Source organism: Mercenaria mercenaria, chromosome 7 (genome assembly GCF_021730395.1).
Source record: "Mercenaria mercenaria strain notata chromosome 7, MADL_Memer_1, whole genome shotgun sequence".
In the NCBI taxonomy this organism is placed as follows: Eukaryota; Metazoa; Mollusca; class Bivalvia; order Venerida; family Veneridae; genus Mercenaria; species Mercenaria mercenaria.
In genome coordinates, this window is record NC_069367.1 from 28,868,672 (window position 1) to 28,970,156 (window position 101,485).

The window sequence follows — 101,485 nt, forward strand, 5'->3', positions numbered from 1 at the left end:
TTCTGCAACGATTTAGTACAGCTTCTTATTGCAAACATGTAATTAAAGCCGTATTGCGATCAGAAATAGCGCCTTTTATCTCAATAAGCAATTGATCTTAAATGTCTTTGAAGCCGGTTTTGCGTAAACATTTTTATTGAAAAGACCAGTCTGGTAATGAAATGCAAAAAAAAGGAAAAGAAGATTTTTCTGTTCTTGTTTCCGCAGAAGGAATTGTCACGTATATCGATGTTAATTTATACATTGTGTTAGCTTTTGACACAAAAATTCATTTGTTAGAAACAAGCCTTTGGAAAACTAGGCACTTACACTGGTTGGAAGATGATTGATTTATCAAAATCACCTTCTCTATGTAACCGTGCAGAATTTAATCAGGAATAGACTGTCTCACAACTATTTCGTATCTATCCGCTGTACAATGTAGTTCAATGTGGAATAATTTACCACATCTGACGTCATTATCTTTACAGACTGGAAACTTTGGCCTTCTCTATGATCACCACGTTAGAGGCAGCCGTTGACGTGATCACAAACTTACAACTACTCATGTCCAGTAAAAATAGTTCAATATACTTTGAATATATACCAATCGCGCAGTATATTTACTGTTGCATGCCTTTACTTTTACAGTGGGTTTGAATGCATAACTTATATATCACCAAATCTCAGTATCATCAATAGTAGTAATATTGATGATATGGTTAGCCAAATCAAATCTCATATGTATTGGGTTTCTAACTATCAAAGCGCTGTTAGCGGTTGTGCCATTTTTGGAATGGATTCTTTTCTTACACGTACTAACATATATCACCTTCCATCAGTACTGTACTATCAGTACTTTGATATTTGTATTGTAAGTGATAAAAAAATCCGTATGGCAGGTTACAAGTATATTTATCTATTTCAGTACAGTGGTTGAGGGAAAGTTTGAAACTTCTTTTAATAATTATTCTAATGTCAGTTTGATTAGAGAGGTTAGACAGATGAAAACCAGATGATATATATTTTCAATCTTCGCTGGCCGATTACATTCTTGGTAGTTGTTATTGTTATGAAGCAATAACATTAATGAAATATTGCAGAGAGGTATTTTACCCATAAATAAAACCGTAATTTGATACACGAGACTATCTAAAGCAGGTAGATTTTTACAGTAAAAAAGTAAATATATTGAAGAAAAAAATGAACAAATAATATTTCATCAGAACAGAAATGCAGAAAAAAAATGTCATGCGATCAAAATAGTAAGATAAGTCTTATTTAGAAAAGAAAAGCAATCTTTAACATGACGCACGGGGAATCAAAAGTAATTTTCTTGAAAAGGGCTATCTTAGAGTCTGTTTATCAAACAACACCGTTTTTAGCTACCGTATTTGCCAGAAAAAATAATTTTATATCGTTTCTTGTCTGCACATGTATGCATGTGCCAAGTGGCTGTAATACGAGAGTCATTCAATTAAACTGCAACTTCCCAAATATCTTCTTAAGAATAATTAATAAAGCAACACTTTGTGGAATGTGTCTAAGGAGTCATGGGATGAATAAACAAACAAATGGAAACAATAGAAAACAACTAATTGATATGCATTTAATTATGAATTTATGTGTAACTTAAGAGAAGTGCGTTATATATACGAGTCCTCTTGTTCAACTAAAGCTTACAAAAGTAAATGTATTGTTGGCTTGATCTAGGATATCATATTTGCCTTGTGAATTTTGCCAGGTCTGGATCACAAACACAAACACTGTTTGTGATCCAGCCTGTTAAAATGCTCAAGAGCAGAAAGAATTCCCGATCAATTTATTGTAAAAATGACCTTTCTGTAACATTCTTTCACATATTGTCTGGAGTACAGAAATTGACTATCAACTGATATGAAACAAAGAACCAATTATCACTTTGTCATGAATATTAATTAAAGTTGCACTTGACAAGTATATATCCATCTACGGAAAAGATTTTCTATTAGTTCATATCAATCTTGTTTATAAAATGTAAGTAGGTATACTTGCCTAGATATGGGGTGCACTTGATAAATCCTTCTCAAATTCAAAATTTTCTTTTTGTTGACATATAAATTTCTAAAGTGAAATTACAGTATAAAAAGCATCGTTAAGGGACCATTACAGTTAAAATATATTGAACGTTTTTGCTGTTTATTTATTGAATCTAATTTCAATGGGATCCCAATCCACGGTATCCTAGATATAATGTATTTTTTTCAAGCACCACACCTTCATAAGATTCAAGCACGGAGCCTATACGCATGGCCGCCTCCTTCTTTTTATCTAGAATTATAAGCACCTACTCGAGATATCTTAAGGTAACTAATTAGACACATATGTTGAAAAGTCTGCAGTACATAATTTATTTTATTGCACTCTTGTAAATGCCAAACGGTTCGACAATACCACAAAAAGATTTCTTTGATTGCTTCAATTTTCATTGTTTCTTTTTTCCGCTATGAAGGAAGTATCGTGATAGCAAGCAATGTACAGCTGCGTTCAAACATGATGTTTATTATTACCTCATAATAAATTTATGCATTGAACTTTACTTTGTCTAAACATTTTGTAAAGGAGAAGGCCTAAAACTCTCTGTTATGCGATAGTATGGGCTAATTGAGGTCCAGCAGGCCGGATTTCTAAATAACATACGGAGAAACTGTTTTCCGTCGGTAGAGTGGTTAATGTTATTTTTCGAGACAAAACTCACAATGCGTCAAAAGGAAGAAAAAAAAAAAAAAAAAAAAAAACCAACAACAAAAACGGTTGTTTTATATCGTGTTTGATCATTAATTTGATACACAGATAAGATATATCGGAAGTGGATAAAACTTTCTTAAGGCATTTTCATCTTTGTTCAAAGAAGAGAAGAATTGTCTTAATCGTTCTTGACTAACGTTTCATTAACAACTGTCACTTTGATTTCGGGAATCTTTGATATAAACACATGTAATAAGAAAGCAACGCAGCACATGGACGCCAATGCGTTTTCTCTTTTGTTTGTAATATATATACACATAGATTTCATTGTACTGGTGTGTGGTGAAATGATCAGAAGTTAGAAGTGCTGATACCGAATTGGAAATATTAGCAGAGTCATAATTTTTAGTACATGAACTTTAGATGACCACAGATCACCTCCATATTAGCCCACTGGACGACTTTCTGACTTACAGCGCACTGTGCAACCTTACTCATATATAGATGATTGAGTTACAAACCCGAAAATCTCTTGCTTTAAATTGCATATTTTTACATATGAGAAGAAGCATAGAATATAAAACTATAATACGGTCTATTGCAAATATTTGCTCGCCGTATGGTTTTACCGGTTACGAGGCAAAATAACCTGAAACACACGCATTGCAAATATTGGCTGATATTTTAGTTAAACATGGAACTGAACATTATTTAATCTGATAAAGAAGCTCTAACAGTGCTCACCAGAGGATGCTTTCTGCTTTGACATTTCAGTGTGGTCTAACTCTCAGATGTTCACCGTTAAATTGAACAAATTATGTCATGCATCCAGAAAACCGCACCTAACAATTAGTTTTATAAAACGTGGGAGTAAATGGAAATAATTGATATGGTCATATTAACAGTTGGCCAGTTATGGCAAATCGCTATGCTACTGTTAATAAAACGCAAGCAATTAATCCCTGAAACGCAGTCCAATTTTTTTACGCTTCTTAATTAAACTCAGTACATGAGGTTTGACGTTTTCTCTTGAGAAATATGCTTGTTAAAGTCAGAAGATGAAGATGAAGAATTCGACGCCCCGAATCTCGAACTCACAGGGGTGAGAGGCAAGTGATTCGAAGTCAGCGAATTTTACTGCTCGGCCATGGATTGTTTACATGTAATATCAAATACCTTTCACTCTCCGGCGTTTTCTCATTCGAACGTTATGTTAATTCTACAAAAAAAGAACAAAAAAACCCCCAAAAAACCCTTAATACTTAAAGCTGCACATCGTTCTGTTTTCTTGACAATTTTACTGTTTCCTTATTTGCTTGCACTAAAAATTGTATAACGTTACAAAGGCAAACGTGTGCACAAGCCTATCCTAGTTTGTTTACTTTAAGTATCTTCATTTCGACGACAAAACAGCGGCAGGATAAAAATAAGTAAATGAGATGAGGTAATAAAGTACTCTGCCTCATTCTAGACAACACTTATTTATATTCAGGTGAAATCTTTCAAAGGAGTTTTAATTCCAAACCAATGCTAGTTTTCATAGAAAGACAACTACGAATGTGTGCGATTTTGTAGGGTGAATAAGATAATCTGTATGAGGAAAGAGTGCTTGATATATGTTATAATGTTTTAACAGTGTGGAGTAATTTTGCATAATGATTTCACATATATACATAATAATATTATTTATTCAAGATCCTTCAATCTTGCATTACATACACTTCATAAGCTCTCTTTGATAACAAATTAATAAACTACACTAACCTGGTACACTCATACGTATTTCAGGACTTGCATAAAAATATTTATCTTGTTTTGTACTTAACTTCAGAGTTTATTTCTTGCTTCAAACGGCCGCTGTTTCGTACTAATCTAACCAATATTCTTTCCTCCTATCGTAAGGAGTCCCTTTCTAGAAAACAATTACTTCTATCAAATTAGCAGCATAAATAATATGGAATGGTGTCATTAGTTAAATAATAAACGGCTGTAAATTAAGTTATTTTGAAGTTTTTTATTTCAAAAATATTGATTTGTGGCGAAACACTACTTGTAAATTGCTATTCCAGTGTGGTTTTGTTTATCGAATTGTTTTGCTCATTATCTAAATAAAGTATTGCCATGACCATTTTCATTAGATTATTTGAGTGTTTTTACATCGTTTACTCGAGAAAGTCATTTCGATCCTTCGCAACAACTAATAACTTTCGTCTTCGTAATTTTACCAGTAAAGAAAAAGTAAAAGTATTTTCAATAAAACCTATATAATTATTGTGCTTATTTGGCAGTTTTACGGTTTCCCTGCTTCCTGTCACCGCTTACAAAGATAAATGTTTATACAATCCTTTTCTACTTTATATTAATCAAGAATAAATGTGCTGACGTATATCTAACTGCATCTTTAAGTTCTCTACATCATTTTGGATACTGTCTATTTATATTTAAACCGAAAGTCCATGATGGCAATACCAGTTAAAGTTTTTTGTAAAAAGTAAATAAAAAATAAATAAAAAAATAAAAGTAGAAAATGAAAGACTATGTGAAAAATAAATGTTGATGAAAGGTAGCAAGTTTTTGCTTTTCGGTCTTTACATGGTATCACAATTCTCCTTTTTTCAAGTGATTTAGTCATTAACAAGTTATTGAAAGGTTATGTGATGATACTGTACAGAATGTACTCGCTCACTAAAGAAAAGTACAGAAAGATGTGGTGTATTGCCTTAGAAAACAATATTCTCTAGGTCAAAGATTGACTCCAGTAGTTGTTATATACAACAATATAGCACAGCTTCTAATTGCAAGCACGCAATTCAAGCCTTATTTCAATCTGATACGGCGTCTTTTATCTCTATTAGCAATTTATCTTAAATCCCTTTGATGTTGGACTTTACATAAACACAATTAAGTAAAATGCATCTCCGGTAATAAAATACAAAAATAATTTTCCTGTATTCATTTGTGGCTTAGGAAATGTCACGAATGTCGCTGTGAATTTATCTTGCGTCAGTTTTTAATACGCAGTTCCATAAATTAGAAGCAAACATATCAAAGCCCAGGAACTTGTCCCTACATTTGGTTTTGCAAACCTTCTAATAGTTTTAGAATGACAGCTTACCAGTATCTTCGAGATATTTCATCTAAGTGTTTCAGAAAAAAATAACTTTCCTGCAAATATTCTAACACCAGTTTGTCCGGAGCACATTTTACACCCTATCTGCATAATTGAAATTTTGCCAGGAAAAGTTGTTAAACCATATACAGAACAGTAATTTGAAGATTGAGATTGTCTTATGTACATAATTATACTCATATAAAAGCAATTTACCTCTGAGATGGTAGTACAACACTTTCTAAATATAACACAGTTATTCATAAACTTTAGAGCAAACAAAAATATTTTTCGGCGAATGCCATATTAAGAACGAATTCGTGACCATGCCACGTGATTTCAGTTTGCAAATCAGACTACTCGATAACGCATTATAGATAATTTATCAAAATGAACGATTTATGCAACACTCTGCCTGATTGGACGAGAGTGTCTATTTGTTTCACTCTGCTGATTGTGCTATAATGACAGAAGTAACGTATAATACGGAGCAGTTGAATTGTGAAATGCAGTTCGCGAGGTTCAACGGGTATTGCCTTATATGTGTTCTTGTGGGAAGTAGGAGAGAAATAGATTCAGAAATGTCCGTCAGTGTTTTCTCAAGTTCTAGCACTATCACATTTTTCCTTGATGTTGTTGCACAGAACTTTCAAAATTTATAGAGAAGGTAAATAGTGCATATTGAATAAGGAGATCGTAAAGTAAGCTATACACTATGATGTTCTGTGCTGAATAAGATGGTGTAAAATCTTCTATGTTTTGAATTAAGACGATTTAGAAACTATAACAGTACTTTCGTATACCGTTGAGTGTATCTTTGTAAATTGACTGACGCGTATACTTTGCAACACTGAAATGAAATTGAAAGAAAAAATATTCGAAAAAGCCTATGTCCGCTAAAAAAGCAGACTTAGGTGATAATGTATTCTAGCACTGTCACACATTTTGTAGCTCCAATTCCCTAATGAGACTTGCCTTTTCAGCAAATATCTGAGTTATGAAAGTGTTTTTCATTCACTACTGATGGGTGTTGTTGTGAAACGAAGAAAACACTACAAAGCTTTTTGCTTCCTTTGCTGTTTTTATAGCACTTGAAACTTAAGAGTCGTTATATGCTCTCGTAAATCCTGTTTGAACAAAGTTCTGCAAACGGGTTATTCGTTCACTAAGATTAACCATAATGTATTTCGACAGGCCGATGTTTAAACAACTATTGATTCCTTTTGATAAGAATGCAGAATAATAATAATCCGGATGTACATCTAATATCTAATGTATTGATTATCATTTGTAAGGGTGTGCAAAAGTTAGTCTTCTAAAATCTAAAATCCTACTGGATTGTTTAAGCAAGTTGCTGAGTTAACATTAATTTCTAAAATTTAGCATCTTTATAAGAATGATTTTGAAATATATTTTGTATATGCGAAGAATAAACAAATATAACAAAACGCTTTATATAACTATTCGTTTTGTGCGAATGTTAAAATGTGAAACAACTGGACCTTGAATTTTTTATACCAAACGATAACGATGATTACCATGAAATGACTTACACTTACGTCACTGAAATAGGTTGATAAAGGGCGACCACCCATATTGTAATGCAAGAAAAATCTTGAAACATACATAAATTCTAAAATGTGAGCGGGTTAATCATCAGCTACATGTACATTTTGTATTAAAGTCTTATTACAAGTCAAACGAAATGTGGAGCGATGAAATGCAGGTTAGATAAGCGCTTCGGATATATCGGTTATGTGAAAAATGGAAGCAGGGGTAATAAAAGATGCAAGATATAAATACTTTTTTTAAATTGACTGTTGCCATGCCCTTATTTTCTCAGAGATTTTATTGATTCAGAAATCAAGTTATTTTCCCAAAGGGCATTATTAGAGACACCATTGCTACATTAATCTGTCTGAAGGTTTCATGACGCTTAACAGATATCTCTGGTCACATTTTGCGTTTTACTTATCTTTAGATAAGAAAGTTATACGCCAGCAAATATGATGTTATGCATTTTCGCTTGAGTTTTGCTCTATATTAACTAAAATATTAAAACCATACCTTCCAACTTTCGAAATAATACATATATTACAGAAAGAGAAACAATTATCTCACTTATGTGTAGTCGTGGACCAAACTTGTTGTATACACACATTTACCAAGGACCACAAAATACTCACAATACGGTGCTAAGCCCTGACATGTCACTTCCATAACGTATTGTGATGACCCTATGCCCGTTGTGCGTCGTAAATATTTTGGTTTTTAAAATAGCATCTTCTTAACCACTTTAAATTCCACAAGGCTATAAATAAGTGGTCGATAAGATAAATCAATTATAGGGTTTGCTAGTGACCCTCCATTGAAATATGTCTGGATAATGAATATGGGGAATAACAGGTACACATGGTCGGAAAAAAACTACAAATTGTGTCAGTTACACAGGTACATATTGTCGGAAGATCTACATAATTGTAAATTACACAGGTACACATTGTCGGAAATACCAATTTTATCAGTTACAAAGGTACACATTGTCGGAAAGACTACCAATTTGACAGTTACCCTGTTCATGTATTTGTTTTACTAATTCAGTATTTATATGCAGAAACGTTTGCTCTTTATCACTTGTGATGAATGTAATTTTCGCAATAGCCGTTTATGTATTTATATGCGAAATCATTCAAGAAATACATAATATACAAGAAAGCGACCTTTTGGCTTCATGTCAATTTTATGCACTAAAAATATAAAAACAACTAAATTTTTTACTTTTAAACTTTTAGTACAGAAATTTGCACATGGCTTGTTACTTTTCTTTTCAGATTGTTAAAGTTCTAAAATTTTGTTAGTTCAAGAAGCAAGAATTCATGTAAGCTGCATGTTGTTTTTCTTTGTTTTGTTTTACAGTTGAGTTCAGTTGTCGTTTTTGCTTTCATTAGTGCTTTGTAGATTTCGTTCAAAGATAGATCCTGCAAATTTCTACTCTTCAGTGCGCTATCAGAAACTGTTTTCACTATCATTCTATAATCTGCAATTGCATTAGTAAAAGTTAATGACCCAGTCTGTATGTTTCCAATATAACATGTGAGCACCTCACCAAGACAAGTTTTGTCTAAACCATTAAGGCAGTAATAAAGTAGATTTATCTCTCAAATACGCAGTGCCATTATTCTTCGAACCAGAAATCATCTGATATTAGACATAAAGAAACTTTGCATTAAATTGAAGAATTTGAATATTGATTTAGCACAGCAATGCTAAGCTATAACAGTAGAAATATAAAAAAATATACCAGGTGATAAAAGGACATGTTCTGTACTTAAGAGTATACCTTTACGCATTAAAACCGGTAACAATGCAGTGAAATACACAAATATTGCATTAAACAAAGTAGATAATGCAGAATGTTTATAGATTTCTCTATTTGCTGGGTAAAAATGATTTGAATTATTTCAAATCATTTCCGTCTATAAGGTTATTATTGCGTGAGCTGCATTATTACACAAATAACTATGCTTTTAGATACCACAATATCAGTGTGTTTACTTGAACGTTTGTCTTAGTTATTTGTAAAATGCTATCTGATAAATGAAGAGTTGTTTGGCACCAATAAAATGTCAAAAATCTATTAAATGAATAAGACAATTCTGACTAATCTTCCATGGGGCCTTCTTTTTGCAATTATTTTATTGGATATTATTGTCTTATGTAGATTTTCTTTTTTACTTTAAAGTATGTAAATAGTTTCAATATGCATTTGCATTTGAGCCGCGCCATGAGAAAACCAACATAGTGCATTTGCGACCAGCATGGATCCAGACCAGCCTGCGTATTCGCGCAGTCTGGTCAGGATTGATGCTGTTGGCTAACGGTTTCTCTAATTGCAATAGGCTTTGAAAGCGAACAGCATGGATCCTGACCAGACTGCGCGAATGCACAGGCTGGTCTGGATCCATGCTGGTCGCAAACGCTCTATGTTGGTTTTCCCATGGCGCGGCTCATTTTAACTTCAATTTTAGCACGCTTTGTTTCTTTCTGCATTATAATTAAATACAGAATATCTTCTTCTAACCAGTGTATAAAATAACCATTTCACCTAAATCCAGACAAAATACATTGGTTGCATTTCCCACAAGGATACAAATCAATCACTTTTATAGGAGCAACAGCTATTATTCTCCATAATTCGCAGCTTCAGTCAGTGTCTGGCCCTGCTACTAAAGTGTCTAAGATTGGCGTGATACGGAAACCAACGCAACAAATTAAAGAAAAGATATCGCAAGCATGTTATTTTTCCTTTCTCTTATTTAAATGTTGTAGTTTATCTTTTCCAACTTTTTGAACTTACTAACCCCTTTACTTAAATTTTCAATATTTTCACGTTAACTTTATTTTTAAGGAGATTTATCTATCTGTTATCGAATTTTGGTTGAAATCACCCTTTTGAAAATGTTCCTGTGTTTTCGGAGAGCGACAGGGTCTTACGCAACTACACTGCTTTACTTGAACGTTGCTGTATTTCCTTCTATTTATGACAGTGATAGCCTTAACAGAACAAATTAAAATATCAAGGCAGATGGTAGAATTCGACACTCGCAAACTTTTTTTCTAAGGAGTGCAAAACCAGAGAATTTTACTTGATACTTTTGTTGTTATTACTCAATCTCTTTCTTGTGCAAACACCTCAAGTGCACATTATCAAGTTTTCTTCCCCAATGGAGAAATTCTCACTTTAAAAGCCAATTCATTTACATTCCTTTATAACTTTCTATACTTCACTAAGTCTGAAAGAAAACTCATACGGAAAACAAACTTTCATTACGAGAAAAGCCGCCCGGTACTTGGGCTCAGCATTGTTATTTGGTCTGACCATTTTGGAACATACCGTTCAAGGTTTGATAGAATTCCGCTTAAGTCGATGCTATGGCCGTAAGGGGTGCAACGTATTTCATTACCACTCTTGAACTGACTGATTTAAACAAAGTTTTCTATTGTATTGCTTTTTTGCAATCTAGATTTTCTTTTACACATTATTCTCAGCACATCGTTACGAAATAAAAAACAGTTAGTCAATTTTGAGATGTTTTTAGAGATGCAAGTTCATTTAAACGAGAGTTCTATACTAAATAAATCACGCTGTGCAAGTTTCGGATAAAACTCGTACCGTGACATTTGTCAGTGCCACTTTTATATGTCGCTAAGGGGCGGGGTATTATACGCAGTATCATACATTTGAATGTCACAGATTGTAGAGATAAACAACATTTATTGCTGGAATACGTGAGAAAACTTATTTTCTTAGGTCTAGTAACAGTAATTTTCCAGTAATGGTTTTAAAAACAATTCTGTCGGAAGCATTTTTCAGATCTATTTCTCAAAACATTGTGTAGAAACGAAAAAATTATATAGATTTGTAAACTTCTTCAAATGCTTTATTTCTTATTTGATATGCATTTTTACGTGTAGTTTTTAAACATAGTAATATTGTTTGCCATGGCATTTATTCTGTTGTATTTGGTAAAATGATGAGATGTTTTATGTTTATAGTATGACCAGATTCTTTTGAAACAATCAGATTATTTTGATGTTCAGCCTATTTAAATATATATATATATGTAGGAAAAAACACTTCAGCAAGGTTTTTTGATTTGGGTTCTTTCTTGGAACGTGACTGTTCTAATGGGACCTTTGCTCTTGTTAAAACAAAAATATTAAACATGCAGTTAGGACATTCGTGTTAATTCAGACACATATACATGACTTCGTTTTGAAACTATTATATTTTTCTGGTTCTTTGGGATCATCAAGTCAATTCAATACTTATATATTTATATACATTTGATAGTGTTCTGCATAAGTCGATGCAAGGGGACGTTAGAGGTATTGCATATTCCATTACCTCTCATAAACAGGTTCAACCAAAAGAGCTTCCAATAGATTTTATTACATAAAACATATCAATAACCAAGCCCTCCATGGTTGTATTTTGAAAAGGTAAATTGAGAACAAGACATTGTGCTAGAAATGTTGCAGTTAATAAGGTGCCACAAAGGTGGCGGTTAAATGCTTAAAAAACTATTTAAATTTTAGTAATAATAGGCCATGGAATGACGTAAATTCTATGGCTTAAGACAGGTAAAATTTATGGCGTAAGAGAGCTAATTACTGTTTTGTGTGAGAAAACAATTGTAATTAATTCTTTTCTTTTCCCGTTTCCGTTCTTTTTCGTAACTGAGAGTGCAACTATTAATCACAATAACTGTAGGAGTAAATTTAAATTATATGTCTAAAATTGGCTTGCGTTATGGAGCTGACGTACACAGTTATTTTCATTGCATCGAGTGCCCTGCAGAGATATACCATTTTTCTTCCTTACATTGTAAAGCAGCTCATTCCTCTAATGCAAAAAAAGAGGAAGTTTTTGTCTGTAATTAAAAGTGATTTAATACAGATCAGATTAAAGCAGTAAAATCTCTTTTCGATAAATTTATCATGGCAAACATGCACAAATTACAAACAAAACATACATTGCAGAAAAAAAATGAAAAAAGAAAAAAAACTACATAAAACAGTCAATTATCTATTAATGAAGGGACGTCTTAGGCTGCCTAAGCTTTGTAAGTTTTTATTAATCTACAAGACAGAACTGTTCACGAATACATTCTAATCAGAGAGCTTAAGCAGATGTCAAGGTTATCAATAGTACATCATTAATCTTCTGTAAACAACATTTCTTGAAATATATCCTTTGGTGATAGACAGGTGACCTTCCCTTTTAGTCTTCCACAGTACAATATGTGTATGGCACGAATGGGCGCAGTAACCATATTTAGATCATTCCGGCAGCAGATAATGAGCGTTTCAATTTCTATAAGAAAGAATCAGCCTACACCTGCATTTTGTCATCAATCATCGGACAATTCAGCGATACACGCGTGGTATTATCTGATACTGTATTAAATGGGCATCATTTTATATCACGGATTTATGTTTTCTGTTATATTTATGTCACGGATACGCCTTTCGAAAATTAATATCCTCCCACGAATTATTCATAATATTTCTGGGGTATTTTCAAATGTTCGCGTAACTTGATGTCGCTATTATACGTACTATTCATCACTTAGTACTATGTGTTAGGTATGACGTACTATTGAACAATAAGAACGTTGTGTTAGATGACGATGATAAATTCATTCAAAACTAAAAATATTATATTATATGTTCTTGCATTTATTATCGTAACCTGTTCTTAAGAAACAAAGCAGAGACTTCTGTAATACCTGTAAATGGAGACACTTTGAAACCTTTATACTGACAAATTTCGATTTCAATACGAAACAGGACTCATAAAACCTACAATCATTTTTTTGCAACACAAACTGTCGTCTTCATATGATAACGCTAAAAATAAAGTGTTGTATATTGTGTTATACTTTTCAAAATTAAAGCATGTTTTAGGCAAACTGTTATATAATATTTTAAAAACACTTAAAACAGCAAGTTATCATAAAATATTTTAGTATTGAGTTATGAAAAAGATTGACGGACAAAATACAATGTATTATCACAAAAAGTAATTTATTTAAAATAAGGAAATCACTTTATCTCTGGAAACGATTAATGAAAATCAAATTTCATCATATGATAGAATCATGTTTAAATTCTTGTCAAATATGTTTGTTCGCATTGCATACATGCGGCTTGAACAAATTTCTTATGTTAAAAATAAGACTTTTATTAATTACATGTAGCTTGTTATCGTTTTAACGGAGTGAAACAAACATGTATGAAATGTAAATGTGCAGCACATTGAATTTGATCAAAATCGATTTCTCAAAATTAATTTACATATTGGCATAACAGATGCGTTTGTGTATTTAATATGTTGTTGACAACCACCTCCATTGGTTAACCATTTAACAAGGCTCCGTAGACTTATTTACTTATTCATCTTCTTTTGTTGTTGACAACACGTGTCTAATAAGAATAGAAGTATTTGCACATTTTGATAAAAATAAACAGGCTTCATGTTAACAAAACATTTTGAGGCTCAGCTGACTTTGATAATGAAGCTTTATTTGCCATTTATATCTAATTATATCTAATTTGCATGTTTAAAATAAAATGTTTAGTTGATAATCATTTTCAAGGTCTTATTTGGTGTTGCTTGTTAGACTCAACTGAATTTGAATATTGAAGATGTAGTAAAATTGGCTTACCAAAGTTTCAATCTAAAACTCAGCTAAGACCGAAAATTGTTTTGTGAACATGAGACCAGACTATTGTATAGGAAACCACTGGAGCTATACAATTAAATTTGAATTCAGAGACCATATATAACGATGCCAAATGAAATTACGTTCGACGTTATTTATGGAATGTGTACAGAACGAACGGTTGTTGTTTTGAATTCTATAATGGCAAAATTATATCCTCCCCAGAGGAATTTTCTTCACGAAAAGAACAAATGGAAATTTACCATTCTGTAAAGAAATAAACGGATTTTGGTGTAACAGCCGATGATTGCATAACAACCGATGATTGCATAACAACCGACCGATATATACATCAAAAGCCAATAACTTATATGAGGAAGTTAATTAAAATTATTGTGAAATGCAGCAAGAGGACGATATCCGGTTTGTTAGGCGACAGTGGCTGATCAACATATATTTAAACAGCTTATGAGGCCTCTTTTACTGTATCATTTATATACGCAATATTCTCGCGCTTGAGCAGGAATGTAATGTGCGTTAGAGAATCCTTCGAAGAGTAAGGTTAGAGCGAAACAGTTGTCGCGTAGACGTTACAGGTATGATATTATAGGATGCAGCCTTTAGTGGTCAATCGTGGATTTTAGAGAGATTCATCTCCTTTAATGAAATAAATAGACAACTCTTGATCAGTAAAGCAATGTCAATGAGAGAAAAAAAAAAACCGAGCAAAATACTACAAGAGCCCAGTATGAAAACCCATATCTACCTGCGTTTACATATACAACACTCCATGTGTAAATGTATACATATGCTCATAGACTTTTTACACGGAACAAACATAATTGTAACCATCAGACAGGATACTTTTAGTAATTTTCAGTTCTATATGATTTCTGAAGTAAGATATCAAATACACCTTCAGTGTCGTACAAAGTCGCGTAACATTGTAATATATATTTATTACCTTACTTAAAATGCACACATAAACTGTATATAAGTAATGTTTGCCGGATATTCCTACTAGAATTACTGCATTAGGTTCGTCTGGCAGTGGACACTCCTTTATCGCTGTCAAAGAAATTCATCATCCAGTGGTCTACTGGTATGCTGAGAAATCAATTTAACTAATTAGACACGTAGGAAGAAAGGTCTGCAAAATTTCTGCGTTTTTCCTTTGCCGTAAATGTCAACTAAGTTGGAAAATACGAAGAAGATGCTTGCTAACTGGTTTCGTTCCAACTTCCGTGTTAAGGTTTCTACATTTGTGGAGGCATTTTTTTACCCCAAAAAAATGATAAATCGCTTAATTACTTTTCTACCCACCTAAGACGTAGTCTTCCATTTTGAAAAAAAATTCAAACAACACCCAAATCATAGAAAGAAAAGGTTGTTTCACATGAAAATTGAACAGCATATAAAACATGTATATTACTCTACACTGTCAGTTTACTGGCAGCTACATTGAAGTCCGGAAAAGGGCTACATAAAGCTAGGGGCCACAATTTCGGACAGTTCAGCGCCTTTAAAAACTCACCATTTTCAAACAACATCTTCGTTTCGATGCATTTGCAATAATGTCCCAGTGCTGAAATATTACATGACTAGGTTGAAGTAATTTTCAGCAATTGGTCATTTTCGTTTCTTTACAAATGGTATTCATATTTAAAAGGGGACAACTTTTTGAGAATATTTCAAGTATTTCAATTAAGGGCCGTGAAGAAAATCGGCAAAGTCCGTTATCTTCGTATGCGATTTCCGGTATTCTCCGTTTTTACGGAAAACCTTTCGCGCGTTGAGGTATATTTACGTCCGAAGAATGCCGAATTGCCAAATGACAATACGTAATTATACGTACATTGCCGAGTGTCATTACGTGTCCACAGCTGTACTGTAAAAGAAAATTAATACCTTTATTGACGTTTTGATGTAGTATTCTTCCCGGAGGGAAGATAATATGATAGTCTAGCATCGCGGTCATCAATAATGCAAGATAAGTGGTTGTCGGAAGGACTGACAAGATTTAACCTTGATAGAATGTGTTTGAAAAAAGTTGCGATGTTCTTGACGCGCGCCATTTGTATAAGTATATGAACATATTTTGTTTCTGGTAATTAGACTGAAAAACAGTGTTGTATGAAAATGTTGTTTTTAAACAGTAGCGATTTTCCCAATAGTGCAATATCTCAAGCTCTTAACACCTTCATAAAGATTGTAGATTGTTCCACTTAAACCCTTAGGGACATGCCTCCAGATCAATATTACAAGTTCAAAAATATCTAATGCAAACATCAATTGAAATAAGATGTTGTTAATGGTAAAATAATGAATATGACACAAAGTTCAGCTTCTATTTTATATCAAATTTTAATAGGGTGACTAACGCTTTTAAGAAGTTTCTAAATATCATAAAAAGGAGTTATTAGAGAAAACTTCCTTAAACGTGCGGAATCAAGTTATGTCTTTCTATTGCTATTACTTACAATAGAAGCCATTCCAATTACTAACTATAGAAGGTATTTTCAAAATTTCGAAAAAACTGACATAAATTTAGAAGCGTGCAACTTTGTGAAATGTGTAGATTGATGCTCTTTAAAATGTTTTCATGAATGAGAATAAAGATAATGAATTTTATATAAGTCAACCAGATGTTAGGTGTTAATATATACAAAAAAATTGTCAACAACAGGCGGTTATGATTTTGTTCTGAAAAATGTTTTGTTCAAGTCCTTGTACAATGAATGGATTTATCAATGGCGTGTCGCCCATTTTCAGTATTTGGAAATTAATTTTCTAACATAAATTAATATCATGGTATTTTGCCCTTTTTAATTATTTGGCAAACTGGCGTTATCAAGGTGAAATTGTGTCTTAACAGATTTAATGTAGGGGTGGGGAAACAGTCTTGCAAGCATGGAGGGGCCATTAGTAAAACTATCGACCTTTTGCAAGCCAGCTAAATGGTTTCCTTACATGACAACAAAAGCAGGGATCGAACCCATAAAGATGAATGGCAGGTGATATGAAGTCAGCTACCTACCAGTCAGCATTGGAGGCCTCCTTAGTAGCTGACATCTGTAAAGAAATGAGGTATAAATATTTCTATTCTTACCATAATGTATTTTTCTGCGTAATCCACTCATGCAGGTGGAAACATAAAGTTACTTTATAATATGTAAATGACAATTTGGTTGCAAAGTCTTGCAAATGTAGACATTCAAGACTTGTTTATTTAAACTAACTGATACCATGTTACATGATACAAACTGTCTTTGCAAAAGATAACTTTATAATCTTAAATTGTTCCTTCTTCAATTCTGACAAAGTTATGAACATTTTCTGCGCACTTGTGTATGGAACACTCGTTTGATTTTTGTACTTCCGTTTTGTTAAAATGGACGTGTTATGGAATGGCGTCCATCCATCTGTCAACATTTTCTTTTTTCAAACTGTAAGTTAGAAAGTATAATAGCTACATATTTCAAATTTTATAGGATTATAAAGGCACTACTTGTGAAGGATTTCTACTGTTTTGGGCCTCAATATGTCAAAGATCAAAGACACAGTGACACGGAAACTGAAAGCACTTTCCGGAATCTAACTAATGAAGTTTTACAGCTGCGTCTTTCAAACTTCACATTGTGAGTGGGTACCACAAGAGAAAGGTCCCTTTTTGTGGGGATCAGTGGCTTAGCGGTCAAGAACACAGGGGCTTGAACTAATTTCTGGTATTCTTTCAGGGCTCTAAGCCAATAAGTATATTAGCTACATAAAAGCTACGGATTTTATATATAATACAATGACTAAGTACAACAAGGGGAGGATCTCTTTTTGGCTCAAAGGTCTAGGTCTCAGAGACTTGACCTAATTTTTGTATTTGTTTTTCGTTTACTACCTCTAAGTCACTAAGTTTTTTACCCACGACTGCTTTTAAACTTTACAGGATGACTAATCACTACCTAAGGAGGATCTATATTGTCTTTGAGGTCAAAAGGTCAAATGTCAATGTCACAGTGTCCTTGAGACAGAAAATAATTTCCAGATTTTATGTCACAAAGCATAGCAAGTACTTCTTACAGATTGTGTTAGTTCAAACGTAAAACAATGACTAAGTTGCGCTTGAGGAAGATCCCTGTTGATTTTGGGATGATCAGTGGCTCAAAGATCAAGGTCACGAAGTTACAGTATATATAAGCTACAGCTTTCAAACTTACTTGATGATTAAGCACCACCTGAGGAGGATCCTGTTTTCTTTGGGGTCTATAGGTTAAGGTCAAGGCCACAATAATTGGGATACTGAGGAATAGTTTCGAGACTATATATAATTAAATATACGGCTTCTAAACTTCACACAAAGTCTAAGAACCACTAGAAAAATAACCCGTTTAACTTTTGTGATTCAAATGTCAAAGTCACAGGGAAATAACTTAATATCTTTGTACGCGCCCATTGCTTTAAGTTGTTTACAAGGTATTAAGCTAAAATGTCATATTAGGAACACTTGAACTTACAAGAGTGCCTACGCTTTATGAAAGCAATGTTGGTGTAAATGTTCATTTTCTTTAAATACACAGTAACCATGTCATTATTTTCTCTGAGATGTTATCAACAAGATTTATATCCAGAAATCAAAACACATAATGCTGGTTCATTCCCCGAAAGACAATATTAGAAGACAATAGTGCTAATTAATTCTTCTATAGGTTTCAGACGCTCAACAAGTACAATATATAGTATTATCTCAAAGTTTATTATCTCCTTGTATTCAAATAAGAAATAATACTCCGGATATGATGTTACGCATTTTTCTTGACGTTTTAGATGTACTCTGAAGGTATAAATATATTACTGAATATTGACGGGCCCAACTTTTTTGAAAAATAAAAAAGAAATATAAAATATACGTACTATGACCAGCCTGTATCTTTAATCTACCGGTGTCAACCGTGGAATTCATTATTTGATCTAAAACGACATCTCCAAAACCGAACTTTACGTTCATGTTCACAGCATGATCCCATTCTAAAACTAATAACACAGATATATCGTATGCAAACCTCTGGTTGTCAAGACAACAACATTGATAGGGTTTTCCGCCATATTTAAAACAAAATTCACCGAAATGTACCCGAGATTGTCAGAAGCGTAGTTATGAATGGAGGGATTAATTTTGCTTGAAAGATTAGATAACCTACATGTTTGAAATTGCAGGTCTGATTAAAAAGCTGCTTGGGTGACACTATATCAAATAAATATTTAGTCAAACCGATTTGTTTCGTCAAAGACACTTTGCTCTAAGTCCTGTGCAAGTCTTTTGCTTTGAATCTGCAGCCCCTTTTTTAAAGTAGTTTGACAGACAAGTTAAATTATTAGTTTACTACCACAATAATACATTGGAGAGACATGAGACCATCATGGCCTTTTTGTTAAAAATTTTTAGAATCCGATTTTTTTTAATTGAATCAAATTTTAATGCCAATTCGTTAGTTACATTAGCATTCAAAAGGTTTATTCACATATAATATAAAAAGGTTGAATCCCATTGCTTGTGACATTAGAAACGAGTATTCTCTTAACATCTTTTATAGTAACGTAATTTGAATATAGTTGAAATTTGACAAACACAAAGTTTTGAAGCAAATAAGATACATTGAATGAAAATGCTGTATATTGCTAATTATTTATTACTGATAACTTGTCTTGGGGCTAATTCAGTTACAAGTCACGTTTTCGAAGCTTTTGTACACGTTTTTGATATATGAAAATATCTATTCTGAAAGAAAATTATAAACCAATTAAATTTAACTTTAGCAGTGTAAATCAAAGATATGTATAGTTTACTTCGGCGTTTTCATTGATACTGTACAAGTGCTTGCTATGCTCTTTGCGATAAAACTTTCGCTCTTTATCATTAGTGAGGACGACGATTTTCTCATTAATGAAATAAATCAACGTGTATTTTAATTTGGCATTTCTAATCGAACTATGATTTAAATTTTCAGATTGTCGGCAAAGGTTTTTGAAATTTTATCTGTTCTGAAAGCTCATATTTTTCACGTAAGTTGCAGTCATTTTGTTGTTTTCCTTCGTTTATTTTTCTCTTTATTTGTTTCACATTTTATTTGTGGGTTTCGTTTGCAGATGCATACTATTAATTACTGCCTTTCAGTCTGCTACTCAATCATTTTAGAATGACATCAATTACAGTAAATATGTGTGTTTCCACAATACATATGTAATTGACGCCGTCCAGACAACTTTTATCTAAACTCTCTTAAGAGTAATCAAGTAGATTGTATCCTTGAAAACATAATGACATTATTCTGCTGTCCTTGAATGTATTAGATAAGATACAAACAACTTAGCTGTATAAGGATCTGAATTTTGATGAAGTATTAAGTCAGAAGATGAATTAAGTAAGCACATGCCAGTCGGAGAACTGTTAAGTTATACATTTAATTCATTTATTATATCCTATATGAAAACGTAAGGCTGAGTACGAAGTTGGCATGTTCCAGACACGATTAAAACCCCAGCTCCCTTTACCACGGTTACTGACCATCTGTTCTGTTGTATTTTATGTTAGGTGTGTTTCCTCATCACATTCTCTTTGCATTAGTTATAATAATGGAGATTTGAGGCAACTCTATAACTATATCTTTCCACTCCATGTTTTATAAGTAGCCTACATTGTGATAATGACTCCAGTGCACTTTTTGTGCTCTATACATCAAGGGACACACCCGACAAACCGTCAGTAAGTGAACAACTACAACATAACTTCCCTTTAAGCACAACTATAATTAGATTGTTCAAGCATTCTATGCATTTCCTATTTGTTATTCATATGGTTTAGCACATGAAGAGCTTTCAATTGTTAAGACAGATAAGATACATTTCTTTTCATTGCAATAAGATTGAAAAGATGGTAATTAAGTATTAACCTAAGCAACAGTTTGCACTTGAACTTGCAAAAAGGCGTCGCCATTCTCCCGGTGTTTTTCACGGAAATAATGAATCTTGTTATTGAAAATGTGACTATAGACATTTTGCAACGAAGGTATACAGGAGTTAGTAGTAAATCACATTTCCAAAGTATGATACGAGTGTGTGCACGTTCTTGGTTTGCTGTCCACAAAATATATGATACAATGTAAAGTTAAGTTAAACATCTTTTGTAACCTGCATTTACTGTTTGTATGGGTACGTAAATGCATTCGTTATAACATACACAATGTTTCAACAAAGCTCAAAAGCTTTTGTATTGACAAATTTTTGAAATTAAAAACGTCCACGTTCAAAGTATTCATTAGAAACCACATTCTTTTGATAAGAAAACACCTTTTATATCCAACATTTGTATTTAAAATAAACAAGTACAAAATATATATTTTTGATACTTGCACATATAAGCATAATTTCTCGGAATGATCAGATAAAAACAGAATAATATAGCAAATGAAAAATCTTTTATGTTCTGATGTTTTAGTAATTTGACACTCCTATGCTGTATGATATGGTCATAGGGTAATAGGGATACTTATTCTGCACTGTGTTCAAGTTAAATAATAATGACCAATCCATAAAGATTAATATAAACTTACTGCATTCGGTTCTGGAAAAGTGTTCCTCATATCAATAGCATGCACGCACGCACGTATGAACACACTCACAGTTGTCACAAGTTCTATAATCCTTTTATATAATCTATTACACGTGATAGAAAAAGCACTACAAAATGGGTTGAAAAAAAATCAAAACTACCTAGACACTACATAATGGGACTGTCAATTTTTACAAGACTACCTCGACATAACATTATAGAACTGGCAAATTAGACAATACTTCATGGACACTATGTTACAAAACTACCTCGATACTTCATAATGGGACTGGCAATCTTTACAAAACTACTTTCAATTTATATGACATATTGGGACTGGCAAGTTTTACAAGACTACTTGGACACTACATAATGGGACTGGCAATTTTTACAAAACTACTTTCAATGGATATAGTCCTTGAGCCAGACCCAGAAATTTTGGCTAGCGGTACCATCTGAGGGGATTAAAGCTCAATGCTATTTTTGGATAGGTAAACATCTGACAATTCAGAAACTATGTGATAGCATTGTAGTGATGGTAGCTTTTTGTGCGTTATTAGCCATCTAGTAACACCACCCAAAAATAGACTTTCATCAAACTCCCGTTATATATAAACAGACTTTCTATTTCAAACTAATGGTTCTCTCTTATTTTTGAATATATTTACTTGGAAATTGATAGACAAACAGCTCAGTTTATGTATTTTATGTATTTAAAAGAACTGTTATTAAAATATTGCCACTTCAGCGTTTAGTGATTGCAATTACAGACAAACATAGACCAGTGTTTAAACATAATTAAAGAACACTAATATTGTTTCATAATATGCAGTTAGAAAGGTATTTTGCTCATTCTTGAACTAATATGACATGTTTAAATACATAGAGTATAAGGTAATAGAATTCTACATATTACAAAACCAAGTTGTCTGCCATTGGCTGTTGGGGGCGCTTGTAATTTACGGCATATTAATGTGCGTTACCTATTTGTTTGAAATTAATTAATACTTCTATACATGATATGGAATAGAAAAGTATGAAAATCGTTAAATCAAAGCAATTTCTAAACTAGTTTTGATATGTTAAATTAACAATTAGACAGTTATTCGCAGACCAATAGTTTTTAATATCAAAGCCACCTTGTTGTTATTGTAATTTACTTGACAATACACGTGTAGACGAAAAACACAAAGTATGTTGTTTAAACATGATGTTTTACTATCTGATCTGCCTAAAAGGTGCATATTCATACCTACTTCTGTATCAATGATCTTATGCTTAAACAGTAAATATTTTTATGCTGAATAATACCAAATGGTACTTTTTATACAGTAAAATACGTTACCATAAAATCAAGATTTTCATAATATTTCATATAAACATGTTAAAGTCGTTGTTATTTAGTATTATGTTTAGAAAAGAAATATTTTAACTAATCAATAAAATCATTCTTCGGTTAGATATCAAATGCCATGTAAATTAATAGAATGTAAAAGTGTAATTTACGTTACAATATGTTACCTTAATCGGTAATATGCCGCCGTTATTATGTTCAATTATTATCTTTCTATATCATGTCAAGGTTATTCTTTGTTTTCAATAAACCACATTTTCTATGTATTCAACACACGGGAACATTCTTAGTTATGATTCTTCATCACTGTCTGAATCTTATAAGATATCGTCAATATTGGTACGCGAATAATCTTCATCAGTTTCACTGGTTTCGTTTACAAGTTCGTCAGGAGCGATCTTTTTGTCACTCAAGTGGTTCACTAACTGTTGTTCGTCATCAAAGTCCCAGCAATTTTAACATGGATAAACATAGATAAAGGCTATTCTCATGGGCATGTAGTCAAATAAACATCTTTAAGAAAAGATCAAGGTTGTTTGATTTTGATATGAATAAGAGTTAAACTACAAAATTATTAATTTAATGTAGAAAAACATGAAGAGATTTATCAAATTTGAGTATATTATGATAAAGTTTTCCTATTATTTGTACAACAGCTACGCAGATATGTATATTTAACATTTTGTAAATTAATATAAATAAATGAATAAGTAACTGATAGTTGACTGGACTGATATGGTGGCATCAGGGTCATGTCTATGCCGTCAGAACTATTTAGGACGCCGTCTTGGTTGTCATTCATGTTGACAAACATTTCGTATCTAACCTTGTTGAAGTTCCGATATTTTTGGTGACCATTATACTGCAAATATAAATGACTCTCCGTCTCCAAAACGTCGTCGGAGCACACATGTTGACGTCCAAACATTTAGCTGTCTAAACATAACTTTATTTTGTTGTCATCATTACCCATGAAATATTTCCAATTCTGCGCATGTTTTGGTATTTTTGACCAGAAAACAGAAGTGTTGGTGCAGTTCCACGTCGTTTTCTTTCGACAGACTAGATTCTTTTGGAAAAGTATGTATCTGCAATGAAATCTACTATCAAAGCATCACCATCAATGATGTAAGATACGTTTTCAATAGAATGGTATGGTGGCATATTTCTGCATTCACTTAAGCAGAAAGTTTTCGCGAACAGTTTACGTGAAAATCTAAAAGATTTTCACGAAAAGAATCTCTTATTCTAAGTGGAAAAAATTCACGATAGTGCGATAACAGATACCGAATTAACAGAAATAATAAAGGGAGTTAAAAAATACGTTAATTTTGTAACGCATATGAATGTTATAATAAAATATCTATATCTCTTAGGGGTGGTGGTTGGGGACTAAGGTTGATATAACCCGCTTCATTCCGTAGAGGGGACTATTGGGTTAACTTTATGCAGTTCAGTTCACTATTTTGACACATTGTCTCGTTAACAAGATAATATTTTCACGGAAACCTCCTACTTTCACGAAAATTTATTCCATTTTTCGCAAAAAGTATTGTTTTTTTTTCGGGAAAGTTCATAAAATGTTAATGAAAACTTTATGATTCTCGTATGCAGAAATATGCGCAGGTTCCACTTCTTTGTGTGTGGATTTGTCTTCTGAAGTCATGTCTGTTTTCTGTTGTGTAGCGTCAACATATTTAACTCGCATGTGCTGTGTCAAACAACACCTGCAGTATGAAGAATATTGTTTGCTGAAGCTTATGATGCTTCTCTTTTTCTTGGCATGAAGATTGATCGTCTGTTCTATAGTAATTTACACATTCTGTGATGCTGTTGCGGCTGATCTAGACACACTGAAGCCACGAACCCTCAAAAGCTTTCCTGCACAAGGGTGGGTTACTTCAAGATCCATCATTAGGAGTAGATAGGGGAGCGGTGGTCTCAGGTGTCGGCTCAATCTAGGAATCGTAGGTTCGACAGCCCCACTGGGGTCACAACCATGTCTTTTCTAATCACACCAGTACTGGTTTTCCAGGAAGCGGACTCGAGGTTGATACCAATAGGCTTGAAGCTTTCATCACAATCGAGCTAAAACTAATTAGTATAAACTAACGGATAAGCAGGTAGATACATTGCATTGTTTATATGAAGAAGAAGAAGAAGAAGAAGAAAATTTGTTTATTAAAGTGACATGTGATATATACAATATAGCAAAATATATAAATAACAAAACAAGAATCACCCGGCCCCATGGACCTATAAGTCACTATCGAAATATAATAGTAATAATACAGTGTAAATTTAAATTAACTATAACGTAAGCATATATATATATTTATGAACAACTTAACTAAGATTATATAGTGGTAAGTCATACACTAAAACCCTGTGTGATCATTTATACATTTAGATAAATAGATTTACATCTATACAAATATGCTTGAACTAGATATTTTGCAAACTTTCTCACATGGTGTTTTGTCAGAAAAGTCAGCTTTTCAATGTCTGACAAGTCTCTAAAAGCAGAATCATGTATATCATCACCAAATAGTTGAGTTCGTAAGTCATTGTATTTTGAACAGTGTAATAAAAAATGCGTCTCATTTTCAACAGTATTGCTTGAACAAAATTTGCAAAGTCGGTCATTGATGGCTTCACCTATATACCTTTATATGATTAAACGCAAATAATAGTGGGCACAGCTTGTGCCGGACTCCTATTTTCACATCTAGGTCGTTGACATTTGTGGCCTGTATTAATGTCAGTATATCATGAATAATATCAATAAAGTATATACAGAAGTGTGCCCTTTTCCGTGATGTCTCTCTCTGACACTTTTGAAGTGTTGGTACTTTTGAAAGTACTCTTTGAACGCTGTTTGACTTTCAACAGATTTTCAAGGCTTGAATTGTCTGCAAGTTCCTTTATTTGTTTACATAAACATCGGTTGAAGGTCAAATAATTAAGGTTGAATATGTGTGTTATCTGTTAATAAGTAAGTGTCAGGAGATTTCTAACATTTAAACTAAGAATGATTCTGTCCCTATAAAGCTATGGTGTTCCAATGAGTATCAATTTGTTTTCTGCTTGTTTAAGGTCCATTTCTAAAATGTATTTCAGTACATATACATGTATAATTATGTTCTTGAACATTTATAATTGATTTGTACTGATTTTGGTAACACATATTATTGTCACGTAAAATTCGCACAACTATTGAAATGAGATGGTGATTCACTGCATTCTAGTAAATATCTAGTTCAACAACACAAATTATGTATAGTTATTATAAAATGTTATAATTTTTTCCCGATCTGTGCAGGGCATTTTCCTCACTTCAGAAATTTCAGTTTTGTACATTTTGGTAACGTAAAACTTATACGGAGATTACATCATGGAAAAGTTCCTACCACTGCAGAAAAATAGTTATAAGAAACACTATTCAGTCTGTACTTTCAATTATATTGAATAATCATAAACACCTTGGTCATTGGGTGATTAGTACAAGTAAAATATCTATAATGTTGGAATAAAATCACTGTTACGTAAATTACACTAATTAAGATGTTAACGGGTACGTGAAAGATATATTATTTTAAAGCACATTCAATTCATTGTTATACATGTATAAGGTTGTTAATAAACTAAAGACTGCACTTTTTCTTAATCATTGTGTAGCACTATTTCATCGTCTTAAATGTTTTAGGAAACATATTTAATGTTACGTAAGTTACAAAAGCCCTAACGTTTAAACGGCATTCATGTAGGAATAAAAAGCATTCGTTATGTACTTTCCGAAAGTCATAATGTTTCCTTGAATCCTTAGGGAAGGCAGGGGGAGATGGTACCTCAAGGTCTAACATCCATCGGAAGAAAATCTAATTATGAGCTATAATTATGCTTATTAATTGTCCATGCTGTTAAGATGTTAAACATAATCATTATTTTAATTAACATTTATTCAAAGAAGCAAACCCAAAAATGTCGAAAATTAAGGAAATGTTTTGTTTGTTTTTAAATACTTGTTACAAATACATCAATTATTCAAACTGAAAAGCATATGTTCCATAACTCGTATGCCTACATTGGCTATATTTTAGCTCACCTGAACTTGTATCTAAGTGTAGGCATATATCAAGATGATATCACACCAAAAGCTACCATCGATACATTGCTATCACATATTATCTTACTCCAGGGTTGTATACCTTTCCAAAAATCAGTATAAGAATTAATCCCCCGAGATGGTACCAATCAACCCTTTGGCTCATGTACTAATATAACATATTGGGACTGGCAAGTTTTACAAGACTACTTGGACACTATATAATGGGACTGGCAAGACTTACAAAACTACCTGGATATGACATATTTGGGACTGGCAATTTTTACAAAATTACTTGGACACTACATATTGGGACTGGCTCTTTTTACAAAACTACTTGGAAATTACGTAATGGGGCTGGTAATATTTGCTGCCTATTTGGACATTACATAACGGGACTGGTACTGTTTACAAAACTACTTGGGTATTATATATTGGGACTGGTAATTTTTACAAAACTACTCGGACTTTACATAACAGGATTGGCAAGTTTTATAAAACTACTTGGACACTACAGAATGGGACTGGTACTTTTTACAAAACTACTTGGGCAGTATATATATTGGGACTGGCACTTTTTACAAAACTAGTTGGACACTGCATAATTGGACTGGCACGTTTTACAAAACTAGTTGGACACTACATAATTGGACTGGCAATTTTTACAAAACTACTTGGGCACTACATAATGGGACTCGCACTTTTTACAAAACTAGTTGGACACTACATATTTGGACTGGCACATTTTACAAAACTAGTTGGACACTACATATTGGGACTGGCACTTTTTACAAAACTACTTGGACACTACATAATTGGACTGGCACTTTTTACAAAACTAGTTGCACTTTTTACAAAACTAGTTGGACACTACATAATTGGACTGTTCAGATATCATATGTTTGAGACTAATTCGGACTGAACAAACAGCCTTTTACAAAATGGTTTCTTAACAGCCAAACCTTAATTCGTTCATTAGTTCTTATGTCTCTTTCCAATGTTCAGATGTCATATGTTTGAGACTTATTCGGACTGAACAAACAGCCTTTTACAAAATGGTTTCTTAACAGCCAAACCTTAATTCGTTCATTAGTTTTTATGTCTCTTTCAAGAATGAATGTAAATTGTAGTTTTTGTTTAATTAAAGACGTTGTCACTGCTTGTAATATTAGAAGTGCATTATCTGTACCGTTTTATACTAGATGGCATTGCGAAATAAGGTTTAAGACGTTATATTAGAATTTCTACGAGTAGGTTGGATGTTTACGAGGAAGGTTCTGTATCTGTTAACAAGGAAAATTCTTGAAAGGTTTAAAGCAGCTTAAAAAGAGTTACACGACACTGATAAAACATCAACATTGTACCAACTCTTAAGCAGTAATTCAGTATTTACTCTTAATACTTCACTTAATAAATCTGTTGAGCATGTGCTTAAATAAGGATTAAAATGTAAGAGCTCTCTGTGTGCATGAAAATAAATCCCCAGAAGAAAGGGAACACTCCAAAGCATTACACTTATAACATGATACATAAACATTATTTTAACGAAAACAATTTTTGCAATTTTTCATAGGTGATATTTTACTCCTCATTTTAAAGTCAATGATAAATAACTTAGTTAAGAATGTACGGCCGAATTTTTTCTAACGTTAAGAATTTTTTCATATCCTGTGATATTGAAGAACATTAGTTTCTAAGACAAACAAGAGCAGAAAAAACATAGGTCACCAGACTCGTTATAATTTTATAGGGCATTTTCTTCACCCACTGCTTAAGCATTTCTGAAATTTTGTAAAAATAGAAAAATGGTGGTACTATATAAAACATATAATATCCTACTTAATCTTATAGGGAATTCAGGTCTTACAGGTTAATATGAATATATGGTGATGTCAGTATTATATAAGCATAAATGTCACTAACAAATCTCTTTAATTTTTACATGTTGACATAATTACCCCACCCACATTATTTTCAATGGAAAAAAACGTATTTAGATCTACAAAAAAAAAATCTGACGTTAAGATTTTCAAAATAATTTGCAGCATTAAAGACACACAAAAATGGTTCAAAATGGAAAGAAAAAAAGTTGGGATCACCGTGCATCTAAGAGATTTATTAAGAAAAAACTGCTAAAAAGTGGTGAATTTGATATTTTTTGTTCTTTTTGTTTTAATTTATATTTTCTAGATAATATAAAGTGCTATCTTGACAACTTTTATTTTATTTATAGCTTAACATAATATATATCAGTCAGAAAAATATCAAAACCAAACCTGATCTACTTTAATAGATATTTGAAATTACCTACCCCTACCCAACTGTAAATCTTACGTTAATTTTAGGCAAATGCCAGCCAAAAATAAGGGTGAAAATTTTTTTTTCGCAAAAAGCATAATAGATTTGGTTAAATGGTACATTTTTAGCCATATTTTAATTATTTAGCATTAATTTTTGGCAAAACTTTTGTTAGAAAGCAATATTCGAAGAAACATTTTACAAAATGGCTGATATTCTGAAAAAAAAACGCTCGTACATCCTTAAAGAGTTGTTGTTTCTTTATCTTTAATTAAACCCGTGATGTAATAAGTGAGATGATCTAGAATTTACTGATAGACAGAGCTATTTTCATAGATTATTGTAAGTGATTAGAACGATATTTATCACATGTTTAACGTTGTGGGAGTGTAATAAAGCCATTAAATAAAAATGATAATACACTAGTGTAATAAAGCTTTGACGTCGACGTCATTTATAGTAAAGGAGACGTTGATCAAATTGACTTGTTTATATAGTAAAAGAAAGTCGAATTTTTAATGTTTCGACAAGAAAGGCTAACATGTGATAAAAAGAATATTACATTTGTGACTTTCCACATTGAATTTATTAAACTCGTTGAATAAAATTAATAAAATACTCGGCAGAGCCTCGCATTTTATTATTTTATTCAACTCGTTTAATAAATTCAATATGAAAAGACACTCATGTAATATCCTCTGTTTATAAATGAGAATAAAAGCATACATGAGAATGAAAGACTAGGAAAAAGGACTGTTCAAATGCATTTTAACTACTCCTTTTCATAACAGCTTTGTAAAACTGTATATTTTATTTTTCATTTAAGAAATAATTTATAGCAAAACGATACTTTATCACTATTTATACACGACGGGCGGTTATACGCCGGGCGTAATAATTTCACGAGAGCACAGCCCGAGTGAATTATTTCGAAGGACGTATAACATGATATGATAATATGATTTTTAATGTGAAATTGAAAACAAATATGACAGAACTGTTTCTTCGCGCATGCTTGGCGCCAACTGTTAGCTCTTCACTCTCTTTGTTTATGCACTCCAGGACCGGAAATGGTAATACGGCTTGCGGAAGAATTCAGTTTGGGCGCAAAAGATGGCGAATTTTTACTGCAAAGCGAATAACCAACTTAATACATGCGTAAATCAATCAATAGAGTTGTTCAATGTGACATTTCGTTTTAAACATGCTATTAAGTAAAACATTCGATCAAATTTGAAAGCACTATTTCTTGATGTATACACGGCGCTAAACATCACGTCGACGTGACGTCAACATAACATCGTTGTGATGATTAAAGCATTGCTAATCATATTAGAATGTGAAGTCAATGATCCGTATCTCTTAAAACGCCTTAGCATGGTAGCAAACAGCATTGTTTTTTTTTTTATCTTAGTTGAAATTTTGAGCTTTGGTGACCACGTCAGCTTGTACCTTTACAAAATGTTTTGCAATCCTGTTTTCATCTGTATTTGTATTGTATACATTTACAGGTACGTTTGATTAACTTTGTATGTGTGCATTTATTGCAGAGTCATCACCACAGTTCAGACTTAATTCAACTCTCAGAGTTAAATTTTTTTTTTATCTTTTTCTCGATTATAATTTTGAACATTTTTTTTTTTGTATCAGTTACGTGATATTTCTTATACTGAAGTAAAATGTTAAGAAACTTAGATCAGTTTGTCATGAAATTTAATTCAATGTTTACTTCAATTTTTTGGTGCTCAAATTCTAATACCAGTTTCCAGTTGGTACTGTAGTTATCATGCCGATATCTTAAAATAGGCAATGGCGAAGTACAATATTAATCGCTGAAATCGTGTATATGTTGAGGTGGATATTATATATTAAATCAAAAAAAATCTGTCCAGGAAAACAAAATTCTTGGAAATATCTTCAAGGTAACCTTTGTTTCTGTGATACTAATATTGCAGATTATTAGTGACAACAGCGTGTGCAAAATTTAGTTTCCTGGCTAGTAATTGTATGGACACAAAATAAACCAATCAAATGATGAATTATACTATTATGATACTTGACAGTGTCACAATTCGTTGTCAAAATGTGTTTGATCAGATATACTTGATTGTTTTAAAGACAGTTATAGAGTCTGACAGATACTCTGTGGGTGTATATTCCTTCTATGAAGACTCTTAAAATATATTTTGACAGTAATAATGAGACAACACAATGAATGTATTTGACTGTTAAAAACATAAATCATATTTATATGTTTACGACATAAATCAATAGTTGTATCTGTACAAACATGTAGAATATTTATGCTATGTATCAATGTCGGTCGTGGAAAACAGTAATTCAAGCTTTGAAACAGTAGTCTTTACGTAGATATTTTTCACATTAAAATTTTAATTGAATGTTATGTAGAGAAACATTTTACATTAATAAACAGTATCATAGGAAACTGTGTAAATCAACATCACGCGGTTTGTTGCTGTTGGCGCAAACTGATCTCTAAGAGACACTATGAGATAGATGTTAGACAAATGAAAACGCACGAGAAGGCATACTGATATCGAACACTGTCTTACGCAGACTAGTAAAGATATCCATTAAAACCTATGAACCTAATTTTTTTATTATTATTAAGTGAGACTTTTCGTAAATTATTTTGATGTAAAAATGAATACAAATAAGGGGGTTATGCCTTTAGAGTATCAGTAAGTTGATTTCTAACATTACTGAACATATTTAAAGCATACAAAGTGAAGTTTTGCAACTTTTTTTTTTAAAAAATTGAAAATAACATTCTCCAAGGCCATAAAAACATTTAGGGTCGGGCCAAAAATTTAGAGTAGGTCGGGATATCGGAAACAAACAATTTTCTTTTTTACGATAACTAACTGTAATAATATACTAGGTTATATTTAATGTATGGCGCTTAAGATATACTCAAATGATTGGTAATTCATTGTTTGAAATGAAATGCTTTTAACAATGTGTATACCGTCGTTTCCTCCGTTTTAGGACTTACATTACTTCTTGTGTCACCCATACTTGATTCAATTTTCGAACATAGACCAAAAGCTCGTAACGTATCCGTTTAAACTTACATGTATAGCACCAATATCTTATCAAAGAAGGTGGAAAAGACTTGTTTGGTGTAATCAGTCCTTTTACACTATTTTACTAGAAATAACATAAGCTGGTTTGTTTGTCTTGATATATATTCTTGATTTAAATGTTATTCTCTGTGAAAATATGCAGTTGATTTAGTTCACAGTACTTCAAATAATCCTCATGTTCGTTTTCTTACAAATCATATTCTTCACTGCGGAAGTTTTTTTTAAGATAAAATAAGATTCGTAATGGAAGCATAACCTAGGATCCTAAACATAGAACGCAATCAACCAAAATGATGGTTGACTCGGTTCGGCTGAGTCCGTCCGTCAGAGCTAATTTACGAGCAACTCAATTCATAATCGCGGTGTCTTCTCAAGCGCTCTTTTGTGCAAACAAGAGTTTATTCATACTGCCATTTTAGACAAGTCTGTGATATTATGTCACTGGATGTAGATGCAAATTGGAATATCATGTCCGGTTCGACAGGGAATGTTTTGGTGGTAATGAGGCTAAACAGCTGCCCGAATGCCAAATATTTTCATCTGCGCGTATTGCCGAAAGTGTTATTTTTCTTGAGTCCCATATTTTACAAATTATTTGAAGCTTTCTTCTTTTGATTGCGTCTGACATGACATGTGGACACCATGATGAGCAGTTTTAACAGCCGCTGTGGACTTAAATGTTTTTCTAATCGTTATCTATACAGTTTTATCGGGTCCAAATGCTGTTTATGTTGCCACGCTGTTTTCCCAAAAGATATTTGCTACATAGTTATACGGCGCTTTATATTACATGACATGCCCTTTTTTTTATCATAATGTGAGTTGGGATTCATCCGGCAGGGAGTACTTTATTTTACACTAGCCGTTTACTTTTGATCATGTTTTAGATTAAGGGAGAAGTTTGGTATGGTAGAAACTGTATTTAACCAGAAGAGATGTGTTACCTCTGCCAGATCGAATGCATTCGCTTCGTCCCTGTTTTATATGTTTTTAATTTGTTAATGTGCATAAATGACTGGAAAAAATATGAGCCGCACCATGAGAAAACCAACATAGTGCATTTGCGACCAGCATGGATCCAGACCAGCCTGCGCATCCGCCAGACCAGTCTGCGCATTCGCGCAGTCTGGTCAGGATCCATTCTGTTCGCTAACGGTTTCTCTAATTGCAATAGGCTTTGAAAGCGGACAGCATGGATCCTATGATTGTATTCTAGTCATACCAGGAAGTTGTCTTTCAAATATGTTTTCGCTAGGATCAACTGCGATTAACCTGCGTCAAACAGAAATTATTCAATTCCTAATGTCATATAATTCTTGTTGTTCAGAAGAACTATTTAAGTTTTGCCTTTGAATAAAAACATTCATTATACTGACTGCACCACATGCATTGACAGTCAGTGAAAGAAAATTATATTAATATGATTTAAGCACGCCTCCAATATACAGCGATTCTAATATTCCTGGAATCTTCCTGTTGCAGTCGAAATAGATTGTTGTATATAATTGACAGGGAGTGTTTTGGAATTGCGTTTAATATTATAAAAAGAAACGTTTTCCAGTATAAGATGACATATTAAGAAATATGATGTTTTGTGTTTAATTAATTATAATACAATCTTACCTTATACACCAATTATCTTGATCATTATAAGTATTTGGTTCCACATGAAATTAGATGAAATTTAACCAAAGAAAATCAAATTTCCTCAGGAATGAAGTTACATCTTATACTTTAAAACATATTCTGACAATAATTGTCTTGTTACGTGTTTCATTTCCATGTGCTTTGTTTCTCATATATTTAGAATATCGATGTTATTTCTTTGACCGCCTTGGTAATTTCCAAAACAGAAACATATGTTACTATCGTCATCGAATATTAGCTGCTGTTGTTTTGTATCTTGGCATAAAACAGCCACCACATAACAGTTAGTTTTCATGAAAGTCAAGGAAGTGTTCACGTTAATAACAGAACTATTTGATAATATTAATTGTTATTGCTTTGAACTGACACCACATCCCCCCCCCCCCCACCCCCCCCCCCCCCCCCCAAAAAAAAAAAGATCGCGATATTTATGGTGGTTTTCGTGATTATAAATGTCATGAGAAAAACTTTAACTCGAATATTATGGCAGTTTAAAGCACTAACCAGCAAATTTTCATGTTAAGATAATTATCATGCATTTGTGAAAAACTTTATCTGTTTTCATGATGTTTTTTTTTCAGTTTTTATGAAGACCTTATTATTTTTGCAAAAGTTGTGATGAAAACTAATGGTTAAGTTGTACCAGTTTTATGCTACCATGAATGAAGCCCCATAATTGTACAATTATATTTTTCCAGTCTAGATAGATCCTGTACTGTAAATGCCATTTTCGAAATAGAGCTTACTCAAATGTCAAGGATACTAATCAAACAACATACGTCTTCTATAAATAAACTGATATTTCCTAATTCCTTTACAAAATTGATGCAATAACCATATTTAGATCTTTTCTATACAGCTTATAATTATTGTCTCTATTTCCATCAGCAGTTGTGTTCGATTGTACCGGCCTACACAACAATTATACCATAAATCATGGGACATGTCCGTGATAAATCTGTGATGTTCGACGGCCATTGATCTTTTAATGTGTAATATCACGTTTAAGACTACTTAAAATGAGCAAATCCTGATATGAATATGTCCTGTCATCTCGATGCATTGCTTTTAACAAATTATCTTAAGACATTCAAGCATAAGATGCGATTCTGTAATATCTAACTATTGATCTTATTTAAGTTTCAGACAGATAAAACTGAGTTTATCCAGTAACACATTATACCAGAGAGATCTTTTTTATCGTTATTCCTTGAATATTTTTGATCTCCATGATTTTTTTTTTTTTTTTTTTTTTCGTTTAATTAGTTCAGACAATGAATAATAGTACATAATCATGTAATCATGCTCATTTCTGTATTAGATATTGCATGCTTGAGTACAAATTGACGTAGTGTTCTATCAAAACGTGTTCTTCTAGTGTAATCAATTTTCTTACATGTAATGTCACTTAACTTTTAATAGAATTTCTAGGACTTATATAGCTAAATGTGTGTCAGTATTTGTTTCAGCAAGATTTCGTTACATACAATCAACCATAAAACATCATTTAAAATGTACCAGATTGTAATACTGAAGAGAAGCCAAAAAAGCTAGAAAGAAAATCAGTTTGTAATTAAAGCTTTACTGATGGTCAATACCAAACATGTTATATCAACCTTTCAAATTACATCGGTCTTTAGATTAAGTTGCCGCCCACGAATTTAGTTTAGTGTACCTTTGACAGGTCATAGCTGATAAAGCGGACAAGTTGAGACAACATTGAAAACCATACATTTTGAACTTGATGAAGCAAACACGCTATAAAGAACATGAATGCATTTGAAATTCAGTCACATAACTATATATACATGTAAAATTTGAATATCGTTCAAGAGGCATTGTGCACTGAAACGTCATTTGACGCTTCGAAAAACGTGAGGAATAAAATATTAAACGTTTAGGAGAAATTTATTGTTACCTAATATATTTGAATGCTTACATTTTTCAACCTGCGCTGCGGGCGATGTATACACCATCCATCCCGGACAGTAAGGGAATTGTTTTTTGGGTTTATCGTTGTTTTTTCTATACATTTTCATTTTTGCTCTTACAGTTATCACACCACAACTGGAAGTTTTAGTTTGTTAGAAACACTTTCAAACGTGGTTTTTTATTGTGCCGGTGTACCATCAGGTAGCTTAAATAAAAGCGTTGTTTACCGATTCTATCAAACTAAAAATGAATTTATGTATTGGCATCAATAAATCTAGCGTATCGGGGCATTTTATTTCCTGTTTTGGTCTTTATCTCAGCTGAAATGCAGACATCGGTGGTAATACATTCTAGCATTGTCAACGTTTTATTGCTCGAGTTTTCCCATGCGATTTGAGGTAAATATTCTTTTGTCAAGTTATGATGCTCTGTCTGATCTGTTGGGAGTTTGTATGAAACAAAGAACACACCAAATATCTTGTACGTCCCTCAGTTTGTATCTTTCTAAAACGCAAATGAACCAACGTTAGGTTACCAGAAAATGTCAATTTGAAACCAAGTTATTAACAATTCAACCGAAACTAGAGAGGATCGTTATAATTATTATATCTAAATAAACCTTCTTTGGGAACAAATACAATTTTCGTTCAAAAGTATTTCAGAAAAAAAAACCCAAACCTTTTGAAACAAGTACAAATATGTGCTCGTATACACTTGCACATAGGACAGACAATTATACATTCGTTTATTGATGTTTGTCTCCGTTAATCCAGATTAAAAAGGTTCTGCCATTGTATCTTTTCATTGAACTGCATTTTTGCATTTCCAATTATTTTAAGACTCCGGTTACCATAATCCAACACACTTGGTTCGATTCCCAACAGCTTGGTCTGCTTTGCGTAATAGGTGTTTATGGTGGCCATTCATGTACATTTTGGGGAATCTCATACCCAAACGGAAGACTAGGTCTCCCAACAATAATTAAAACACAACAACTTTACTTCAGTTAAAGACATCATGTTATTATTATTATTATTATTATTATTCATATCGGGCAAATACCCACACAGTGATAAATTTATTACAACTAGCACTATGAATTGTCACTTATTTAAAACAGTCAGTGTCAATATGCTTATTTCAATAGATAGATCCTCTGCGGTACCAAATAGGTGACAGAGAGATCAGATCCTCCGCGGTACCATATAGGCGACAGATAGATCAGATCCTCCGCGGTACCATACTGGCGACAGATAGATCAAGTCCTTAGAACACTGTTTTCAAATCAAACGTCTGTCCCTGTATTGCGTAAAGCTTCCTATAATTTGTCCTGCTGTCGTTGTGGAGATATGTGGCCGCTAAGTAATTCTGACGTCGCGATAGTAACAGCTAAGCACAATAACCCTAAATATTCTTCGTTAATTTTGAAATTGGGATTAAGTTTATCCGAATAAGAAAAAGCTAAATACAAATATAACTGAATAACAGTTTTTGCAGAAAAAACAACAACATTTAACAATCAATAGGCGATTCTTTTGGCATTTTGCAACAATGTCACCATAATGCCTTCTTTACATTCATTCAATATAAAAACCTAAGCATATGATGACGAACAAGTTTAGGTTGGAATTGCGAAAATGTATTAGGTAGCGCTAATTATAAATTGTGATTTTTGTTGAAAAAAGAAATGTTGAAGACATTTCTTTCTCTTCAAAATTTGAAATTTACGTGCTTGAAATGCAGTATGTTTCTTTTCAGTTGTAAATTGACTGATGGTTACTTTTATCAAATATGTCGATTAACCGGAAAACCTCGACAATTACAGAAATTCCGTCTGAAGGCAAATCGGATAAAAGCAATAAATATTGTTTGACTTGATAATTATCAAGCTCTGAATTTCTGCAACGTTTTATCCACAAAAAAATCTATCCTTGAATCAAGATATATCTTGCTGGCGTTTTCCCTAAAGACATTATTAGAGACGATAGTTGCCGCATTAGTTTGTCTTTAGGTTCCATGACGCTTGCCAGATACTTTCTGTGACATTCTGTACGATATAACAAGAAAGTAATACCCCGGATATGTTTTTGCACCTTCTTGTTGGCTTGAAGATACTGTATTTAACTAGTAAATTCATCGTTAATTCAAGCTCTTGAACCACTACTAATTCGAATTAATTGTTTACATCATTGTCTGGCTCCTGTAAAAGCCCGTGTAAAAGACAATTTTAACTCTTTTTCTGGAACTCTTGTGAATTCCTAGATAACTTAAAATGCATGCTGAATGTAGAAATTTAGTGGTACGATACCTATGTGGCCTCATTGTGTTCAGAATTTATGAAAAATGGCCAGTCCATACAGCTTAATAACAACTTTTCTTTTTCATTCTGAATAAGTATAATCAAAACAAAGATACACGTACATACAAAGGTACGCTTGACAGACGGAGGGATATACTACCATAAGAAATATTCTTGCAAAAAGAATATACTGCACGATGTTCTCGTGAAAATATGTTTATATAAAGATACACTAGTAAACAAATAGAAAATGCATCGTTATTTGCTGAAGAATTAGAATTGACTAAAATTTTTAGGTGACAAATAAATGTAAGATTAGGTAGTACCAAATTTTCAATTTTGTATTTACACGTCTTGTTTCTAAAACATTATAAGGCATATTTTAAATAATGTAAATGGCATTAACCTCCCAACTGAATGTATTTATAGCATCCAGACATGGTTGCATTTCCCACAAGGACACATATCAATCACTTTTATGGGATGTACAGCTATAATCCACTATAATCTGCAGTTTCAATTTCCTCTGGTTAAAATAATTTCTCTGCTGGACGTTACATGAAAATCACGTGCGACAAATAGCAAATAACAGTCAATGCAAATCTGTTTTTTCCCTCATTTGTATTTTAATATCCTTTTTCCTGTTTTTGTCAGGAGTTTTGTTGTTGTTTCGTCAGCAAAATAGTTCAAGTTGTTGTTGTTGATTAAACGGACTGTGTTGATTTCCTTATTCAGCGAAGTGACAAGTGCTAGTGTAGGAAGAAAGATTTCCGTGATTTTGTTGTACCGCCAGGAAACACTTTTATATATTCTGTTTTGTTTCAGCGACACAAAAAGAAAAAAGATGAATTATAGTAGAAGGAATCTAGACAAAATGTCAGCATTCGCTGTTAAGATGTTTAATATCTAATACGGATATGCAGTTGGAGTACAGACAATTTATAGCTATCTATTGATTCAACAGGATAGGCAGAAATCCATTGCACATTTAAAAACCCTAAACTACCACTTTCGGGAATACTAGATCAAATAAAAACGAGACAAACTGTTGTTTGGCTGTCGCATGGACTCATTTTTTTTGTTATATAATGTCTGTTCCTTTGGGATTAGTCCATTCAATGTATCTGGATAATACAGTTCAGCTAACGTCGGCGTAAGGGGGCTTAAGGATGTTATATATTTCATTTTACCGCCTATGAATAGAAGCAATAATTTCAACAGCTCTGTATTTAACAAAAATACTGTCTAGAATACAAAACAGTCAAAAGAGGCGTTATAATTTATTACTCAATGAACGTCTGCACTGTTAAATATGATAAAATGTATAGGCTCTGTATTTTTGGATAAAGTTTTGAAGCTGAAACTGAAATACGAGGGTAATTTCACTGCTTTCACAAGTACATTACGCAACACTGTTTTATGTATGTTTTCTCATCAACAAGCCTAAAATACACTGTGCCAAAGAATTCAGTTAATATCGCTCAAAAGGGCAATTTCTTCTAGCTGTGCGGACAGATCAATTAATAAATCGAACGGTTGAATGACAATGTGAGATTTATACTTAAGCCTACGCCGAACAGTTAAAAGCTAAGACTTTGATGAAAAATGAGGATATTTTTAGTTAATGACGTATACGTTATTGTGCATTAGTAGACATTTCAATGACTGAAAATCAGTATACAACATCAGCCTCCGCTTGACGTCAAAGCATAGTTTTTAATCTGCTTTTAAAGCACTATCAAGCAATACTGATTGAAAGATTTGATAAATACGTGCTATTTCAATTAATTTTTAAGTCATTTGCACTTTCTCTCGTCTAAACAAAACTAAAAGTACATAAAAACATCTCTATTTTTAAATAGCTCGTTGTCTTGGGCATTATGTCTGCACGGATTTATGTTCTCAAACCACGAAATAAGGTGCGGGTTCTTTCCTCCAAGGTATAATAACGACAGATTATATTGCAGCATAAATATGTCCAAAGATTCCGTGGCATTAAACAGATGCTTTTTGATAGTCACTGAGCATTATATGTTACAGAGATAATTCACTAATCTGTGCAAGTGGTACATTTAATCACGTGTTTTACGTATTTTCATAACCGTTAAGAAGTGCATTTACTTTGTATATTGACCATGAATGAGTGGTTAAGGTCGCTGACTTCAAATCACTTGCGCCCCCACCCCCACCCCCCCCCCCCCCCCCACACACACACACATAGATGTTGGATTGCGCCTCATTCGGGACGTTGAATTCTTCATGTGAGGAAGCTATCCAGCTGGCCTACGGATGGTTCTAGCCAGGTGCCCGCCCGTGATGAAATAATGCACGTAGGGGCACCTGGGATCGTCTTTCACCATCAAAGCTGGAAAGTCGCCATATGACCTTTAATGTTTTAGGTGCGACGATAAACCCAACAAAAACAGAAATACATATTGTATACCGACGGATGAAACAATGATCATTGTAAGTTACAATAAAATATTTTATTATTAGATTGTGTTACCTGTTTCCTCTGTACCTTCAGTGGGTATGAATTTCGACAGCGCCTATATTTAATGTTACTGCATAGATAATAGATGATTTCTACAAACAAACAATATTACTGAAATGAACATGTATTATTACATTGACATAGAAACAAAGACACACATCTAACAGGAAAAGCCAAGTCTTCCTGAAACTAAGCTCTTAAAGGAAGCGGTGGTCTAATGACTATAAGGTGTCGGACGCTCAATCCGTAGGTTTTGGGTTTGAGCATCACTTGGGTCACGACCGCATCTGTTCATATGACACCAGTACTGGGACCGGACACGAAAAATATTCAGATAAAATTGATTGACATTTACAAAAAGACAATTTATACAAAATTATGACATTGTTCGTTTTCACTTTTCATATAGTTGACCTGGCATCAGGATTTCTGTCTTGAGTGCTTAGTGCACTGTAGCACAACAAGAGAAATAGCCACATTTTTCATGTACGTTACCACTACTTTTCGTTGATGTCTTTTATTTGCAGAGAAATTATCAAAATAATTCAGATTTCAGTATATCTGGAAATTTCTTCGTCTTTCTTAGTTGAAGATTTTATATACAGCCATATAAGTGCTGCCTATCTGATTTTACATGTACATTTCGAAGCTTAAAAGTAGCAATGTTCATGAATATCTATTAAAGGGTTGCACTTCCGTTATCGGAAAACATTTTCACCAACACTTTATTATGTATGTAAATCATTATAATTAAGATTTTAGGAGATGGCATTGGGGGGAACTTTATTTTATATCTAAACTAATTTACATTCCCTAGATTGCGATTTAACCTTCAAAATAAAATTACTACAGGCTGAATTTAACGAAATTTTATCTTATTTTCGTTTACGATACTAATTATTTGAGGAAAAAAGGCTTAAGCCATGTGGCATGATCCCTCATTGGCAATTATTTTGTCTTTTACCTTCTTCTTATTGTTCTTAGCATTATCTTTTAAAACAATCAGTTCTGTATTGAGTTTTCTTCGCTAAGAAGCAGATTCTTATTTGGGTATTATATTGACAGGCAATCAATTATCAAAGTCAGTGAATTGTTTCCTGATAAAAATCTTCGCTAATATTAAACAATACATCGGAAAATTAAAGCTTCTAGGTGAAGGAAAATTAATTTTCTCAAGGATTCCAGTATAGTTTGTGACATTCAAATGTCTGTTCTTACCACTGTATTGAAAAATGTTTTGGAGGTTTAAAGCATAAAGTTAGCGGCAAATTATTGATTATAATAAAATGTATCACTGCACGGCTTCGTTTAAAAATTACTACTGAATATTGAATGATTTTTTTTTCAAAATATCTATAAGCAAGAGGTCCTGAAAAACACACTTGACGTTGTTTGTTAATTTTAAATGAAACGGAATAATATTGCTGGATGTTTCTAATTATGATAAGTATAAGCTAACTACAGCAATAGCATATCAACAGCAGGTAAGAAGGTCAAATTACATGGGACAGTCTTAATGTTCATGTAGGGCAGTAGAATCTTTTTTTTCTGCAAAACATTCTGCCAAATACAACTGAAGAATATCAGAAAGTTATGAAGAATAAAATATAAGTATCACATCAACACCCAGCGGAAAAGTCCGATTTATTTCTTCCGATTTATTTCATAAATGAAATACATGATTGTGAATCAAGCTCAATGCGCATGTATTGACAGGATGGTTTTGTATCAGGAATGTTGCAGTCATTGATTTGCTTAAAAATTCCAAACCAAGCTTTAATTAGTGTAATATCATACCTTTGAATGATGTTACTGTTACGGAAGAATATACATGTAGTTCATTACAGTACGAATGAAAAAAAATCTTCAAAGACAACTTTGGTTTTTCCTATGTTTGTAACCAGAAGAGTCGTTAATGTGGATTTCCACTCATGATATTTCAAGGAAAGAAGTCTTACCATATTTGGAAAGGGTTTACTGCAGTGGTTATGATGTTGAGAATAATAAACAATAAAACACCCTTGTGTTATGGCATTCGTGCATTGCATGGACAAGTTATTATCTTGCATATATAATATATACTGTAAAGCGGATTATTTTATCAGTGTCAAATTTTGGAAGTTTTAGTCTGTAAATGATTAATACTATATGAGAGATGTGAACAAAATAGTATACTTCAGAAGTATATCTGAATGACTCTTTTATTACATATCTTTTTGTTTGTTGTTTTGTTATGGAACGAAATCCTCATTTTTGTCTATGCTGTAATAGAAATCAGTGAAGTTTGTGTGTTCGCAATTTATAGAACTGTATCAGGTCATGCATATCAAATGCAGCTAGTCCGGCAACATACAATACAAAAGGTACAATACGTTTTTTTCTGCCTGTTCATTTTTACTTGTGAAATACAAGCAGTATTTTCGACAGAATTTATATAGGTATGTAATAAAATAGGGTTATTATTGATCGCGGCCGCGATCATATTGAATAGGACAAGTATTTGCACGCAGGGGAAAATATTTCATGATGGACCTGTCAATTCTTTACTTATGGGTGAAACAGGTCTCATAAGCGTAAATACGACTAGCTTCTACTGATTATAAAAACATACCGTACGATTTGTTGTGAATTAACTGTTGTTGTACTTTTAGTAGTTCAACCGCCACCCTTGTTTAAGAGCAACATTTAAAAAAACACGTTTTTTTCATCCTCAAGTAATAAGTAAGTAGACTCGCCCAGTTTAATCAATCTAGACGCATAATCTAACTATACGAGCGTCTATATCACCCGATTTACATTCGGAACATTTTCACGCGTTTCGGGCTTTATCGTATGTTTAACATGGGATTTTTGAACCGTCCAAAGATGTTGGAAATGTTTGTCTCATTGTTTATTCTTTTTAATAAAACTGTTACTGCTTTCATTGTTTACCACTTTTTTTCCACCCTTGCCCGAAAAAACAGTAATGAGTTTGTACACTGTTCAGACAACTGTGCTCTGTTGAAATTTAACCAAACACAAGTTTACCTGCATAAACAGAAAGCATGATATGTCGCCATGCGCGGATCAAGAGGGGGGGGGGGGGTGGTACCGGGGGTCCAGACCCCCGCTGGAAAATCTTTAAAAAAGGAAAGAAGACAAGAAGGAAAGAAAACGTTTTTCGAAAAAGGCAACATTAGGACTGCATGTAAAGTATATGCGGCTGCTGCTACATACGACCCCGACATAATTCATATTATTTATCTAAAAGAAACTAAGAATTTTACCTTCAAGAAAGCTTGATTTTATCATTTTCCCAAATTTAACAAGTTAGTCCATAAAAATGTCCCAGAATGCAAAAAATGAAGTGCTAAATTTCAAAATGTCCAAGGTGGGGGGTGGGGGGGGGCAGGGGTTCGGCCCCCTCTGGGAAAATTGGCTGTGCCCGTACATGGTCACTATACCTGTCCAGTACTGGACATTACGGTAAACGCTTCTTTCCTGCACAAATGACAATTTTGCAACTTCTGTCCGGTTTGTACAAATTTCTGGCCGCGATAAACCATTTGACTTGTAATAGTAGCTCGATCTGGGATGCTGTATTCGGCTCGAGTGGATTTCGCCAGATCGGATCTTACGAGGCGCTTAAGCGCCGAGTGTTATCCGTCCTTGCAAAATCCACAAAAGCCGAATGCAAAATCCCAGATCTAGCTACTATTGTAATGTAAATTTGATGGTTTATTGTCTCCAAGCGATTGTCTTTATTATTTGCCATTTCCACTTAAATAAGCTTTAAAAGCATTAGTTAGTTATTGTCTGTACCTGTTTCGAGATAAAACATTTTGCTGATTCAAGTCATTTCCGAAGGGTATTTTTTTCTTGTCCACAGAGACGGTGATAAATCTGCGGCGGATATTGTGCGCCGGTGTCAGATGATTATTTAATTCCTAATACCATTTGATTGATGTTCGGAACAATAGTTTATATACTCTCCGTGAGTAAAAGTAAAGACAAAGCTAACTGTTAATGAAAATATTTTGTAAGAAATCTAATCTGATTTTCCTAAATGCTTCAATATTGTAAGGTACAGAAGTATGTCACGTTTACATAAATACTAGTAGTCGATGGTGAAGCTATGCATTCTCCAGCACGGTCATTCGTATAATAGAAACAAAGAAGTCAGTGATTTCAGTGCTTTAGGATTGATGTTGGTCTGCGTGTTTGGTTAACCGGAAGACTTGACGTTAGTTCGTTTTTCTGGACAACGGCAATAAAATATGGAAACAGAAATAATGCCACAAATTAATTGTAAGCCTTGTGATATTTTATCGTTATCTTCCTAGAGATTAGATGTTATTACAAAAATAAATTCAAATACTGTACAAGAAACGTTTTTGATCTCTATAAGCATGGACTCATATCCGTATTTGCCCATGATCGGAAAGATGTTTGTTTACAGCTTAGGGACTTTTTTTTATTAAAGTCGGCATTGAAGATCTTTTACGCTTGGAAATTCCATCAAAATTATGATATTTTCAAACACCAATCAATCAGAAAATCCATCACATGTCCCAAGTTTGAATTATTTGACATTTCGGGGGTGTATCTTTAAGTTTTAAAAAGTTAAGGTTAATAAAAGTTTGGACTTTACAAAATGCTGCAAATATATATTTGCATTATTTCAATGTATTTCCCTCTTTGACCATACGAAAATCATTTCATGTTTTCATTCACTGAACGTTTTGATAATGACTGCTATTATTTTCAACAATGAAGCTTGCATAAGCATCTACCTTTAAAGAAAAAGCAAATCTGACGTCATATTGACGTGAGATTTTATTTATTTGTTCGAACTACGCTACTTACAAAAGTATATCCGTACGTTTCAGCTAAGTAGATGTTTTGACATATTTTTTGCAGCAGTCAAATTTAGATTTCTTTTGAGTAGCTGATAAATAACGTTTTTATTTCCAGAAAGCGGCTATTTTCGATTATATCAGTCTGCATTACAATTATGCAATCAATCATCCGATGATAAAGTGATAAATCTGTGATAATATCTTACTAGTATGATAAATTGGAAATGGACCTTTTAATGTGCTGTATCACGTTAAAGTGTTTCAAAAACGAACAAATCCTTTAATGCATATTGCCTGTTGTATCTCTGCTGCTTTGATACCATAAGCAGACGATACCGTATATTTATCTTGTTATTTTTAATATGAAAAGAAAATTTTCAATAAATCAAAAGATAATCTCGTTATGATAAAATGGGCATTCGATTACATTTTACTTATGTTTTTCGAAATTTTCTTGAGATGAAATAAATAAGGTAGATGTGAAAATATATAATGACTGAATTTTTGCCATCTTATCATTACGGGGCCAGGTTATGTGTAAATACCAATATATTAATGCATATACATTGAAGGTTGTGTCGTTATTATTCGGTAAATGAATTTAGTAATAACTTATATAAGAGAAAATCTTTCCTTTTGATACAATGTTGCCGTCCTGGTAAATAATCAAAGACAATGAATTCCTTGCAAATTATACTCTATTTCTATATTAGACATAGCAAGCATGATTGTATTTAAGCCAGTCTACCATATAATGCTTTTACTAGTATCTTAATTTAAATATAAAATGAGCAGCACCATGAGAAAACCAACATAGTCCGTTTGCGAACAGCATGGTTACCTAACGGTTTCTCTAATTGCTACAGGCTTTGAAAGAGAACAGCATGGATCCGCACTATGTTGGTTTTGTCATGGTGCGGCTCAAAATACAGTTATACAAACTATGTTATTATTTGTATTGTACTATAATATTGTAATTAATTTTCTTGCATGGAACATAACTATTTTTGCATTCAATCTGTATGGCTTATATTGCTCCATATTTTTCAGTATTTAGTTTTTTCCAGTTGAAAATTCGCCAGTCGTATGATTTCTCGTACAAAACGTTCTTTTTTCGTCAATAAACAAACGCACCAGGCTGTATAACCTTACATGACATTTCAATGACAGAAAAGTCAGCTTGTAACTGTAGCTGCATTGACCTTAAATCGTACTTGATATATTAGCTATTGACTGCAACTTAATATGTTATATTTACCTCAAAATTACCTTTACCAGTACATTTTAATGGTAAATACGTGTTATCTTTCAGAGTTGATAGAACGGTCAAGTCGAGACGAAATGATACACTTATGTATGTTGAAATTAGTTGAACTCTCTATGCAATACCAGCAGACACATTGAGATAGAAAAAAAGACGGCCGTAAAGCTCAGAAGATGAGCCATCTAAATCCATATGAATTAAATACTTGAGGAATGTATACCTTCCGTTTTGCAATGATGTCAAACACGTAGGAACAACAGTCTGGAAAATAACGTTTTTTAAGCATATATATGCAAGCATGAACGAATCAGATCCAGAAGTTCAGATATGTACTAGTATGGAACTATGGGAATGGTCTAGCCGCAATACCACGCCAAGTATGAATTAAATAAAATATAAAATAACCCCTAAACAAGCTCACTGGGTCAGTGTTAGCTTCCAGTGCGAAAATAAAAATCAAGTTACCTGTTTTGCTTAGCCAAGTGCTACATACACATATCATTATATATACTAAAGGAAATAGAAAATTATCTTAATACTGTTTCGAATCAGTAACTCGAGGAAAGATAGTTTAAAAGCAAACCAGATGAATTTCAAGTCAACAAGAGTGTTAGAACTCCGAAATGTATCTGTTAAAACCTCCGAAAACATGGTTCTGAAATGTGGGAAAATGCATTAGATGAAACCAACACAAACATTTTCCTCCGGGGAACATGCTCCGTTTATAGTGTATTTCATTGAAACACTTTTAATTTATATTGAAAACAAACCTCCAAAACACTATCTTTTTGACAGGCAAGAACAGTTTTTCCTTTAAGGGGAATGTCAATATTTTGTTTTGTGCACGAAAACTGCAGTAACAGAGTATGGTAATTTAATGATGGATGTTAAACAAATATTCTCAGACAAGTGAAAAGAATAATTCATTTTAACACTGATATAGAAATATAAAAATAAACCTTACTTTTCCTAATTATTAACACATAAGATATTTTTCATTTCTGGAGATGTGTTTATTCAAAGTCAAGTTTTTACGCGTCGTGCAGGTGTGATATCACCTATTTCTTTAGATAAAAAGTTGCCATTATCGAAATTAGGTATTCTATTTTCTATAATTTTGACTCAGTTAACTTATCAAACTTACAATTTGCAAGTTATAGGGAAGAAAATACGAAGGCACTGTTGATAATAATATCTTTAAAGTGATATTCGATCCTGATTTTCTCAAAAGATTTATATTCTGAGATCCGGAAACATAATGCTTCATCTTTCCCATAGGGCATATTAAAGATGATAGCGCAATATAAATCTGTGTAAAGGTTTCATGACGCTTAGCAGATATCTTTGGTCATATATTATGATCATAGGAAAACAATTCCCCATGTATGCTGTTGAGCCTTTTTTTCTTGACTTTTGGCCATCATCTTTTTGTGTTCAGTTATCACGTTGCTAAAACGTTTGGAGATATACTGATCAAAGGGGGCAGTCTCAATTACCTTTTATTTGTAACGGTCCAAAGTTCATTTACATGTTATGTGCTAAGAACATTTATGCTAAAATAACGTTCTATTTAGATGGCAACAAAGAAGAAAAGAATTCGGTTAGGCAGTACGCCGTTTTCCCTGACCTTTTGTGTTCGATTTCTTTAACTTTAAACATGTTTTATTGACAGTTTCTTACAACATTAGAATCAGGTCTACCCTTGGTTTCTTTTCTGATATTCCAAATATTATTGAAAATTTATCCCACATATTCTGGAAAAATAGAAATAAAATTCAAAAAAGGAACAACATAGACAAATACAGTTTTGAGGGACAGACTTCAATATTTAATGTATACATGTATATGTATTGAGGTAATAGATAAAGCTTCAGTTTCTTATAAATTTCGGAAACTAACTGCCGAAATGAAAGTAATGTACATTTTGCTCTGTAAAATCCACAAATATTTTTTGTTCCAGCTGCGATGTTTGCATATGAAGAAGCTTTTGTTCTTTAGCACTGATGATGAAAGTAATTTAATACCTCATAAAACATTCAGTTGTCTGTAAAAAACGTTGATTTTCTGGTATATCTTATTCGTGACAATATAAAAACAAATCCATCTTATTTCATCATGACTAATTTGCACTAAGTATAGTTATATATCCTGTTCCCATGTAATCACAGAATCAGTTCAATTACTTCCCAAGGGATGTACGGGATGCTGCACGTACCAGTGTCTCTTATGATCTTAGTCCGTCCTCATTTGGCTTGATTTCGTTACATGCTTCAAAAATGACTTGCTTTAGATTTTTAAATATACTTTTCAGATTGTTGGCAAAGATTCGGCTACTTTTACAAATTTCACATTTGCGACCAGCATGGATCCAGACCAGCCTGCGTATCCGCGCAGTCTGGTTAGGATCCATGCTGTTCGCTAACGGTTTCTCTAATTGCAATAGGCTTTGAAAGCGAATAGCATGGATCCTGACCAGACTGCGCGGATGCATGCTTGGTCTGGATGCATGCATGGTCTGGATCCATGCTGGTCGCAAATGCACTATGTAGTTTTCTTTTACTTTTTACCCTTTTGACTTGTGTCTTTCGTTAAATGACAAATCCTGATGATACCCAACCCCTCAGACACTACTAGTAATTTCACAATCATTTTAGAACCTGCAACGGCATTAAATAAAGTTAATGACCCATTCTATGTGTTTCGAAGATAACGAATGCCTGTAATGACCTCATCTAGATTTATTTTACCCTAACCTTTTGAGGTGTAATTATATATTTTGTCATTAAAACGCAATAAATTATTATGCTGAGACTGGACATCAAGTAGTAAACTGCATTAGAGCGGAGAAGAAATGATGCAATAAGAAGGCAGTATACAATCGATCCAGTTGTTGTTTTATGACACCAAGTAAGGCTCAGGCTTCGTTACCATGTTTTACTGGTTGACAAAGTTATGCCCAACGTTGACTATAAGGATCTTACATGCCTGCCTGTGTAAGACGGGGTTTTCCCTACCCGAGGGACAGTGTGGAATGGAAAACCGAGCGTTAGCGAGGTTTTTTATCCATGCTGTCCCGAGGGTAGGGAAAACAGCTGTCTTACACAGGCAGACATGTTAGATCATTTTTCTTGCCTATCATGTTCAAAATAGATCGTGGAGACAAATAGGTTTGGGTATTTCCTGACATTATTTATAAAGTTTATGACGTCACAATGGTACTAGTACTATGTGACGTCACCTTAGTGCACGCTATTTTAGACAAGGTTGTTCCCTAGGGAAAGACATAGAGAATCCATCATTGGTCTTCGGTTAAGATCAGAAAATCCCAACCCGAGGGCGCACCGCTCAAGTCTTAAACGAGGCTGAGCCGAGTTTAAGACTTGAGCGGTGCGCCCTCGGGTTGGGATTTCCGATCTTCACCGAACACCAATGATGGATTCTATTTCTCACTTACCACAACAAAAACAATAAAAACAAGCATAAAAATATGAAACTACTTAAAACGCGGGAAATTGGCGTCCGTAAGCAGAAGTGACGTCGTGATATTTCAGTGACGCACAATAACAAAGTTCCGCTTTAGTTTTATCGTTTGTAACGTAACGGTACGTTCTTATCATAAAGTAATGAATTTTGAATCGAGAAATACACTATAAGGAACGGAGAGAAAAGATAAAGGTACCTGATTTTTAATTATTTTACATAAATAATATGTATATTCAGCGCATGAAGGAGTCCGTCACAGGAGTGTGGGATAACCCATGTGAGATAAGATTTTCCAGCACTTCTAAAAATAGAGATTTTTCTGTCCGATAAGTGAGAAAACAGCTGTCTTACACAGGCAGTTTTCTTGCCTATCATGTTCAAAATAGATCGTGGAGACAAATAGGGTTTTGGTATTTCCTGACATTATTTATAAAGTTTATGACGTCACAATGGTACCAGTACTATGTGACGTCACCTTAGTGCACGCTATTTTAGACAAGGGTTTTCCCTAGGGAAAGACAGGAATATCTATCCCCGGCGCGTGCTCGGATAAATGTATACTTTCCCCGCTAGGTAGGCAAGAATTTTCTATCTATTCATTTAAACATTTAGTGGCAACGCCTTTGAATAGTCGGGTTTTGCAGTGTTTATGAGCATTCATATGCAACGAAATATCCTATTCAAAACATCACTAATTTTATTGAGTATGCTAATTGTGTATGCTAATGCTAACAAACAAAATTATTTTGCAATGTTTCAGATGTTTTTTATTATTTTTCGAGGTAAGTCGCAATAAAAGATAACTTTGTAAAAACACAGTGTGGTTTCCTACCTTTTTGAGATTACGCTCTTTGGAGTTCCCTTTTCTTCCCAGCGATTTGTGTTATGAATCCTGCTTTGCTACACGTAGAACAGAGACATAATTGGCAATTATTTCATCAAATAAATTATTTTTTGTTGCTTATTCAATGTTTTATTGAATTCAATTTAATTTGATTAAAGCTCTGCACAGACATCAATTTACACAATACCTGCATGCTGGTTGAATCTATACTTTAGGGGTGTGAAACCTAATTCTATAACGCTTTAATAATGTTTCTTTAATTTCCTAATCTTTCTTTCTAATCACTTTTTAATAATTAATAATACTTAACTCTTTCTTCAGAAATGTACAAAAAGCAGATGGATACGTGTGGCTATTGCAGCAAATATCATATATTTTATACATGTACTCTTAGAACTTTGATAATAAAGATGTACATTTTACTGGTAAAAACCAAATTTGCTAAAATAGAATAAATAAATTAAAAGAATATTACATAAGGTAATAATTTGCAAATACGTTCCACGTTGCATTTTGCCTACACTTTTGTCTTGATTTTCGGAGCAGCCGTACAAACATTGGGTGGTTGTTTGATTACTCGCGCTTTGATAACTAGTCGAATTACGCTGTGAATGCAAAGCAAATTTAAGACTAAATTAGTCAGTTTTCACAATTCCTATATTTGTACAACCGATTTACACCATAAAAGACCAGAGGAGAGAGAAACATTGGAGGATTTCACGCAAAGGGATTGATGTCTTTCCACATGTGCAAGATGAAATTCTTCAAATTGCAACAATTTCCATGTTTCAATTTACATTGATCACCATTTTCAAAGAAATTTCTTGTTTAGTACTATACAGAATTTTCAATGATGTTTACAGTATTATCGCGAATTGGAATGAATTGATAAAGCATCCAGACATGGCACATTAGTTGCATTTTCTCACGAGGACACAATTCAATCATTTAATAGGACCAGCAGCTATTATACAACATAATCTTCAGCTACCATCTGTTCTTTTCTAGAAGAAACATGCAAATTATTTGCAAAAAATACATAAAAGCAATCTGTTCAGATATGCGTTTTTCCTCTTTCATGATTTGCTATTGATTTTTTGTCTAATAATCAAAATTTGATTAAGAAAACTTTCTTAAAATGTTTCCCTTTTGCTTTGTATATTCGTTCAAACGTTTAGTGATGCTAAACAGATACAGAGTAGTTTGTGGGTCAGTGTGTGCGCGCGTGTGTTCGTTTTGTTTGTTTTCATTTTTTTTTTTGGGGGGGGGGGGGGGAGCAGGTTTTCAGTCAAATAAACCAGTGTGTATATTTTTAGCTCACATGTCACAAAGTGACAGTGTGAGCTTTTGTGATCACGCAGCGTCCGTCGTCCGTCGTCCGTCCGTCCGTCCGTGCGTCCGTCCGTGCGTAAACGTTTGCTTGTGACCACTCTACAGGTCACATTTTTCATGGGATCTGTATGAAAGTTGGTCAGAGTGTTCATCTTGATGATATCTAGGTCAAGTTTGAAACTGGGTCAACTGCGGTCAAAAACTAGGTCAGTAGGTCTAAAAATAGAAAAACCTTGTGACCTCTCTAGAGGCCATATTTTTTCAATGGATCTTCATGAAAATTAGTCAGAGTGTTCACCTTGATGATATCTAGGTCAAGTTTGAAACTGGATCACGTGCCATCAAAAACTAGGTCAGTAGGTCAAATAATAGAAAAACCTTGTGACCTCTCTAGAGGCCATATTTTACATGGGATCTGTATGAAAGTTGGTCTGAATGTTCATCTTGATGATATCTAGCTCAAGTTCGAAACTGGGTCACGTGCTATCCAAAACTAGGTCAGTAGGTCTAAAAATAGAAAAACCTTGTGACCTCTCTAGAGGCCATATTTTTCAATGGATCTTCATGAAAATTGGTCTGAATGTTCATCTTAATGATATCTAAGTCAAGTTCGAAACTGGGTCATGTGTGGTCCAAAACTAGGTCATTAGGTCTAAAAATAGAAAAACCTTGTGACCTCCCTAGAGGCCATATTTTTCAATGGATCTTCATGAAAATTGGTCAGAATGTTCATCTTGATGATATCTAGGCCGTATTCGAAAGTGGGTTAAGTGCGGTCAAAAACTAGGTCAGTAGGTCTAAAAATAGAAAAACCTTGTGACCTCCCTAGAGGCCATATTTTTCAATGGATCTTCATGAAAGTTGGTCTGAATGTTTACTTTGATGATATCTTGGTCAAGTTCGAAAGTGGGTCACATGCGGTCAAAAACTAGGTCATTAGGTCTAAAAATAGAAAAACCTTGTGACCTCTCTAGAGGCCATATTTTTCAATGGATCTTCATGAAAATTAGTCAGAATGTTCACCTTGATGATATCTTGGTCAAGTTCGAAAGTGGATGACGTGTGGTCAAAAACTAGGTCATTAGGTCTAAAAATAGAAAAACCTTGTGACCTCTCTAGAGGCCATACTTTTCATGAGATCTTCATGAAAATTGGTCAGAATGTTCATCTTGATGATATCTAGGTCAAGTTCGAAACTGGGTCACGTGCCTTTAAAAACTAGGTCCTTAGGTCAATTAATAGAAAAACCTTGTGACCCCTCTAGAGGCCGTACTTTTCATGAGATCTTTATGAAAATTGGTGAGAATGTTCAATTTGATGGTATCTAGGTCAAGTTCAAAACTGGGTCAGGTGCCTTCAAAAACTAGGTCATTAGGTCAGATAATAGAAAAACCTTGTGACCTCTATAGAGGCCATATTTTTCAATGGGTCTTCATGAAACTTGGTCAGAATTTTTATCTTGATATCTAGGTCAAGTTCAAAACGGGTCACATGAGCTCAAACACTAGGTCACTATGTCAAATAATAGAAAAAAACGACGTCATAATCAGTTCAAAACTGGGTCATGTGGGGACAGGTGAGCAATTCAGGACCATCATGGTCCTCTTGTTACATTTAGCCGTAAGCGAAATGTCCAGTGCAAATTCAATGGAATATCACGCCGTACAAAGGTGACATGATTTCGCACCCACGACTTTGGTTTGACGCGACCAGGGAGCGAACCCACGTCCTCCCACACTCGTTGCGGGCGCTCTACCACTATGATACCAGGGCGATTTATTGTTGGTCAGATGCATTGCTATTCTAATGCTATTTATTAATTACAGCCGGACTGACGGTTGCATAAGGCACAACCATATTGACTCTGAAAACAATTTTGATTATTTGAAATGCGTTAAGACTTTTTCTTTAATCTAAAACAAATCAGAAACCACCCAAGCACACGTGCATTATCTTTAAATTGATAGTTGTCTTGCGCATTATTTCTTTAACTGCAAAGCTTTATGTTCTGAAATCAAGGAAATAGTTCTGCTTATTTCCCAAAGGTCATAAAAGAGAGAATAAATTGGGACATTAATCTGTCCAAAGGTTCCGTGACACTTAGCAGAAACTGTTCGATAATCTACGGCATACTGCTCACTAGCCTCTGCAAAGGCTGCGAAGTAATCTACTTTTAATCAGGTGTATAACGTACAGTTGAAACTCGATATCTCGAACTATCTTATCTCGAAATTCCGGATATCTCGAAAACATTTTCAAATCCCTGCCCCAAATACACGTGCATAACATATCATTTAAGTCGAATTTCGGTTATTTCGAAGAAAAGTGCTCGATCCTTTGAAATTCGAGATACCGAGTTTCAGCTGTCATACATGGATTACTTCCCCTGTAGCCGCTTTACATATCATTGATATTTGATTAAGGTATTCCGGAAGTTGGTGAGATTGCTACATTGTGGCCCCGACGAGGTAATTTCCAACAAGTAACCTTTGATTTTTCTTTACCCTTTTCAAGTATAAAGCGACATAGATGTATGTACGACTAAATCTAGAGGTACTGATGATGCTTTATGATTGTACAAACACAATATACGACTTAGCAAAGTGAATTTCTATTTCGTATTATTGAATGTATCTTGGTAAGGGGCGATAATAAAATGTATATAAGCAAGAACAATTCAGATCTTTGATATTTTTTTCGAAATCATTGTAATATAACCAAAGTTTGATTTAAATTTAATATTTCACACGACGATTAGGTCCCAGGTTCAGGTAAGTATCAACATGCCATTATTTATAACATAAAGTATATGGTCAAGAGTGCAGCTATAGAGGCCCACGTGCAGAGGCATAATACAGTAAACGTAAAAAACTAACCTATTTATTACACACAGTTAAGAAATGCTGGTGACCTAACCGCAAGGCCTACCAAATCGGACAGATATAAGACCAACTAAAATACGGAAATTGTAAGAGCATATCACACATAAATAGAATATACTATAGAAGGCTGGCCTGACCACCAGACCTGGAAACATAATTCGACAAAGATTTAATAGCACATAAAACTGTCAATATTCTTTTATCATCGACCTTGTCACAATCCGTTACAGCTTCTCGAGGAATATTCGACGAGTCAAGATACATGCAATGGCACCCGAAATTATAAAGAAAACGAAAACACGCAAAGAATCTTGAAATCAAGACCGGGGCGGAATATAGATGACATACTTGAAAAAAAAAACGCCGAGGATTTGAACAAATTAGATTTCAGTTGAATTGAACCAAAACAGTAACAAAATGAATCGATTGATATATGAGCCGCGTCATGAGAAAACCAACATAGTGACTTTGCGACCAGCATGGATCCAGACCAGCCTACGCATCCACGCAGTCTGGTCAGGATCCATGTTGTTCGCTTTCAAAAGCTATTGCAATTATAGAAACCGTTAGCGAACAGCATGGATCCTGACCAGACTGCGCGGATGCGCAGGCTGGTCTTGATCCATGCTGGTCGCAAAGCCACTATGTTGGTTTTCTCATGACGCGGCTCATATAATAATCTCTGAGGAGAGAATATTGATCAAAAGTCTGTTATTTCTAACCTAATATACTTTCGATAGATTGTGATTCAAACCCTACTGTGAATATACCAGTTTATAATTCAGTAATGCTTTATTCCAATTTTCTTTAAGACATTGATAAATTGGGAAGAAAATTAATTCAAGGGCTGGCGGCATATTGGATTCCTCAATGGCATAACATTTTCTAACAATGCAAAATCAATGCATTTTGCTTCGGCTATTTTGTTGTTGTTGTTTTTGAGCTGTCTTGTATAAAACGCTCAGCAAAAACACGTTATTAAGTTCTCTGCCCGAAGGAGTACGTTTTGACATGAGTATTACATTAACAGACAATCAATTTACAAAGTCATTGATTTGTTCTTTGATAAAAAAAGCTCCAGTAAATATAAAAATACGTCAGATGATGTGGAGAAAAGGGGAACGTAAGCAAACATAAACAAATACATCACACAATATATGAGCCGCGTCATGAGAAAATCAACATAGTGGCTTTGCGACCAGCATGGATCCAGACCAGCCTGCGCATCCGCGCAGTCTGGTCAGGATCCATGCTGTTCGCTAACGGTTTCACTAATTGCAATAGGCTTTGAAAGCGAACAGCATGGATCCTGACCAGACTGCGCGGATGCGCAGGCTGGTCTGGATCCATGCTGGTCGCAAAGCCACTATGTTGATTTTCTCATGGCGCGGCTCATATTTTTTTTTTTTTTGTTTAACCCGTTTTCAGCAGTATATCAGTTATATAACGGCAGGCAGTTAACCTAACCATTGGTCCTGGATTCTGTACCAGTACAAACCTGTTCTCCGCAAGTAACTACCTGAAACAACCGAGTAGTTGGCTGTGTTTTTCTTACTTCAAACATACATGCTTTGTATTTAATGCAAGTGTTTTGAAAGTTGTTACCAAAGTATTTTTTTTCGATTTGTGTACCATAACAAAATAATCTAAAAGAGAGGAGTATATCTTTTTCTTGCAAAGCACGCTAGGTTACACAATATTCATCCAAGGCATGCAATATCAAATGAAACATTAAAATCGATGGCAAACTTATAATATATCGACAGAACTTTAAATTTTAATTGCCTAGGTTCTGAGTAGACTCTATCCAGTACAGAAGCTATTAAACAAACTGGTAGAATGTCAGTTGTTTTACTCCGTTCCCCTGTTGGTTTCTCCCTACATAACTCGAAAGTCGCAGTATGACAAGAACTGGATGACCTAAACAAAACACAAAACAAAAAATATGCTGATAATTTTGTTAATTCGAGGACGAAACAAATTGTCAATTCAGAATAAAATCATGAACGTGTTTCGTTTTAATAACTGCAATGAATGACCAATAATCAGGTGCTAACCGGTAAAACGATAGCATAGAATGGTATCAGGGATGTTGCAATCAATAAGTTGCCGGCAAACACGTGATTAAAGCTCCAAAACAGGTTTTATTGCGGTAATAATATTCTTCTCAATGACGTTAATGTTTTGAATCAACACAGCTAATTACTGTTTTCCGTGAGGGTCTGTATTCTCCAGGAGTCGACAATATATTTTTTTCTACCACGTGTCTCTCTTTTTGCAACAGGAAACGTTGTTTATATGGATTTCTAATCACGATACCTGCAATTCAAACATAATTTTTTAAATGATGTGTTTAAAGAGATTAATTCAAAAATATTTAACATTTATAGCATGTGCATTGCAAAGACATGCTGTTTTGCTATGTAGATTCATATACTGTAAAGCAGAGTATTTCAAAAGAACGACATTTACAATTTTGAAAAGTTTCTAAAAGAAAAGAAGACGTTGAAAGTTAGTATTTTACTTAATAATACGTTAATGAATACTAGTAATAAAACCTGTTCTTTTTAATCTTGTACTCCAATACTTGTACTTACTATGTGAAATAATGCCAAGATCTAGGCACATTACTTTGTGACCAATAACTACATGTAATTTCTAAATGTCATTATTACTATTTCTGTTCATAACATAAGCCTAATCTTGTAGAAGACTGCCTTGTGTTACCAACATCAGTCTTCTTAATGATTTTATCAAAAGTTACAGATTTCACATTTGTTTGCTTACAACTGTCTACCATCGTGTTCTTATCAAACCAGTCTGATCACCTCGGCCTTTGTGCTTTATACGGAGAATACGGAAATACCCGATGTTTTACGATTGATATAACGACCCAACGGTTGCAGCACTGCAGCAAATAACGTATTTTACAAGTTCAACTTATTATCCATTTTTAAAAATGCGTATTGTTCTCCCCGATTTCAATACAACACGACCACAATTGTATTTGTTGTGAAGTTTTCTCTTCCTTAAAATTAATGACACGGGTACAGAGCTTTGTTGCGAGCTTTATGTTGATATATTTAATTAAGATATTCCTTTAAACATGTGGTTGTTTTGATCAGCAACATGGTTTATCGTCGTCCAAGGTTATAGCAATATCCATTAAAGTATTGTCTTTAATACCTTTCCAATGAAAATAAGCTTTCAAAGGATTAGTTTGTTATTTGTATCTATTTTGAAATAAATGGAAACATTTGCTGATTCAAGTTATTTCCGAGGGGTTTTTTATGATGTTTCTCGTCTAGAGCGATCATGATAAATCTCCGATTAACTCGGACGATTATGTAGTTCCTAATACTATTTGATTGATGTTCGGAACAAAAGTTCAGTACTCCACGTGAGTAAAATCAGACAAAACTTTGATTGCATGAAATGTTTTTAGCAACAATGAAAATCATCTTTAACATATATCATACTCTGCGGTATAGAGGTATGGCTTTTTCATTTGAATACACTTACATACAGTTGGCAACGTAGAGGGGTGGAAGACAATGTTGCCCATTTAGCATCTCTTCTCTTCATAATATAATTGTATTGTGAACAAATACATTTGTATACAGTTGGCAACGTAGAGGGGTGTAACTTAGACAAACTTGCCCATTTATCATCTCTGTTCTTCATGATATAATTGTATTGTGTATACGGTTGGCAACATATAGGGGTGTAAGTCAATGTTCCCAATTTATCATCTCTGCTGCTCATAATATAATTGTATTGTGATCAAATACATTTGTATACGGTTGGCAACGTATAGGGGTGTAAGACATTGTTGCCCATTTGGCATCTCTGCTCTTCATAATATAATTGTATTGTGAGCAAATACATTGTGTATACCGTCGGCAACGTAGAGGGGTGTAAGACAGCGTTGACCATTTAGCATCTCTGCTTTTCATAATATTGTTGTATTCAAAGTAAATACATCAACGTAGAGGGGTCCATTCATCGTTTCTCTTCGTCATATGTATGGAATTCTTAGCAAATACACTTGTATACAGTCGAGAGTGTAGTAATGCGCACAGTGGTGCACTCATTAAACCTTTAGATCTTGTCCTGAACGAAATCACGCAAATAATTTTATCTATTTTGACTAAATTTGCAAAGATGTTCTGCAGTGTAGAGAACATTTTGATCCGAGCATGCAAAACTATCTTTAAAGTTAATATAATACTAAAAGAATGTGTCTGATGCGCCTTTTAAATAATTTCAATACATTTCCCTTTTTGAAGGATGAAAATTCTCCTTTCTTCGCGTCGCTCAGTCATGAACTTTTTGATAATAATAGCTATCAAATGCAAACGAAGAGGATAGCAAAGACAGATACTTTTGAAAGAAGGGAATAACGTGTAATATGTATGTGCTACAACTAAATGAAACCGTAGCTAACCTCTTGAAAATAGTTCCAGGTTATTCGGTGTATTGATATTACTAGTATGATTTCTTCTAAGTAGCTGATAATTTCCATGTCAGTTTCAATAAGCATCTATTTTGGATTTAAACAGCCTACGCCGCCAATCATGTGATAATTCAGTGATAAATCTGCGATAGGATGATATCATGGTAAATGTGAAATGAATCTTTTAAATGAGCATCGTCACGTATCAACCTTTGGAAAAAAGAATTAATCTTTTAATGCATATTGCCTGTCAAATCGGTACTCTGCCCCCAAAACGTTTTCATACTACCAACAAATGACGCTTTTCAGTTTGTTAATCATGCTAATTCCATTAAACAACTAGTAGAAAATAGCATACAAAACATGGAGGAAATAGCATACAAAATGTATAGAAAGAAGAGAATAAATATATCCAAGAACATACACGTTAAACTGGAATTCACGTCTCTTTAATGTATTTTGCAATTTTGCTGTATTTTGATTTTTCTGTTAGCATATTTCCTGATGTGTATATGAATTTTGACAAAATGTAAACTTATAAAAATCAGTATTATACAATTTTATGAGTGAGCGCCTTTCTTATAATGACAAACTGAAATATCACTTACGAAAGGAGATTGTATGATGACTTTATGATAGCTTGATTACTCGTCTGTAAAATCAATGATATTCTTGGGGAACTATTTTTCGTAAATTTCGTAGTCGGGTCAATCCACAAGGTTTAATACTAACATAATCAATCTTCCAATTCATTTTATATATAGATGCTGAAATCCACGAATTGTCCACGAAATTTAAAGATTTCACAGTATGTCTAGTTGTCAAAAGTACATCAGGTGAAGTGCTAGTAATGTACACTTATCAAAAAGCAGTGCGTATAGATACAAAATAAAAAAATGCAATGACGTCACTGCAATGATGTAGATGATTTACTTAATATACATGCCTTTACTAAAGGTAACTTCTGGAGATGTGTTATACTCTTGCCACTTGCGAAAGTGCAGTTACTTTAATCAGAATAGAAATTTTTTTAGAATTAGAATAGAAATAGTGCTAATATTTTATTCATCTCAAAACAAACGTTTATCATTGGTCACCAGGGCAATTGTTCACTTCAAAGTACATATTTTACTGCCATCGCTTGTTTGGAAAAAATTTTGTTGTAATGTTCACAAGAAAAGTCATTTGTATTAAGGTTCTAATTAGTCAATTATTGAATACAAATTACGAATATTTCCTGATATACTGATTAACTGTAAATTGCAACTTATTTTATCCCAAAACTTTGTAACGGGGTTCTTCGTATTACAAAATCATTCACCTCTGCTTATAAACTAATTATCCGGTAATGGAACTATTTACGAATAAAAATTGCCCATTTTTCAAAGCACTGACGAACATTTACACGTTGGTCAAACGATCAAGTCGATATTATGGAAACTAGTACATTATATAATTTACTTATCGGTCAGTGTGATACGACTGGACATCAAACCAACAAAGAATATGGATTCGTTTAAATGTTCTCAAATATTTTTAATATTCAGTATGAAGTTAAATTTTACTTTGTTGGCGAGCATAGAATTGTTGATTTGATTTATACTAGAATTGCAACACTTAGCAATTTCCCCTTTCTTTTAGTTAGTGTAACCTTTGACAGATTTAAGTGATTTTATGTACCCTATGTCAAAGTACCTTTCTATTAATGAAGATGAAATTCACATCTAAGTAGGTACCCTTTAAAAATCTGATAAGAAATGTTACAGCTAGATTTTATGCTTATATATGATAAAAACATTGGACATGCACATATAAATGTAAAATATTCAGTATGAAGTAACATTGAGGTTTGAAAGTTTTTGATTTATGCTAATACTGAAACACTTAGCAATTTCCTCTAGCGTCTGGTCATTGTTAACTCTGACTAATTTTAAAATATGTACCGTATGCTAAAGTAATATTGATGACGAGTTTTACAGTTTCAAAGTAGACACCTTTTGGTAATGATATAAAAACATCAGACATGAAAGCTATTACACCGTTGTTTCTAGATAATTGAAAATGTATTTCATTTCAAATTATTTGTACTTGTTATCTGTTTGACTTTGACTTCGTTTGCAGCTGATATGTATATATGCTTATCACTGAAATGACATTAATAAGGGTATCTAATATAGAATTCGTTTCTTTTTTTCAGATGTTTTTGCATTTAAAGACAAAAGTACACTTCGTTTTTAGCTTGACTATTCGAAGAAAAGGGGAGCTATCCTACTCGCCCCGGTCTCGGCGTTAGCGTGAGCGTCACACAAATGTTAAAGTTTGCGTACCACCCCAAATATTTTCAAAGTCCATTTGGATATTTCTTTCATATTTTGCATAATTGTTTACCATCATGACCCCATTCTGTAAACATGAGCAGACAACTCTGTCAAGCATTTTGACTGAATTATGGTCCCTTTTCGACTTAGAATATGCTTTCTTGTAATGTTAAAGTTTATGTACCACCCCAAATATTTCCAAAGTCCATTGAGATAGTACTTTCATATGTTGCATACTTGTTTACCATCATGACACCAGCCCGTAAAAAGGAGGAGGCAACTCTAGCAAGCATTTTGACTGAAGTATAACCCCTTTCCGACTTAGAATATGCTTATTGTAATGTTATGTTTTACTCATAGTTTATAATATACTATCAAGCACTGAGAATAGTCGAGCGCGCTGTCAACTGACAGCTCTTGTTTATAAATGAGTTTAAGATTCAGCGACATTATTCAACGGACAATATTGGAGAAAATAATACAGAATATATAGAGGATATTTGTTTGTTTTGAGTGAAAATGTGAAAATTTACGTTGAGATGTGCATTTTGCAAGAAATTTTAATCTCAGCCCGGGAAACAGACGCGCGTAAACAGACATGACGTCAGACGTGTTGTGACGTTATAAAGACGCACACAACATAAAGTTCCATTTTATTCTATTTTTGCTGCATAACGTTATGAAATTCTCATTAAGTAAAATAATTTGAATCGAGGAGTATGCTATAAAGATTCAAGTGCAACTAAAATTTTCATCCTGTTTTAAACTAATAATTTAAAATTCATACACAATGTATGAGGGGGGCGGAGCTATATCTCTCACAGTGTGAAAATATTATAAGATTCTTTCACTGGTTATAGGTGCAGATGGGAATTTCCGGCCTCGAGGGTAACTGTTTAGGCGGTAACGAGGTTCCTATAACCAGTGACAGAATCTTTTTCTTGCATATCGATATCAAGATATAATAATAAAAATAAAATCAGTCGAACGGCTTTCTTTTTAGAACTATTTCTAATAGCAGCGTATTTAAACAAAGCGCGGAAAAACAACGTCCGTAAACAGGAAAGACGTTATGACGTTTGAAAGACAAAGACCAATGATTAGTTCCGGTTTTGTTTTATCAGTTCCAGCGTAACGTTATGAATTTTTGATAAATTAACGTGTTTTGAATCGAGAAATATACTATCAGGAACCAATAGAAACTGTCAAGTTATTGGATTTTTATTCCGTTTTTCGAAATAAAATATAAATAACTACATAAATCTTCTACATAATATGTAGTTCATAATACGTCATTTAAAGCACCAGAGTCATCTTACACCCCGGGGTGTAAGATGGATTTTTCCAGCACCGGTAAAAATACCGGAAATCCCCGTCTGGTATGCAAGAAAGATTTCATATTTTCACAGTGTGAGTGATGAGATATAGAGGATATTTGTTTGTTTTGAGTGAATATGGAATATATCTCACTGAGAAGTGAGAAAATTTCAAATATTTTAAAATGTGAAAATTTTCTCACTTCGAGGTGAGATATTCCATATTCACGAAAAACAAACAAATTTTCTTTTCATTTTATGCTCAATTACGTTGAGAAATGCATTTTGCAACTGTTTTAATCTCAGCGCGGGAAACAGACGCGCATAAACAGACATGACGTCAGACGTAATGTGACGTTATAAAGACGCATGCAACATAAAGTTCCATTTTGTTTTATATTTTGCTGCATAACGGTATGAAATTCAAAATAATTTGAATCGAGAAATATATTATAAATAACAAAGCGCGACTAGATTCTATAATTTTCTTCCTGTTTTAAGCAAATAATTTAAAATTCATACACAATATATGAGGGGGCGGAGCTCATATCTCTCACAGTGTGAAAATATAGATTTCATATTTTCACAGTGTGAGCGATGAGATATGAAAATATTTAACTGATAGAATACAGTATTTCATTAGTTAGCATAAAATAAATGAAAATATTTAACTGATAGAATACAGTATTTCATTAGTTAGCATAAAATAAATAGCAGTAAATTAATAAGACACCTTTTATTTTGCTTTGACCTGCATTTCACTGTATACTATTCAATACCCCTTTTAGCCTACTTTTCATTTTCTTGAAGCAAAGGTATGGATTCCTTGTGGAAAACAGGTCTATGACGGAGTGAAAATCTAGAAACTGTTTCAAAATGGATCGAAGTAGCTGAATTTTACGTGAAACGAAGAACATACCGTCTAAAATGAGTTATATAAATAACTAGTTTCGTAATAACGTTGAGGAAATCTGGAGCCTTAAAAGGAAAAGCTCTTTCGCATCTTCCGAATAATCTATTTTGAAAATGTCAAAAGAAAAAAAGAAAATGATGACGCAATTACCTTTGTATCTATGGAAAATTACGCTATGAGAAATGTATATGTCAATTAAAACAGGAGTAGTCTGTGGACCGTCTAGTTGTTTAAACGTCTTAGAGTTTCTTCGTTTTATCTAATCCAATTTGAAAACAAAACCAAAGACGCGAAATTTTACACTTCTTCTTCATTTTTCTTTAAATAAAAACATGCTCTCATGTATTGATGATTGTGAGGTTAAGCTTCATATGAAATACCAGTATTTTTAATAAAGAAGAATAACACTTTTTAAAAACTTTTTTCACACATTCTGTCCAAGTGCACGTTGTATACTGGTTTTTGGAAGGTGATTTGATTTATCAAAATCACCTTCTCTATGTAACCGCGCAGGATTAAATCAGGAATAAACTGTCTCACAACTATTCGTATCTATCCATTGTACAATATAGTTCAATGCGGAATAATTTACCACATCTGACGTTATTATCGTTACAGACCGGAAAATTTGGCCTGCTCTATTACCACCTTTGAGGCAGCCGTGGACTTTATCACAAACTTAAAAGTACTCATACCCGGTAAAAGATAGTTCAACATACTTTGAATATATACCATGGCGCAGTAATTTTACTGCGAATTACTATTGGCTGCATGCCTTTACTTCTCAACATTTTACTGTACAGGGAGTTTCAATGCATAACTGTATATATCACCAAAGCGCAGTATCATATTTATAATGTGATACATAACTTTAACACTTGTCACAGATCAGGGGTTTGATTCAATTTTTCGCGAGGCAATTGCACTATAAGGTGCTCTATCGTAAAACAACTTCTCTTTCCTATACTGAAGTTAAATTACTTTCCCAATTATTTAACAGTCCAGACATCGAACATCGAAATTATACGAAATGTTCCCATTAGAAATACTACTTCAAACAATTAATGTACAATACATTTTGGAAAACGGCAAAATTGTTGCTTCATAACTGTTACATCGAACATAAGAACTAATTTGATGTAGGTCTATGTTTATCTTCCCATTAAATTACTTTTTCGAACATTCACATGTTTTGACAAAACGCCAAAATTGTTGCTTCAGGACAGTTATTTAACATTTCGGACATCGAACATAAGATGTTATTCAAAATAGGTCTATGTTTATCTTTCCATTAAAATAGACTATTTTGAACATTTACAATATGCTTTGGCAAAACTAAAAAATTGTAGCTTCAGAACAGTTTAATTCAATATATATATTCTACATTTTTGAGAAATCTCCCGCTTTTAACTTCAAAGTCAAAATTCTGATAGAAGAAATAGGTCTAGCCGTTAAAACTCTTGCCTGAATTAGAAATATTGTGATTCAATATTATCATACAGAGAAAATTGTTGAGAAATAAATGAGCCATGCCATGGGAAAACCAACATAGTGGCTTTGCGGCCAGCATGGATCCAGACCAGCCTGCTCATTCGCGCAGTCCGGTCAGGATCCATGCTGTTCGCTGACAGTTTCTCTAATTGCAATAGGCTTTGAAAGCGAACAGCGTGGATCCTGACCAGACTGCGTGGATGCGCAGGCTAGTCTGGATCCATGCTGGTCGCAAACCCACTATGATGATTTTCCCATGGCGCGACTCAAATACCAAACTAATTAAATCATAATAAGTCCGAATAAAACATTATATAGAAAGATAAAGATAACGTATATTTACGCTAATTGTTTACACATGGGAAATCATTTCATGTCTGGTATCACGTACCATCAGAAATTAGGACCCAGGAGATATTACTGCAGACAAGAAGTTACAGTATCAGGCTTTGAGATTGAATTATAGATCACCTGGCGAACAGTTCTAAAACCGTTTGACGTAAATGCGTTCTAGTTCAAAGACCTACGGTTTCAGCATGGAATTCACGTTCTATAATACAGTGTAACAGTTTGACCACTTTTTTTTTTACTAAATATAAAGCGAATGCATTCATTTACCAATTTGTAGCAAAAGCTTTAGGCCTAGAGGGATGACACAAGTTTTAGAGACAATTTATAATAGTTAGTTTTATCTGAAATATACTCTTTTAGTACGCTAAGCAACAATGTACTTGAGAGTCATGTCTTAAAATTATATAAAGTATGTTAACTATTGCGCATTATTAGGATTTGCTAAGTATATCATGTTGTAATTTGACTGCAAGATCATGCAGTGTGACATGCCAGATTCAGTTTGAAATACAAATGGTATTTCACAAAGATTACTATTATTTAATTCATGATGATTACAATATTTCAATGCAATTTGCCCAAGCTTATGCTGTAGAGAGAATCATTGCCAATAATACAGCTTTCAATAAAAAACAAAACAATTTACACTTGCGTTTATTCTTAGTAACATGCACTTAACATAAAAATATAAGCATTATACAAGTTCCCATTATGTAAAATCTTTAACAGTTTCGAGTTTCTAGAACAAACGCGTGTAACTTTTAAACATTACACTTTCATGAGACGTGAGACATTGGAAATACTTTACAACATAAGGACAATGTATTAGATTTATTCCACCTTAGGTTACTGTTGCTAAGCAATGACTTGCAATGCTTGATATGACAAGACTATGGTCAGATATCATATATCGGTTTTATAAGCTGATTCTAAAACTGCTTAGTACTTCCTCTACGTATATAATATCAGGATAACTTGTAAGTTGCTCTACAATGTTGTAACTTCTTGTCATTTTTAACAAGGTTTTAATGAGTAACTTAACGGATTTAAAGCCTGAAAGGGAATTATTATATTACGCGGCTATCTTATGTCAGACGATATCATATGAAACTGCATGAAAGCACTTGGACTTTTAAAGGAAATGGAATTGTTTTTTACTGAAACGTGTGTTTCTTCCTGCTAGATTGCTACAGCTCGTGTGCTTTAAAAAAAAGTCCTTATAATAAAAAATATGAATGCTGTAATCTAGTATTACTGAAAGTTTTGAAAAAAGTTTGAACAGGAATTTGCCCGAGTATTTCGGACAAAATAAGTATATGCATCAATACCGGTATGTTAGTTTGTATTCATGAATGTAGTAAACATATTATAAGTATTTGTTTTAAGAAACGAAGTCAGGATGACGACAAAAACTACACGCGAAAATCGGACATTGTCACTCACAATAAAGCACAGATCTTGATACGAGAAAAAATAGTATAGAAAAGTGATGACAGATAAGCTAATGACAGTTTATTTTTGTTATTATTATTATCATTTTTATTAGTAAAAAAACTGTTTATATATTTTCAGGTTTAATGTCAAGATGACGTCATTACTGTACCACGTGAGCAATGTTTTGCTTCTTCTAACGATCTCAACACTTTCTGAATCTTTCCGAGTCCGACGTTCTGGTGTTGCCGGCTATGATGACCCGTATGGTTTAACTAATGCCTTTAGTGGAATGGACAGACCTAGACGGGGAGATTATAGAACTTTGTTACGGAAACGAGTTTTAGAAAATGACAATTCTTACTTTAATCCAAATGCAGGCTCAAATTTAGACATAAACCCAATGGAATATCTCCGAGCATCACGCTTCAGTGATCTAGATAGATACCTACCAGAATATGCATATCAAAGCGCAGACTCCCCGTATGAATCACTAGAGCGGTATCCCCCTCCAATGACTTATGGAGACTTTGAACGCGGTTACGGACCAAAGAAACGAACGGCGTATAAACCACACAGAGTGGTTCCACCAATCGACGAACTTCGGTCAATCTTCGGTGAAGCAGATGTCCCAATGAAACGATTAGCACCCGTGAAAAGACGAGAACCAGAAAAGGAATTAGATGAGAGCATTGAAATGGAAGAGAGTGATAAAGAGAAAAATGAAGTTGAAATAGATAAAACAGAAACAGCAAATGCATGGGGGAAACTAATCAGTGCTGCGGAGAAACTTTCAACAAACGCTGTAAATACTGAAACAAATCAAGAAACATCTAAACAAGAGGATAATGACGATGTTACAGATAAAGATTTGGAGGATGCATTGAGTGACAATGATGTCCTCGGTGACAACTTTGAAAGTGCCGATGATGAAAATAATGAAGAATTTGAATCTCCTGTGGAAAATGAGGTAGAAGACAAACAGGTACAGAGTAAATCAAAACGTGCATCCAGTGTCGGTGACTCTTCTGATTATGTTTTAGGTCTACTTAAAGAAATATCCGATTTAAAACAAAGACTTTATGCAGGAGAAATGCTCCGTAAATTGCAAGATCGAGAAAATGATTATTTGGCCAACGCTTTGAAATATGCCACAATGGATCAGATACAGGAGAGTGATCAGTTTATAATGAATGAATACAATGACATAGCCAAAGCAACAGAAACAGAAGAATTGATTCAACAGCTGTCTGGTGGTAAGTATTTTGTTAATCGAAAAATTATTTGAAACTTCAGTTCAACACAAAGCTATTACAATTTTACAATATTCATTCAAATGATCAATATATGGTTATGCAGTAATATTGTCTGAAGGTTGATCTTCCTCATGGGTGTTTTTAGAGATGTACACCTTTTCTTTTCTAAGTCGTCTCAAATTATTATGTGCTGCACTAATGCTTTTCAAATAACTTTGTACAAACATGTAGTCAACCGTTTTGAAAGTATTTGCCACTCGTTAGGCGAAACTATACTTAATGTTCTAAACACAGGCAAAGAAAATAATGCAGTTTTTATAAAATATGTATTCAGTGACGAAGATTACAAAGCTTCAGTGACTGTTTCCAAGACATGAAAATCCAGATCTGTAATTTACCCAGTATATCACGTGAAGCACAATGCATAACAACTCTAAAGTTTTGAAACCTAACTTCATGTTATGTCGCCAATAAACAGACTGATACTGTGAAACAGAATTACATGAAGTAAATCCGCATACAATTACTTATGTAAAGATGTTAACCCTTAGTCTGCTTAAGATTTATAATGGACTGGTCAATTTGGACAATACCATTTATTATTCGAAGGGGTGTTTACTGAAAATTTACTGACTGAATAGCGAACAGAGCAGACCATGATCAGCCTGCACGGATGATCTTGGACTGCACTGGTCGCGAAGGCAGAATCACTTGCCGCCAGTAGGGTAAAGGTAAAAAAACGAAACGAGTGTTTACGAACAATTCAATGAAAAATCACTTGAACCTTATTTTCATATTGATCGTTGTTTTTGCTTTATGTTTGAGGACTTTTACGAATAATGCAGTCAAATGATTATGATTCGTTATAGAAATGTGTAACGGCTTCCTAAAAATATCTAATAATGGCATATATTACTAACTGCTTAAAGTATATAGCAGTTGTGAAAATAACATAGAATGTTTTATTTATATCACTAAATGTCTCTATGAAATCCATAGGAGAATAAAACCAAAGTTTCCTAGTCCAGTATAAGTCGTCATATCCTACCCATAGTCTTATATTGCACACTCTTGCAAATTGTTCCTTTGGAATGTGAGGACTCAATTCAGGGCTTAAGATTCAGTCAGATTTATATGTTGAAGTAATCCTTAGAAACATTTTTGGTTTCGAACCAATGTTCTTTATGGAAGATGTCACATTTAATTAATCCGACCTGTGCGTTTGGGACGATGGATAAAAACGTACGGATTTATGCCTGATCAATACTTTTTTTAAATATCATACCGATATAATATGATTAAATACATTTTGATGCACAATATCGGTATAATATGATAAATACATTTTGATGCACCATACAGGTAAAGTAAGATAAATACTTTTAGATGTACTTGACCGCTACTATATGATAAATACATTTAATTCGAACATACATGACTATTATAAAATGCAGTCAGTATAATAATATAACAAATACATTTACATGCACCGTATAGGCACAATATGCAATTCAGTGAACTATATTGTGCTGTATTTTAGGCATTGAAGACCTAGATACTGAAGACGAAGAAGAAACTACAGACACTGACTTTGAGGACCTGGAGGATCTAATAGAACCAGGTGATTTTCATTACGTTGATCTACCGCCTGATTAAAATATTATGCGTCATGGATTTACGTCGATGTCATTTAAAATTCAAACTGTCCTTTCTTTCTAAACAAATAACTGGGTGCATTTTTCAAAAATTTTAATTATCCAAAAAAAAAGAAAAGAGAAAATAACTCTTTAAATGTTTCTTCATTAATTCATGAAATGATATCTTGATAAATAATAATCGAGTTGCATACGTAACGTAATGGTTTTAACACGAAATCTGAGTATTTAGGACCGAGTTCAATATCCATTAAACGATTTAGAATGCGAACAAAGACCTGGAAATGCTAAAAGGCATAAATCTCGGTCTCAATATAGCATCAATAGAAAAAAAATAGCTAGGCAAAGTTTCAGCAGTATAGATGCATAATGCAAAGTAAATAAAGACAAGCTGAATTTTAAATTGAAGGTAAGAAAAATACACGTGAAATTAGAACTGTTATTAAAACACCGTGACTTGTCGAAAATTTGTGAAAAATATAGATAACATTTTCATCGTATTAATATAGGAATCAAGAATTTAGACTTTATAATGTATGTCTGTTCCGTAATGCATTCTAGAAGTCAAACGATCTGATGAAGATTCGTATGGAGAAGAACAATGGTTAGACACACCAGTGGAAGAGGATGTTGGATTAGGAGCTGTGCTTGAAGGTATTAAACCGTGTATGATATACACATATTGACCGGCAAGCCATTCAATAAGTGTATTATAAGAAGAGATAATTTTTTGTGTGTTTCTTTTTCATTTTGACTTATTAGCCCTGTTAACATGTTTTGGTCATTTGCATGCATGAAATGTGTCATGCGTACCCTTTGGTCTCTCCCGAAAACAGTGGTGACATATACGCAGTCTTCAAAACTAAATTACCACTTCTGTGTGATGATCAAAAATAGTATTTCCTAATTTGAGTGAAATGTAAAATTTGTAATCATATTTAACTTTTTCAGATGATAATGATGACGAGCTGGATGGCGATGACTTTCTGGGATCAGAAAGACCGATAAATATTCCGTATCCAGATGACGATACGGAAGAAGAGGACGAGGAAGATGCCATAGACACAGCTGTAGCGGAAATAGCTAATGAACGAAACGAAGAGGAAAATATCAGTGAGTATATGACTATAGAGTTTGCATGTGGTTTTGCATTATCAATACGTATTTTTTGAGATATCAGTGTCAAACTATATTAAAGAAAATAAAACGTAATCACTTAATTTCTATTATTTAGAACACTTTGAAATTCAATTATCATATTTTGAAATATAACTGAAATGACTATAATTTTACATAACTATATATACGATATGGATCGTAGACATTGGTAAAATGAATAAATTTTGACATCCAGTTGCAGTTACTTTTCACACACTCAAATATTTCGTATTCACAAGAAACTATAAACTGAAGTGATTTTTTTTTCAACAAGCTAAGTATGCAGAAAATGTTTTCCAATTTTTACTGCGGTTTGATAGGCCTACATGTGTGTGGCGCAACCAATACGGAGCACAATACTTGTACATGTGTGCGGCACATCCAATAAAGAGCACAATACAGGATTTGATATGCGTTTTTAATCTGCCATTACAACGCTTACTAAAATTTCATATCGCATGTGTGACGTCAGTTTTATGTATTTCGTCGTACTTTAAAAGTTCTTTAGCAGCGATATTTTCAGTTTTACTCGGGCTTATAAACAATGGACATAGTTTGCTTAAGCCTTATATGGCCTACACAATTTGGAACTTTTTTTTAATTTGTTATAATTAGAAAATTATACATTGTTTGCTACCATGTTTATCCTGTATAGTGAAATCAGTTTCTTAGAAACAAATTTATTATTTTTATCAAAACATGTCACCGAATATTTCTGAAATTACTCATTTTTGAGAAAATGAGCATATTTTACCATATTTAGGTCACATAGGAATGCTTCTAGTATTGAGCACACTTAAGGACTGCAAAAATATTTTGACCATAGTTCAAGCTTCTTTCACAGAATTTATGGTTATATTTTAATGTGATCGACAGCTGTGCTCATTGAAAATTTCAGATTTCTTTAAAAATTTAGTTAACAACTGAAGTTTTCCCATACCCGAAATGTTAAAAGTATTTTCAGTTACGTCAGATATTTTCTTTGTTAATGAATAAATTGTAAAATATTTCATGCAGTTTGGTAAATCAATACTTCTTTATGAAAGAAAACTTGGTCTTTACTACATTTTGAGAGTTCAGATTTTAGGCCATTTTGCATCATTTATGTCATACGTTTATGTATAAATGCGTATGTTATAAAAAGATTATTAGATTTGCATCAAGATATTGCGCTCCTAAATTGCAGAACTCGTGTATATTTTCGATACAAATCTAATAACCTATAATCGTTGTTGTTGAACAATGTACGTTTCATGCATACAAGTGATCAAACGCATCATGTAAATAAAGCGATGTCAGAAGATGTCTCGGTGCATCGAAAAGTCACCCGATGCTGTTTGGAATTCGGAATAAATGTTTCTCGGGAACAAGCATGTTAGTGACACCTCAGTTCATTTACGGGACTTTATGAAATCGCGCCCGTGGATGATTAAACAAAACCTGTTGTAATAGCAATATGCGGAAGATACACGACGTTGTAATCACCGAGAGCGAAAAGCAGCGAGGTGTATCTGAAATTACAGGATGCTGCAACAGCGACTACTTACCAACAATTTATAAATATCACGTCTGTCAATGCAAATGGGTTTCTCGGCCATTTAAAATGTATTTGAACATGCAGGGAAGCATTTTGAGAAAGACTGAAAATTGCGCTACATGTGGTTGACGTTAATGCGCCGATGGACGTTATGTGCTCTACTTAAACTTCGCAGAATCATTACTCTCATACGCTTGATATTGTAATCCTAAAGGACGAATTGATGTATGCTGCATTCTTCATGTATGGCAATACTAAATTTTTATTGTTTGGTATTTGCAGAAGGCCAGGAATTTCTTCTAGCCAAACTGGTGAACAATCTGTCACCGGAAACCTTACAAAGCGTCATTGCAGACCTTAAAGAACGCGAAGCAGAAGCACTAGGAAACGGTAACAATTTTAACTTCACTGTAAAAGTATTAGAATATTGATTTTGACTATGTTAGGATAAATATACACAATGCTGTCTTAGAATAAGTAGGGAAAACATTTTTGGAGAGAATACTTAAATAATTTACTTTTAATGTTGAGTTGATTTATGTTAATTTCTCTTTGTCAATTACGCATTTCAATCGGAAGACACTGAACTTTTTGTATGTTAACGGCTTCGGGATCCTTTCCAGATGCAAAGTCATAAAGTCATGGAAATTAAATTCCTTTGCAACTATTTGAAAATAAATTATACTGCTAGTAATGGGTTCAAAACATTAAATCTTCATGTAGTCACGGCAATCTCACCTCAATCATGTTATTAATTTAATGCATATTCCTTTAGTTATTAACTTTCATCTTTCATGACTTAGCATTAAAATTGCTATGTTTCTGTTGCTAACGCTTTGTGATTAGTTATCTGTTTTCATTCAATAATTGACGACAAATATCTGTTTTACATGGGTTTATTATACTCCCACAAAACGAAGTTTAAGGGAGGGGGATATGTAGGAGTGAGCTTGTCGGCCGGTCGGTCCGTTGGTTTTCATGGTTTCCGGACGATAACTCATGAAAGGCTTGACCGATTTGAAAAATTTTTGGTACACAGTTGTAACATCAGAAAATACAGGTCAAGTTTGACTTTGGGATTAGAAGGTCAAAGGTCAAGGTCACAGTGACCCTGAACAGTTAAACGGTTTCCGCATGATAACTTGAGAACGCTTGGGTCTAGGACCATAATTTTTGTACATAGGCGTAACATGATAAAATACAGGTCGACTTTGAGGTCACTAGGTCAAAGGTCAAGGTCAGAGTGACTCGGAAACTTGAGACTGCTTGGGTCTAGGATCATAACTTTTTGTACACAGGTGTAACATGATAAAGTACAGGTCAACTTTGACTTTGAAGTTAGTAGGTCAAAGGTCAAGGTCACATTGACACAAAACAGTTAAACGGTTTCCAGAGGATAACTTCAGAACGCTTGGGCCTAGGATCATAAAAATTGATAGGGAGTTTGGTTATGTCCAGCAGATGACCCCTTATGATTTTAAAGTCAGTAGGTCACAAGCCAAGGTCACAATGACCTGGAACATATAAAAGACAATAACTGCAGAACACTTTGGACTAGGATCACGAAACTTCATAGTGAGGTTGATCATGACCAGCCAATGACCTCTATTATTTTGAGTTCCAAAGGTCAAAGGTCAGAGTGGCCTGGAACATTTAAGCCTTTTCTGGACATCAACATTCGTCACTCCTGTGACAACTCTAGTTTTTTCTTAAAACAGTATCAGAAATACGTTTTACAGTGTAATTCTGCTGAACGCGTGTACATTTCTATTTACTAATATTAATATTTTGTGTTTGCTTTTGACGGTCTTATTTCTTGTCTTCTTATATCAATCTAAATGAATAATACATGTAAACTGAACCAAACCTTTTTTTTCAAAACTGTGTTCACTGTTTTTCTATAGGTCATATTTTATCATTGAACTTGAAATCAGCTTACGGTGCGTGATATTTTTATCATAGTTAATGGAGTACACTGGAAAATTTTATTTGTTTTAGACAGTGAGATTATCATAGTATAATATCACTGGTATGGAACTGCACTTGAAAACGGAAGGACAACTATACCGTAAATACCAGGAATCTTTTATCGAAATTATAGTTCAATGAAAACAAAAATGTGCGTACGTTAAGAACACAAAAATATACGCCCACCATTTTAAAATGTAATAGAAATCTGTAACAATATAAATGAGCCGTGTCATGAGAAAACCAACATAGTGGCTTTGCGACCAGCATGGATCCAGACGCGCAGTCTGGTCAGGATCCATGCTGTTCGCTTTCAAAGCCTATTGCATTGCAATCAGAGAAACTGTTAGCGAACAGCATGGATCCTGACCAGACTGCGCGGATGCGCAGGCTGGTCTGAATCCATGCTGGTCGCAAACCCACTATGTTGGTTTTCTCATGGCGCGGCTCAAATATTGAATTGATTTTGCGGTTTCAATGGTTAGAATTAGTTAAAACCATTGGGAAAAAACAATTTTTATTTTTTTTTTGAAAGCACAAATATCTTTCAGTTGTGTACACCAGATTTTACAATTTTACTCATGACTGTTCCGCTCGTGAAAACAGTATTTGGCATCTTATGTTCACTCCATGAAATTTACTGTTCACACTGAAACAAGTATCTTACATTACACGAATTACCAGCGTGACAGAATTGCGATGCACCGTTTCAACAAAACAGTAGTAGGAACCTTTATCATCGAAAGATGCATGCTGTATTTGTATCATTTTGAAAAACAATCAGAAAGCAATTGTTTTGTCGAGAACACATTTGTCGTAAAAGCCGTATAAGCAATATGCAGGATTGGGAAAACAAGTACGGTCTAAGGTCAAGGTCACACTTAGAGGTCAAAGGTCATATTTAAGAATGACTGTCCGGAGCATTACTTCTCCATGCATGGAGGAATTTTGATTTAACTTGGCACAATTGTTCGCCAGTAAATGTAAATCGTCGAATAAAAGAACTGACAAATAAAATACGAAAAGTTTGATTTGAAAGAAAATTAAAACAAAAAAACGTATGTGGCAATGTTCTTTTAATAGCCTGACCAAAGTGTGTCAAGTTAAACGTTAAGAATGTAGTATATGTTTGTACAGGCCACTGGCACCAGGACAGAAAGAACATACCTCTGTACATGTTATACCCTACCCCTAGGTATACTATAAGAACCATGGTCATGAACGAGAAAATAACTAACCCATTTCAATCGCGCATTTCATACCTAAAACACGCAGTTCGGTAAATGTGTACTATGGATATTGAACAAGTGGTAATTTATCTTCCATTGTGTACAGGTCACATTTCTTCAATATTTATCTTAGAGAAACAACGCGTAGTTTAAATTTTTTTCAACGTTACACAAAAACTTGGTTGAACTTCCCTGGTGAAGTTCCGGTCTAGATTACAAAACCATTCTGATTGGCTAATGTGAAAATGTATGTCAGCCGTAGTTTAACTACAGGTGACGCTAAAATGTGTATATGCAGCATAAATGTGAAAATGAGTTGAATAAACAGAACAGATGTATACCAATGTATGACTTCAAATTTAAAATCATATCTAACATGAATTACATTCATCATTTCGAGTTTTATTGTAAAACTGTTAAATGTTTTGCTGTTTTTGTTTGTTTACATTTCGCCTAACATGTGCACACTACTGTGACCTCTAGAACGGATGTTTATAAGGGAAGTTCACGCAAGTATTTTCTGCAACGGTGACAAAAGCATAAAATATGTAGAGTATCTATGCAACAGAAATATTGAGACAATGTGACTGGTGCACGATGGAAGATAAATTATCGCTTGTTCAATATGCTAGGTACCCATTTACCGAACTGCGCGTTTTAGGTGAGAAATGTACGATTGAAATGGGTTAGTGCACTTTCCTGTTCATAACCATGGTTCTTATAGTATACCTAGGGGTAGGGTATAACATGTACAGAGGTATTTTCTTTCTGGTCTGGTGCCAGTGGTACAGGCACATCACGCAGTTAAGAAGGAATTTTGAACTGTATCAGTCAATGATGAAATTGTCCATTTATTTTTTAATAATTATTATGATTTTTGTATTATATTCAGTCAGTAGGCCCTATCTCAATCGAAGGTCATCTAAATAAGCTAATTAGGACATAGTACTGTAAATTTGATCATGTTCGTGCAGGTGTTATGTAGTGACTTCATAGTTATCAGCCATACTCGCAGTGTAAAGAATTAGCAAAACATGTTTGTGATTTAGGACAAGATGCAAATTAATATTAAAAAATATTCGGAATTCGCGAGCGGTATTTTTCGCGAATATTAGCGGAAATAAAATAAACGCGAATGTTGCCCAACCTACAGTATATGCAGCTCTACTTTTAATATGCAGGTGTTTGCTCTCCACTCCTGGAATTGTCTCAGAACTGTGCCTTTGCTGACGCTAAAGGGATACCCATAGACGATGAAGCCAGAAGCTTGTGTGTACGTCATCAAGTGTGTTACACCTGTGTAAGTATACATTTACACTTTCTAAAAATCAGCTCATGTCTGTCAAGATTTCTAATAAGTACTTATACTTCTTGAATGGCCTCATTAGCAGGGGACATTGCGGAACTTCTGCACGTGACATTTTAGTCATGACAGAAATACGAGAAGCCTGTTGACATTGGTATTTCACGCAGAAAAGTGTTAATAACGACTTCATCTAGATAAAAACGTGACGAAGGTATGAAAAAAAATATAACAGTTCAGCCCACTTCTGTGTGATATCTTACAGGGTAGCCAACCTACGTGACATTTGGTATCGTACACACAGGGAAATCGCTCGATTTAGGAAAATATTTTTGCTTATAATTTCCTTATTACTTAACAGATTTGAATAAGATAAAAAGCGCCGAAGATAGGAAAACGAGTGCTTGCCTCGACCGGACATTCTCGTACTTTTCTTAAACACTTCACGCAAATGCTTTTATTCCCGGACCAAATGTTTAGGTAACGTACCCACTGGGGTTTTGGCGAAGTGTTTGAAGAAAGTATTGAGAATGTGTAGCGGACGCTTTTCACCAAAGAAAACACGTTTTCTTGTCTTCGACGCATTTCATCTAATTAAAATCCATCAAATGTTAAAAACATTATATTAAGCAAAAATACTATCCTGAATCGAGTTTTTCTCGTGTGTACAATACCGAAAAGTCACGTATGCTGGCCACACTGATAGTAATTGGTTTGGTTTTTCCCCCGAAAATATACACATGTTTGAGAAAATAAATTGTAAAAATGGAAGACAAGTGTTCCTTTAGATACAGCATACTCATAGAACACGGCAGTATCGGTAGTTTTAAGATTTTGAGAAATCGTTGTTAACCACCAATATAATAGGATTATTGTAATAGTAGCTCGATCTGGGATGTTGTATTCGGCTCGAGTGGATTTTGCCAGATCGGATCTCAGGAGGCGCGCAGCCGCCGAATGTGATCCGACCTTGCAAAATCCACGCGAGCCGAATACAAAATCCCAGATCGAGCCACTGTTATAATGGCCCTTTTATTATTAGCTCATCTGCTCAGGTGAGTTTTTCTGATCACTAGATGTCCGGCGTCCGTCGTCTGTCTATCTGTCGTCTGTCTGTCCGTCAACATTTAGCTTGTGTATGCGATAGAGGCTGTATTTTTCAACTGATCTTCATGAAATTTGGTCAGAATGATTACCTTGATGAAATCTAGGCCGAGTTTGAAAATGGATCATCTGGGGTAAAAAACTAGGTCACTAGGTCAAATCAAAGGAAAACCTTGTGTATGTGATAGAGGCTGTATTTTTCAATTAATCATCATGAATTTTGGTCAGAATGATTGCCTTGATAAAGTCTAGGTCAAGTTCGAATATGGATCATCTAGTTTCAAAAAGTAGGTCATTAGATCAAATCAAAGAAAAACTTTGCGTATGCAATAGAGGCTGTATTTTTCAATTGATCTTCATGAAATTAAGTCAGAATGATTGCCTTGATGAAATCTAGGTCAAGTTTGAATATGGGTTATCTTGGGTAAAAAATTACGTCACTAGGTCAAATCAAAGAAAAATCTTGTGTTTGCGATAGAGGCTGTATTTTTCAATTAATCTTTATAAAATTTGGTCAGAATGATTGTCTTGATAAAATCTAGATTGAGTTTGATTATTGGTCATCTGGGATCAAAAAGTAGGTCACTAGGTCAAATCAAAGAAAAACATTGTGTATGCAATAGAGGCTGTATTTTTCAATTGATCTTCATGAAATTTGGTCAGAATGATTGCCTTGGTAAAATCTAGGTCAGATTCGAATATGGGTTATCTGGGGTCAAAAATTAGGTCACTAGGTCAAATCAAAGGAAAACCTTGTGTATGCGATAGAGGCTGTTTTTTTCAATTGATCTTCCTGAAAGTAAGTCAGAATGATTGCCTTGATGAAATCTAGATAGAATTTGAATATGGGTCATCTGTAGTCAAAACGTAGGTCACTAGGTTAAATCAAAGAAAAACCTCGTGTATGTGATAGAGGCTGTATTTTTCAACTGATCTTCATGAAATTTTGTCAGAATGATAGCCTTGATAAAATCTAGGTCAGGTTCGAATATGGGTCATCTGGGTTTAAAAACTAGATCACTAGGTCAGGAAAAACCTTGTATATGCGATAGAGGATTTATTTTTCAATTGATCTTCATGAAATTTGGTCAGAATGATAGCCTTGATGAAATCTAGTTCAAGTTCGAATATGGGTCATCTGGGGTCAAAAACTAGGTCACTAGGTCAAATCAAAGAAAATACTTGTTTTGCTCCAATTTTAATGATAATTGGTCAGAATATCTTTTTCTAATCACTAGGTCAAACATGTTTACACTGTTATGGTGTATTATGATGTGTTTCTCAGGTGAGAGACCTAGGGCCATCTTGGCCCTTGGCCTTCTTGTATACCTTCATCTTTTTGTTTGTTGTTTTGTTGTCGAACGAAACGATGTTAAAAGAGAACTGAGTGAAGTTTTAAAGTGAACTATTTATAGAACTGTCAGGTCATGCATATTTAATGAAAGTAGTCCGGCAACATACACCACAAAAGGTACAATACGGACTTTTTCTGCCTATTCATATTTATTTGTTAAATGCAAACTGTATTTTTGACAGAATTTATATAGATATATAATAAAACTAAATATTACAGCCACTGATAAAGCGGTTACGGGTTTTGCGGAATTGTTGTGACAAACATGTAGCTAGATATTTTGGTTTCAGGTTTTACGGAATCGTATTTGACTGCCAGTATAACCAATTCTCTCGATTTAGGGTTTTGTTTATGTAATATACTCCACGTCTGCGTGCTTTAGATTTTAACGTGTTTTTACAGGGATCTGCGCTTGGGCTATCGGCAAGAAGATGCGACGAGGGATATAAGGGCACTGTCATTGCAGAGTGCGAAAGTGATGTCAAGTGTGTACGTGCTGCCGCGTACTTCCTTCAGCTCATGAGTTCACGGTATCATAAATACGAGGAATTCAGTCCCCGACAATGCAGAAATCCGTGCGTAGCAGACTTCATCTATGGCGTGTAACAGACATGACAATTGTGTGATCTGGTCTTTTAAAGATCGTGTATATGAACAATATCTAACAATATCATTTTTTTTCAACCTATATCACTGTTACAAAGATATGGTATGCTGGGGAAGATTTACATTTTATTTCAAAATCATCATTTCATTATGTTAGAGAGAATCTTACAAACTATGGCTTGCATTAATCATTAAGGCATATGATGGTAATATATGTGAAGAAATTTATTCCTAAATTGATACTTTATGATTGATCTCTCGAAATATAGCTTATCTCAAGCATATATTTAGTTTATGACAGCGTAAGGAGAAGTTCATGATATAGATATATTTCCTCAGATATAACATCTTTTTTCTTTTCTTTTTCTTTATTTATTATGAGCACACAGTTATAACTCCAAAACAGTGGTTACAGTTCTGTGGGAGTCAATTCTATGTAATCTGTTTTTATTTATATATTTAATGCATTTCATCATTACATCATTGTTTTATTCTACATTCTATAGTTCTGTTGATGTCTATCGCTGGTAACTTAATCTGGAAAAAAAATGTTTCATTAAAAAAACTGAACCGATGATGATTAAATGAATACTTTTTATAGTCTTAGGATATATACACCAGTTATGTTCGATTTTTTAGATATGTTGGCATAAACCGGTGTGAAACTATTCCTATATAATAATTGATTTTTGAAATTAAAACTTAATTTTAATAAGCTTAATGGCACGGATCTAAAATGTGTTTGTTTGTCTAATATGAATAATTACTTTAATATACATAAAATGCTTTAGTTCTAAGATTTGAGAATTTTCTTACGTAGGCAGTTATTGTGAATATAAACTGCGTTTATACTCAACATTTTTCAGTGCTGTATCTTTTGACGGAAAGAATATGAAATGTTTCTAACAGAAATTTAATAATCGTTTTTATCTAAAATATTCAAGTTTCACAAAGTAGACGGAAGAATAGCAAAACATTCTATTTTCACTTTTACTTTTCACTTTTTGTCTCTGAAGACTGAACAATCTTTAATGTTTTATCATGGGCAATAATTCTTTTATATCATATATCATATATCACGGTGAGAACAACATAAACGAATAGGACACACTAAATAACAATGGGTTAATTGTGAGAATTCCGAGATATAATGATGATTAGTACGAAGAAACACCTGAAATATATCTTATATTGGCTAATAAAACATATGAATTATTTTTACCTGAAAGAATGCTTGCACCAAGCTTCGGTACATTCCTGTTAATTGTGAAAACAAATTGGCTGCTTCACATCTACGTATTACTTATAGGCAGAGAGAACTATCAGTGTTATTATAACTTCATGTGTTTTTATTAGTTCTGGTTTTTGGTATCGCGAAGTCCATTCAATGTTACATGTACTTGATAATAGAGTATCACTACACCAGTGCTAGGGGATGCTAAGGGTGTTGCACATCATATTACCTCTCAAGAAACTCGATCAAAAAAAGCTGGGTATTATTTTATTCTAAGGGTCGTTTTACAGAATTGATTTCTCTGTGATTTCATAACTCACAATTATTTATGTAGACAAGTGGTTTCCTTAATAATTTATATATTTACAGTACGAAAATCGTAAAATTGTACCTGGGTTTTTATTTTGAATAAGTTAACAAACCATATATTTGTTGCTTTTTGAAATTTCTCTGCAGGACTGAATAACTTTAACTATGATTTTACTTTCTTATCTTAATGAACGATTTTTAATCATGTTTCGCTTTTCTTAAAATACAGAAATTGTTTACTTATTTTTATAATCGATGTGTCGCCTGAAATGCTTGTAAGTGTGGCCATCAAATTCTACAATTGTTTTATATCATATATCATCAATATTCATATGTTTTAGAGTTTCAGACACTATTGTATGAGTGAAATACACGACAGCTTCTATATTTTTCCGTTCAATTTGTTCAAATGTCAGCTTATGAAATTTAAGACTACCACATTGTCATATTGTTATATTATATTTTTATCTTTGATTGAACACTCCCATCTTTCTTTCTGTGATGTAATTTCCTATTTTAAGTTTATAAAGAATATACAAATGATGACAGGAAAATTGAGTTAGTTAACTGTTTAGAAAAGTACTAGATCGAGTGCCATTTGAAAGTTTTGGCAGCGATATTTTACTTTCTTGCTAGTTAATTAAATCATTAAAAGCTTGTATAGAAAGAGTGTCAGAAAATATAAAAACGCAGTGATGCAGTTAATTTTATCATTAAAAGCAAATATCGAAAAGGTGTCAGAAAATATAAAAACGCAGTTATGCTGTTAATTTTATCACTAAAAGCAAATATAGAAAAGGTGTTAGAAAATATAAAAACGCAGTGATCCTGTTAATTTTTTCACTAAAAGCAAATATAGAAATGGTGTCAGAAAATACAAAAACGCAGTGATGCAGTTAATTTTATCATTAAAGCGCTGATCTTAGCACGATCACTGAAGCAGCATACCAGACTTTACAAGACTATTGTATCATGATAATTGAGAATACAAGTTTGCTGTTGTTTATGTATGTGTTTAATTTCTTATCTCTTTTGTGAGCTTGTGCGACTGTAATATTGCTACAATTATTGTACCCTCAATAAATTCTTAGATTATACTTTGAATGAAAGTATTCTGTTTGAACGAACGAAACCCACCGAGTTTTTCAGCTACAGTACATATATATTTATGCGTATGTGAGTGTATATTTTTGTAATATATTGATATTGTATACAATGTGAGCATAGGAAATTCAGGACTCATCTGAAGATAGAAAAAATATTGACAAAGTATCACATTTTTCTAATTCGACACAGCAATATATACATGATTTTAAGAGCATATATATACAAAAATGTAGCTACTGGTAACAAACTCTCTCTTACCGAAACTGGAGTGAGTTTATCGTTCTCCATTCCACAACTTTTCCACTTTTTCAAAAATAGCTTTTTGTTTGAAAAGACATTAAAATATGTATGCAAATTAACTGTAAGAGAGTTTTTAAAAAAAATTCTTGCCATTGAAAAATTAGCCGTATGTTAAAAAACATGGAAAATAAATAACAGGACAAACTTTTCATTCTATAGCTGTCGCTGTATATACTAATTATGGTTATCGAGTTTCCACAAAACATGATAATTTCGGGATCGGACAACCGAACCTACAACCAGTAAACATAGCATGCAACTCTAAACGAATGGTTTTTAAAATCAATCTCTTCCCGTTTTACATTCTTGTCACGTTACTGTTTCTACTGGACCATTCCCTTTGATTGTTAACTGAAGTCACTGTGATGCATTTCCATCATAATAGCATTGTAACTGCTTTAAGGCACTGACAGTTTTATAAGTCTTTCCTGTACAAATTTCGTGTTTTGATGTTGTTAAATACATAACTATTATGTAACGAATTAGTTCTGTTGTATGGTATTTTATGCTAGAGGCCGGATTTGATGTGCAATACCTAACACATTTGTGGCTTCAGAAGTTTTGTGCTATGGGAGTATCAATGAAAGTGAAGCAAGAATTACTGATTGTGATATATGTGTGTGTGTGTGTGTGTATGTATCGATACGTATGTTTGATGCTTTATTCTGATTTAATATAATATTTCAGCACCACAAGAAAAATACATGTTTTACAATAATCAATTGACATTAGTTCTTAATCATGTTTGTACAATCTTTTGGATAAATAATGTATGCTTATTTGAAATATTTGTTGTTTTTGTTAAGCAAGATTAGTTAACAAAGAAAAACAAATTTGCTAAGTATTTTCTGACACCCTTTCTAATATATTTTTTGACTGAATGACTTAAGGACGATGTATTCCTTGCTCTAAAATCTTTGTTTCAGTATTCTTTATCTTTTTCTGTCTCTTTGTCATCAGAGGTTAATAAATTCAGTTTTACAAAAAAAAACATGTTTGTTGTTTACTCCGTTTGCTTAAGTATCCTTATCTTCACCAGCCCGAGACAATTGCATAATCAACGTCTAGGTTTGATAGTGGAAGGAAGAACAATGATAAGTTTCCGGACAGTTTTGAGGCACATGTGGGCAACTGGGTATAACCAAGGAACTTTAAGCAAACTATGTCAAGGGCTTTCTCGCAGGATTGAACTCGGAACTTGAGAGCACGAGAGCATGAGATTCAAACCTTTACCGTTCAACCACGGCATTTTATAAAGAGCACAGCCTCACAATATTTTTCCATACCGTATATCAAAATTGTGCTCAAAATTACCTTGTTATGGTTTATACATAATATTTGCCATGCATCTCTCTTTATTGATATTATGTTGTTAACTTACATAATGAACTAGACCGAAGCGTTTTTATGTTGCAAGGATCATCTCCTGTAAGGGTGATACAGTACATTTGATGCCAAATATCACCTTTGTAAGTAATAAGAACGGTATACAAGTACTATTCTGTGACGTAATTCAATAAAAACAGAGAAATAGCATTTAAAATCCTTAAAACTTAGCCCCAGATGAAACAAACCCATACAGCAAAGAATATATGAATGTGGACATGATAAATACGTACATATAGATATACTGACACAGTAAAACATATAGACAAAAAGAACAAACATTGCAAAACACATTTTGGCATCGCCTTGGAACCTCTGTGATACTAGTCAAGCGAATCCGACACTGTATGTAAACAACAGAGAAATGCTGCTGCAAATATATGTAAAACAAAAGATAATAGGTAAGGGTAGAGTTCTCGGAAGCACAGAGCACCAAAAACACAGCCCCAGAGCAACGCATTTACATAGTAGGCCCACAACATCCAACAAGTACATATCAATATAAGCTAAATATTTATAAAGGGGAAGGAAATGGTAAGGTGCGAAATGGGGTCGGGGGTGGAGGAGGAATCCAAAGGGGAAAGTTGAACAAGGACGAATATACAAGGGAATGCCATGTTCTTTAAAAACAGCCGCACTACAACGTAAATCACAATAGCGCAGACACTCATGTAACAAAGATAAACACAACGATGATCAACTGAATAACATAGAAAAACGAACAAGCAACACATAAGAAAACAGTAGGGCACCGTTATAGACTCACAAGCTTACAAACGCACCCACACACGTAAGAAAAAACAATCAAGGACCGTCTTGGGATTCGGGACCTATCAAACAAAATACGCATGTACTAAATGACCTTGTACAAAAAGAAAAAAAATCTAACAAGGGCCAGACGAAACAGTACGTACAGAGCAATTTACCTAGTAGGTTTTGATAACTGTTTGTAATGACCACTTCCATCAGTGCTGTCAGATTTACTCGAAGAGGAACGCGTAGCATCCAACTGTACAAGCGTTGGACATCAAACATACCACGTGTCTCAACATAATCATGTTGAAACTTCGGAATGAAATTGAAAAAATAACTATGGCGCAGAGTATCAAAAACAATCTAACTTTACTTCTAAAAATGTTTACCAAGTTATCATCAAAATTTGTAGTTCAAGTTCGTACCACAACGAATTAACCTTTAGCCTGCTAGCGGTAAGTGATTTTGCCTCTGCGACCATCAACCATGGTCTGCACTGTTCGATATTCAGTTAGTATTTACAATAGGAGTGGAGTAGTCAGCCGTTCAGAATTAGGCTAAGATTATACAATAATGTGAGTATTATCCAATCAAATGCAGATCGGGAGACAATGCCAAGTGGTGACATCTTAATCTAAAGACTGTGAGAAAAACAAAAGCACGATAAGGTTGGAGAAAAACTAAAAGTAACAACAATATTCAAGTCTTTGCCATAGGTTTATGTACAGTGGGTAAAAGTAACAAGATGATATTCAAACGATACACAACAAAGCTTGAGGCTCGTTCAGATGAATACTCATAACTTTTACCATCCGTAACACTCTGCCTCTCATCCTAAAATTAAAAGAAAAAATGTATTAAAATTTGAACTTTGTGACAAAATACCATTCTGTCATATTAGTACACGAAGCCCGCATTGGTAAGTTTCGTTATTTTTTTTATCTTATCTTAGTTCAAAACTGACAACTTTTGATATGGTGAGGTCATACTTATACAGTTAATACAGATAGTTTGTCCATGGAATTTATCAAATTACGATAAAAACAAATGAGGAAATTATCCTCTTCTTAATATTCTGATTTATGAACATTTTACTTCTAGCCAGAGAAAGAGCTACTTTGTATTAACATTTCAAAGGCTTTGAAGGAGGATTATTGATTTCAAAGGAGTTTCTCTTTTATTCTAGTACAAAACTGTAAAGTGACTTGTAATCGGTACATTTAATAGCAAAAAAATAAACCTCTGCATGAATTTGTTAAACCATGATAGCATTGAAATTGTATGCAAAGTCAAACATTCAGTTTTTACCGAGTTATGAGCTACTAGCATATAAAAATAACAGATCATCATAATCAATAAGGCCTATAGTCTTACCTACAATGACGGATCCACCTTGACCTGCCAGGGCAGCTGTACAATTTCTGTTACAGAAATCGTCCGTACAGCAAGACTGACATACAGGTGTTGCTCGCTTTAGCCCGAGCCTTCTTGTTTCTGTTACAGGGTCACACTGAAATTTATACTAGTACATGGCATGCTTGACCAAACAAAACACGTTTTAAGACGGAGATTGACCTACATTTTTCTTATCTGGTCCTGTCAGTCGTGCAAACACATTTACCTCAATATATTTACGTATGTCTATACGAACTAAATTGTAAAAACTTCAGATAGATTTCTGCTCTTTAAAGAATAGCATTCTCATGCAAATTAAACAATTTATTTCTTTTCAGACAACCCATATTTCTTCTTGTTGTTGTTTTTTCAGACAAATAAGTTTGTGATTTTTAAATCTTATATTACCACTCCATGTCCACAGCCCATCCTGAAATTTGAATGTCCAAACCATTTGTACTCCTCTATTCTGCAAACCTGGTAAAATTTAAATTTATAAATTTTTAGATGATAATCGTCTTATGACATTTTATAAGTGCATGTACAGACTTTCATGTCGCAAAATGCAATTCTATTTCAAAACTATTTCATGTTTTGAAAAAAATAAACTAATGAACATTTATTTCATATTCACGGTTAAGCTATTGTTTTGGTGAAATTTGCAGAAAAGATACAAATACACTAATATATGAATTAGCATTCATAATAGACTGGATGGCAGTGTCATTAATTTAATTTACACATTCGGTTCGTCTTATTCGTGGAATCACCTTATGCGACATTAATTTTCAAAACAATTGCTAAGGGAAAAATGCTTAATTTTCTTATATTTTCCTTTATAAAGTAAAATGTTTTTTTCTTGCATTCGATAGCAATTTAGATAGACACAGAAAGTACGAGTATACCTGATCAGAATTGCATGGGAAAACTTCGAAACACTCCTCAGGCGAAGATACGTGTTCACAGTCGAAACATATAGGCCCACGACTATCTCTGTCAGGTATATCTGAAATTTTGAGTAAGAAAAAATGTCATTTGCATGTTTTATTATTTTCGCTGTTTAAAATTTCCTTACAATTTTTTGTTGTACTGTTGATGTTACTTGTGGATTTTGTATCAAATACATTCGATAATTACAATTAGCATTTTTGACCAAACGACGCGTAATCTAATTCCTCTACTGTCCACCGCAGGTATATGGAGCGTGGCCAAGTCGGAAACTCCTACCCCGCCCCCATCTTCTACCGCCTCTCACAATCTACAACCGAAATAACAACAACAAAAAAAACAGAAAAAATAAAATAAAAATAAACATGTTTAACAATCACAAAACATCTCACCCATGAAACAGTATCATTGTTTTACTTTTTTACTAATAATTGTAAAGATTTTTGAGTTTAATACAGGCAGTTTGTTCTGATGCCTCTTAGTTTTGACAATTCTCAGCTGATTTCTTGCGCCAAATATATATGCAATCCAAAATAACGGGATTTCCAACTCACGGACTCCAGCTTAATCTGTGATAAGGAACAGTTTCTTTAATATTTATTTATTAATCTATTTAGTACATATCAAATGTTTGATGTATCAGACTTTCTATAAAATGGTTCACTAATATGTTTGGCACGTTTAAATGTGACATCTTGCATGTACATGTATATAAGCCCGAAATGTACTGTACATCAAATCTAATCTGAGGTTACATACATAGACACGAAGGTTTTGTCATATACATTTTCTGCGTATCTATGATACGTAATAGAAATCCAAACAGAAAAAGTAAGTTAAAGACTTAAGTCCTCTCCTTTTAAATCATTATAAATAATTCTATAATAAACTATACAACCTTCTCCACATCCTTTGTTGTTACAGTAGTTTGAATGGCAACATTCAAAACAAATGTCATCAGACTGGGAATATTTATCTTCGTTTGTTTGGCAGGTCTACGGAGAAAAGTAAATATGTTATCATTGCTTCCCAAAATTAAGCCCCCAAAAAAGAAAAAGAAACAGCTTTCGAAGCTAATTTCATCGAAACTTTAATTAAGATCCCCGAACTTCTCGCGGGGTCTATCGTGATATCACAGAATTTATTAAAAGAAATCTCTTTATTACCAGAAAAATATACAACACAGACCTAAAAGTCTTGTACACTCGGAATACCGTGGGAATGTAATATATAAAATACGGAAAATCAAACATAGCATATATTTTAATCAAATTTTCGGAAAGCTGAAAAAAGAAAACAGTGCAAACATCGTAAAGAACATGTTAGGCGATTGACCAATCTACAGTTTCTATTTTATGGTGTGTTAGACACCGAGATACCTTCCCATTACAATCGGAGGGATTGATTTCTGTCTTGGAACATGTCTAGCCTGCCCTTAAAGTCTAGACTTAAAATAAATTATCAAGTAGAAGTATTTGATCACTAATATTAGCTTATTTGCATCCTGTTTCGTTTGCAGTGCTTAATATTTCAAAGGATTCTACTTCTACTATCTTATGTTTGAGAAATTACTAACCCTGCTGGCGGCCAGTAATATTGCCTTTGCGACCAGTGCAGACCAATATCAGCCTACACGTCCGCACTGTTTGCTAATGAGTCTGTAAATGTTCAGTGAACACCCCTTCAAACAATAAATGTTACTGCCAAAGTTAAATGATATACCAGTCCATTTTAGACAATTAGCAGGCTAAAAATTACTTACTCGAGTATCCATGCATCCTGATCTATATTTTGTATGCCCCGATTTCACATATCTTTCTAGGTAGCATACCTGCATATGACAACATTCTGATCATATTTATTTGCTTTCGTGGAGACAAACAAAAATCTCACAACACTGGTATGTCAACATCGGTAAGACGTCAGTGTATTTATTGGAATCATATACAAGAGCAATATAATACACTGCGTATTTTATTATTACCACTTACGAGTATATACTTCAGTTAAGTTTGTATTGCTATTGACCGAAGAGAGCTAAAATATTTTGGGTCTAGCTACATGTTACTGCCATGGCGGTCGAATGAATGATGAAGTTTTCTTTGCATTTTCTCAGAAAGACGGTTATTTGTACCTCTGCATAAGTCTAGTTATCATAATACAAGCGCTAAATATTTTAAAGTTATCGCATGGTATTTCTTCTTCTGATCTGATGAGCTTCATTGTAAGCTGCATTGACATGCTAAGAGACTAAGTGTTCTTTCAATAGGGCCTAAGACGCCAGTATTATCACTATCATATACGTTACTATAAAATGTTAATAAAGTAGTGCATATGTCCGTACTAATAACCAAAAGTGGGAACAATAACCGATTAATTGACCGCAATGTTGTACTGTCGTCGTTTTATTGCATTGACGTAGGCCTATATGATAAGCGACTCTACAGATTTGGTCATGCTAAGATCCACTTAACTTGCCATTTATAAATTAATAAAACTGACGTTTAAATTTCATATCGGGTGCGTGGCGCTACTTTGAGTAGTCATTTTACGCTGTCGTCGCGTAAAAACTTCCCATAAGTCCGATATTTTCGACATACTAACGCTAGAGGACTTTATATCCTTTGTTAGTTTGCATTATACTAAGAAGAGTAAATGCATAAATAATGAAATGATTATTATCTTTGCATAAAACGAAATATGCAGCAAAAATATGACGCTTCTAAAGTCGCTGAATATTTCGGCTGCTGGACTCGTGCTTATCATGATGCAAGTCATTGACAGTAATGTATCTCACAATAAATGCAATGAAGAAAAACGAACCTCGTTTTGATTACACCGCTCGACTCTATCACAAAGGTCAATGTGACTGAGGTCCGCACAAACGAAGCACAACTGACCACTACCTGTGTAAGACAATATCTGTTTGTAGTACTAGGTGAATCAATTTGTAAACATAAAAGTAATTATTTTATTATAGACATACAGTAATATTTCCTTTTGCAGTGCTATTTTACTTGTTAAATAAAATGAGTTGAATGTAACACAATTGTCCAAATAAAACGTGAACAACTGTTCTAACCTAAGCTAAAACGTGCTTTATCTTTCTCAACAAATACATGTTTCTTTAGAAGCATATACGTCTAAGCATTAGAGTTGTTTATTTCTTTCCCCTTGCTAGAAAATCAGTTTTTGTTAAAGGTGGTCAATCATATTTAAACAACATTTTATGACATTTTTTACTTTTTGTATATTCTGGTAGAGATTTATTTAAGGAACAAAAGACCCATTACATAGAGATAGATTCCTATTGGAAATGTATATTTTATTAATTTTTATAAAATTTTGTAATTACTCCCCTTTAATATGAAAGTATTTAAAAAGCTGGAAATTTCTTCTTATTTCGATACAATTTCTAGTTTTACATTTGCATTTGATAGACATATTAAGTATTTAACAATCCTAACCAAAAGGTAAGCTTTAAAACTGTGTGTATGTTCTGAATTCATTTATTTCCAATCTATCTTGGTTGCGCAACCAAGATAGACAAAGGGAGATAATAATATTTTTTCAAACTTGCGTTTCTAATGAATAACAACTAAATACATAATTGTTAATGCAAATATTTTACAAATATATTACAATATGTCTAATATTTATACCTTTCCTTAGGCAAAGTATGTTTATCAAATTTATACTTATGATAAATTAACTCCATCTTGGTTGGGCAACCAGGATAGGAAAATTAAATTTTAAAAATACCTCCAGTGAAAATCTAACTTGTATTAAGCGTTAAGAGAACATAAATGGGTGTAAATGATCAGACATTAAAGTTTCAAACAAATCCGTTACATGGCCAAAATCTGATTATCCACCTTTAAAACTCGGAAATTTGATGTCACCTGCTACGACATTTTATCTACTACTCTTTATAAAATACGTTTCAAAATAGAAATATCATAACATACAGGTGTTACACGTCTACGCACCCCCAAGTTATTCTGCCGGACGTGTAACTTCCCGTAGTTAGACACACTTGAAACACTGTTACGCGTTGGCGTCACGTCATCTTACTATATTTGGCTCCATACATTCATCATGAAATAGTGCTCCCCTGTTTAATCTACTTGTTTACGGTTATCGGTTATACGACACGTGAATAATTCACTTGGGTTACGCCCTCGTGAAATCAGTCCACAAGCGTATAACCTCATTGTATTGTTTCTATATACTAAAACATAGTTCTGCGATATATTATTTCTTAGTTCGAATTAATTCTTCCTCGAAATATAGTTAAATGTTACCATTACTAGGTTTAGCCATACCTGTAGAGCTAGACGTATTTGTTGATACCGTTGTTGTTTCAAGCGACGTCTTCGTGGTAGAGGCGGGAGTCAAACATTCACCTGTAATTGAGATTGTTTTAATCCTTCAAAAACTAAAATGGATAACGGTCATAAGGAAGATTAGCTGTGATAATTGACTTATACTGAACTATTCAGTGAGAACACAGAGTCATGCACACGTCAGATTGAGCGACAATGTCTATTTGAATGTACATTAGCTGGTTAGTTATACATAGATATATTTCTATATACAGTTGTATCTATATAAAAGTTACATGATAGCTCCGCCACAGTATTATCTATTTACTAGCGACCAGTTTCACTCAATATTTCAGTTAAACCCGTCAGTCAAATCCTACAAAGATTTAAAGACCAACCATAGAATAACTGTATCCTTTTGTGTTTTAATTGTTTTGATACTTTGCATAAAACATGAAAATACAAGTATCCAGTTACAAATTGAAAGTGACATATATTAGGCTAAGACAATGTGTTTAATATCTAAAAAAATGATTTAAAGCAGCAGTATATACATTACTTGATGCATTTAGTTAAGTTTTGACCACACTTTGTTTCTCCAGTGTAACATAGTTATTTATCTTTTTCTTAAAAGAGATTTACCGATTAACTTAGCACATGAAGTTGTGAATTCATATTGATTCAGGGAGAGCCTAATTTATACATTTGTCTAATTTATACACTTGTCATCTTGCAGTATAGTTGTATTATGTTTGTATTTTCAGAATTATTATATATGGTGGCTGGGTTCAGCCATTTCGTGTGTTCGTGTCGGCGATGGCGAAATATCGAAGTAACGAAAACACGAAAGGTCGAAATAATGCATACGAGTTCGTGTCAGGCGGGTCGAAATGTCAAGACATGAACACACAAAAGGTCGATAACTGCTTATTGTCGTGTGTTCGCCTTTTGGCATTCGAGGCGAATACACGAAGTAACGAAACATTGAAGGCGAAATAACGAAATTTCAGAGGCGAACACACGAACTTTTATATAAATCACTTTTCGTGTCGGCGGGTATCAAAACTTCGTGTTGTCGCCCTTCTTTTGTCGTGTCTTCGTGTATTTGCCTCGAAAGTCGGAAGGCGAACAAACGAGAAATAAGCAGTTTTCGACCTTTCGACATTTCGTTACTTCGACCCGCCGACGCAAATACACGACAAATGTACAATTTCGACCTTTCGTGTATTCGCTTTCCGGTAGGCTGCTGAAATGAACATGCTATCTAAATAATGTGTTTTACCATTTATAAAATAATATTTGTCCTAAAACGAAAGATAATGATTTATATCCCATAAAAGATGCCATTGTGTAGATATTTTATCGCTAGTATTAAATTTGTACATACATTAAGCTTCTGTCAGTCTTACTGGGCATATCATTACGCCGACCTGAACTTTGAATGCTATCTAGATAATGTGTTTTACCATTTGTAAATTTTTTTCTCAATTTATGATAGAAAATGTTTCATATGCAATAAAACATGTTATTCTTCAAGTGATTCAGTTCTGGTATAAAATTCGTATACATTACGCCCCATTTTGAGCCATTATTATAGTGTATTAAGGCAGACCCTACAAGAAACATCTGTCGTGTGTTCGTGTCGACGGGTCGAAGTAACGAAAGGTCGAAAACAGCTTAATTTTCGTGTGTTCGCCTTTTGCCTTCCGAGGCGAATACACGAAAAAACAAAGACAAATATCAAACAGGGAACGCCACGTACCAAAGTCGCAGCCTCCCCAAAACGAAACCTGGAATGTCCATGAAGTTAAAACTTGTTCATGGACACTTACACGCTAATATTTTTCAGAATTGCAAAGGATATACAGCTTTTGAGTGTTTTAATAGATTTGATGAAAGAATATGACTATTTCTACTCTTACCTAAAATTGTTACATTATTGTCTGCTACGTGAATTAACAAACATCAAATACAAACTTTGAAGTAACGAAACATTGAAGGCGAAATAACGAAGTTTTAATACCCGCCGACACGAAAAGTGATTAATACAAAAGTTCGTTTGTTCGCGTCTGAAATTTAGTTATTTCGCCTTCAATGTTTCGTTACTTCGTGTATTCGCCTCGAAAGTCGAAAGGCGAGCACACGACAAATAAGCATTATTTCGACCATTCGTGTTTTCGTTATTTGGACATTTCGCCTTGCCGACACGAACACACGAAATGGCAGAAATCAGCCACCATATTTTCATGAACTTTATATGCAAGTTTGGGGCACGGGGTAGGGGAATATGTCACTCGGTTCACATAAAGGTAACTTCTACCAACTTTTAAAAATAACAAGTTTGTATTTGATGATTGTTAATTCACGTAGCAGACAATAATGTAACAATTTCAGGTAAGAGTAGAAATAGTCATAATCTTTCATCAAATCTATTAAAACACTCAAACGCTGTATATCCTTTGCAATTCTGAAAAATATTAGCGTGTAAGTGTCAATGAACAAGTTTTAACTTCATGGACATTCCAAGCAAGCGCCAAAAGAGATTCATTAATTTATGTAATCTTACTATTGCACTTTATATGTAATTTATTATTTGGAAAGAATACACATATAGTCTCATATGTACACATTGTTAATCGACATTTGAATTTTAGTCGGGAAGTTTAAAACTACAGGTAGTTAAAATGTACGATAATTCTGAACTGGCAAATTTTGCCTCATTTCAAACGGGGAACATTTATGGTCAAACCCGTTTTTATTTATTCCCAGATCAGACAAAACTTATTCCCAGATCAGACAAAACTTATACTCATGGCAAAACAATGATTTTGTCAGTCCCTGTTCACACAATCGCGGCAATAAATGTTGTTCCTACCTCTAAAGTGCATGAAACGTTATAACGCTTACATAAGCTACAGACTGGTGCCTGAAGGATATCAGTGTTATCAAACCGTAAATTTCAGTGTCTAATTTCAGTCTTTAAAATTCTAAATATATCAAAAACCAGATGTCATTTTGATGGAATTGTCTAAACGCGATACTACAAAAAGATGATGAGTATTTGAATTACAAAAGTTTACAGGTTCATTGTATGGGCGAATGACTTACACGTCTCACACAAGTTCCCATAAAAAGTGTTAGCTGTATTCTTGCACCTGGATTAAAGTCTGGTTCATTTCTATTCATATAAATGAAGTCTGGTTCAAAGGTGCTTATACGACGAAAGTCATGCTAAAACTTGCAGCATTTTTATCAGGCTCAGAAAGAATGTCTGAACTGATTCTGATGGAAAATACGATATATTCCAAAAGTATATGAGTAGTGAAGAGTGTCTCTCCATACCACATTTTTCCTTCTTTGTCTTGGATCTTGGATTGGGAGCAGTCAATTTTCGGGATGGGATTTTGAAACTCATAAACGAAATGGCGTCACTTAAGTTGTTGTATTTTTTTAAATCTAGATACCGCTTATTTTGTGAGTGGGAAAATTTAAATGTTTGAGAAGACATTGCAGATGTTCAGGTATGCAGTTTGTTAAGGATTGTTTAAAGAGATGTACTAAGCTGATTTCATTTGCTTCACAGAGCTGACTGTTATATGAATACTTCTCTTTAAACAGTCCTTTACATATTTCGTTACCTAAACACATACAACTAAGACATCTCAAAATTTAAACATTTTCTCCCCACAACATGTCTTCTGCCTATGTCTAAATTGGCAGCAATGAAATCTAAAGTGTTGTCATTTCGTTCAAACGAGTTTCAACATCCCATCTGAAAAATTAACTGCTTCCAATCTAATGCCACTTTATGTAGACAAAGAGTCTAGAGAAACACCCTCCACGACTGATATATGTTTACATAAAATAAAGCTACGAGAGTACAGACGATATACCTTTCAAATTAAATCCAGCGTAGAATCCGTTGCCTAGTCTAGTCCCGCGATAAATACCTAATCCGTACACAAACAAACCAAAATTCCCTGTAGGAAATGTTTGCTGAAAATGGTGGAAACCGGAGTCAACTTGAAATGTTAGGATGACATAATCATCTAGAGGCGCAGGAACATTCAGGTACGTAATCGAATATCTGTATGATTGTCTTGGAATACCATCGAATAACACACCATCTTTGTGTGTTTTTGGCACAATGACAGCAACGTAATACGTCACATTGTAATACCCCTTTGGTACTGTAAAGATGTAAGCGGGTAGGTACTGGTCAATGCCTGGCACAACTGCCATGAATGCTTCATCAACATAAAAGCTGCTACCGGATTTACTCATGCCATACTGTGTTACTGTAAACGACTGATCGGCGACGATAACAACAGGTTCGTTTTGAAAATAATTCGCTGTGTGTGAGGCGTTTGTGAAGATCGTTTTACTGGAATTCGCGATAGTTGCATTTAACAGAGAATGCTCTGACAACAATCGGATCACGAAAGGTCCTCCTGGAAGAACTGGAGGTACAATATATTTGTTTGACCAGGCTGATGTTGGAATCATAGCAGCACCTAAACAGTCATAACCGGGGGAATAATATACAAATGTTGATCCACTTACCACAAACACATTTTTATCAGAAATTACTTTTAGCCCGGTCATGTCACAGGTGTTAGGGCATAGATATTGAAATACGTCACTTGAATTGACTGTAGTTGCGTATATTGTGCTTGTATGGTTGTAGAGCGTAACATGTGTGTTGTCGTACACTCCAGAAACTAGAAGAACGCTACCTCTGTTCCTGTATGAATAACCACTCGCGAAGCTCGATATAATATACCTATTTCCGAGCGCCTTAACTGGCAAAATACTGTATGTCTCAATGACAGCACCTGGGTTGAATGCATTAGTCACTATCACACTTATTTCATTATCGGATAAAATTTTGATAGCACGTTTGTCAACAAAAGTCCTGTCTTTCTGTATTCGAGGATCTATTTCTATTGTTTTCTTTTGACCGCGCAAAATGTTGAAATACGTGTTATTATTGAAGTATGGTATTTGCAAATGTACTCTTGTATCTACTGGTGAGACATTCGTAATATCTATGGCTACTATGCTGCTGCTACCATGGAAAGACTCATCAACCATGTCTAAAATCCCAAACACAAATTCTTTTCCATGTGTACCTGAATAAACAAAATCATTCCATGCTATTTTCTTCATAGATCGGAACACTCTCTACCGGGTTAATTTACTAAAACATAGCAAACCGGCAGGGCAGTCAAGCTTATTTTACTTAAATAAAACCTCTTTTAAGACTGTGATACCAAAGGCTTGTTCGTATAACTGTAAAATCGACTGCATATTTAAGCAGTAATTAACCTTTACCCTGCTTAAGTTCTATAATGGACTGGTCCATCATTCAGTTTAAACGGGTGCTCACTGAAAATTTACAGACGAAATAGCGGACAGTGCAGACCATGATCAGCCTGTTGGTCGTCTGTACAGGCTGATCATGGTCTGCACTGGTCGCAAAGGTAAAATCACTTGCCGGCAGCAGGTTAAAGGTGAAAACACTCTAATTTTCAAAATATATAGACAGTTTTGTTTGTTTCAATGTATGATTGAAATGTCTTTCACCACGTGAACATTGCATGTAATCTAACTTCCATTAGTGGTATAGTCACTCGTGAAAATGTAAGATCTAGTGTTTACGGCTGAAAGATATTTAATCTTATATACAGTGTATATGCAAAAGAAACAAACTTTCTTTTCACTTCATATTTTTCAATAGCTTTAACCAAATTTTGTACCTTTAGTATTTCCCTGTTCATGTCGGATAAAGTCATATATATGGAACCATAATATATAGTATGTTAACGTTTTTTCAAATAAGGCAGTTTGATTAAGTATCATACTTACTGGATTTACATTGCCCGCACAACACGTTTGGTATTACCAATACCAACTGAAACAAAACATGGCCATTAGAAGTACAAAACAATGCCAAAATTTAAGAGATGTGTAGAAGTATTTTCTTTAAATATATATATAAATGTAAATGCTGATGTGTTATGATTAACGAATTACACGATTCTACCTCAGACAAAATGGATACTAGTACTTCTTTTCTACTAATTAATCAATGATAATCAGAATATTGCAATTAAACAAAGGGGGCGCTGGATTCGGAGACACAAAACATACAGTATATACGATAACTAGTTTGTTCGTTCGTTCAATCGTTCGTTCGTTTTATCTGGTTTTAAGTCACACAGATACAATTTCAAAAAATGAATAACAAGATCCTTAATTGGAAGTATGGAACGCGACAAAGCGAAATTGTAGCGGACTTTGACCTTGTCTATTTTGAGAGGTAATGACCTTTCCAACGCCTATCATTATTGCTAACACTGGCTTTTAAAAGCTGGGGTCTATTATAGTTAGGCATGTAATGGACTCTGTGATTCCGAAGGACAACACCAAGTTATAGCACTGGGAGATATTTTGTAACTATTTTATTTTGCAGTCACAGAGCGGAAATCCAGCTATTGATGGTAGAAGACCACGAATGTCCTATCGGACAATCTTTCAGCATAGGCGGGCATCCGGGTTTAGAACCCATAGCGCTGAGGGGCAAATCTACCGAAGTCATGGATCTTAAACACTCGTCACAGTTCTCAGATGAAGCAATAGGATCATCTTTAAAATGACTATGTGACATCTTCATAACGACTATTTTCGGGACGGCCATCGAATCCTTTTCATTGTGGCATGATTATAATACTAGAATATGAAACCTTTTGCGCTCTTATTCGTCTATTAAATTAACAATGTGCACAAGAACGTCCTGTTCACTGCTATTATAGTTTGATTTAGTTTATTTATTAGCAATGTAAAACAAGAGCACCGCCTTGCGGGTGCTGACGCTCATCTGATTTTTTTTTGTGTAATAGAAATATTGTCCTACCCATGATTTTCTAAGTCTAAAAAGGGCCATCATTCTTGCAAAAAGCAGGATAGAGTTATGTTTCTTGATGTTCAGTGTCCACTTATGATGGTGAAAAACTGTTGCAAGTTTTAAAGCAATAGCTTTGATAGTTTATGAGAAAAGTTGACTTAAACATAATACTCAACCAAGAAAATGATTTTCTAAGTCCAAAAGGGGCAATAATTATTGCAAAAAGCAGGATGGAGTTATGTTGCTTGCTGTACAGAGTCAGCTTATGATGGTCAACAAGTGTTGCAAGTTTCAAAGCAATAGCTTTGATAGTTTAAGAGAAAAAGTTGACCTAAACATAAAACTTAACCAAGAAATCTGATATTTTCTAAGTCCAAAAGGGGCCATAAATCTTGCAAAAAGCAGGATGGAGTTATGTTTCTTGCTGTACAGGGTCAACTTATGATGGTGAACAAGTGTTGCAAGTTTTAAAGCAATAGCTTTGATAGTTTAGGATAAAAGCTGACCTAAACATAAAACTTAACCAAGAAAACTGATTTTCTAAGTCCAAAAGGGGCAATAAATCTTGCAAAAAGCAAGATGGAGTTATGTTTCTTGATGTACAGGGTCTGCTTATGATGGTGAACAAGTATTCCAAGTTTCAAAGCAATAGTTTTGATAGTTTAGGAGAAAAGTTGACCTAAACATAAAACTTAACCAAGAAATCTGATATTTTCTAAGTACAAAAGGGGCCATAAATCTTGCAAAAAGCAAGATGGAGTTATGTTTCTTGCTATACAGGGTCAGCTTATGATGGTGAACAAGTATTCCAAGTTTCAAAGCAATAGCTTTGATAGTTTAGGAGAAAAGCTGACCTAAACATAAAACTTAACCAGGCAACGCCGACGCAGACGCCGACGCCGACGCCGACGCCGACAACCGCTCAAGTGATGACAATAACTCATCATTTTTTTTCAAAAAATCAGATGAGCTAATGATAACGTTATTCATAAAACATAAGGTTTTATGACTTTTAACTTTTATGACTTTTAACCAAAAAAATACAGTAAAAAGCCATGTGTATTTTATCACCCATATACATATGTAGTAAGTTCAATACGACAAAACTAAGCTAGGGATGTTAAAGTTATATATACAATTCGAACACTTACCAACATAAATATCAAACGCCAGGTCATTTTTACAATCAGAGATACGTAAACTGAACTAAACTATTTTGTCCAAATGAATACTTCTCTATATGGGTCCACTTATCTTATACTGCTCCCCGACAAATGGCTTCGCATTTATAAGAGCTACTTACGTCATTGCACTGCGTTTTGTGTAATTACTGAATTCATTAAGTACAGATCGTTTGTCTCCATGATTTTTTACGATTACTATAAAATATACATTATCTCAAAAGAAACATAGCCTGTATGTCATGTCTTGCTATGATAAGAGTGTTTTTCTACTGATTTACGTCTTATGTACAACATTTAAAACGATGGAGTGACAACAACAAAAATATTCGTGCCTTTTAAATGTGTAGTTTAAATTGATACAACTGACACTAATGCTAACGCTTTAAGATTTTATAGGTTTTTTTCTTTTTTTCTTAGATTTCAAACATTTTCTTTATTGAAAATTGTCGAATCAGTTTCGCAGGTGAAAATTAATATGCCGTAAAACGATTAATTGTTTGTTTTGGGTAACTATCTGCAAGGGATTTGCCATTTAGTTACCAACGGTAACCAACAACTGGTACTTTCGGACTTTCTCCATTGGGAACAATGGAAAACATTCTTTACCATTAGCATTACTAATTGTACCAAAGTTTGCAGACAAATTTTCCTTGGCAATTAATGATTACC

At 33.8% G+C, this 101,485-nt stretch overlaps 2 protein-coding genes across 5 annotated transcripts; one reads left to right on the forward strand and one right to left on the reverse strand.

Annotated features, from left to right (window-relative positions):
* Positions 1-8,657: 8,657 nt before the first annotated feature.
* LOC123554509 (uncharacterized) lies at positions 8,658-84,909 on the forward strand. 3 transcript variants are annotated; one of them, XR_008371658.1, is made up of 9 exons: positions 8,658-8,693; positions 67,940-69,054; positions 70,595-70,675; positions 71,271-71,363; positions 71,661-71,822; positions 73,687-73,794; positions 77,783-77,901; positions 80,765-84,101; positions 84,171-84,909. XR_008371658.1 is itself a non-coding variant. In XM_053547911.1 (8 exons), coding segments are annotated over exons 1-8 (1,884 nt in total). In that variant the 5' UTR covers positions 8,658-8,691; the 3' UTR covers positions 80,969-84,909. The 3 variants fall into 3 exon arrangements, 2 of the variants coding, with proteins under 2 accessions (XP_053403886.1, XP_045200653.2); XM_053547911.1 differs by having other exon boundaries at positions 80,765-84,909; XM_045344718.2 differs by lacking the exon at positions 8,658-8,693 and adding an exon at positions 20,038-20,097 and having other exon boundaries at positions 80,765-84,909.
* A 1,846-nt stretch (positions 84,910-86,755) lies between these two features.
* Positions 86,756-100,859, reverse strand: LOC123554510 (uncharacterized). Of its 2 annotated transcripts, XM_053547912.1 has the most exons (11): positions 100,784-100,859; positions 98,594-98,639; positions 96,619-97,857; positions 92,726-92,806; positions 91,224-91,306; positions 90,163-90,231; positions 89,299-89,395; positions 88,358-88,458; positions 87,861-87,929; positions 87,432-87,567; positions 86,756-86,891 (listed from the first exon to the last, which is right to left on the reverse strand). In XM_053547912.1, the coding sequence occupies exons 1-11, from the start codon at positions 100,808-100,810 to the stop codon at positions 86,887-86,889; spliced, it is 1,953 nt and encodes a 650-aa protein (XP_053403887.1). In that variant the 5' UTR covers positions 100,811-100,859; the 3' UTR covers positions 86,756-86,886. The 2 variants fall into 2 exon arrangements, 1 of the variants encoding a protein (XP_053403887.1); XR_008371659.1 differs by lacking the exons at positions 86,756-86,891; positions 89,299-89,395.
* Between the last annotated feature and the right edge of the window lie 626 nt (positions 100,860-101,485).

What these genes read in the sequence shown, in the direction of transcription:
- LOC123554509 (XM_053547911.1), top strand. An exon ending in GATTCAACAGCTGTCTGGTG is followed by an intron (nt 69,055 to 70,594) that starts GTAAGTATTTTG and finishes GCTGTATTTTAG; the next exon opens with GCATTGAAGACCTAGATACT. An exon ending in ATTAGGAGCTGTGCTTGAAG is followed by an intron (nt 71,364 to 71,660) that starts GTATTAAACCGT and finishes TAACTTTTTCAG; the next exon opens with ATGATAATGATGACGAGCTG.
- LOC123554510 (XM_053547912.1), bottom strand. Translation starts at nt 100,810, where the DNA reads ATGACCTGGCGTTTGATATTTATGTTG. An exon ending in TCCCATGCAATTCTGATCAG is followed by an intron (nt 87,930 to 88,357) that starts GTATACTCGTAC and finishes AAATTTTACCAG; the next exon opens with GTTTGCAGAATAGAGGAGTA. An exon ending in TGGGCTGTGGACATGGAGTG is followed by an intron (nt 87,568 to 87,860) that starts GTAATATAAGAT and finishes TATAAATTTCAG; the next exon opens with TGTGACCCTGTAACAGAAAC.